This window comes from Moschus berezovskii, chromosome 8, assembly GCF_049115385.1.
Source record: "Moschus berezovskii isolate FMDL1 chromosome 8, NW_MosBer_1.0, whole genome shotgun sequence".
Taxonomy (NCBI): domain Eukaryota; kingdom Metazoa; phylum Chordata; class Mammalia; order Artiodactyla; family Moschidae; genus Moschus; species Moschus berezovskii.
Window position 1 is genome coordinate 81,001,093 of NC_142467.1, and position 144,179 is coordinate 81,145,271.

At 37.6% G+C, this 144,179-nt stretch overlaps 3 protein-coding genes across 5 annotated transcripts; 1 reads left to right on the forward strand and 2 right to left on the reverse strand.

Annotated features, from left to right (window-relative positions):
• Positions 1–42,985: 42,985 nt before the first annotated feature.
• Positions 42,986–109,165, forward strand: SRFBP1 (serum response factor binding protein 1). Of its 3 annotated transcripts, none has more exons than XR_016038059.1 (9): positions 43,008–43,087; positions 58,539–58,627; positions 59,636–59,708; positions 82,748–82,819; positions 96,760–96,841; positions 97,809–98,520; positions 100,021–100,058; positions 104,620–108,675; positions 108,713–109,165. XR_016038059.1 is itself a non-coding variant. In XM_055429774.2 (8 exons), the coding sequence occupies exons 1-8, from the start codon at positions 42,986–42,988 to the stop codon at positions 104,802–104,804; spliced, it is 1,353 nt and encodes a 450-aa protein (XP_055285749.2). In that variant the 3' UTR covers positions 104,805–109,165. The 3 variants fall into 3 exon arrangements, 1 of the variants encoding a protein (XP_055285749.2); XR_008686433.2 differs by having other exon boundaries at positions 104,620–108,650; positions 108,688–109,165; XM_055429774.2 differs by having other exon boundaries at positions 42,986–43,087; positions 104,620–109,165.
• LOC148777106 (uncharacterized) lies at positions 109,022–110,908 on the reverse strand. The gene has a single exon (XM_088839307.1). It carries the CDS (start codon positions 110,906–110,908, stop codon positions 109,022–109,024), a length of 1,887 nt encoding a protein of 628 aa, XP_088695433.1.
• A 16,830-nt stretch (positions 110,909–127,738) lies between these two features.
• Positions 127,739–143,799, reverse strand: LOX (lysyl oxidase). Its single transcript, XM_055430521.2, has 7 exons — positions 142,776–143,799; positions 142,315–142,423; positions 141,116–141,253; positions 139,205–139,361; positions 135,793–135,888; positions 135,315–135,430; positions 127,739–131,302 (listed from the first exon to the last, which is right to left on the reverse strand). The coding sequence occupies exons 1-7, from the start codon at positions 143,413–143,415 to the stop codon at positions 131,296–131,298; spliced, it is 1,263 nt and encodes a 420-aa protein (XP_055286496.1). The 5' UTR covers positions 143,416–143,799; the 3' UTR covers positions 127,739–131,295.
• Between the last annotated feature and the right edge of the window lie 380 nt (positions 143,800–144,179).

Consider the following 144,179-nt stretch of genomic DNA (forward strand, 5'->3'; position numbering starts at 1 on the left):
GCTGGGACAATTCCCTGGAGAAGGAAATGACAACCTGCTCCAGTATTCTTGCCTGGGAAATTCCACGGCCAGAGGAGCCTGGCAGGCTACAGTCCATAGGGTTGCAGTGTACGACACAACTGAATGACTGAGCATGCACAGTAATAATCTTAACCAGGGATCGCTATTTAATTACATACAAGTTTTGTTTTCTTGAATCATGTCATAGGTTTCAGTTTACTTCATTTTGATTGTTTTTATATTATTATTTAAAATAACAACTTTTTGTGGAGTGCTTACTCTGTCCCAAGGAGTATGCCAAGAACTTTATGCAAATTACCTCATTTAATCCCTACACAAAACAAATCAGATAGGTGCGTTTTTTTTCAAAGATGAGAAAACTTTGGCTTAGAAAGGATTTCTTGATTTGGCTAGAAGCAGAAACTTGAGCCCTACCAGATCTGTCTGATTTCTGAATTCAGACTCTCAGTCACAAACTCACACTGCTTGCAAAGAGAACATGATCATACCATTCAAAGTCTCATTTTAATGACCATTGTTATCCATAAGTGTTCATTTTGTTTTATCATAAACTATAAATAGCAAAGAGTCGGACACAACTGAGCGACTGAACTGAACTGAACTGATAAATAAGAAAATGAAATTCTTGAAATACAGAAAGAAGACCACCATTTTATTAAGTAAAACTGCTACTGAATCTTAATCTTTTCAGAATATTACGATTAGTAATTTATACCAGATTAATAAACATCCTGTACCAAAGGTCAGAGCCAGTTTTTCTATTCAATTCAACTTATTCCATAGAAATAAATGCTTTATTAAAATACACATGCATAATAATTACTAAACATTAGTTTCTAAATTACAGACACTAGTACATTATCTGGGGTTTCCCTGGTGGCTACCAGTGGTAAAGAATCTGCTGCAGGAGTCTTGAAATTTTTATGCTTAGTGAAAGAAGTTAGATACAAAAGACCACATATTGTATGGTTCTATTTATATGAAATATCCAGAATAAGCAAGTTTATAGAGACAGAAAGGAGGTTAGTAATTACCAGGGACTGGAGGGAGAGGGAAGAAAAATTGGGGAGTTTCTGCTAATGTACATGGGGCTACTTTTTGGAGTGATGAGAATGACCCAAAATTAGACAGTGGTATCCATGGGATTTTCCAGGCAAGAATATTGGAGTGGGCTGCCACATCCCTTTCTGGGATCGAACATGAGTCTCCTGCATTGGCAGACGGATTCTTTACCACTGAGCCACCAGGGAACCCCCAGTTATTCTTACGTTATGCGGCAGCCCTGGGCCTCTTCTAACTTGCAGGGTTATGTAAGAGTCTAAAGAGGAAAATGAGTGGTGCCTCCAGGACGCTTGCCACTCCGGCAGGCCAGCCCTGTGCTGGGGCATCACACTGCTTTTGAACTGTGGTGTTGGAGAAGACTCTTGAGAGTCCCTTATACTGCAAGGAGATCCAACCAGTCCATTCTAAAGGAGATCAATCCTGGATGTTCATTGGAGGGACTGATGCTGAAGCTGAAACTGCAATACTTTGGCCACCTCATGCGACGAGTTGACTCACTGGAAAAGACTGATGCTGGGAAAGGTTGGGGGCGGGAGGAGAAGGGGACGACAGAGAATGAGATGGCTGGATGGCATCACCGACTCTGTGGACATGTTTGAGTGTACTCTGGGGGTTGGTGATGGACAGGGAGGTCTGGCGTGCTGTGATTCATGGGGTCGCGGAGAGTCGGACACGACTGAGCGACTGAACTGAACTGAACTGAACTGATGGGTTGCACAGTTCTGTAGAATGTACTAAAAACCACTGAGTTGTACGAATGAATCATCCGTGTCTTAAATATATATGTATACACACGCATAATTCTCTATTGTATGTCAATTATACTCCAATAAAGCTGTTAAAAAGTTAAACAAATTTAAAGGACCCCCCCCCCAAAAAAAAGAAAGAATCCGTTGGAGGAGACAAGGTTTCAATCCTTGGGTAGAAAGATTCCCCCGGAGAAGAAAATCACAACGCACTCCAGTATTCTGGCTTGGAAAACCCCACAGAGGAGCCTGGCAGGCTACAGTCCCTGGGGTTGTAAAGAGTCCGACAGGACTTAGTGATTCAACAACAACAATATATTATTTAAAACAGAAGAAAAAATCAAATCACAGCAAAATTACATCTCAAACATTTCATGATTCAGCATAAATTATCTAATGTGATACTGTCCAGTGCATCCTACATCTCTTAAAAGGTACACAGTATTTCCAATGGGCTTCCCTTGATTCTCTAATATACAATTTTATAAATCTGCTTTTATGCCAAAAGCATTTTCAGTTATCTTCCTGAGAACTTTTGAATTTTATCTAATCACATACTTGAGTTCAGTTCAGGTCAGTTCAGTCGCTCAGACAGGATGACTCCTTGCGACCCCATGAATCACAACAGCCAGGCCTCCCTGTCCATCACCAACTCCCAGAGTTCACTCAAACTCATGTCCATCGAGTCAGTGATGCCATCCAGCCATCTCATTCTCTGTCATCCCCGTCTCCTCGGGCCCCCAATCCCACCCAGCATCAGAGTCTTTTCCAGTGAGTAAACTCAACGCATGAGGTGGCCAAAGTATTGCAGTTTCAGCTTTAGCATCAGTCCTTCCAATGAACACCCAGGACTGATCTCCTCTAGAATGGACTGGTTGGATCTCCTTGCAGTCCAACGGACTCTCAAGAGTCTTCTCCAACACCACAGTTCAAAAGCATCAATTCTTCGGCGATCAGCTTTCTTCACAGTTCAACTCTCACATCCATACATGACCACTGGAAAAACCATAGCCTTGACTAGATGGACCTTGGTTGGCAAAGTAATGTCTCTGCTTTTTAATATGCTATCTAGGTTGGTCATTACTTTCCTTCCAAGGAGTAAGCGTCTTTTAATTTCATGGCTGTAATCAGCATCTGCAGTGATTTAGGAACCCAAAAAATTAAAGTCTGACACTGCTTCCACTGTTTCCCCATGAAATGATGGGACCAGATGCCATGATCTTTGTTTTCTGAATGTTGAGCTTCAAGCCAACCTTTTCACTCTCCTCTTTCACTTTCATCAAGAGGCTTTTGAGTTCCTCTTCACTTTCTGCCATAAGGGTGGTGTCATCTGCATATCTGAGATTATTGATATTTCTCACGGCAATCTTGATTCCAGCTTGTGTTTCTGCCAGCCCAGCGTTCCTCATGATGTACTCTGCATAGAAGTTAAATAAGCAGGGTGACAATATACATCCTTGACGTACTCCTTTTCCTATTTGGAACCAGCCTGTTGTTCAATGTCCAGTTCTAACTGTTGCTTCCTGACCTGCATACAGGTTTCTCAAGAGGCAGGTCAGGTGGTCTGGGATTCCCATCTCTTTCAGAATTCTCCACAGTTTATTGTGGTCCACACAGTCAAAGGCTTTGGCATAGTCAATGAAACAGAAATAGATGTTTTTCTGGAACTCTCTTGCTTTCTCCATGATCCAGCAGATGTTGGTAATTTGATCTCTGGTGCCTCTGCTTCTTCTAAAACCTGCTTGAACATCTGGAAGTTCGCAGATCACATATTGCTGAAGCCTGGCTTGGAGAATTTTGAGCATGACTTTACTAGCGTGTGAGATGAGTGCAATTGTGCGGTAGTTTGAGCATTCTTTGGCATTGCCTTTCTTTGGGATTGGAATGAAGACTGACCTTTTCCAGTCCTGTGGCCACTGCTGAGTTTTCCAAGTTTGCTGGCATATTGAGTGCAGCACTTTCACAGCATCATCTTTCAGGATTTGAAATAGCTCAATTGGAATTCCATCACCTCCAGTAACTTTGTTCGTAGTGATGCTCTCTAAAGCCCACTTGACTTCACATTCCAAGATGTCTGGCTCCAGGTGAGTGATCACGCCATTGTGATTATCTTCGTCGTGAAGATCTTTTTTGTACAGTTCTTCTGTGTATTCTTGCCACTTCTTCTTAATATCTTCTGCTTCTGTTAGGTCCATACCATTTCTGTCCTTTATCGAGCCCATCTTTACATGAAATGTTCCCTTAGAATCTCTAATTTTCTTGAAGAGATCTCTTGTTTTTCCTATTCTGTTGTTTTCCTCTATTTCTTTGCATTGATCGCTGAGGAAGGCTTTCTTATCTCTCCTTGCTATTCTTTGGAACTCTGCATTCAGATGCTTATGTCTTTCCTTTTCTCCTTTGCTTTTGGCTTCTCTTCTTTTCACAGCTATTTGTAAGGCCACCTCAGACAGCCATTTTGCTTTTTTGCATTTCTTTTCCTTGGGGATGGTCTTGGTTCCTGTCTCCTGTACAATGTCACGAACCTCTATCCAGAGTTCATCAGGCACTCTATCTATCAGATCTAGTCCCTTAAATCTATTTCTTACTTCCACTGCATAATCATAAGGGATTTGATTTAGGTCATATCTGAATGGTCTGGTGGTTTTCCCTACTTTCTTCAATTTCAGTCTGAATTTGGCAATAAGGAGTTCATGATCTGAGCCACAGTCACCTCCTGGTCTTGCTTTTGCTAACTGCATACAGCTTCTCCATCTTTGGCTGCAAAGAATATAATCAATCTGATTTTGGTGTTGACCATCTGGTGATATCCATGTGTAGAGTCTTCTCTCGTGTTGTTGGAAGAGGATGTTTGCTATGACCAGTGCGTTCTCTTGGCAAAACTCTATTAGCCTTTGCCCTGCTTCATTTTGTGCTCCAAGGCCAAATTTGCCTGTTACCCCAGGTGTTTCTTGGCTTCCTACTTTTGCATTCCAGTCCCCTACAATGAAAAGGACATCATTTTTGGGTGTTAGTTCTAAAAGGTCTTGTAGGTCTTCATAGAATCATTCAACTTTGGCTTCTTCTTCATTACTTGTTGGGGCATAGACTTGGATTACTGTAATACTGAATGATTTGCTTTGGAAACGAACAGAGATCATTCTGTCGTTTTTGAGATTGCATCCAAGTACTGCATTTCGGACTCTTTTGTTGACCACGATGGCTACTCCATTTCTTCTAAGGGATTCCTGCCCACAGTAGTAGATATAATGGTCATCTGAGTTAAATTCACCCATCCAGTCAATTTTAGTTCACTGATTCCTAGAATGTCTACATTCTCTCTTGCTGTCTCCTGTTTGACCACTTCCAATTTGCCTTGATTACACAATTACATACTTCAGTCCAGTTCAGTTGCTCAGTCGTGTCCGAATCTTTGCAACCCCATGAATCACAGCACGCCAGGCCTCCCTGTCCATCACCAACCCACGGAGTTCACTCAAATTCATGTCCATCGAGTCGGTGATTCCATCCAGCCATCTCATCCTCTGTCGTCCCCTTCTCCTCCTGCCCCCAATCCCTCCCAGCATCAGAGTCTTTTCCAATGAGTCAACTCTTCGCATGAGGTGGCCAAAGTATTGCAGTTTCAGCTTCAGCATCAGTCCTTCCAATGAACACTCACAACTGATCTCCTTTAGAATGGACGGGTTGGATTTCCTTGCAGTCCAAGGGCTCTCAAGAGTCTTCTCCAGCACCACAGTTCAAAAGCATCAATTCTTCAGTGCTCAGCTTTCTTCACAGTTCAACTCTCACATCCATACATGACCACGGGAAAAACCATAGCCTTGACTAGATGGACCTTTGTTGGCAAAGTAATGTCTCTGCTTTTTAATATGTTGTCTAGGTTGATCATAACTTCCCTTCCAAGGAGTAAGCATCTTTTAATTTCATGGCTACAATCAGCATCTGCAGTGATTTTGGAGCCCACAAAAATAAAGTCTGACACTGTTTCCACTGTTTCCCCATCTATTTCCCATGAAGTGATGGGACCAGGTGCCATGAACTTAGTTTTCTGAATGTTGAGCTTCAAGTCAACTTTTTCACTCTCGTTCATTTTCATCAAGAGGCCTTTTATTTCCTCTTCACTTTCTGCCATAAGGGTGGTGTCATCAGCATATCTGAGGTTATTGATATTTCTCCCAGCAGTCTTAATTCTAGCTTGTGCTTCTTCCAGCCCAGCGTTCCTCATGATGTACTCTGCATATAAGTTAAATAAGCAGGGTGACAATATACAGCCTTGATGTACTCCTTTTCCTATTTGGAACCAGTCTGTTGTTCCATGTCCTGTTCTGACTGTTGCTTCTTGACCTGCATACAGGTTTCTCAAAAGGCAGGTCAGGTGGTCTGGTATTCCCATCTCTTTCAGAATTTTCCACAGTTTGTTTTGATCCACACAGTCAAAGCTTTTGCATAGTCAGTAAAGCAGAAATAGATATTTTTCTGGAACCCTCTTCCTTTTTTTGAGAAGTTTCATCTTTTTTCCTGACTCTTACTTCTGCTAACAAATATTTAATATGCCACTGCTGTTAGCAGGCAAGATTTCATGGTCATAATTTCCACAAAGATAATATACATTTTTGTGGGGCCATTCTTCATTTTTCAGATCATAGTACCTTAAATTATATTTTAATGCAACACACATTTTTTAAAAAAATTAAAAACTTACCATTCACAGAAACCTATGCTTCCAACTGGTTTATAGTTTTACCAGATTTTAGTAGCCCCATGCTTGCCAGGCACAGACAGCAGACTTGTATAGCACTATACTCAGAGTCTAGAGATATGTCTAAACAACCTCACTCTCTCATAACATAATAATGCAAAATAAAGTTATTATCAAAATGTGCTACACTTATACTAACTACTAGATGTGGTTTAGTTAGTACACAGAAAACACTTTTAATTTTAGTGGTAATGTGTTCATTAAATCCCCTTTATGGATCATTGCCTTGTACCTGTTTCTTAGATACAGATATCAAAGTGTATTACTAATACATCAAAACTGTGATACTATTTTAAGGAAAAGGCTGAAACATTACTTAGGTTTTATTTTCTATTTAAAAGTTATTTCAAAAAATATTAAGTAAATAATAGGAGGGTGGTAAATGGACAAATCAAAACTTATAACTCTATAAGAATTACCTAAGTTTGAAAAACAGAAATTTTAAAATAATTGAAAGTTGACTATGCTCAAAAGAAGCATCAAGATTAGGCCAACCTAAATTACTATAACCAATTCATAGTTGTTATTGAAGCTTTTTTTTAAAAAAGAATAATTTGGTTCCATATTAGAGGATAATATCTTCAGGCATATCTCAAAGTTCAAGTTTTATTCATTGTGACATTATAAGCATTATCTTTTGCAAATCAAACAAAAAAATAAAACCTGTAACTTTTTAAATCAGGTATAATATTTACAGATTTTTCTCCCACTCAGCTATGTATTTTACTCTGTAAAGCCAAAAATAGCAAGAACCTGAAAAAATTTATAAATGTGTCTTAAAAGCCTTTCTAGAAATTTGAGGCAGAAATATTAGGAACCATGTAAAAGAAAGTAAAACTGAGAGTAGATTCCATTCCTTTTTTTATGATTATATATTTTATTTATTATATTTATTTTTAAATTTATTTTCATTGGGGGCTAATTACTTTACATTATTGTGTTGGTTTTGCCCTACATTGACACGAATCTGCCCCGGGTGTACATGTGTTCCCCATCTTGAACTCTCTCCCACTTCCCTCCCCATCCATCCCTCTGGTTCATCCCAGTACACCAGCCCTGAGCATCCTGTATCATGCATCGAACTAGACAGAAATATAGATCAATGGAACAAAATAGAAAGCCCAGAGATAAATCCATGCACCTATGGACACCTCATCTTTGACAAGGGAGGCAAGAATATTCAATGGAGAAAAGACAATCTCTTTAACAAGTGATGATGGGAAAACTGGTCAACCACTTGTAAAAAAATGAAACTAGAACACTCCCTAACACCATACACAAAAATAGACTCAAAATGGATTAAAGATCTAAATGTAAGACCAGAAACTATAAAACTCCTAGAGGAGAACATAGGCAAAACACTCTCCGATATAAATCACAACAGGATTCCATTCCTGATGCTACACTGTAATAAGAATATGACAAAAGGCAGGTTCCATTTAATAGGTACAAAGGTGAACGTGGTAGAATTAATTTTTGTAAGTCAGATTAGGTGAAGTTTTTATTTTGCCCACCCTCAGCTCCTTCAAATTCTGTGAATTTGTGGGTTTTTTAAATTTAGTAGAGGAAAATTAATAACATTAATTTTTAAAAATAAAATTCCTAAAGCATGAATTATTTCTCATGAATTGTTTTTATTTTGTACATAAGCTTTCACCCTGAGACATTCTTTTCAGGGAAAAATGCAAAATTATAAATACTTTGAATATAAAGCAAATATAGGCTATATTAAATTATTCTAGATGCAAGTGCTTCAATGCCAAAAGCCAAGAGGATTGTAGCGCTGGGTTTTAGTTGTTCAGTCATGTCCGATTCTTTGCTACCCCACAGACTATAGCCAGCCAGGCTTTTCTGTCCATGGGATTCTCCAGGCAACAATACTTGAGTGGGTAACCATTCCCTTCTCCAGGGGATCTTCCTAATCCAGGGATTGAACCCTAGTCTCCTGCATTTCAGACGGATTCTTTCGGTGCCACCAAGGAAGCCCCAAGAGTATCGTAATTCAGAAGCAAATAAAACATATGTGATTCAACACCTAAAATTTGTATAGTTTAATGTATGTAGTGATACTTCAATAATTTAAACTCACTGAGAAAAATGATAGAAAGATACATAGTAAAACTGAAAGCAGAACTACAGAATTAGCTAACTACTGGTAATGGTGAGCACTGACTGGAATAAATTTTATGGAAGTAAGCCAAAAATGACCAATAATACTTTAAAACTCTCTGTCACAAAAATTGTGACAGACAGTAGCTGAGGGGCAAATTAGAGAGCTGAGCCTCAGGCACTCTAGTTGGCTTGTAAGATTAATCATATATATGTCCAGTGAGACTCAGATGTATACAGCTTCAAAACAGCAAAGGGACTGGCAAAGTCACTAAGGCTAATTGTTAGAGAAATACAACATGTATACACAACAGTCGTCAGCAAAACTCCATCTTGATCTCTTGCTCACTATTCCCAGAGGAGTGGTCAATGGGAAGAACTAAACGCAAAAGTTCTGTTGGCTCCAACTTATTTAATTGAAGTAGTTGATTATATTATTTTCTGGTGTACAACACAGTGATTCAATAGTTTTTACAGATAATACTCCATTTAATGTTATATTCTGGCATATAGTTTGTGCCTCTTACTCTCCTACCCCAGCCCCTCCCTCTTCTCTCACCTCACTGGTAACCACTAGTTTGTTTTCTTTATATATGTCTGTTTCTGTTTTGTAATATTCACTCATGTGCTTTGTACTATATATTCCATATAAAAGGAATAACACTCAGTATTTGTTTTCTCTAACATTTCACTAAGCATAATACCTCCTAGGTCCATCCATGATTTTGCAAATGGCACCATTTCTTTTTTTTTTTTAATGGTCAAGTAATATGTGGTGCTAGTAATAAAGAACTAACCTGTCAATGCAGGATATGCTCATTGGATCCCTGGGTCAGGAAGATCCCCTGGTGAAGGCATAGCAATCCGCTCCAGTATGCTTGCCTGGAGAATCCCATGGACAGAGTAGCCTGGTGGGCCACAGTCCATAGCATTGCAAAGAGTTGGACACGACTGAAGCAACTTCACACACACACTTTTCATTTTTCATATATTTATATAAATGTGTGGTGTGTATATACAAACCGCATCTTCCTTATCCATTCATCTTTTGGAGGACACTTAGGTTACTTCCATATCTCAGCTATTTTAAATAATGCTGTCATGAATATTGGGGGGCATGTATTTTTTCAAATTAGTGTTTTCGTGTTCTTTGGATATACACCCAAGAGTGGAATTTCTGGATCATACAGCAGTTCTATTTTTAGTTTTTTGAGGAAACTCCACAGTGTTTTCCACAGTGATTGCACAAGTTTACATTTTGAACCAACAGTGTTCAGGGTTACTTTTCTTCACATCCTTCACAACTTCTATTATTTGGAGAATTTTTGATGATTTTTTTTAACAGATATGAGGTAATAAGTCATCCTAGTTTTGATTTGCATTTCACTGATAATTAGCAAAGTTCAGCATCTTTTCACAACACCTGTTGACCATCTATAGGTCTTCTTTAGAGAAATATCTATTCAGGTCTTCTGACTTTTTTTTAATTGTGTTATTTTTTATATTGAGTTGTATGGAATGTTTATATGTTTTAAATATTAACCCTGTATTCGTCATTACCATTTGCAAAGTTTTACCCATAAGGTAGGTAGTCTTTTCATTTTTGACAATGGTTTCTTTTGCTGGGAAAAATTTTTAAGCTTAATTAGGTCCCATTAGCTTATTTTTGTGTTTGCTTCTTTCGCCTTAAGAGGAAGAACCAAATCATATATGTTGATACGATGTCAGGGAGTGTTCTACCTACATTCTCTTCTATGAATTTTAAGATTTCAGGTCTTACATTTAAGTCTTTTATCAATTTTGAGTTTATTTTTGTATAAGGTATGAAACAGTGTTCTAAACTCATCCTTTTATATGAAGTTGTACAGCTTTTCCAGGTCTATTTATTGAAAAGACTGTCCTTGCTCCATTGTGTATTCTTGTCTCCTTAGCCATAGATCAACTGACAATAAGTGTATGAGTTTATTTCTAGGCTCTCTATTCTATTCCATTGAGCTACGAATCTTCTCTCATGCCTGTACCATGCTGTTGTGATTGCTGTAGTTTTGTAGTAGAGTCTGAAGTTAAACAGCATGATATCTCCAGCTCTCTTCTCTCTCAAAGTTGTTTTGACTATTTGACATCCTTTGGTTTCCATACAAATTTCAGAATTCTTTGTCCTAATTCTATGAAAAATGTCATTGGTATTTTGATAGGGATTTTATTGAATCTGTAGATTGCCTTTTACAGTACAGTCATTGTAACATTATTAACTTTTTCAATCCATGAACTTGGTATATCATTCCAACCCTTTGTGTCATCTTCAATTTCTTTCATTAGTGTTTTATAGTTTTCTGACTACAAATCTTCTACCTTCTTAGGTTCAGTTCAGTCGCTCAACCGTGTCCGACTCTTTGCGACCCCATGAATCACAGCACGCCAGGCCTCCCTGTCCATCACCAACTCCCGGAGATCATTCAAACTCATGTCCACAGAGTCGGTGATGCCATCCAGCCATCTCATCCTCTGTCATCCCCTTCTCCTCCTGCCTCCAATCCCTCCCAGCATCAGAGTCTTTTCCAATGAGTCAACTCTTCGCTGAGGTGGCCAAAGTATTGGAGTTTCAGCCTTAGCATCAGTCCTTCCAATGAACACCCAGGATTGATCTCCTTTAGAATGGACTGGTTGGATCTCCTTGCAGTCCAAGGGACTCTCAAGAGTCTTCTCCAGCACCACAGTTCAAAAGCATCAATTCTTCGGCGATCAGCTTTCTTCACGGTCCAACTCTCACATCCATACAGGACCACTGGAAAAACCATAGCCTTGACTAGACGGACCTTGGTTGGCAAAGTAATGTCTCTGCTTTTTAATTTGCTATCTAGGTTGGTCATAACTTTCCTTCCAAGGAGTAAGCGTCCTTTAATTTCATGGCTGCAATCAGCATCCGCAGTGATTTTGGAGTCCAAAAAAATAAAGTCTGACACTGCTTCCACTGTTTCCCCATCTCCCATGAAGTGATGGGACCAGATGCCATGATCTTAGTTTTCTGAATGTTGAGTTTCAAGCCAACTTTTTCACTCTCCTCTTTCACTTTCATCAAGAGGCTTTTTAGTTCCTCTTCACTTTCTGCCATAAAGGTGGTGTCATCTGCATATCTGAGGTTGTTGATATATCTCCCGGCAATCTTGATTCCAGTGTGTGCTTCTTCCAGCCCAGCGTTCCTCATGATGTACTCTGCATAGAAGTTAAATAAGCAGGGTGACAATATACAGCCTTGATGTACTCATTTTTCTATTTGGAACCAGTCTGTTGTTCCATGTCCAGTTCTAACTGTTGCTTCCTGACCTGCATACAGGTTTCTCAAAAGGCAGGTCAGGTTGTCTGGTATTCCCATCTCTTTCAGAATTTTCCACAGTTTATTGTGATCCACACAGTCAAAAGCTTTGGCATAGTCAATAAAGCAGAAATAGATGTTTTTCTGGGACTTTCTTGCTTTTTCCATGATCCAGCGGATGTTGTCATTTATTACTATATATTTCATTTTTTGGATATAATTGTAAATGGATGTGTTCTTTTAATTTCTCATCTGGATAGTTCATTATAAGTGTATAGAAAAGCAACATATTTCTGTATATTAATATTTTATTCTGCAACTTTACCAAATTCCTTGATGAGCTTTGGTAGTTTTTTGCTGGCATCTTTAGAATTTTCTATGTATAATATCATGTCACCTGAAACTTACTTCTTTCTTCCCAATTTAGATTCCTTTTATTTCTTTTTCTTCTCTGGATGCTGTGGCTAGGACTTCCAAAAATATTTTGAATAGAAGTGGTGAGAATGGGTATCCTTGTCTTGTTCCTAATCTTGGAGGAAATAATTTCAGCTTTTCATCACTGAGTATGATGTTAGCTGTGTGATGATCATAAATGGAGTTGAATTTTGGCAAAATTGACCTTGATCCTGGTTGAACTTTTTTGATTACTGATTCAGTTTCATTGGGCTTCCCTGGTGGCACAAATGGTAGAGTTTGCTTGCAGTGTGGGAGACTCAGGTTCGATCCCTGGGTTGGGAAGATCCCCTGGAGAAGGAAATGGCAACCCACTCCAGCATCCTTGCCTGGAAAATTCCATGGACTGAGGAGCCTGGCAGGCTACAGTCCATGGGGTCGCAAAGAGTTGGACATGACTGAGCAACATAACTTTCTTTCTTTCAATTTCATTACTGGTTTTTGGTCTGCTTAGGTTTTCTATTTCTTCCTGATTCAATCTTGGAAGATTGTATTTTTCTACATATTTATCCTTTTCTTCTAGGTTGTCCAATTTGTTGGTGTATAACAGGCCATGGTAATCTCTTAATTTTTAAATTTCTGTGATATCAGTTATAACATCTCCTCTTTCATTTCTGATTTTATTTGAAAACTTTCCCTTTTTTTGTTAATGAGTCTGGCTAAAGATTTGTAATTTTTCTTTATCTTTTTGAAGAACTATCTCTTAAATTCAATGATTTCTTTTTTAATTCTCTATCTTACAAAATACCAGTCTATTATGTCCCTCCTTTTACTAACTTTGAGCTTGGTTTGATCTTTTTTAGTTTCTTAAGATGTAAAGTTAGATTGCTTATTTGAGATTTTCTTTGTTTTTTGAAGTAGGCTGGTATTGCTATGAACTGCTTTTGCTACATCCCATACATTTTGGAAAATTGTGTTTATATTTATATTTGTCTCAGGTAGTTTTTTATTTTCTTTTTGATTTCTTCATTGACTCATTGGTTATTTAGTAGCATGTTGTTCAGTCTCCACATATTTGTGATCTTTCCAGTCTTCTACTTGTAATAGATTTCTAGTTTCATATTGCTATAGTTGGAAAACATGCTCAATATGATCTCTATCTTCTTAAATTTACTGAGAATTGATTTGTGGCCTAACAAGTTAGCTATCGTGGACAATGTTCTACGTACACTTGAAAAAAGTTTGTATTTTCCTTTTTTTTTGGAGGAAACATTCTGTAGATATCTATTAAGTTCAGCTGATCCATTGTTTTATTTTAGACCACTGTTAACTTTTTATTTTTCTGTCTGGATGATCTATTGATGTAAGAGAGGTATTAAAGTCCCCTACAATTATTATATCACTGTCAATTTCTCCCTTTGTGTCTGATCGTAATTTCTTTATATATTTAGAAGCTCCTTTATTGAGTGCATATATGTCAATGAGTCTTCTTGTATTGATCCCTTTATCATTATTTAAAGCCCTTCTGTCTTTTTTATGGGGCTTCCCAGGTGGCTCAGATGGTAAAGAATCTGCCTGCAATTCAGGAGACGTGGGTTTGATCCCTGGGTTGGGAAGATCCCCTGGACAAGGGAATGGCAACCCACTCCAGTATTCTTGCCTGGAGAATCCCATGGACAGAGGAGCCTGATGGGCTATAGTCCATGGGACTGCAAAGGGTTGGACACAACTGAGCAACTAATAGACTTTTTAATAAAGTCTGATTTGTCTGACATGAGTATTGTTAGCCCCCTTTCTTGTTGTTTCCATTCACATTACTATCTTTCTCCATCCCCTGACTTTCAGTCTCTGTCCTTCTTTCTGAAGTGCATATAGATAAGTTCTGTGTTTTTCTTTTAATCCAGTTAGCCACTCTATGATTTCTGATTAGAGGATTTAGTCTATTGACATTCAAAGTCATTATTGATAGGTATATACTTATTGCCATTTTAGTATTTATTCTCCCGTTGTCTTTAAAGTTCCTCTCTGTTCTCTTCATCTTATTTTTGTTTCTTCCCTTGTGGTTTGATCAGTTTCTTTTGTGCTGTGTTTATGCTCTTTTTTGTCTGATTTTTGCCCAACTAGTGTAGGTTTGTGATTTGTGGTTAACATGCGGTTCATAAATGTTGAGTTAAAATTATATCTACTTATTTAAATAGGTTTTCCTTTAATTTCAAACTCATCCTAAACTTGTTCTTAGCCAAAAGGCTGAGAAGTGATCAAACTCATTCTAAAAGTTCTATGTTTTTATTCCTCTCCTCCACATTTTGGGGCTTTGATGTCATATTTTAAATCTTCATGCTTATTCCATAACTGCTTATTATACTAATTGCTGCTTTTATAATTTTTTCTTTTAATCTTCATCCTAGTTTATTTAAGTGGTTGATCCTCATATATTTACCTTTACTAGTAGGATTTTTCATTTCCTCTAGCTTCTTCTTTTTATTGCCTTCTTTTTTCAACTTCAAGACCCATTACTTCTTTTAGATTAAGTTTAGTATTGATGAGTTCTTTTAGACTTTACTTATCTAAGAAGTTCCTTATTTCTCCTTAAATTACAAATATAATCCTGGGGAGAGTAACCTATGTTACAGGTTTTTCCCTTTCCGTAGTTTGAATATATTTATGCCACTCTTTCTAACCCGCAAGGTTTCTGGAAAGAAATTAGCTACTTGCCTTACAGGGAATCCCTTGTATATGATTGTTTCTTCTTGCTGACTTTAGAATTACATTTACCTTTAACTTTTATCATTTTAATTATGATATATCTTGGTGTAGGTCCATTTGTGAAGAAAGCTGAGCGCCAAAGAATTGATGCTTTTGAACTGTGGTGTTGGAGAAGACTCTTGAGAGTCCCTTGGACTGCAAGGAGATCCAACCAGTCCATTCTAAAGGAGATCAATCCTGGGTGTTCATTGGAAGGACTGATGCTAAAGCTGAAACTCCAATACTTTGGCTACCTCATGCGACGAGTTGACTCACTGAAAAAGACTCTGATGCTGGGAGGGATTGGAGGCAGGAGGAGAAGGGGACGACAGAGGATGAGATGGCTGGATGGCATCACCGACTCGATGGACATGAGTTTGAGTGAACTCCGGGAGTTGGTGATGGACAGGGAGGCCTGGCGTGCTGTGATTCATGAGGTCGCAGAGTCAGACACGACTGAGCGACTGAACTGAACTGAACTGAACTGAGGTCCCTTTGTGTTCATCCTGTCTAGAACCCAGTTGTGTTCATCTTGTCTAGAACCCTCTCCTTTTGTACCGGATTATCTCTTTCCTTCTTCAGGTTTGGGAAGATTTTGTTCATAATTTTATCAAATATATTTTCAATCCTCTCCTCTTTCTCTTCTTCTGGGACATTTATAATGAGAATGTTGGTGTGCTTGATAATATCTTCAGTTCAGTTCAGTCGCTCAGTCGTGTCCGACTCTCTGCGACCCCATGAATCACAGCACGCCAGGCCTCCCTGTCTATCACCAACTCCCGGAGTACACTAAAACTCATGTCCACAGAGTCGGTGATGCCATCCAGCCATCTCATTCGCTATCTTCCCTTCTCCTCCCGCCCCCAACCTTTCCCAGCATCAGAGTCTTTTCCAGTGAGTCAACTTGTCGCATGAGGTGGCCAAAATATTGCAGTTTCAGCTTTAGCATCAGTCCCACCAATGAACATCCAGGATTGATCTCCTTTACAATGGACTGGTTGGATCTCCTTGCAGTATAAGGGACTCTCAAGAGTCTTCTCCAGCACCACAGTTCAAAAGCATCGATTCTTTGGCGATCAGCTTTCTTCACAGTCCAACTCTCACATCCATACATGACCACGGGAAAAACCATTGCCTTGACTAGACGGACCTTAGTTGGCAAAGTAATGTCTCTGCTTTTTAATATACTATCAAGGTTGGTCATAACTTTCCTTCCAAGGAGCAAGCATCTTTTAATTTCATGGCTGCAATCAGCATCTGCAGTGATTTTGGAGCCCAAAAAATTAAAGTCTGACACTGTTTCCACTGTTTTTCCATCTATTTCCCATGAAGTGATGGGACCAGATGCCATGATCTTTGTTTTCTGAATGTTAAGCTTCAAGCCAACCTTTTCACTCTCCTCTTTCACTTTCATCAAGAGGCTTTTGAGTTCCTCTTCACTTTCTGCCATAAGGGTTCTGTCATCTGTATATCTGAGGTTATTGATATTTCTCCCGGCAATCTTGATTCCAGCTTGTGCTTCTTCCAGCCCAGCGTTCCTCATGATGTACTCTGCATATAAGTTAAATAAGCAAGGTGACAATATACAACCTTGACGTACACCTTTTCCTATTTGGAACCAGTCGGTTGTTCCATGTACAGTTCTAACTGTTGCTTCCTGACCTGTATATAGGTTTCTCAAGAGGCAGGTCAGGTGGTCTGGTATTCCCATCTCTTTCAGAATGTTCCACAGTTTATTGTGATCAACACAGTCAAAGGCTTTGGCATAGTCAATGAAGCAGAAATAGATGTTTTTCTGAAACTCTCTTGCTTTCTCCATGATCCAGAGGATGTTGGCAATTTGATCTCTGGTGCTTCTGCCTTTTCTAAAACCTGCTTGAACATCTGGGAGTTCACGGTTTACATACTGCTGAAGCCTGGCTTGGAGAATTTTGAGCATGACTTTACTAGCATGTGAGATGAGTGCAATTGTGCAGTAGTTTGAGCATTCTTTGGCATTGCCTTTCTTTGGGATTGGAATGAAGACTGACCTCTTCCAGTCCTGTGGCCACTGCTGAGTTTTCCAAATCTGCTGGCATATTGAGTGCAGCACTTTCACAGCATCATCTTTCAAGACTTGAAATAGCTCAACTGGAATTCCATCACCTCCACTAGCTTTGTTAGTAGTGATGCTTTCTAAGGCTCACTTGACTTCACATTCCAAGATGTCTGGCTCTAGGTCAGTGATCACGTTATCGTGACTATCTTGGTTGTGAAGACCGTTTTTGTACAGTTCTTCTGTGTATCCCTGCCACCTCTTCTTAATATCTTCTGCTTCTGTTAGGTCCATACCATTTCTGTCCTTTATCGAGCCCATCTTTGCATGAAATGTTCCCTTGGAATCTCTAATTTTCTTGAAGAGGTCTCTTGTTTTTCCTATTCTGTTGTTTTCCTTTATTTCTTTGCATTGATCTCTGAGGAAGGCTTTCTTATCTCTCCTTGCTATTCTTTGGAACTCTGCATTCAGATGCTTATATCTTTCCTTTTCTCCTTTGCTTTTCGCCTCTCTTCTTTTCACAGCTATTTGTAAGTCCTCCTCAGACAGCCATTTCGCTCTTTTGCATTTCTTTTCCATGGGGATGGTCTTGGTCCCTGTCTCCTGTACAATCTTAGAGATCCCTTAAACTTTTTATTTTATTTTTTTTCTTTTTGCTGTTTTGTTCCTATATTCCAGATCACTTAGATGTTCTTCCTAATCTGCTATTAATTCCTCCTAGTGTGTGTGAGTGTGTGTGTGTGTATGTGTGTGCATGTTTTAGTTCCAATAATTGTATTCTTCTGATTTGACTGCTTTTTTTAATTTTCTAGTTTCTTGTCAAATTTTTTCACTATTTTCATCTATTTTTTCCTAATTCAGGTAGCATTCTTATTACTAAGGTTTTTGATTATCTGGTAAATTTTCTATTTCTATTTCATTAGTTGTGGGTTTTCTCTTATTCAGTTCAGTCGCTCAGTTGTGTCCGACTCTCCGCGACCCCATGAATCACAGCACGCCAGGCCTCCCTGTCCATCACCAACTCCCGGGGTTCACTCAAACTCATGTCCACAGAGTCAGTGATGCCATCCAGCCATCTCATTCTCTGTTGTCCCCTTCTCCTCCCGCTCCCAACCTTTCCCAGCATCAGAGTCTTTTCCAGTGAGTCAACTCATCACATGAGGTGGCCATAGTATTGGAGTTTCAGCTTTAGCATCAGTCCTTCCAATGAACACCCAGGATTGATCTCCTTTAGAATGGACTGGTTGGATCTCCTTGCAGTCCAACGGACTCTCAAGAGTCTTCTCCAGCACCACAGTTCAAAAGCATCAGTTCTTCGGCGATCAGCTTTCTTCACAGTCCAACTCTCACATCCATACATGACCACGGGAAAAACCATAGCCTTGACTAGACGGACCTTTGTTGGCAAAGTAATGTCTCTGCTTTTTAATATACTATCAAGATTGGTCATAACTTTCCTTCCAAGGAGCAAGCGTCTTTTAATTTCATGGCTGCAATCAGCATCTGCAGTGATTTTGGAGCCCAAAAAAATAAAGTCTGACACTGTTTCCACTGTTTTTCCATCTATTTCTCATGAAGTGATGGGACCAGATGTCATGATCTTTGTTTTCTGAATGTTGAGCTTCAAGCCAACCTTTTCACTCTCTACTAAAATAAATTCCTTTGTCTTATCATTTTGCTTAACCTTTCTGTCTACAAAATTATGTGAAATGGTTATCTCTGGTGGTTTTGAATGGGTTTCCTTATGTGAGAGAATCCCTATATAGTCTGCATATACCCAGTACTTCAATGGGAGAGCAGGAATTGGTGTGAACACAAGTTACATTTTTCCCTGGGTATGCTGCCAGCTATCACCTTGGTGAGAAATGGGGCTAGAAATGGAAGGACTGGCACTGGAGCCAGTTTTGAGCTGGGGCTAAACCCTCTCCTCAGTGGCTATCACCAGCTTATCAGGAGCAGGGGTAGGTCCCAAGTGGCATGAGAGAAGCCCAGAGGGTCATGGCCAATCAGATGTGTGTTTTCCCCTCTCCTAGCACTGTATCCTCACCCAGAAGGGAAACAGTGCTGAAGCAAGAGGATCTGGTGTGGTTACTTGGTGCGTGTCTGGGAACAGGCTGCAGAAATCTGGCCTGGGTCAAAGATCTGAACTGCTTCTGATGCGTTGCTTCTATAAATGCCAGTAATGGCTGGGCCCAGATGGCAAAGATCTGCCTGCAATGCAGGAGACCCAGATTCAATTCCTGGGTCAGGAAGAACCCCTGGAGAAGGGAATGGCTACTCATTCCAGTATTCTTGCCTGGAGAATTCCATGGACAGAGGAGCCTGGTAGACTACAGTCCATGGGGTTGAAAAGAGTCAGACATATGACTGAGCAGCTAACACTCTAACTTTCACCTCCCTTTTCACTTTTCCACTCTATTCAGATGCAGTTTGGGGTCTGTGTCGCACAGCCAAGCCCTTGCCACAGTATGGAGTTGTTTCGTGAAGCATCAGGCTGGATTGTTTGCTTGATTTAGGCTGCAGCATTCACCAGGGCAAACACAGATCCAACCACTGGTGCAATTTTCAATCCAACTTCTCTGCCCTGCTTTGGGAATAAGAAAAAATGTATGTGCTTCTTATGAACAAGTTCAGGCTTCCCACCGCCCTCTTGTTAGTCTCTCCAGCTTCCAAACAACAAAGGGAGCTTGTATTCCCTGTGTTGGGCCCCAGAGTTTGGGCACTCAATATGTGACTCGAACCACTCACTCTCCAAAGATCTCCACCCATGTAATCTCCCTTTTCCTCTGAGTCCTCTCCGAGAAGCAAAAGTTCCAACTTGATTGCTTCTCTTCCCTTCTTGCTCAAATCCACATGGATCTTTTTAACAACCTTTGTTGTATAGGAGTCTTTCTGTCAGTCTCCAGTTACTTTCTAGTGAGAATTGTTCCACATAAAGATTTATTTTCCATGTGTTCATGGAGAGAGGTGACTTTCACATCCTCCTACTCTGCCATCTTGATCTCTTCTAGAACATTCCATCTTCCAAGCTTCTAGAGGCTGTCTGAATTTCTTGGCACCTAGCACTCTTCTTTCTACTCTAATATTTGTGTTTTAATTATGATATATCTTGGTGTGAATATCCTTGGATTCATCTTGTTTCAGATTTTCTATTATTCCTGTACCTGGATATCTGTTTCTTTCTCCAGGTTAGGTAAGTTTTCAGCTATTATTTATTCAAATAATTTTTTGCCCCCTTTTTCTCTCTCTTCTTCTATAATACAAATGTTGATGTGCATCATGTTGTCCCAGAATTCTTGTAAACATCCTCATATTTTAAAATTCTTTTTTTCTTTTTGCTATTATGATTGGGTGATTTCCATTATTCTATTTTCTAGATCACATATCTGTTCTTTGGTATCACATAATCTACTACTGATTCCCTCTCATGTATTTTTCATTTCCATTATAGTCTTCATCTCTGATTAGTTCTTTCTCATATTTTCTCTTTGTTGACATTCTCACTGTATTCCTTCATTCTTCTCCTCAAATTGGTGATCTTCTTTATGACCATTGCTTTGAACTCTCAATCAGATAAATTATTTAGCTTCATATCATCAGGGTTTTTTCTTTTTCTTTGAATGTACTCCTATGTTTCTTTATTTTGTTTGACTTTCTGTGTTTGTTTCTATAAATTAAGCAAAACAGGTACCTCAGTTCAGTTCAGTCGTTCAGTCGTGTCCAACTCTTGTGACCCTGTGAACTGCTGCATGCCAGGCTCCCTGTCCATCACCAACTGCCAGAGTCTACCCAAACCCATGTCCATCAAGTCGGTGATGCCATCCAACCATCTCATCCTCTGTCGTCCCCTTCTCCTCTTGCCCTCAATCTTTCCCAGCATCAGGGTCTTCTCAAATGAGTCACCTCTTTACATCAGGTGGCCAAAGTATTGGATTTCAGCTTCAAATCAGTCCTTCCAATGAATACCCAGGACTGATCTCCTTTAGTATGGACTGGTTGGGTCTCCTTGCAGTCCAAGGGACTTTCAAGAGTCTTCTCCAACACCACAGCTCAAAAGCATCAATTCTTCGGTGCTCAGCTTTCTTTATAGTCCAACTCTCACATCCATACATGACCACTGGAAAAAACATAGCCTTGACTAGATGGACCTTTGTTGACAAAGTAATTTCTCTGCTTTTTAATATGCTGTCTAGGTTGGTCATAACTTTCCTTCCAAGGAGCAAGTGTCTTTTAATTTCATGGCTGCAATCACCATCAAAAGTGATTTTGGAGCCCCTAAAAATCAAGTCAGCCAGTTTTCCCACTGTTTTCCCCATTTATTTGCTATGAAGTGATAGGACCAGATGGCATGATCTTAGTTTTCTGAATATTGAGCTTTAAGCCAACTTTTTCACTCTCCTCTTTCACTTTCATCAAGAGGCTCTTTAGTTTGTCTTCGCTTACTGCCATAAGGGTGGTGTCATCTGCATATCTTAGGTTATTGATATTTCTCCCAGCAATCTTGATTCTAGCTTGTGCTTCCTCCAACCCAGTGTTTCTCATGATGTACTCTGCATACAAGTTAAATAACCAGGGTGACAATATACAGCCTTGACTTGTTCCTTTTCCTCTTTGGAACCAGTGTGTTGTTCCATGTTATTCTAACCAGTCCATCCTAAAGGAGATCAGTCCTGGGTGTTCACTGGAAGGACTGATTTGAAGCTGAAATCCAACACTTTGGTCACCTGATGCGAAGAGCTGAATCATTTGAAAAGACCCTGATGCTGAGAAAGATTGAGGGCAGGAGAAGAAGGGGATGACAGAGGATGAGATGGTTGGATGGCATCACCGACTCAATGGACATGGGTTTAGGTAAACTCTGGCAGTTGGTGATATACAGGGAGGCCTGGCGTGCTGCAGTTCATGGGGTTGTGAAGAGTTGGACATGACTGAGCGACTCAACTGAACTGAACTTGCCTATGAAATATTGATCAACCAGGATCAATTTGTAATGTAACATTTGTAACTGTTACTCTTGTTACTTTTACATTTGTAAATGTTACTCTTAAAGAGATACAATAACAAAATATCTGATGTCAATAATAAAATCTAAGGGTGCTTGTGAGTTTAGACTAAATTTTAAACTGTTGTTTTAAAAATGTTTAAAGTCAGAACCCATTTTCTGCTCTAGCAGATGGTTTTATAATCACACTTGTGTTTTGAAAGGTGTTATTCTATTATATAAGGTTTGCATTTATGACACATGCTTCTTGTTGAGTATTGTGGATGGTGTCATCCTGTCAGAGCATCTCACACATTTCTCTTTCTTTGCATCTGTTCAGTAAGTAAGCTTACTGATTCTCTTAGCAGGAGGAATAAATTATATAATTACATTGTTGAGAGTATGGTACATTACACAGTCTAAATTGTCTCATTAACAGGATGACATCAATATAACATACTATAGGCAACCATGGAAAATCAACAAGATGTATAAAAGCCAAGTTAGATTGCATTCCATTTATTAAATACCTGATCCATGTAACCTAACAAGATTTGATGTGAACATTTTATTCATTAATGGTATCTGTCTGTTATATACTATCTAGCTTTGCTTAACCAAGTCCAAAGGAAAAATGCAGTCTGGAAGTAATTCTACATCAAGAGGCTACAACTATAATTATTCTGGGCATGCTGCTGCTGCTGCTGCTAAGTCACCTCAGTCGTGTCCGACTCTGTGTGACCCCATAGACGGCAGCCCACCAGGCTCCCCCGCCCCTGGGATTCTCCAGGCAAGAACACTGGAGTGGGTTGCCATTTAAACTAATAATACAAATATTAGCCTCTACTTAGCTGTAATAGAAAATAAATGTGACTACAATAACAAGCATGGCTTTTTGAAGAAAGCAATTAAGGATTATGTCTTTTGACATGTACATTTCAATTTTGTCACTTCTTCAGGATGTAATGAAATGTAAGAAAAATGGTTCAAGAAAAAGCCTGATTTGTCTATGAACTCATCCTTAAGTGCCCTGATACACTGGCAATGTTCTCTGCCTGATTTGTCAAGATAATCTAATTCTGGATTTGAGTGATCTGGTAGGATTTATCCTATGATCTTAACTTGGTATTGATATTGGTATTACTGTGAAGTGAGACCTTCATTCATTATTCAACTAGCATTTATTTAACACCTACTAAATTCTCTTGCCAAGACTCTGACTGTGTGGATCACAATAAACTGTGGAAAATTCTGAAAGAGATGGGAATACCAGACCACCTGACCTGCCTCTTAAAATTCTGTATGCAGGTCAGGAAGCAACAGTTAGAACTAGACATGGAACAGACTGGTTCCAAATCAGGAAAGGAGTATGTCAAGGCTGTATATTGTCACTGTGCTTGTTTAACTCATATGCAGAGTACATCATGAGACACGCTGGGCTGGAAGAAGCACAAGCTGGAATCAAGATTGCCAGGAGAAGTATCAATAACTTCAGATATGCAGATGACACCATTCTTATGGCAGAAAGTGAAGAACTAAAGAGCTTCTTGATAAAAGTGGAAGAAGAAAGTGAAAATTTGGCTTAAAACTCAACATTCAGAAAACTAAGATCATGGCATTTGTTCGCATCATTTCATGGCAAATAGATGGGGAAACAATGGAAACAGTGACAGACTTTATTTTGGAAAGGCTCCAAAATCACTGCAAATAGTGACTGCAGCCATGAAATTAAAAGACGCTTGCTCCTGGGAAGAAAAGCTATGACCAACCTAGACAGCATATTAAAAAGCAGAGACATTACTTTGCCAACAAAAGTCCATCTAGTCAAAGCTATGATTTTTCCAGTAGTCATGTATAGATGTGAGAGTTGGACTATAAAGAAAGTTGAGTGCCAAAGAATTGAGGTTTTGAATTGAGCTTCTTATTGGAGAAGATTCTTAAGAGTCCTTTGGACTGCAAGGAGATCCAACCAGTCCATCCTAAAGGAAATCAGTCCTGAATATTCACTGGAAGGACTGATGCTGAAGCTGAAACTCCAATACTTTGGCCACTTGATGTGAAGAACTGATTCATTTGATAAGACCCTGATGCTGGGAAAGATTGAAGGTGGGAGGAGAAGGGGACGACAGAGGATGAGATGGTTGGATGGCATCACCAACTCAATAGACATGAGTTTGAGTAAGCTCCGGGAGTTGGTGATGGACAGGGAAGCCTGGCATGCTGCAGTCCATGGGGTCGCAAAGAGTCAAATATGACTGAGCGACTGAACTGAACTGATTGAAATTCTCTTGTGTCAGCCCTTAAGGATACAAATATAAGTGCATACCCTCAAGGAGACCTCGGTTCTGTTTTAAAGCAGAAGCAGAATGCAAATATTCATAATTATGTGTGTGTGAATTACTATTATCATAAATAAATATTATATTGCAGTTAGTGATATTTATTCTGAGGTATTAAAGGAGTTTTACTCATGCCTGCAATTTATTTTGAAATGCACTAAAATAAAATGAATTAATGATGTAGAAAGGGATGGGTGGATAGACAGCTATATTGTAAAGCAAATACAATAAAATGTTAATGATAGAATCTAAATGTGGATATACAGATATTTACTGTAAAAATTCCTTTAATTTTTCTGTATGTTTGAAAACTTTTTATAATACAGTTCTGGAAAGGAAAAGAAAGCAGTATGCTTAAACATGAAAGCATGGAGGAAGTGCAGTTATTGGTTACAGGTGGTTTAGAGTAAGAACATTAAGAGCTGCCTGTTTTCAGATGAAATATATGGTTAATAAAGGAAAGCCAAAGAATTGAGAAACCAGGACAAGGAAATGAAAGGTCCATCTACTTGAATCTCTATGGATACTGAAATGATAAAATGTTTTTGTATTTGTTGTACTGGGGTGTGACAGTGAACCAGTACTTAAGTATTCAAGAAATGGGAGAGATTGGTCTGTGTGTAGCTATCAGAAATAATAATGAGTGACACATTCTGAATGCAGGAGCTTCAGTGTTGAAGGCCTTTTGGAAAGAAGGAAAAGTAATATTCTGAATAAAAAGAGAGAATAAAAATGGCCATTTATTTCTATTTCAGGCTCAGAATCACAATGGCCATAGGAGAAGAAAAAATAACCACTACCTGAGAGACATAAATTAAAAAGAAAAATGTAATAAGGCTACAACCAATTCTTGGTTAGAGCATGAAGGTAAAGGAAGTGCTTAATTAAGAGGTTGAAGATGTAGGATGTTTTCATAAGGACAAATCACAAGTTCCATAGAGTGAGCTATAAGAATCTAGTAAATGAAATTGGGAATACGGGTAAAAAGTAGAATCAGATAAGGTTAAGCATAAGCCATATGGGATAGAGTCCAGGGCTTCCTTTGGGGACTAGAATATATAAAAATCAAAGGTGTGGTGGGAATGGTCTTGGTGGTCTCAAGACCAACTGAGCTGATAAAGTTCTGAATGAAGGAAAGAAGTTGTAGGTATCTTTCCAAAAACATGCAGAAAAAGTAGATATTTAGTAGGCAGACAGGTTAGGAAGGGATTTCTAAGCAGTGGGGACAGTCTGAGCAAGATTCAGACATTTGTAAGTTTGATGTTTCAGGGAGTTCAAACAGTTGAACATATGTAGTATATTACAAGTGCAAAGGTGGGAGTTCTAAAAGTTAAAGCTGCCAAGAAAGGCAAGGTAATATTTGCTATGTGGAAAGGGTTTCAAATATATCCTGTAAATAGTGGGAAATTATTGAAAAATTGTACAGAAGGAAGTGACATTGACGTGATAACATATCCTGGTTACAAAGATTACTCTGCATTCAGGATAGAACTTGGATTGGATGGCATCATTCTAGAAACAGAAAGACCAGTCAAGAAACTGTTTCAAGGACAGGTGACAGACGATTAATGCCTGAGCTAGAAATGTGGCAGTAGGAATGGAGAAGCATGGAAAGAAATGAGACATATTTAGGAAAAAGGACTAACAGTCTGTAGCAGCTGATGCAAAAAGTAAAATAAATCAAAAAATTCATGACAGTCTCAGGTTTCTGGGGTGATAATGGAGCCAATAACTATTCAGAACAGAATGTAATGAAAGTTGAGGACATAATGGAAGTTGAGAGGACTTGGAATAATAGAAATATTAGATTGCTTTTGTAACATGAGGTTGAATCCAAATGTGAACTTGTATAATGATAATTTGGATTTTAGAATCAGGGAATGAGTGTAGATTACTAAGTAGCTTTTATATATTGAACTAAAATTTGATCATTCCCTGCCTGTCTACTGCTAGCCCAAACATTACAGTCAAAGAATGCAAATTACCAGGAAGGAAGCATGGAAAACAAGAGAGGTTTACAAGATTAATACATTGTAAGATGTTCTCATTTGAAAAACAAAATGTAATATTCAAAATAGTTAAAATTGCAAATAGCTAGAAAAGAGTAGTTCTGATGTATTATCTCAATATTTCTGATTTAGTAATACTTTTAAGAACCATAACTATAATCATGAGCCTATTACCAATATGTACCTTGATATACTTATGGAGTCAACAAAACTGGAAGCATAGTCTTCGCTTTATTAGAATAGCTGCAGAACTGAACTAACAAAACTTAATGTTATTTCAATACCTTTGTTTGCATTAACCTAGGAATTTACATGGCTCCCTTATTTTACAAGCAGTGATGACCTAATTTTTTGGCTCTGGCATCAGAGGGGTACTCTCCTGAAAACCCCAATGCTAAGCCAATGAAGAATGGACTTAAACTCTAGTAAATATACTTAATATGCCTGACCATAGGAAACTGTTGCTTAAATAAAAAATTAAGAACCATTTCATAAATGCATTTTTATTTTTGGCATTATATTCTAATACATTTAGGATATAAAATTTCTCTGATCAGTGGATCCATGTAGAGATCGTTTTTCATTAAGAATATACAATCATACAACACTGAAATTGATTCCTACATTTTAAAGTACTAATATTATAAGATTTTCTTGTGTTAAATAATAAAAGCTAAAATTTAAAGTTCTTTCACTTCTTGAAAACTGAAAAATAAAGTCACATTTATTCCAAAGGGAAATGCATTTCTTTAATTTGCTATGGAAGCTGTCTTGCAAAAGTTCCTAATTACAAGGTCAAGTCAATAAAACTATAGCTTTGGGCTTCTTTTTTTTGGCACAAAAATATTACTATAGATGAATAAGGTATAATTCTGCCAAGTTCATGAGTCCATTTTTCCCATTTCTGTTTAGATACAGCATTCTATGCTGGATGGACATAAAATCATTTAATGCTAGAAAACTGTCAAAATTCTAATCAAAGTTGACATTTTTTTAAACTACTTCTGTCAGTATTTGGATTTGACATACTATTAGCAGTAGGCACATTTAGCATTCTCACATAAAATATATTTCTTTTCAAACCTTTCCATGACTTTTAATCATCTAGCTTTGTTCTGCCTGTTCAAACTTGATCTGTCTCCACTGGAAGAACATCATTTATACTATTGCTCTTTTTGCCTCTACTGAATTTGCAACTGGGGTGGGGGGAATTTATTTTATTAGTAGTATTTCTTGTGTGTTAATAAGACACAATCCTCTTTTGGTTACAAAAGTCAAAACAACACAAAGGCAACTTTAAGAATTCTAGTGGTTTCTTTCATTTGGAGAAGGAAATGGCAACCCACTCCAGTGTTCTTGCCTGGAGAATCCCAGGGACGGGGGAGCCTGGTGGGCTGCCTGTCTACGGGGTCACACAGAGTCGGACACGACTGAAGTGACTTAGCAGCAGCAGCAGCAGCAGCAGCAGCAGCAGTGCTGTTGAAGCTTAACGTTGAAAATAAAGAAGGATTTGTAACATGGCAGGCTGATGATGTTGTCAAGCAATTGTTATCCTTTCATCTAGGATTTCTGACAAGAGGTTATTATTCATGATTGCTTAATTTAAATACTATTAGAATTGTCTTTTTATCATCCAAATAGTAAAAATTGGAGCAACTGCATTTAAAACTGAGTTCTATTCTGATAAAGATATACACAGCAGTTCAATCAGCATACAATCAAACATAATCAACCAACTCCCCAAAATCTGAAATAAATTAGGCCACCCCAGAATAAATTAAGGGCTGAGTACTTCAGCATTTTAAGGATTTTTTTTCCTCCCACACCTTTGTAAGTCTTGTATAACTGACTCAGTGAAAGTAACCCCTGGATTCTCCAACTTTTTAAAAGAAATTATCTTTGATTCTTTGACTGTGCCTTTGATCTTGCCCTTCTCTTGATCCTAGGGCCTACGTGACTCTAATAGTCTTTTCTTTACCGCCTGTATTTTGCCCAGTCATCACTTATAAAACTTCATAACAGAGCTTAGTTTCCTCTCTTGTACCTTTTCTGTGATCTAAAACACAATATTTTCTCCCTCTCCAGGTCTTTCTACACTGGTTCACTCTGGGAAATCAACAGCTTGATCAAAGAGCCGTGTAACTACAGACTCCCCTGATTGGTTTGTGAATCCCCAGATAAAGATAATCCATATCCCTCTGCCTACCTATTTTCCCCCCTAGGATTCTTATTCCTGTCACTTTGTTTTTCTCCTAGGAAAAAAAGAAAACTATTAAGGAGCAGTAACATTTCAATTTGCCTGAAGTGAGTCTATGAAAAGAGAGGAAGAAAGTAATTGAGTAGCCCTTACATAACTTCTGATAGCAATAGCAAATAATGGGATCTACCTCAACTTATTTCCTGACCATCTGGTCACCAATCGGTCTTATGATTAAGACCCCATTGAGGGCTTCCCTGGTGGTCCAGGGGTTAAGAATCCTCCTTGCAATGCAGGGGACACCAGATCCAGGAAAATCCCACATGCCACCGGGCAACGAAGTCCATGCCCCACAGTGACCAAGCCCACACTCTGAAACTACTGAAGCCCACCCACCCTAGAGACTGTGCTCCACAACAAGAGAAACCACAACAATGAAAAGCCCACACACTACAACAAACAGTAGCCCCCACTCGCCAACTAGAGAAAGCCTGCGTGTAGCAAGGAAAACCCAGTTCAGTCAAAATCAAATAAATAAATAAATATTTTAAAGAAAATGACCCCAATGAGGTAAATCTTTTCCCCCAAAATTGGTACTTATTTTCTAAAACAAGCACTTAAAAAACCAAACAAAAAAACCCCAGAAAATTCTTTAGTCAATTTTTTGAGCATGCTGGGAAATCAATTCATTTTTAAAATTGAAAAAGTCTAGCAAGTATTTACCTTGTCTTTCCTATATGACTGTGCCCTAAGATGATCAAATAATTCAAAAGGAAGTTTCTTTTTATAGAAGTAAGAAAACTCCTAAATAAACTAACCATGAAATTAAAATACTGCCATTTGGAGCCATTAGGAAATTAACTGAACTAATCAATCATGATAATAGCTACATTATGTCACAGGAGTCAAATATCCTTGCCTTCTTATGGAGGTACACATTATTACAAATGAAGTATCTTTATTTAAAAAAAATAAAAATTCTATTTATCCTCCAGATCTAAGTACCAAATTATAAGAAATATAAGAGTTAGAGGACAGATTAAATGATATTATGATATTTAGATGTGATTTTACTACTATAAAAAACACAATAAAATAATTTTAAAATGCAAAATATTCACAACATAAAATCTGACTTGATCTTGTTGTTCAGAAGAGGTATAATTAATACTGATTCTGAGAGCATAAAAGAACATCTTAAATTAGGTATATATTCATTCATTTACTTTCTTTCAGTGATTACAGTCCTGTGCTCTTATTGTTCAATGTACGAAAATTATATATGAATTATATATATAATTTATTTCACACAGTTTTCTAGTTTTTTACATCTGAAAGTAATATCAGATCCTGTTAGTCTCTCAAGGCTGGAAGATGAACATTCCTCTCCCCACTTTTTTTAACTTAATCTTTAATATTTTGAAAAAATACTTTGATGAATTGAAACTTTCAATGCCCTTCAGTTGTAGAACACAAAATATAAACATTCTTTTAAAGACAGATAAATAGTAAACAACAGGAAAAATGATAATGTTCACTACAAAAATTTTGAGAATATCTTCATTGACATGATGGCTTCAGGGAGGAGGAGCAAGCTAAGGTTGGTTCTCTGTTATCTTTGTATTAGTATTGGTTTGTATAGTTGGACGGCATCACTGACTCAATGGACATGAGTTTGAGCAAACTCTGGGAGACAGTGGAGGACAGAGGAACCTGAAGTACCACAGTCTATAGGGTCACAAAGAGCTGGAGATGATTTAGTGACTGAACAACAGATATTTCTAAGCAACAAGACATATTTTATGTTATGGACTTTTAAAACATCAAAATTACTGTATTTCTTCCTGTATGTTAGCACTATAATCTTAGATTTTAACTCATGGCTCATCCCTAAAAAATGTGGCATCCATTTAGAATATAACCAATGTTCTGCTTCCATCTTATTTTCTTCCATTTCTTTTCCAATTTGCCATATTGACTTTATAAATTTATCCTACAACAAATTGTATATTTGTAAACTTCAAAACAGTTCCACTTTGTGTGCAATTTCAAACTGTTTTCATTTGTCTTACCTTGAACAGAGGCAAGGTTTCCTTTCATGTTACATTTCAAACCTCAGGGTCTGGGTCTCTTACTGTACATTTGTAGTACAAATCGTCCTGAGCCATCAGAGAGAGGGTTGCCTTTAAAGGATGTATTGGATAGAGATGTGAGACTGGCACAATCAGGTTTTAATTGAAACCTAATATTCCATTAGCTAAAGCTGGCTTTTGGTAATCAAGAAATAGTGTTTTGTAACTCTGGCAGAGGCTCTCCGTTTCTCCAGGACACTCTCTTTTACCCCATGGTTCTTTCAACTCTCTCTTTCCTCTGCCCATGCACCTTATTCAGCTTATCTAAGTAAGAAAACCAACATTAAATGTGTATATCCTAAGATTTCTAAACTCTGCTTTGGCCAGTGGCTGTTACTTTTTTTATAAAAATTCTTTTCATTTGTTTGTTATTTTAATACTTTCTCTAGCCTTTATGCTCTACTCTGAGTAGTTCTTGTCCTTCTGACTGGGAAGAGAAGAAGTTTTCAGGATTCAGATGAAAGTATTACAGGGGATTGAAAAAGGAGGTAGATATTCTTATATTAATACTATGTAATTTTGATGTTTTATAATATCGCACCACACTGCATTGAGTTCTTTTGGATAGATATTGATAGGTAATATATGGAAAGAAAAGTGACAAATGGGTAGCTAAATCAAATGAAATTTCTTAAAAATGTAGTTACCATTATTATTATATCAGAGAAAATTAAGTTCACCCTCATGTTACAAAAAAAATCCAAATTTAATTGGCTCAAACATACAAATTTTGTCTTATAATTCTTTTCACTCAAGGAATAGCCCTATCTTGCGCTATGTCAGTTCAATGAAGTAATCAAGGACCCAAACTCCTCCAGATTTTGACTTCATCATTATTTTATGTAGCCTTCATTTATGTGTTTTTAAATATTGCTAGAGTTCCTGCCATTATGTCAACATTCCAGTAAAGGAGACAGAGAAATAGGCACATTCACTTCAACATAAGCCGTAAAAACCACTTTTCATTTATGACCTTTTGGTCACAAATTGATAAGGTGGCTAGCAAATAGCTGTAAAGGAAGCTTAACAGAATCTATACTCAGGTGACTGAATATAATTTTAGTTTTCTAAGCTTAAAACATCAGTGATTCTTCAGAATGAGGAGAACAATATCAGATGAGGAAAAGAAGTAACAGAACAAACTCTCAGCCTCTATCAGTTATTATGGAATTATCAATATAGGATATTGTACACTGAAAGACGGAGACAAACTGGAAAGTTCAGCAATCAAAACTTTAAAGGATTAAAAGGTGAGACCAATGAGAAACAAGGTATAGAGAAAGGCAATATTGAGTAAAAAGAGGTTGATGGCTCAAGAACTAACTCAGTATATGCTGAACACAAGGATCTACCATGATGTTTCATGGGACCAGATTTGGTCTTTTAAACAGGAGAAGCAGAAATATAAAGTAGGGAAAACTACATTATCATTGATCAATGTATCTTTTAGATTAAGGAGAACATAATGATGGTAAGTAAAAAGCTGTGACTGCTTCTTGCAAGAAGTCTGAGATGGACTTCTAAGGCGTTTGAGTGGGGGAGAATTTGCTGTATCTTTTTTCTTACAGAATTAAGATAATCTATGTGGAGCATTACTAGAGCACTACCCTAGTTTTACAGGTGAGGATTCTGGGGTTCAGGAAAGTGAATGCAGAGTTCTCAGGCACAGAGCTACTAAGTTTTAGTATTAGTACTAGACATGTAGAATCATTCTGACTCCTACTTCATAGATCTTAAATCTATTTAAATATTCTCTTGGCAGGATGTAATGTCATCAAATTTTAGCTTCTCAACCTTGAAAAAGTCTCAGCACAACAATTTAGAATTCTTATTTTCAGATCTATGTTAACATTGATTCAAAAGGGTGGTCTAATGATTGTCATTTTATATTAGCTACACCGTGTACTTTTACAAGGATTCATTTAATTTATTGCTCAATCTTTTTATTCATCTTCAGCTATTAATCATAGTTGGATATTAAGAAAGTCTGACTTTGAATATTTCCAATTCAAAATATTTTTAACTTTACCAGGTACTCAGTTCAATCCTGCACCTGTTATATAACTAAGTAATCTTCTGCTTGATGGTGGAGAATGAAATATGGTACCTGCTGACTCTGAACTGAAGTTTAGTGTGGAGACAGATATTAAACAAGCACACTAATTGCCATATAATTTTAAAACTTATTTAGATGAATACCATGGCCCAGAGAAAACACTTCATAAACTATTTCAACAAACATTTATTGAATGAATTTTAGAGCACAGACCGTATATGGTGACAGGACTGTGTGTAAAGTGAGACTGTTAAGATATATCAAATTGTCAAGTACCTTAAATAAATAGCAGGGTAGGTATTTATACAATGCATAACAAAATGTGTAGATAAAGTGAGCCATTAAGGTTGTAAAATGGAGGAAGGACACGATTTTACTTATGTTTCGGGAAGAAATCTTTGACAATAGTGAAAGGATAACATGATTGGCTATAAAACAGAATCAGAAAGATCTGTTTATTGGCAACTGCAACTCTTCAGGTAAGAAATAATGAGGGCCTGAATCTAGATATTGAAATAAGAGGTACAGGAATGATTTTGAAAAATACTTTATAGGTAATTATGATTGAAATTGGTGATTAATAATCCTCTAAAATGTAAGGAGATTAGCAACCCACTCCAGTATTCTTGCCTGGAGAATTCCATGGACAGAGGAGCCTGGTGGGCTACACAGTCCATGGGGTCACAAAGAGTCAGACATGACTGAGTGACTAACACTTTCACTTTCACTTTCAAAGTGTCGGGAATATGAAAGATGAACATTAACCATATGTTCCTTGTTTGGATGACTAAGGTTATGCTAGTAAATGATACAAAACAAAAAACAAGTATTGTAAAGGATTTAAGGAAGGACAAAACAGCTCCTGATACTGGAAACCTGTTCTGAAACATACAGGTAGGCCTTAGTGTTACCACAGTCCTTATAATGCTAACAGTTAAACCATGGTGTTCTGCTCTTGGACATAAACAACCTCACCAAAGATGAACATAAAACACAAATAACTCTGTAACCATGACTAAATAAGACAAAAAGATGACTATTGGGAAATCCACAAAATACCAAATATTCCCCTCCCTCAGCTAAAATAAGTGACTGTTACTCCTTTACCAATTATAGCTTTATTCTCACTCTATCCAGCCCTCTGACACAAAAAAATTTGTTGAGATACTCAGTCATAGATTTGCTCTTTGTTTCTGGCAGCACCCAATCTAGAGCTAGCCTCTACTTCCTTAGATCCTCTTCAAAATCACTCAAACTATATTAAAATCTTACAAGTTCTAACATACTCTTTGTGAGACACCCTATTTCACTATGTTTTGCATTTTCCCTTGCTGTAACCAGTAATAAATTTAACTCATTTAACTCTAAGTGTATGTTGGTAGTCTTTGGCTTCATATCATTGCTAACATCAGACTATATAAACTTCTGGGTATGTCAAAGACAGCAGTTGAAAATTCAGTCTTGGATTTCATATAAAAGGAAAGACTGGATACATATATTGGAAAGTTATCAACTTTTATGCTAATATTTCTGAAACTCATATATACAGTTCTAGTAGATTTGGTAAATGCACAGTGATCTACACTCCAATGAGATTGGAAAACATTAGTTTAAACACGGTTGAGAGGTTCATTACTTCAGCATTATAGGGTATAGTTTACATTATGAATGTTACTTTACATCATAAATCGTATAGAAAATTCTAAATGTATTTGAATATAGATCATTTTTCTAGCTAGACCTAATGTTGTGAAATATTGTGTAGAACATTACTTGGGAAATGTTTCAAAAGAAAGGTGAAACATTGGGGGCAGATGATATTCTTCAAAGAGTAAACATACACCAAAAAAGGAAAAACAACAAGAATATAATCTGTTTCAAAACATAACAATTATTAAAATTTATGTAAATTTATTATGAACTAAACTATATTAGTAACAAAGGTAATAGATACTCAAAACTCAACCTTTTCCATTTTTTTAACTACGTCATACTATTATTTATGTTTTTAATCTTTTGTTTGACCTGTATGGTGGACAGTGAAGATTTTAAAAGAGAATTAAAATGTTTCAATTTATAAGGTAATACATATTTTGTATGGAAACACACCTACTCCTTCTAAAAATATACATAGTAAATACAACAGAATACTTACCTACCAGTGTTCAGTTCAGTTCAGTTCAGTCGCTCAGTCGTGTCCGACTCTCCACGACCCCAGGGTGGAGGGTGGAAATAGGAGTGGAAGCTGAAACTCCAATACTTTGGCCACCTCATGCGAAGAGCTAACTCATTTGAAAAGACCCTGATGCTGGGAAAGATTGAGGGCAGGAGGAGAAGGGGATGACAGAGGATGAGATGGTTGGATGGCATCACTGACTTGATGGACATGGGTTTGAGTAGACTCCGGGAGTTGGTGATGGACAGGGAGGCCTGGCGTGCAGTGGTTCATGGGGTCACAACGAGTCAGACACGACTGAGTGACTGAACTGAAAGGAAATACATAACTCAAATAAGAAAGAAATTTTGTCCTGACCAATGATGAAAATGTATACAAACTGAGGAATATGACTAACCCAAATCTGAGATTACCCCAGTTTCTGAGGGAAAATTGCATTAGAGTTAAGTAGTGCAGAAGGAGGAGAGTGAAATAGCTGGCTTGAAACTCAACATTAAAGAAACTAAAACCATGCCATCCTGTCCCATCACATTGTGGCAAATACTACATATTGGGAAAAAGTGGAAGCAGTGACAAATTTTTATTTCCTTGGGCTCCAAAATCACTGTGGACAGTGACTGCAGCCATGATATTAAAAGATGCTTGCTCCTTGGAAAGAAAGCTATGATAAACCTAGACAGTGTATTCAAAAGTAGAAACATACACATTACATATAAAATAGATAGCCAATGGGAATTTGCTGTATGATGCAAGGAGCTCAAACTTGGTGCTCTGTGACAACCTACAGGGGTGGGATAGGGTGGGAGGTGGGAGGGAGGTTCAAGAGGGAGGGCATATATGTATACCTATGGCTGATTCATGTTGATGTATGGCAAAAACCAACACAATCTTGTAAAGCAATTATCCTCCAATTAAAAAAAAATAAAATGCTTTAAAAAGAAACAAAAAAAGCAGAGAGTCATTTTGCCAACAAAGGTTAGTATACTTAAAATTGTGGTTTTTCTGGTAGTCATGTACAGATGTGAGAGTCGGACCATAAAGAGGGCTGAATGCTGAAGAATTGATGTTTTTTCATTGCGGTGCCGGAGAAGCCTCTTGGGAATCTCTTGGAGAGCAAGGAGATCAAACCAGTCAATCCTAAAGGATTGGAATATTCATTGGAAGGGCTGATGCTGAGGCTGAAGCTCCCATACTTCGTCCACCTGATGCAAACAGCCGAATTACTGGAAAAGACTCTGACACTGGGAAAGATTGAGGGCGGGAGGAAAAGGATGTGACAGAGGATGAGAAGGTTGTATGGCATCACTGACTCAATGGACATGAGTTTGAGCAAACTCCAGGAGATAGTGAAGGACGGGGAAGCCTGGTGTGCTGCAGGCCATGGGGTTGCAAAGAGTTGGACACAACTTAGTGACTGAACAACAACAAAATACATGATTTGACAAACTCCTGAAAAGCATTTTCTGCCCCTTACTGGTTATGGAAGCATTTTCCCAGCAAAAAGTTGTTGAGATGCTTGAAGAAGTGGTAGTCAGTTGGCGAGAGGACACTCCTGAGCATCTTGTGGATGAGGCAAAACTTTGTAGCCCAATTCATTAAGCTTTTGAAGAGTTGATTGTGCAATGTGCAGTTGGGTGTTGACATGAAGAATTGTGCCTTTTCTGTTTACCAATGTGTTGAAATTTTCAGTGCATATTATCCATCTGCTGAGCATACTTCTCAGATATAATGGTTTTGCCAGCATTCAGAAAGCTGTAGTGGATCAGACCAGCAGCAGACCACCAAACAGTTACCATGACCTTCTTTGGGGGCAAGTTTGGCTTTGGGAAGTGCTTTGGAACTTCTCATTCCAACCACTGAACTAAGCTGGTTGTCACTGGTTGTTGTATACAATCCACTTTTCATCTCATATCACAATCAAATCGAGAAATGGTTCATTGTTGTTGCATAGAATAAGAGAAGACGACACTTCAAAATGTTTTTTTTTTATTTGTGGTCAGGTCATGAGGCACCCACTTACCAAGCTTTTTCACCTTTCCAATTTACTTCAAGTGCCAAATGACCTTAAAGGTCGAAACTGAGTTCTTCAGCAACATCTCGTGTTCAGTTCAGTCGCTCAGTCGTGACCGACTCTTTGAGACCCCATGAATCACAGCATGCCAGGCCTCCTGTCCATCACCAACTCCCAGAGTTCACTCAAGCTCATGTCCACAGAGTCGGTGATGCCATCCAGCCATCTCATTCTCTGTCGTCCCCTTCTCCTCAGTACTTGGATGCAATCTTAAAAACGACAGAATGATTTCTGTTTGTTCCCAAGGCAAACCATTCAATATTATAGTAATCCAAGCCTATGCCCCAACATTTCGTGTAGTTTAAGAGAATCAGCTTCGATAATGGCTCTCAATTATTGTCACCTTCCGAGGGCCAGCCTCTATAATCCTCATCTTCAAAGCTCTTGTTTCCTTTGCAGAACTTCTGCACTGTACATCACTGCACTGTACATTCATTAGCATTTCCCGGGCAAAATGCTTTGTTGATGTACGAGTTGTCTCTGCTGCTTTATGATCCACTTTGAACTTAAGTAAGAAAATTGTTAAAATTTGCTTTTTGTCTAACATCATTTCCATAGTCTAAAACAAACAGCAAGTAATAAGTCATTAGTAAAAAAAACATAAAGTAAGAAATGCACATTAAAGTGATGTATAGCATAACCACATTTATTTAGACTGTATTTCAAAGTCAAATGGCAAATTTCAACAACACAAAAGCCAAAATTATTTTTGCATCAACCTATTTAAAAAATTTTAAAAGTTTTAATTTCTATGTCTGCCCAATAATGTTTTTGGAAACTTTAATGCTTTCTAAACTTAGCTGAAATTATAATAGATTTTGTTGCATAATCTTTGAGCCTACCTTGGGCTAATTGGTAATAATTAAAATAAATAAATCATATATATGCTGATTTATAGTTTATAAAATACATTAGCTCATTCATTAATTGCTGAAAAATCAATAAACAATTAGGTTAATGGGAAAGAATAGCAGTCATAAATTATTAATATAATTTATACATTCATATACAGTTGTTGTAAAACTGCCACCATCGATTTTATGTCAAGATACTTGGATTGCCCTCTTATTACCTCTTTGACCTCAGGCATATTTCTTATTCATAAGACATGCACCCTGCATATGTACCAAGCCTATCTTCCAAAATCACTGTCAAGATCAATATGGATAATGGAAAATAATAGCTGATTAAATTATTGAGAGGTACTCAACTCTAGATTGTGTTTTCATTTAAACATCACAACATGTTTATGAGGGTGATTATCATTCCCATTTTTATAAATAAAGAAATCTTGTCACAGAGAGCTGATATAATTTGCCCAAGGGCATATAGCTACTAAGAGACAGAATTAGAATTTGATATCAGTATGATTCCACAGCCAGTACTCTTAGACAAAGCGCTAAACTGCTAAATGTCAACTCCATCCCTTCAGATTTTTTAAAACTTGACTAAATAATATTAACTAGCTATTTAAAAATTTTCTAAGACCTAAAAGTCCTACAACAGAAACTAAATTTCCCAGAGATATAAAGTAACAAATCTAACCAAAATACCCCATAAACATTGACATGCAATTTAGGCAAAAAAAAATCTGTTAGACCGGAGGACTGACTTAGTAAATATATTAGTGTGATGACTTGCCAACTACTTGTCTCTTCAGTATGTTATGTATATAAAACATTGAATCAAATACATCCATTAGTGGCTCAATTTGAGGATTTATTATTGCTTGGTAACTCACTTCAAGTTAAAAATTGATACCAGAGGGGTTAATCTTAGGCATTAAAAATATAAAATCTGAGGCATCCATCTCTTTTAAGTCAAAAATGTTATCATCATAAGCCATTCATTCAGATGGCTTTCTTTAAGATGTCAAATTTCTATTGTAATGTGAAATTTGGAGAACAACACTGCCATCCAGGGGATAGAGGATTGAAAGTCCAGAGCCAGAGTAACTGAGAAACTTAATGCAGTGGTTCTTACCTGGGATTGAAATACTCCGTTGTGTTAGAATCTGTTGTGAGGTGAATTAATAATAATAGTTCAAGTACTAAAGACTGCAAATAACATGCTTTCAAAAAATGACAGGTTTGTCAATACTAAGTTCTCTTTATCCACTTATTCAAGTGAGAGAAAGGTGTAGCATTTCTTTTTATTTTTTTATACCCCATAGTTGTCTTTTCTAAAAATAAAAAAATTATTGAGGCATAATTGACATACAAAAAGCTGTAAATAATTAATATATACAACTTGATGACTTTGGAGAGATGTATATACTGTGAAACCATCAACACAATCTATGCTATTAGCATATCCATCACCTCCAATAGTTTCCTCCTGCCCTTTTTATTATTTTTCTGATGATAAAAACACTAAAATGTTTTCAAGATGCATCCTCTTGGCAAATTTTAAGCATACAATAATGTATTGTTAATTGTAAGAACTATGCTGTATAGTAAATCCATGCTGCTACTGCTAAGTCACTTCAGTCGTGTCCGACTCTGTGCGACCCCATAGACGGCAGCCCACCAGGCTCCCCGGTCCCTGGGATTCTCCAGGCAAGAACACTGGAGTGGGTTGCCATTTCCTTCCCCAATAGTAAATCCATAACACCTATTTATTTTGTATCACTAAAATTTTGCACCTTTTGACTAATACTTTCCCACTTTTCCCTCCCTCCAGCCTCTGGCAATCATGATTCTACTCTGCTTCTATGAGTCTGACAGTTTTAGATTTCTGATATAAGTAGCATTAGTAAGTAAGTGCTAGTCACTCAGTCGTGCCTGACTCTGAGACCCCACGGACTGCAACCCACCAGGCTCCTCTGTCCATAAGATTTTCCAGGCAAGGATACTGGAGTGGGCTGCCATTTCAGTGTTAACTTCCAGATGTCCAAGTTGCATTTAGAAAAGGCAGAGGAACCAGAGATTAGATTGCCAACATCCGTTGGATCATAGAAAAAGCAAGACAGTTCCAGAAAAATATCTACTTCTGCCTTATTGACTACACCAAAGCCTTTGACTGTGTGGATCACAACAAATGGAAAATTCTTCAAGAGAAGGGAATACCAGTTCATCTTTCCTGCCTCCTGAAAAATCTGTATGCAGGTCAAGAAGCAACAGTTAGAACTAGACATGGAACAACAGATTGGTTCCAAATCAGGAAAGGAAAGACTGTATATTGTCATCCTGCTTATTTAACTTATATGCAGAGTACATCATGAGAAACGCTGGGCTGGATAAAGCACAAGCTGGAAGATTGCCGGGAGAAATATCAATAACCTCAGATACATAAATGATATCACCTTTATGGCAGAAAGTGAAGAAGAACTATAAAGCCTCTTGATGAAAATGAAAGAAGAGAGTGAAAAGCTCGCTTAAAACTAAACACTCAAAAAACTAAGATCATGGCATCTGGTCCCATCACTTCATCGCAAATAGATGGGGAAACAATGGAAACAGTGAGAGAGTTTATTTGGGGGGGCTCCAAAATCACTGCAGATGGTGACTGCAGCCATGAAATTAAAAGACACTCCTTGGAAGAAAAGTTATGACCAACCTAGACAGCATATTAAAAAGCAGAGACATTACTTTGCTGACAAAGGTCCATTTGGTTAAAGCTATGGTTCTTCCAGTAGTCATGTATGGATGTGAGAGTTGAACTCTAAAGAAAGCTGAGTACCAAAGAATTGATGCTTTTGAACTGTGGTGTTGGAGAAGACTCTTGAGAGTCTCTTGGACTGCAAGGAGATCCAACCAGTCCATCCTAAAGGAAATCAGTCCTGAATATTCATTAGAAGGACTGATGTTGAAGGTAAAACTCCAATGCTTTGACCAACTGATGCAAAAGAACTGACTCCTTAGAAAAGACCCTGATGCTAGGAAAGATTGAAGGCAGGAGGAGAAGGGGACGACAGAGGATGAGATGGTTGGATGGCATCACTGACTCAATGGACATAAATTTGAGTAAACCCCAGGTATTGGTGATGGACAGGGAGGCCTGCCGTACTGCAGTCCATGGGGTCACAAAAGGTCGGACAGGACTGAGTGACTGAACTAAACTGAACTGATCACATAAAAGAATAAACAGTACATAAAAAATTTCAAAATAAAAGTAGAAAACTGTAAATAAAAATAATTTTAAAGCATTATGGAATCATACTAAAAACACCTCTTTCCTGAATTAGAAGACAGATTTTCCGTAAAGCTCTACATTTATCTTTAAAACATACTTTCCTATATATTTTATGACTGAAGTTCCTACTACCCAACTGGGGTGAAAAGTCCCTTCACTCCAGGAGATCAGTTTTGATAAGAACTAGTTGAATAAGAAGATAATTATAATTTCAGCATATGATTTATGAATACAAAAACTACCTTTATGCAACACTAGTCGAAGAGGAAGTTGGCATTAATCCAACTGTGCCCAAATCACACATTAAAGAATACCAATCCAAACACAAGACTAATTTGTAAACTGAATACAGACTCAGGAGTCAAGAGCATAGACTCTGCACAGCACCCTCTTCTTTGACAGATGCTCAGAAGTGGGCCTGGTTTAAATTTTCTTTCATTACAGTATTGAAATTCTTAATAAGTTTGAGAATTTGAGTTTTGTTAAGTGAAATCTAGTGGGACAATGGAACATATGTCAAGAGTTTAGTTTCAGATCAGTGTGGTCTTTCCTACCACATACTCCCATTCGGATTCTCTGGCTTCCTACTTCCCAGTCTCTGCCTAGCAACTGCTGGCAACTTGGTCCAGTACAGGCACCCCTGGATCTTCAAACATGGGTCCCAGGCATCTGTGAAGGTGTGCACTAGCCCCAAGGCATCCCTATTGCTTGAAGGAGCACCACATTAAACACCAAATAAAAAGCACATGACAGGTCAAAAGACACCACAGAAGAAAAGAAGAAACTTTCCCCCACTTTTTGAGTTGGGGCAGGGCGGGGCACGGGGGGTGGGGGTGAGGAGTGGTGTTCTGCATTTTCATTTTGCCCTGGGCCCCTCTAATTATGTCACCAGCCATGGGGTCCTGTAGCAGTGGTGGGCTCCAGCTGGGCAACTCTTGGTAAGATACTTGGCTCCTCAAAAGTTAGTTTCCAAATCTGTAAAAGAAGAGTAATAGTTCCTATCTCTTCAGATTTGATTATTTTAGAGATAATTCACATAAAGCGTTTGTCCCAGCACTGGACCCCTTATAAAGCTCAATACTACCAGGTGTTAACTATTAATAATGTTATTTAATTCCGACTCACTCCTTGGTTCTTTGCATGCATATTATACTTCAAAACAGCCATTTTCACAGGCAGCAGCAACTGTACATCTTGGTTTTGCTTATATGTTCTCTGTATAAATTTAAACCTTCTTTCGGTGTGCAGAAAAATATGGCCATGCTTGAGCTATACAGTGAGGATAGGAAAAAAAGGTGAATCTAACAAAAGTCCTTGTCAAAAGCGCAGAAACCTTCACAAAAGCTAGGTAAAAACTCCGGGTAAAACTGGTCGCTCAAGTGATCCTTTCATAAAGGCTTTCATTCCCATTGAGACAAGAAAAACAAGGTCCTTACAAAGCTGGACCCATTCTGCAAAGAAATATAAGAAAATCAGCATCTTGAAAAACTTTTGAAGAAGGCGATAACTTGCAGAATACCCTCTCAGCCATCGGCCCTGCCTGGTTTCCATAGGAACGCGCGAATCCGGTACGGCGCACTCTAGACAGGAAGTTGTTTTTCGTCACTTCCGCTCCTCCCCGCAAAGTCAGTATACCTTTTACTTACGCGTCTGCTTGAGCCGACGGCGGATGCGTTTTGGGCCACTGAGGCCGCCGTTGGGGGCGTGGCGATGCATCCGCTTTCCGGCAGTTACAGTTCACGTGCGGCAGCGGCGAAACGTCTGCTAAGAGCTACCATGGCCGAGCCGGGGACTTTGAACCTCAATAATGAGGTGAGCACGGAGGTCTGGAAACGTGACCTTTAGGGGCCTCAGGACGGCTTTTCTGCGTCTTTTGGAAGGGTCTGGAACGAGGTGGGAAATGCGCCTAACGGCTCAGTCGAATTTTCCGGAACTCTGAGGACTGACAGCCGTTAACTGCCCACCCCTACTCTTCCACCTCCTGGTTTCTAGGTGGCTGAAATGTCTTTGGCCGTCGGTTGTCTTAATTTTTTCCATGGACCTTTGGAAGATCATTTACTTTCTCTATTCAGTGACCGTCTGTAAAACGAAGCTCATGGTAGTACTTTCCTTGAGAGGTTGAGACCTGTGGCTTTTCCTACGAAATTGCTCATCTGGAATGAGACAGTGACGTTTATAAGGATGAATGCTTCCTCATTACCTCATTTCTTCTTTCAGCTTTTGTTCCACTTCTCTGCTTCCATTTGAAGGAAAATTTTAATTCTTGCTGCCCCCAAGTTTTCATCTCAGCTCTCTTAAATCCAGTCTTATCAGACATTTGCCCTCATCACCTCCATCATTACGAGTTAGTTTCACTAGCTTACCCTTTCTGTCATTATCCCCTTTCTAGTTTCTGGTTATATTCAAGAAATTCAAAAGTCATCGAAGACTTGCAGTAGGCTGGAAAGCGGGGGTCAGTTGAGAACTTCACAGCTCCAGCAAAGGAAGTTCTTTGTATTTATTCGGTGGTGTGTGTGCTCTGAGCAAGTCATTTTTCATATTACACAATTCTTTATACATACTTTTTGTTTTTAAGCAACCTGTATTCAGGTAGGAAAGGGTAAGCAGCATCCATCAATGATACAAAATAATGCTCACAGAAAAAAAAGAGATACTTAGTGCAGACAAGTTTCCAAAAAAGCAAAATGAAGTGAGTGGTATTTGGTGTTGATATTTAAGGATCTTTCCCAAGATTGCGTTTAGTGATTCAATGAAGGGGAAAGAAGGCATTCTAGCCAGAGGCACACATAGGCGAAGAAAGAATGTTTTTGGTGGTAGAAGAAAAAAGGTAACGAAAATATGGCAGTGGTTGAGAATTGTGTTTTTATATAAAGCATATTAAATTCTCTAAAAGTATAGGGGGCGGGGAAAGAATGGGAGTGGGAAACACCTTGAGTTATACGGGAGTAAAGAACACTTTACTGATGAGAACTTGTGAGATGAAGTAGGAAATAAAGCTAGTGTATTACTATCTTCAGTTCAGTTCAATCATTCAGTCATTCAGTTGTGTCAGACTCTGAAACCCCATGGACTGAAGCATGCCAGGCTTCCCTGTCCATCAAAACTCCCGGAGTTGACTCAAATTCATGCACACTGAGTCCATGACGCCATCCAACCATCTCATCCTCTGTCCTCACCTTCTCTTCCCGCTATCAGTCTTTCCCAGCTAGCATCAGGGTCTTTTCAGATGAGTGAGTTCTTCGCATTAGGTGGTCTGAGTATTGGAGTTTCAGCATAACATCAGTCCTTCCAATAAATATTCAGGACTGATTTCCTTTAGGATGGACTGATTGGACCTTGAAGTCTATGGGACTCTCAAGAGTGTTCTCCAACACCACAGTTCAAAAGCATCAATTCTTCGGCACTCAGCTGTCTTTATAGTCCCAACTCTCACATCCACACGTGACTACTCAAAAAACATAGCTTTTTGACTAGGTGGACCTTTGTTGGCAAAGTAATTTCTCTGCTTTTTAATATGCTGTCTAGGTTGGTCATAACTTTTCTTCCAAGGAGTAAGCGTCTTGTAATTTCATGGCTGCAGTCACCATCTGCAGTGATTTTGGAGCCCCCCAGAATCAGCCACTGTTGCCATTGTTTCCCCATCTATTTGTCATGAAGTGATGGGACCTGATGCCATGATCTTAGTTTTCTGAATGTTGAGTTTTTTCACTCTGAATGTGAGACTTTTTCACTCTGCTCTTTCACTTTCATCAAAAGGCTTTTTAGTTCTTCTTCGCTTTCTGCCATAAGGGTGGTGTCATCTGCAAATCTGAGGTTGTTGATATTTCTCCCAGCAATCTTGATTCCAGCTTGTGCTTCCTCCAGCCCAGCATTTCTCATGATGTACTCTGCATGTAAGTTAAATAAGCAGGGTGGCAGTATACAGCCTTGACATACCCCTTTCCCTATTTGGAACCAGTTTGTTGTTCCATGTCTGATTCTAACTGTTGCTTCCTGACCACCAGATTTCTCAGGAGGCAGATCAGATGGTCCAGTATTCCCTTTTCTTGAAGAATTTTCCACAGTTTATTGTGATCCACACAGTCAAAGGCTTTGGCATAGTCAATAAAGCAGAAGTAGATGTTTCTGGAACTCTTGCTTTTTCTATGATCCAGAGGATGTTGGCAGTTTGATCTCTGATTCTTCTCCCTAAATCCAGCTTGAACATCTGGAAGTTCACAGTTCATGTACTGTTGAAGCCTGGCTAGGAGAATTTTAAGCATTACTTTGCTAGCATGTGAGATGAGTGCAATTGTGCAGTAGTTTGAGCATTGCCTTTCTTTGGGATTGGAATGAAAACTGACCTTTTCCAGTCCTGTGATCACTGCTGAGTTTTCTAAACTTGCTGGCCTATTGAGTGCAGCACTTTCACAGCATCATCTTTTTAGGATTTGAAATAGCTCAACTGAAATTCTATCACCTCCACTAGCTTTGTTCATAGTGATGCTTTCTAAGGCCCACATTACTGTCTTACTGCCAGGTTAATAAGTCTGGATTTCACTTGACAGTAGATAACAGGGTATATTGAAGAGGAGAACTCTTGAAGGTATTTGGTTTATATTAATAACAATATGTTAAGCTCGTGCTAGTTACAGAAAGCATTTGGTGGTCTTTTTTCCCGTTAGATTACAGATGAGGTATAAAGCCCTTAATCGGAGTGATGTCCTTGGAAATTCACTGCAAATACTAGTGAGTTTCGCCTTCGATTTTGAAATTACTCTGAAGAGTGGTGGCAGTCATTTACTCCACTCTTCACTTAAGGTTCTTTCTTTTTCCTTTTAGCTAGTTTCCAGGCCTCTTCAGAATAGTTTTTTTACCTGTAGGATGTCGTCACCAGTTCATCTCAGTATGAGCTAGGTGTCCATTCTTTAGGCAACCAGGATGCTTTCTACACTGAAAGCATTTGTTTACCTGTTTCTTTCTTTTCGTGTGTGGGTCTATCACTTGTGCCATGTGTGGTCTATGAATGTTTCCTGGATGATTGAATGAACTAATCAAATTAGGAAGTTTATACATCCCATACTGAAGTAAACCTTATATGTTATAATATGAAAGTAGGGGGAAAAAGACAAAAGAAAGTGGTGACGGTGGAAGGAAAGTGTTATAATTTAAAATTAATAGAACGACTACAAAGGGAAAAACATATTGCTTACATAAAAATTAAAAAACCTAGGGGGAAGAGATGAGACAATCAGTTAGAAGGAAAATACAGCAGATATGACAGATAAATGGCTAATGTCATTACTATAAAACAGCTTAATGGAAACGAAGAAAAATAATCTCATAGGAAATTGGTTAAAAGAAATGAATTAACTTCTTTAAGGAAGAAATATATATATGAAAAAGAGTTCAGATTCACTGTTTTTTTTTCATGTCTTTCCATTACTTTTTGCCCCTTTTAAAAAAAAATTATTTATTTTGAATTGGAGGAGAATTGCTTTTCAGTGTTGTATTGGTTTCTGCCATACAACAATTCGAATCAGCCGCCTACTTCTTGAGCCCCCATCCCACACCCCACCCCTCTAGGTTTTCCTTCATCCCCACTATCCTAATCCAAGTTATATCTCCAAGCAGAACTACTGTCATTGCCTCCCAACTACTTGAGCCATCTTCTAATCTCATCTCTGTAGTACAGATGGAGTGCGATCTTAAAAATATGCATAGTCATGAGTCTTCTTGCTTAAAACTTATGTGGTGGTTTCCTGTTGCTTTTGGTCAAGACAGATCTAAAGAAGGCCAATCTCTCCACTGTTTTACCACACTCCTCACCTGCCTCAGGCACTGTACTTAAGCCACACTGGCTTTCCTCCCTGTCATGTGCATAGATTATTTGCACATGCTGTTCCTTTTATCCATAGCTCCTTTTCCTCTCAGTACATTCTGTACTTCTTCTTTCTTGCTGTATCAGGGAAATGGTTCTTGACTTCCATTTACTCCTTTTGTGAGCTTTTGTCTAGTCAAGGCTATGGTTTTTCCCGTGGTCATGTATGGATGTGAGAGTTGGACTGTGAAGAAAGCTGATCGCCAAGGAATTGATGCTTTTGAACTGTGGTGTTGGAGAAGACTCTTGAGAGTCCCCTGGACTGCAAGGAGATCCAACCAGTCCATTCTAAAGGAGATCAATCCTGGGTGTTCATTGGAAGGACTGATGCTAAAGCTGAAACTCCAATACTTTGGCCACCTCATGTGACGAGTTGACTCACTGGAAAAGACTGATGCTGGGAAAGGTTAGGGGAGGAAGGAGAAGGGGACAACAGAGAATGGGATGGCTGGATGGCATCACCGACTCTGTGGACATGAGTTTGAGTGAACTCCGGGAGTTGGTGATGGACAGGGAGGCCTGGCGTGCTGTGATTCATGGGGTCGCAGAGAGTTGGACACGACTGAGCGAGAGAACTGAACTGAACTGAACTGTAGCACTATTTACTTCTTTTTAGCATTTGTAAGAATTGCTTAATATGAGGGGCATGTGAACATGAGAGATTTCTTATGCCCTCAACCTGACTAAATTTTTGCTCACCATCCTATCCTCAGTGCCTGTGTGTTGATTGAGTAACTTGAGACATCGTTTTTTTGATCCTTGATAACTGAATAATTAGCTCTCCTATAACTGAGACTCAGGAAGATTTCAGGGATCATATAACTGCCTGAAATTATGTGCAATTTGTTGTGCTTATGCCTGTCTCTGGGGGGCAGAGGTTTTGTCATATTCGCAAAAATTTGTAAATTTCTGGTATTATTATTGAAATATTCATACTAATATCTGTGGTTAATTTGATTGGAATCCTTTTTCCATAATTTTTATTTATAGTCTTTTCTTTTAAAAACTTATGTGGCCAGCTAATTTGCAGTATATTTAATTTCCCAGAATGTCTTTTGTGAAAATAAAAGCCTGACTGCAGACACAACTTTATATTATACGAACTTTCAATGTGTTCAGCCCTAGTTCACTTTTTTTTTCCCAATCATTTTCCAAGGCTGACAGCTGACAGTTACAGAACACTTCCTGACTCTAGGTTCTTAAAATACATGTAGTCTTGTGAAATAATATAAGCTCCTACCTTTACTTTTTAAAAAAATAAAATAATCACTTTTTACTTAATCTTATGATTATTTGTTGCATATTTTGTCTTCTAAAGTACTCATATGGACTTTGAAGAGAGAATATTTAACTGATTTATTATAGTAGCTTTCCTAATCTTTAACATAGTTCCTTGTGTCTGGGTAATAATAAGTACTATATACTTGTTGGGCAGCTAAAGGTATGAATAGCTCAACTTGAATCACTTAATGTTCAAATGATGGGGAGAAACCTGCTAAATGTAAACTTTTTTCTCCCTTTCCAGTAGAACCAGAAAAGGGATGTATAGTTGAAAACAACTGTGCCAAGGCATTTAATGGATAAAGAATTTGCTAATCTAGAGCTGGATTTTCTCCAGTCATTTGTTTCTTTAGGCTGCAGTGATAAATAAAAATGAGAATTAGAAGGTGAAACATTCTGATCTGGTAAAGTACTTTAATTCCACAGGACGGCCAAGGAGGGCCATACAATGTCTATATGAAACTGACATTATTTTATTCTTGATAGCAGATTATCAAGGAGTCTATTAGAAAATTGCTTTCCATGTCCTTTAAGATAGTAGAAACTAAAATGCCAGAGAACAAGCTGATTTGCAAAGGCTTATTGTCAAAAACTGGTTTTGTATATGTTTTTGAAGTTGCAAAGCTCCAGTTTCTTAATTAAATATGTGATACTTTTAAAATAATTCTTTACTGAAATTTTTTTTTAGATATATATTTTTTTTATTGGAGGCTAATTATTTTACAATATTATATTGGTTGGTTTTGCCATTCATTGACATGAATCCGCCCCAGGTGTATATGAGTTCCCCTTTCTGAACCCCCCCCCACCTCCCTCCTCTCCTTATCCTCCCTCTGGGTCATCCCCGCACACCAGCACCGAGCATCCTGTATCATGCACTGACTCTGAACTGGTGATTCGTTTCACATATGATAATATACATGTTTCAATGCCATTCTCTCAAATCATCCCACCCTCACCCTCTCCCACAGAGTCCCAAAGACTGTTCTATACATCTGTGTCTCTTTTGCTGTCTCATCTACAGGGTTATCATTTCCATCTTTCTAAATTCCATATGTATGCGTTAGTATACTGTATTGGTGTTTTTCTTTCTGGCTTACTTCACTATGTATAATAGGCTCCAGTTTCATCCACCTCATTAGAACTGATTCAAATGCATTCTTTTTAATGGCTGAGTAATACTCCATTGTGTTTATGTACCAAAGCTTTCTTATCCATTCGTCTGCAGATGGACATCTAGGTTGCTTCCATGTCCTGGCTATTATAAACAGTGCTGCGATGAACATTGGAGTACACGTGTCTCTTTCAATTCTGGTTTCCTGGGTGTGTATGCCCAGGAGTGCGATTGCTGGATCATATGGCAGTTCTATTTCCAGTTTTTTGAGGAATCGCCACACTGTTCTCCATAGTGGCTGTACTAGTTTGCATTCCCACCAACAGTGTAAGAGGGTTCCCTTCTCTCCACACCCTCTCCAGCATTTATTGCATGTAGACTTTTGGATAGCAGCCATTCTGACTGGTGTGTAGTGGTATCTCATTGTGGTTTTGATTTGCATTTCTCTGATTATGAGGGATGTTGAGCATTTTTTCATGTGTTTGTTAGCCATCTGTATGTCTTCTTTGGAGAAATGTCTGTTTAGTTCTTTGGCCCATTTTTTGATTGGGTCGTTTATTTTTCTGGAATTGAGCTGCAGGAGCTGCTTGTTTATTTTGGAGATTAATTCTTTGTCTGTTGTTTCATTTGTTATTATTTTCTCCCATTCTGCAGGCTGTCTTTTCACCTTGCTTATAGTTTCCTTTGCTGTGCAGAAGCTTTTAATTTTAATTAGGTCCCATTTGTTTAATTTTGCTTTTATTTCCAATATTCTGGAAGGTGGGTCATGGAGGATCCTGCTGTGATTTATGTCGGAGAGTGTTTTGCCTATGTTCTCCTCTAGGAGTTTTATAGTTTCTGGTCTTACATTTAGCTCTCTAATCCATTTTGAGCTTATTTTGGTGTATGGTGTTAGGAAGTGTTCTAGTTTCATTCTTTTACAAGTGGCTGACCAGTTTTCCCAGCACCACTTGTTAAAGAGACTGTCTTTTCCCCATTTTATATTCTTGCCTCCTTTGTCAAAGATAAGGTGTCCATAGCTGCGTGGATTTATCTCTGGGCTTTCTGTTTTGTTCCATTGATCTATATTTCTCTCTTTATGCCAGTACCATGCTGTCTTTATGACTGTGTCTTTGTAGTAGAGCCTGAAGTCCAGCAGGTTGATTCCCCCAGTTCCATTCTTCTTCCTCAAGATTGCTTTGGCTATTCGAGGTTTTTTGTATTTCCATGCAAATTGTGAGATTATTTGTTGTAGCTCTGTGAAAAATATCATTGGTAGCTTGATAGGGATTGCATTGAATGTATAAATTACTTTGGGTAGTATGCTCATTTTCACAATATTTATTCTTCCAATCCACGAACACGGTATATTTCTCCATCTGTTAGTGTCTTCTTTGATTACTTTCACCAGTGTTTTATAGTTCTCTATGTACAGGTCTTTTGTTTCTTTAGGTAGATATATTCCTAAGTATTTTATTCTTTTTGTTGCAACAGTGAATGGAATAGTTTCCTTAATTTCTCTTTCTATTTTCTCATTATTAGTGTATAGGAATTCTAAACTAGGATCAGTCATAAGAGAATCATTTTCTGTTCAGTTCTCTAACAGTTCTAGGAAATTATGCTAGGTGGCAGCATATACTCAATCATGATTAAGTTGTAGACAATCACCAAGCACTCCAGAATTTTTAAATTGTTGCTCATCAGAAATAAAAGATATAATTCAGTAATAAGATATCATCCAATTGGTCAAATTAGAAGTCCTCTGTATAAAACTGTAGTTAATGTTATTAACTATGAAATAGCTCAAATGTATGGAAAAATAATACAAAAAATATCCTTGTAATCTACTTCCTATATTTAGCAAATATCAGTATGTTGCCATATCATAATGCTTGATTCCACCTACCTTCCTTTCCACATTAGAAGTAATCATTACTCGTGTTTTCTCATATGTATTTTATAATTTTTGTAACATATACCCATATTCATAAACAGTATATAGTATTACACTTTACATGTGTGATATCATACTGTATAAATGCAGTATCATACTATGTATCATTCTAAAAGTTACTTTTTCACCTAACAGTATTTTCAGAGTTTGTCCATAATACATATAGATCCCTGCATTGATCTAAAATGGTACATTGCTTATGCTTTGTTTATATCTGGTATTTTCTCTCTTATGCAACATTTTGTAAGAATTCCACATTGAGTAGTCTTGTGCATAGCCTTTTTCTATAGCTGGAGGTATGTCTTCTGGACAGTTTCCTGAAAGTGAGATTTTTGTTAGATATTGCCAGTTTGCCCCAGAAGGAGTATACCAATTTGCATTCCGACCAGCAATGCGTGAGTGTCTGCTCAAAGTCTCACAAGCAGAATGTGTTATATTGTTTTGTATTTGCCAGTCTGACAGGTGAAAAATGAAAGTGAAAGTCGCTGAGTAGTGTCTGACTCTTTGCTACCCCGTGGACTATACAATCTGTGGAATTCTCCAGGCCAGAATTCTGGAATCAGTAGCCTTTCCCTTCTCCAGGGGATCTTCCCAACCCAGCGATCAAACCCAGGTCTCCCGCATTGCTGGTGAATTCTTTACTAGCTGAGCCACAAGGGAAGCCCAGGAATACTGGAGTGGGTAGCCTATCCCTTCTCCAGGAGATCTTCCCGACCCAGGTGTTGAAACAGGGTCTCCTGCATTGCAGGTGGATTCTTTGCCAACTGAGCCATAAGGGAAGTCCTAAGAAATGAGTAAACAGAAGTTTTAATGTGTCTTACAAAACAGAGGAATACTCAGATTTTTCTTGGCACTGCAAGCTTCTCCAGAGCAGCTGGATCTTTGAATAATTGTTTTCTGATAACCATGTGTTTTTGTTATAAATTACTTCATATATTGTGTAAACAAAGCATAAGCAATGTGCTATTTTAGATCAATGTAAGACATCTATATGTATTATGGATAAACTCTGAAAATACTGTTAGGTGAAAAAGTAATGATACATAGTATGATACTGCATTTATATATGTGGGCTTCCCTGGTGGCTCAGACGGTTGAGTGTCTGCCTGCAATGAGGAAGACCTGGGTTCGATCCCTGGGTCAGGAAGATCCCCTGGAGAAGGAAATGGCAACCCACTCCAGTACTCTTGCCTGGAGAATCCCATGGACGGAGGAGCCTGGTAGGCTACAGCCCATGAGGTCGCAAGGAGTCAGACACGACTGAGTGACTTGACTAATTCATATATGTAGCAAAGTTACTGCATTACCAAGAGGTTGGCTATTGACTGACTAGCAGATAGCCAACTAGGAATCATTTCAACGTACCATTTACATTTACCACAGCACGGGTTTTAGTTGCATGATTCAGTGTTGGGCTGTGATAACATCTATCCCCGTAATTGAGTTATTCCAGTCCAAAGTGGAGTTCCCAAGGCTCTGAGCTGGGGAACATTTCTCTGGAATCTTCTTGATTCAGGTACTGCCAGCTTTTGCTCTTTGTGGTTCCCTGTCCTGTGTTTATATTGAGTCTTGCCCATATGTTCACATGGTCTTTTTCCAGGCAAGTATATTAGCTTTTCATCTAATTATCATAATTTTTCTTCTGTCTACATAAGAGTTGATCCAGGTTGCATTACTGTGTTCAGATTTCACCAGGTTAACTGAGGGCATCTCTATGCCTAGGTTCTAGGTGATACCTCACTTTCAGTGCATGTGTTCTGTGTGGATGTGGATGTTTGTGTGTCTTAACTCTTCTTCTTGTGCTCTTGCCGTTACTGAATGCATTCTTTTGCAGCTTAGAAGCACTCAATGTGGGCTTGCCAGTCTTGATAATGATGAACTGCAGAGTTTTGTCCTTCAGTGTTTGACTTCACACTCTTTTACTTCCTTTTCATTGTGTCTCTTTCCTGTCAGCACATTTCATTATGATTCCAGTTTTGTCCTTTCTCACTTTATTTCTCTTTCCTTCTGCTCCTCCCGAACAGTATTATACTCTTTTCACATTTGTAACAATCACAGTTAAGTTTGCTTTTGGTTAAAGAATTCACCAAAGTGTGTTGCCCTTAAGCAGTACATTGGCCTTCTGACAGTACTGAGTGTTTTAGGACTGTTTGTTGATGTCTGGGATATCTGTCAACCAGCTTCATAATTCCTGGGTGACAAATGAATTGGCAGCCTTTTAAATTCTAAGTAAAGGGCTACTGGTAGCTGTTTGTCAGTTGTGCAAAAATAAATTTAAATGCTTGGAGAAAGCTAAGTGTTTGAGACAAACAGTGTGAGGAAAATAAAAGTAATAATTCCATTTTATATGAAGTGAATATATGTATTTTTTTAGTATACTAAACTTACCAAATAACTGAAAAAGTTAATAGACTAAAGCATTTTTTGGCATGAAACTAAGCACATGAAGCATTCTCTTTGCTTTTCAGAATTCCCTTATGCAGTAATGACAAACATAGTGCTTCTTAAATTGGAGTTTTAAAATTGGAGTCTAGCTTTCCCATGATTGGAATGTAACTGAGGACCGGTTCTGCTTCCTGCAGTTTATTAGTTAAGTTTGGTTAACAGCAGTTAGCAAATGGATAATCTTCTCCTGCACCTGCAGGGTACAGCAATTGGAAACATTTGTTAATATATTTTAATGCATAATTTATCACTTGCTATTCATTTTATGAATGACTTGGTTTTCAGAAATGGATCATAATCCACTATTAGGCTGCTTATGAAATGTAGCATTTCATTTTCCACTTAAACTTGATCTCAGTGGCTTTTTGTTTATGCAGGTATGATTTTTTTTTTCTTCCCTAAATAGATCTAACTTTGAAACAAATTCTAAAGAGGTTAATGTAGGTAGTGGAAATCTGATTATGTTCTGTTAAAATATTACTCTTTGGAAACAGTGAATGATCATGGGAGTATTACTCCTTTTCTGTTCATTAGCAAATATTTATTGAACACATGTTGTATGTCATCTGCTACGCTGACTGTTAAGATACAGTGTTGAATAAAACCAGATATTTTACTTTCATAGAATTTTATAGCCTAGTGGGAGAAAGACACTTTAAGCATTTTCAGATTAGAAGAAATATTAAAATAAGGGTCATGATAATTCTGTAAGCACTTTTGACCCTCTGAGGGAGGCCAGGAGACACTTTACTAAGAAATGACAATTAGGCCAAATCAGATAAGATGTTAACAAGCTAACATGAGGAGAAAGAGTACTCCTAACAGAGAAGACAGCAGATGTAAAGATTGGTGGTAGTTGTAAGCATGGTGAGAATGGACTAAAAGATGGCGCTTGTGGCCATCCTAAGAACAGTTGAAACCACTGAACTGAAGAGAGTTAAGTAAAGGTGTTTCATCAGATCTAAGTGTTAAAAGATGTATTCTGATTGAGTTGTGGATAACTGATTGGAAAAGGACAAAAATGGATGTTGAGAAACTAGTTGGTAGTAACTCAGCCTAGAGCGCCAAGAAAGTCAAGATAGAAGGAAAAATGGTATAATTTGGGAGATAATTAGGAAATAAAATTATTAGGACTTAGTAATAGATTCATGATATACATGATATACAAAGTATTCATGCAATACTTTGGCCACCTCATGCGATGAGTTGACTCACTGGAAAAGACTCTGATGCTGGGAAAGGTTGGGGGCGGGAGGAGAAGGGGACGACCGAGAATGAGATGGCTGGATGGCATCACCAACTCTGTGGACATAAGTTTGAGTGAACTCCGGGAGTTGGTGATGGACAGGGAGGCCTGGCGTGCTGTGATTCATGGGGTGGTGGAGAGTCTGGTCTCGGACACGACTGAGCGACTGAACTGAACTGAACTGAATAGATTCATTGTGAGGGATTTAGAAAAGAAAGTTAGGTTTATAATTGAAAAGATTGTTCTATTCCCTTAAATATGAAATACCAAAAAAGAGTTGGGAGTGAATAGCATGGGTTCAGTGTGAGTTGGAGATGTTTTTAAGCATACTTGAAATGTTAAGTAGGCAGTTACACATTTAGGTCTGGAACTAAAGTGGAGATCTCAGCTGATTGTAGAAATTTTTGAGTCATCTTTCTTAGGTGGCAAATTAAAACTGTGTATACACATAAGTTCACTTAGGGCTAAAAAATATATCTTGAAAAGAAGAGCTGGCTTAATCAGTTCAAGACTGGTTAGAGATGGGTGTGTCTTCAAAGAAGACTAAGATGAAGTGGCTAGAGAAGAAGAAGGAAAACCAAAATAAGTATTCTGGTATACAAGCCAAACGGGAGTATTTTAAGAAGGAGAAAGTATTCATCAGTATCAAATGCTACTGAGATTTCAAGCAAAGTAAGTCTGAAAAATTCCTGTTGGCTTCAGGGACTTTTAGAAGTCATTGGTGTCTTTGTGACAGCATTTAGTAGACTGGTGGAAATGGAAATTAAACTGGAATTATGTGGCATGCATATATGGAGTGATCTGTTTTGAACATCTCTAAAAAACCTGACTGGGGCAGTTGAAAAGAGAGGATGCTTCCTGTAAACTTTGTAGTGAGGTTGTTTTGTTTCTGTTTTTGATGAAATTGACTCAAGCATGATCAAAAATCAGTGTGGACAAGGGGTGGGGAGGGATGTGGGGGATGAATTGGAAAATTGGAATTGACATAGACAAACTACCATGTGTTAAATAGATAGCTTGTGAAATCTTTTGTGTAGCTCAGGGAGCTCAGCTCAGTGCTCTTTGATGACCCAGATGAGTGGAATGGGGGAGGGAGCGCCAAAGGGAAAGGGAAATATGTATACACATGTAACTGACTCACTTTGTTGTACACCACTAACTAACACAGCATTGTAAAGCAGCTATACCCCAATTTTTAAAAAATGCGTGAGAAATATCCATTTAAGAGACAATGCTAGAGTAAATGCATAGTTTTCTGTGAGCATTCTAGGAAGGCAGAAAAAGATGGGATCCAAAATACAGTTAGAAGATTAACCTCAGAAAAGTTTAGTAATATTTCTTATATTGTAACTTTATTAAGTGCTTCCCAGGTGGCTCAGTGGTAAAGATTCTGCCAGCCAGTGCAGAAGCCACAGGAGACACCGGCTTAATCCCTGGGTCGGGAATTGGAGGAGGAAATGACAACCCACTCCAGTATTATTGTCTGGAAAATCCCATGAACAGAGGAGCCTGGCGGGTTTATTGCCTTTGGGTCACAAAGAGTTGGACATGATTGAGCATGCACATAACTTTATTAATAGAGGGGGATGGGTGATGCAAGTAAATTTACATTCATGATAGTAGAAAGATGATGGTTCCCATCTGATGCTTATTTTCTTTATGAAATTGAGAAAGAAAGGAAGAGAAAGGTTAGATGTTTTAGGAAAGCAGGCACAGATTTAGAATAATGATTGTAAAGTGAATTGACCAAAGTATGTATTTATGTATGATAAGAAGTGTAAGGACTCACTCGAGATTAGTTATGATGGATATCTAGTAGATAGAATATCTCAAATGTTTCATGGCTCTTGGGGTACTGTGATAAAGAACTCAGAATATTGTTTTTATCCAGGATTCACTAGCCAGAGGGATGAGTATAATATTTTGGCAAGTGTTGGTTATGTACCTAAACTAGATAAGAGAAGGAAAATTGAAAAGGACTAATCATTTGAGGAAAAGTATAGGGGTCAGTGAACTGGTGGTTCCAGTGAAATCGAACACCTTTGTGGTGGCTGGGGTTGAACATGCAAGCTGAAAGAAGTTTTCATCTCAATGTATAGAATTTGAATTGATGGTTTTAGAAATGGAATAATCATGAACAATGACAGAGACTACAGTGTGCCCATGAAAGTGGGTGGCTGTGATGGACTAGATTAAGCCATTAGAAAGGAAGAAGTCAAGGAAAGAGGCTGTTATATTGGGTGGATTATTCAAGCGGACATCTGCATCACCCAGAATAATGGCAAAACTTATGGTGGAAAGAAATTGTGGGTTGGTCGCCCATATTGTCAGTGAATAAGGGGATGAATGATATTACAGAAGGGTGAAAAAGTAACAGCTAAATACAAGAGCCTTGTAAAAACAGAATAATGCTGCTACTGTTATTTTGGCGAGAAGAATTTGAGAGTTGTACATGCCAGACACTCTTGCTTGCAAGGCACAGAAAACATTATGTAAATATTGCTAGGGCCCTGCCCTTCAGGAGATTATAGAAAAAGACCACCTGATGAGCAATTAGTGACAGTACAGTGGTAGGTACTGCCTACAGGTATAGTGGGAACTCCAGGGATAGAATGGTTATCTTACTGAAGAAGTCGTTGAAGATTTCATAGGAATGATTATATCCAAACTGAATTTCATGTACTTCTTACAGTGGAGAATGGGGTGAAGGACATTACAGGAGGAATTATATATGTATGTCTCTTAACAATAATGGAGAAAACATGAACTCAAAATGGTAGCATACCATTGTACTAAGTACTGTTATAACATGTGGTTGTTTATCATTAGAAAATTTCTCTCTCTTGGCCAACAGTTTTTTTGGGGGGTTTTTTTTGGGGGGGGGTTTGATTCGTAGAGCTCCGCATTGTTCTCTAATGGGGTAATTTAAAGTGTCTGTGTGTGCCTGCATGGTGCCTGCCCTTGTGTTTTTCAAGTTATGCTTAAAATGATTTGTTAAATATAAATGAAAGGGAAGTGCTAAAAATAAGTAAAATAAAATCACTTTCATGCATTTGCTTTTGTTAATACAAATGCTCATTCAGTAAATTAAATTCCTAAAGTTTATAGGTGAAGCTTTGTTTTAAACCACAAGGATTTAGAGATAAATATGATGGTCTCTGATCTCAGCGAGTTCATAGTAAGTCCTTATACACTTGTTTAGAATGTTGATTTATTTCTTATTCTTTCACTGTTATGGAAGAAGTTAGATTTCATCAAGCTATAAATACAGTTAAATGAAACTAGGCCAAAGTAGCAGGCATATTCTGTATTATTAGTATTCACTATAAGGTATATTTCCTCTTGAATTAAGACTCTCTCTAATTTTGGCTTTATTCCTTGAAGGTTGTGAAGATGAGAAAAGAAGTGAAGAGAATCCGAGTTTTGGTTATCCGAAAACTTGTCAGGAGTGTTGGCAGACTGAAGTCCAAAAAGTTAGTCATTTCACGTTATGGTCCTGTGACTAATAAAATGTCAAAAGTTGTTTTTGTTCAGTATTTACAAAATTTGAGGGTGGGGCCTAGAGGAGAAATTAAATTTCTTACTCATAACAGCACTTGGTTTTATATGTAGATAGATCCTGAGTGGGATAAAATGTGCTGTGTCAGCATGTGCTTACATAGTTCGGACCGTATTCACTTAAGATATATGATAAATTCTGTTTTCAAAACTCTTGGCTTTGTCAAACTGAAAAGTCTTTGAAGTTATTTATATATTTATGTTAGTAGAATTTATTCTTTTAAGATGTTTTTCGTATAGGTTAGCAAATCAAGTGATACTCTGAATCAGTTATGAAGATTTTATATCACTGTATTCCTTGAATTGCTGATTAATTTGAAATCTTTAGTACCTTTTGGAAGTATTTGTCAAAACACTTAATGTTCCATTTAATTTTTTTGAAAAAATAATGTTTTATATTTTTGGTTTCACTAGTATGAGAACAAAAATATGTTATTTATACTTCGTATGCTTTAGAGCATGAATACTTACAAAGTCTTCAAACATGTTCTGTTCCTGGTTAATTTCTTGTTTTTGTGTGTGTTTCATAAGGTAGCTCTCCTCTCATACAATTATATATTTAATTTCTTTAGGTATTTATTTAATTCCAGAAAACACATTTTCATTTAATTATATCAAGCTTATCGCTTACATGAAATGCAATGTGCTGTTAATTGACTGGAAAGTATTATTTGGCTCTCTTATTAAGGAATTAGAAGACAAGCTATCAGTGATAATAGTCATTAATATAATGCCAAAATCTTGGGTTTGTTGATGGAGTTGGGGTATGTGTTGGATGGGGGAACGGGCAGTGCAGGATGACAGAACGCTTGTTATTTAGAGATTATTAAGTTTTTCCAAAAGAAATGGAGAGACTTTTTATTATGATACTAGTCTAAAATAAGTGCTTTTTCTGGCTACATATTTTAATGTGTCTTTTGCAGGGGTACCGAAGATGCACTGTTAAAAAACCAAAGACGAGCACAACGATTGCTCGAAGAAATTCATGCCATGAAGGTAAGAACTTGTGTGGAGTTGTGTATATGTGTGTTTCCATGTCTCCTGTCAGCTGCATTTTGTGTGTGTGTGTTCGGTGTTATTTATTGAATGTAACTGGGAGTTGGCTAAGGCTTGTGTGTTGGATCTGTTTGGTGAAGAATGTAGCACTACATTTAGAAAATTGGATTAGTTTGCGTTATTTTATGCTTTTTACTGAAGTTGGTAAAGTACTAGATTAACTTGAGTCAAAACTGCCAGATTAAACTCATCTATATTTAATAATGCTTCATGCCTAAGGTTTTTATTTTTACTAAAAGTAAAAAGTAAAACAAAAGTTCCTGTTGTTTGGTAATGTGGATGGTGATATTGGTGGCTGACATCATGCTTTGCCTATTGCCAGCTCAATAAATTTTTGTATGGTGGCGTCACCATTTTATTCAGCTCTGTAGTAACTTGAAATAAAATTAGTATTGGACCAAAATGATCCGTATTTTCGTTTCTTTCAGCCAGACTCTTCGCTCGCATAATTTTTAGGTCTTCTCACTGTTCTTTGTGGAAACTTTCATTTACCAGATGACATACTATTAAATGTCTGGAAGACTGTTTTATTGAAGAACTTAAAAACAACATTTGGTACCAGCAATTACCTTAATTGCAGGGTCATTTTGCATGTGTGTTTGACTATTACATTTTGGTAGAACTTCTAAGTTTTTAGATAAATAAAAGAACAAGAGAAATCTCTAACAATATTTTAATTGAGTTAGATTATCAAAAAAGTTTTTTCCTTTTGAAAGGATGATAAAGTGTCCTATAAGACAAAGTTACCATAGTTAATCTGAATAGAAACAGATGTAGGACGTGATTCTTTGGTGTGAGGTATGGTTTTTGTGGCTTTTTTCCCTTAATTTGTATTTTTTTTCACAGGACCATATAATTCATGGAATCCGTTTGATATGTCATAAGTTTTAATACCTTTACTGTCCAGCCATTCATTCACAATACTCTATATTTGACTCTTAATTATTATTTGTATCACTTTGTTTTATACATCATTTAGACTTTTTTTCCATAAAATTCCTATGAGAAATAAAATCTTTAGAGATTTTTGAAGATAACACTAAGGTAAGAAATTATGATTTGTGCTGTTGTCTTTCACTTTCTCTTAACCAAGCTCCTTACTAAATTACATTCCTTACGTAAATTTTTCCCTGTAATTTCTTCTGAATAGTCATTTTTGTAGTCCTAAATTATTCAGAGGCTTTGAGCTACTATATAATTGCTGATTTTATTTTACTGTAGAAAGGATGGATTATATACAGTAAGCCTCTGTGCATCGTATCTGGAGTTTAGAAACAAAAGATATTCATTAATCTTTAAAATACATCCCTTCCATAACTCAATAATGAATTTAGTTAATTAGAAACAAAGTTGTCCTATTTTATCTATATGTGAAACTTGTTTTCTGTAATTCTTAAACCTCATCAGCAGTAGAAAATCAGACTCACTGATAAAGTTCATAGGTTTACAAGATTACTGTCATGATTATAGTTTTTGTTTGTTTCTGTTTTTCCTTATATTTATAAAAGACCACTATGGAATTGTTGCCTCATAGAAAGCTAAAATTCATTGCCTGATATAGTCCTTGAATTCATAAAATTAATAGTATATATATTTCTTGAATCAATGTCAGTGATCAGGATACTTTAATTTGGATACTCTACCTTCAGCTTTCATAGTGCTGATTAAAAACTGGATTAAATCTAAATATAAAAACCAGAAAAAGAGTAAGTCTATATGTTTGCTTTCTTTACATGTCAAATTTCATTCTTCAGTTATGGTTCTTTTATAAAATTGCTCTACTTTTCTTTCTAAAAGAAATACATAAAACATTTTTAAATTGAAAGAACATTTGTAATTTCTTAAGGGAATGTTTTATCATGTACATGGGAGTATCAAAGAAATAGTCACAAAACAGAAAGCTCACAGTCTCAATTAAATTTGAAGAAAAAAACCTTTCTTACTCATTTTTCCAGATGAATTTTTTCCTCGGCTCATATACCACTACATTTTTATGGTCTTGTCCTATACTTGTTTTCTATGATAATAGGGTATTTTGTTGCAAGAGGACTTCCTTAAGAAGAAAACCTGAGATATTTTTAGAAATAGGAGTTTGTTTTTTCTGGTCAAGCAAAAAAATTGCCTGGTCTTTATGATACTATAAAATGATAGATTCCAGTTTTATAGCCTGTAATGTATGAATGTGAAAGAAATCTTGCTGCCTTTTCTAATAGTATTCACACTCTTAACTTTGGTTCTGGTATATATACACTGGCTTCTAAAACAGTTCCTTTCTCTTTGGATATTAAGGTAACTTTTTGACTTTGACAGATCTCTAGGTTGTTTAGCTAGAGAAGGAGATGGTAAAATTAAGCATAGAATGAAATTAATAAAAATGTACAAGAAACCTTTTTTCTCAATAATAAGAGTTAAATTACTAGCTTTTATTATTTACTATGTGCCGGGCACTGTATTGTGTGTTTTATATTCACTGTCTCATGAGGTAGATATCATTATCTCCATCTTCAGTTCAGTTCAGTTCAGTCGCTCAGTCGTGTCCGACTCTCCGCGACCCCATGAATCACAGCACGCCAGGCCTCCCTGTCCATCACCAACTCCCGGAGTAGCAAACAGGCTTAGAGAAGTTCAGCAGCTTGTTCTCGGTCAAATAGTTGTTAGGTAATGATCTAGTTGTAACTAACTATAAAGTTGATAGTGTTAGCCATTTCACTATACTCCGTCATTAAAATGAGAACTTCTGAAACATATGTAGACTCTATCTCCTATGGATTGGATGAGTTAGTGTTAGTCAGCTCAGTCGTGTCTGACCCGTTGCAACCCCATAAACTGTAACCCACCAGGCTTCTGTGTCATGGGATTTCCCAGGAGAGAATACCGGAGTAGAGTTGCCATTTCCTCCTCTAGGGGATCTTCCTGACCCAGGGATCCAACCTGAGTCTCCTGCATTGGTAGGCAGATTCTTTACCATCTGAGCCACCAGGAAAGAGGTAATATAATAAACATGAAGCTTGCTCTATAAGGAAAAAAGGTCCAAAGATGTGTGACAAATTTTCAGATTCTTTATTTCCTCACAGCTGAATATACCCAGTTAACTTTTTTTTCTTCACTTCTCTGAGGCCATTAATTTTTCTTCTGCTAAGTATTCATATACAGTGATAATTTATATGTGAGATTTTGCTCTGTCTGTTACTCTTCTCTATGTTAAAACTCTTTCACCTTTTGTTCTATTCTTTTTCTATTTTTGCATGTTTCAATCTCTTATTAAAAGCATCCTTTGCACTTTGTCAGCTGTTAGAATTGCTTTGTCTTGTGCTCCATCATGGCCTGTTTCTAAGTTATATACAATTTATACCCAGATTTTCAACTATACATTAAACTCCGTCATCTACTTACTTTTCCCTGAGTTTCTTCCTGGTAAGAAAAGTGAAGAGATGGCAAGGCAGCTGTTTTAATTCTTCCCTCTCTGATTTGTAAAAATATGCCTTTTTGCAATTTTTTTCCTTTTGTTTGTATTTCCCTCTAACTTTTTGGAAAATATTTCAAAACTAAAGGAAAATTGTAATGTTACGGTGTAATAATAATATTACATTGTATCACATACATGTTTATCCCTTACTGGCACTGGTGAGTTCCAAACACTTGGTTTAAATGTTGTCTGACAGATTCCTCCCTTTTAAAGGCTTCTTTTTCTGTTTCAGCATTTGTTAACTCATCTGTAAGATGGTAACTTTGAGACTATGTGAATATCCTGTGGTCTTTTCACCCAGTGACTGATGTTCTGTGACTGAATCAGTTAATGGCTTTTATTGTTTCTGTTTCTGTGCTGGGATTTTTTTTTTTTTCTCTCATAAGATTTTAATCCATTGAAAGGAATTTTTTTTTTTTTTTTTAGCATCCTAGGATAGGGATAATAGCCATTTTTGCTTGTGGAGAGGAAAAGATGGTTGTTTTTGTTGGTTCTGCATGTGCTGAGTAATTTGAGGGGTGTTTTGTTTTGTTTTGTTTTGTTTTTGGCTGTTCTGTGCAGCATGCTGCAGTATCTTTATTTCCTTATCAGGGATCTAACCCATGCCCCCTGCAGTGGAAGCATGGAGTCCTAACCACTGGACTGCCAGGGAAGTAATATGCTGGGTGATTTTCAATTGTACTCTGAACTTTATGAAGATTAAACAGTAGAGATTCAGGTTTTGGTTATTCTCCAGTGAGTGGTGACTTTTTCAGTTAACTTTTGGAGTAGGCTTTAATTTCAAACTGTGGCTCAGCTGGTAAAGATTCTGCCTGCCATGCGAGAGACCCGGGTTTGATCCCTGGGTTGCAAAGATCCCCTGGAGAATTCCATGGACTGTATAATCCATGGGGTCGCAGAGTCAGACATGACTGAGCGACTTTCACTTTCACTTGAATTTCAAACAGTGTTTCTTGGATAGCACCTTTAGCTTCAGTTCAGATCTTTTGCCTTTTGGTGAGATGAACTGAATCTGTTTCTTTGATGAGTTGTTCAAGTTTCAGAACCCCTTGTATGGTTCTGTCTCTTCTGCGTTTCCCCTACGCTCTCAGCAGGTAATGTACCCAGACTTCACTGTTCCATGTGTTCCTTGGCCACTGCTCCTGAACCATGAAGAATGCAGTTGGTTTTAGGTTACATTCTGAAGAGATGGTGACTTATTTGTACAGCTTTCCATCTTTATTCCTAGTGCGCTTTGACACTCCTTTAGAGTCTGTCTTCTTTCATTTACTCAACTTTACCTTCAGAGAAGGTTTTTTTGTAGTGTGCCCAGTTTTCATTTTTGCTTTCTTTTGTTTTTTGAAGGAAGGGTTAATCATGTTATCTGCTAGTACCTTGGTCTGTCATTCCCAGAAATGGAAGTAGCCAAAGTTCAAAGTAATTATAAATTGCTAAAGAAGAGGACGAAACTGCAGTACTTTGGCCATCTCATGCGACGAGTTGACTCACTGGAAAAGACTCTGATGCTGGGAAAGGTTGGGGGCGGGAGGAGAAGGGGACGACAGAGAATGAGATGGCTGGATGGCATCACCGACTCTGTGGACATGAGTTTGAGTGAACTCCGGGAGTTGGTGATGGATAGGGAGGCCTGGCGTGCTGTGATTCATGGGGTCGCGGAGAGTCGGACACGACTGAGCGACTGAACTGAACTGAACTGAACTGAAAGAAGAGGACTGAGCACCCCACAACACTGTAAGTTTAGATCTTAGATAGAATAAATAGACTGAGAAAGTGTAGACAGTGAAGGAGAAAGAGAACCAAGAGAGTATGGTATACTAGGAAACCAAGTGAAGAAACTGTTTCAAAGAATGGAGTGATGAACTGTTTATATTGATACTGTTGTTCTTGTTTTCACAATTAGCAGTATTGTTTGTAAAGTGTAAACTCACCTATTAGATCGTAATCATTAATGAATTTTTCAAGTTGTCTCAATTCTAGAGTCTAGAGTACCTTGCAGAACTGTGCTGATAGAACCAGAAGGGGTTTTGTTTTTGTTCGTGTCACCCTAAGCATGCCTTCTCTTCTTCCCCTTCCCTGTCCTGTTTCTTTCTGTAAAATGATATTAAAATCTCAAAAGTTTGAAATTTTTCCACATTCATATTTTCTTCCTTTATGTCTGAAACCAAGAAGCTACAAACACTTGTCCAAGTATGAAAGAGGCATAATATTTCTGTTTCTTATTTGGTTTCCATACTCAAGCATAACCCCCATTATGGTCTTCTATAGTTACAGGATAAGCACTATGACCTGTAAGTCTCTTATAAATCTGTGCTTTTTATTTAGATTTTTTTTCTCTAATGCATTGTAGAAATCAAGTAATAATTTTTTAAACCTTTAGGTAACTTTGAAGATCCTCAATAAAAATTGTCAACTTAGGATAGTGTGTTTTTGTTTGTTGGTTTTAAAGTTAATTATCAGAAACCAACAAATGAATAGGCTCTTCATTTTATAGCCAGCTTAGCCAACACTCTTAAGACCATTTAACTTCTAATTCAGTTTTGGGTTTTTTTTAAGGAAGAACTTTTATTACTTCTGAATGCAGAGCAGGATGCCCTGATTTAATATCCTTCTGTACTCAGCTTGTGACATTTGAAATGATAAACAGGAAGTCATAGTGGTATTTTAAAAGGGCAAGGCACCAGTATATACCGCTCTCCTCACACTCATACAACAGCGTTTAGTAACAGATCATCACATTGGAATTCTAGTTTGCTTTCTTGGCATGTGGATCCAGCAGCTTGAAGCCAGTATTTTGAATAGTTCATATTCCTGAAATCCTTATCAGTGTTGAATTTTTTAATATGTAGGAGTCATGGTTTTCATTGTAAGCTGCTTTGATATTAAAGATGTTATGTCAAGTCTGTGGTGGCCTTAAAGTATTTTTGTGTTTTAAATAGGAGCGATTGTAGCTAACAAAAGTGTTATCCATTCACTGCTTTTTAACCTCCTTGCTTTTATTTGAAAACGAAAAGGTACAGGTCCTTGTTGGTAATGAAATTGATGAAGTACTATTACCACTTACTGAGGCATTCAGTTCAGTTCAGTTCAGTCGCTCAGTCGTGTCCAACTCTTTGTGACCCCGTGAATCGCAGCACGCCAGGCCTCCCTGTCCATCATCAACTCCCGGAGTTCACCCAAACTCACGTGCATTGAGTCGGTGATGCCATCCAGCCATCTCATCCTCTATCGTCCTCTTCTCCTCCTGCCCCCAGTCCCTCCCAGCATCAGGGTCTTTTCCAGTGAGTCAACTCTTCGCATGAGGTGGCCAAAGTATTGGAGTTTCAGCCTCAGCATCAGTCCTTCCAATGAGTCATTATATACACTTAATTTTAAAATGGAAAACTGACTTTGGAATTGCTTCAGTCCACTTAAGCCTAGTTCAAAGGCTACTGAGTGTGTAAACAGGATTTAGGGGTAGGAAGGAAGGAGTATCGAATGAGTTTTTTTGTTTTTTTTTTTTCCCCAAAATGTATTTTGTTGTTTTTTCTGTTTTGTTTTGATTTGATTTTTTAAGTTTTGTAATTTTGGAAATTTAAACTTACGACCTTTGGCAGGACGTTCCTACTAACTGTGAAAGTACCCAAAGCCCCTTTCAACTATTAATTTAGAAAAATTTGGACAACCAATACTGCTGTCCTAATTTCAGTATGGAATAATGCAATGATTGAGAAAAGGAGCAAATATTACAGCATATTTTGTTGAAAATAGCCAGTGGGAGACAAAGGGCCCCAGAGAAAAGTAGCAATAAGGATAGTAAATAACTTTTCTTTTAATGAGGTTTTCTTTCTATTCATCTGGGATATCACCTGAATTTTGGGTTAAATGAAGACAGATTATTTTTAAACATTTAAACTCCTTACTTTGAACATACATTTTATGTTGCTAGATTTCTATTGTAATGGAAGCTCTCTCTATTTTTTTTTTCTATATTAGAATACCTCATGTTAGTGGTTTGCTGTTCAGTTAGTATTTTATGACAAAAGAAACTTTGTTTTTCTTGCCTATGAAGAATTTTTTTCTCTACCTGCCACTAAATTATGTAACCTATGTAGTCTTCCATGAAATAAAAATAATCCTGAGTAGTGATTGATTCAATTAAAATTTTTTTTTAACAATTTGCATTGAAAATGTATAGTTCTCTTTTATTCTCCCCTTCTATAAAAACTAAACTCTTTACAAGGCATTTTAATTTTATATATGAGTGAGGTTGAGAGAGAAATTCTCACTTTTTAAAATTCTTGATTTTCATTGAAATTCGGTATATTAAAATATAGTAGAACTTAGGATTTTGGTTGTAGTGAATCAACAACTATAGTTTTCTGCTGTTCATCACAATCTAAGATAGCATTCTAGTTTATTAATGATCATATATCTTTAATTTGCAATCAGAAAAGAAGAAAGTATAAAGAAAAAAAACGATTAGGAATTTACAGTACAGCAGTTATAAATTCATATTATATACTCAGGTTGGTTAAATGTATTTTAAATTAGAACATTATATATGTAGATTAATAGATTTCTGCTGTCAGGGAACACATTGTTCTCTGGGGAGAAAGCATGTTAGTCTCTATAATATATGCCATACCCTGTTACAGTCAAAGAGTTGTAAGAACCTAGAGAAAAGATCAATTTATTTAATTACTTTTAGGACTTAGGGAAAATCTTACAGAATTGATGGCACTGAGTTGGAACCTGAAATAAGTATGATTCTGTTTTCAAGAAGGTAGTCTAGATAAATAGAGTACAAGAACAAAGCCTACAGATCTGCAAGTACCTCCAAGTTATGATATGGTCTTTGAAAATTATGGAAGAGCAAAGAGATTGCTTTTGGCTAGTAATTAATTGGGAAATGTTTCTTGGGAAAGTTTAATAAAATTAATGTTACTGATTTTTCAAATTGATGTGATTTCCTTTATAGTATTTAATTGAATCCCAATTAGGCAGCAAGGATAGTGTTTCATGTAACAACTTCACATCCAAAACTTACATATTATTTATAGTACTGTGAAACTCAATTTCAGATATAAGGATACTGCTCATAAATAGCTTAATAATTTTAGTTATTAATTACTTAGCACTTGCTCTGTGACACATTCTTTGCTATAATCTACATGTATTATTTTTAATCTTCTCATTAACTCATAAAGGTTCCTGTTCAACCCCATTTTAATGACCTGGAAACTGGGAATTTAAGCATTAATTGCTTTGCCCAGGGTTTTTCAGTCCATATCTATCTGTATCAGTAACCTGTGTTCTTAACACTCTACTAACCTAACCTCTCTTAACTTCAGAATTAAGTACACAATTTTATCAAGATTGATAAAGGTATGATAAATATACTTTTGCATTGTGTTTTTAATAGAAAAGTAAAAATACTGTTGAAATACTGTATCATCATTGCTCCTCTGAGTTGAAAAATAGTATTCATTTTTAATTTGGTATAATTAGAATAGTTGGGCCTTCCTAAAGATACAGAATGTCTTGTTATCCATAAAGGCTTTTGTGTGTAAATTTAATATTTAGAAATAATGCCTGGAAGCTAAATACCAAAATAATCAATTCCCTTGGGATTATGTACTGATAACAGTGATTCAGTTCATTTCAGTTCAGTCGCTCAGTCATGTCCGACTCTTTGCGACCCCATGAATCACAGCACAGCCAGGCCTCCCTGTCCATCACCAACTCCCGGAGTTCACTCAGACTCATGTCCATCAAGTTGGTGATGCCATCCAGCCATCTCACTCTCTGTCGTCCCCTTCTCCTCCCACCCCCAATTCCTCCCAGCATCGGAGTCCTTTCCAATGAGTCAACTTGTCGCATGATTATATTTCAAAAAAGTTTTATTCCTTACTCAGTTTGGCACTATATTTCCCTTGTGGCTCTGCTGGTAAAGAATCTGCCTGCAATGGGGGAGACCTGGGTTCGATCCCTGGGTTGCAAAGATCCCCTGGAGAAGGGAAAGGCTACCCATTCCAGTATTCTGGCCTGGAGAATTCCATGGACTGTAATAGTAGTCCATGAGGTCGCAAAGAGTCGAACATGACTGAGCAACTTTCACTTTCACTTTAAAAAATATACCTGAAGGTAACATCCTAGAATTACTTGATACAGGTTCCTTAAACTATTAACACTTAGAAGTATAATTAAGAAATGAGTATGTATTTTGTTATCATATATGCCCTTGAATTGCTTCAAATTTGAAGGTTCTAGAGAAAATACTTTGAAGGAATTATAACTTGTAATAACAAATAATGTGACTTTCTAGAGACTTTGAAAGATTGTTCCTTATTCTTTCAGTTAAAGATTGCTCTCTTTCTTAACACATGTCTATTACCTTTTTACAACACCCCTATATCTTAGTCATAATTCTAAAATTACAGGGAAAGACTGCCTCAGGCACCTAATACAATTTCCCTAACAATTTCCCGCCTTTTGATGCATTTTCTAGGTGCTGCACTGTGGGGAATATTTGCTGTGAGCTTATATAATTATTCATTAAATTCGAGGTTTTGTTTGTTTCTTAGTTTCCTTAACTCTTTGTTATTGGGTTAAGAAATCTAAAGTTGCACAGGTATATAGATTAAAAAAAAATTCAGGAGTAAAGTGCATTTAATATATTCACACCAAGCTATAATTTTGTTCTTTTTTTGACATACATGCTAAATAATAAAAAATAATACCTATTTATTATCTCACTTTCTCTAATTGTTCTTATTCTCAACATGTTATTCTAAATATGGTATTTAAGTATTTTGTTTACTCCCTATAAATTTGCCACAAAATAATTCCCATTTATTTTGGGAATTATTATCCAAACAAATGTTTGGATTCCACTCAAAAATGGTTAACTTTTATCCCCAAAGCCAGCCATTTTGTTAGAAAAGAATTTCTAGAATGAAAAATCTGTTTACTCTGACTTATTTTAGAATGCAGAAGTGTTCTGTGTAGTCTTTGGGTTGATATAATTACTCTTATCTCATTTTCTCTGCCCATCTCTTTGAACATGACAGAAGTGAGTCATTTTATGTGCCAAGAACAGTTTAAATCAGGGGAAAGAAGGATAAAAATGTCCTATTCTGTTTTCTAAAAAGTGTTTCTATTGTAAGAGATAAGGTGGTTTTAGAGTTTCATTTGACTAAATTATTTGATGATGTTTATGCTTAGTTACTATTTTTAAGTGAAATGCAAATGTTTGGACTGTCAAATTGTACAAAGTTGTTTTTAGCACACTGAAATTGTAGTTACTTTTGTTTCTAATTATTTTCATATATTGATGAAAATAATTTATAGTTGAAAGATGAATTCTGTTTTTAAAATACAAAACTTCAACTTTAAACATGAATGAAAGTCAAGTTGAAAGTAAAGTCAGGCAGTATAATAGTCCTTTATCTGCAGACATCCCAATACCCTCAGTAGATGCCTAAGATGGCAGATGGTATCCAATCCTGTGCACTTCCCTGCTGGCTAGTATGGTAAAGAATCTGCCTGCAATGCAGGAGACCCAGATTTGATCCCTGTGTTGGGAAAATCCCCTGGAGAAGGGAACAGCTATCCACTCCAGTAATCTTGCTTGGAAAATTTCATGGACAGAGGAGCCTGGCGGGCTGCAGTCCATGATGTTGCAAAGAGCTGGACATGACTGACTAACAGTTTCAAACCAATCCTATAAATATTGTGTTTTTTCCTAAATGTAAATACCTGCAGTAAAGTTTAGTTTACAGATTAGACACAGTAAGAGATTAATAGTAACTAATAATATAATGGAACAATTTTAACAGTAGACTGTAATAAAAGTTATGTGAATGGTGATCTCTCCTTTATCAACCTCTTAAATTCTGCCAAAAATGTGGCTGAGGCTTCTTGATCGGCAAATGCAGCTTTCCAGTAATTTTTACATTTTTCAGTCCAAACCTATTACTTAATCTGTGTAATCATCCCTTACTAGCAGTAAAGCTAGTTTCACCTGTTTCAGTAAGTCTCTGGCTGTTGTCTTCCTATAGGCTCAGTGCTTTCTGGTGCAGCCCACGGCCATCAGTTGAAATGTGTTTTGTGTTGCTGTTGTCCATCCACAAATTTAATGCCTTTTCCATTTTAACTAGGCACTTATCCATGATTTTTGCAGTTTGAGGCTCAGCAGCAAAACTAGCTTGAATTTCTTTTTTTTTTTTTTTCCGTCATAGTTTCATGGATGGAAAATTTGTGGATCTTACCAACCTCAATACAGGATTTATTATTATTGTTATTATCAAGAACTTTCACATTTTCACTTAAAGCACTTTACTGCTTCTCTTTAGCAAATCCAAATTGCCAGTGTCACTGCCCTGAGGCTCTGTGATACCTCAGCAGTCAGTGTGATAGAAAATGGCTTCTGAGTGACTAATGAACATGAAACCTGGACAAACGGATGATTGATGTACCAGGCAGGAGAGATCAGAATGGCACAAGATTTCATCACCCAACTCAGGGTGATGGCCCACAATTTAAAATTTATGAACTGTTTATTTCTGGAATTTTTTATTTTTGAACTGCCATTTACTGGGTAAATGAAACCGCAGAAACCAAAACCACAGATAAGGGGAGAGTACTGTACTATTTGTTGATCTTTAGTAATGCTTTGAACTGGTTGCCAGCAAAAAGCTGAAACTGGTAAAATTTTCTAGTAGTAAACATACTTTGTTTTGTTATATCATTCTCATAATCAGCAACCTAAGTTAGCTTTTCCTGTTGTCTACCAGACCAGATTTAATTCCTTGTGGGTAAAGGTTTTTATCAGTTGGTCTCTCTCTTCCTGTTCATTTTCGTCTGCATATTACAGTCGGCATTGTATCTCCTCCACATACTTTGTGCATTATCCTGTTTTTAAGTTTCTTTGGCTGTATTTGATAACAAGACAGAATTCACCACCTCTTACATGCTCTTTACAGAACCAGAGTGAATCACTTTCACAGCCTTTACTGTCCTCTATAACAGTGGTTTTATTGGGGGAGGCAGGGGATAAATACACAAAGATTAATGCCTGGGATGCATATCATAGTTGATGAGAGGTTTGGCCAATTTGAGATAGGTCCCCAATAATTTGAGTATCTTTTTATTTTCCCACCATTGAGAGCTACAACACTGAGGAGAAATTGCCCTGCTACTTCATTTTCATATGTATAATACTTAAGTGATAGTTTTTAACAGTGTGTTTTAGTACATCTTCCCTTGTGTTATGCCAGGTTATTTGCATGTTATTTTAAAAACTATACTCTTTCTGGTTATTTGTATTTTTAAACAGTGCCTGGTATTCTGCACAATAGTAACATGTTTCAGATATTAATGTTCACATCTTTTATAAACAGATATTTGAAGAGGTAATAACAAAGCACCATTAAATTTTTCTAATCAAAATGAAGATAGATCTCTATCAAAGTTGTTTGGTAATGTTTTTGTTTCTTTTTCTTATTTTCCATCTAAAGCTAATGTTTGAGATTTTATTGTTAAAGAATTTTGGATTTAAGAATTTGAATTTCAATAGTTTTTTGAACTAAAATCAACAGTAAGTTGATAACTTTTAAAATGCAGAAGGGTGTAATTCTAACAATGAAGAAGAATAAAGCCATTTGCATTATTTCCTGAAATTTTTAACAAGTTGGATTGACACTGTTTTTGTTCCATTAACTAATTTGTGTCCTTGAGTCTGTTTCTTTACCTTAAAATTTGAAATAATTCCCATCTGAATTATTTGCTGTAGGGATTAAATAAAATATGCCACATCAATGTTCCTAGTATAGTACTCTTTTAATAAACTTTTCAAGATTTTGAATCTCTGTAGTCTTTTACTCCATATAATTTGCATGGATGAAATATTATTCGAGATAGCCATTGTCTTCAATACCATTTTTTTAAAGGTAGGACAAAACTATTCAATGACAGAGAGTTCCTGAACCAGAGGTCTTTTGGAGACGTAGCATACCACATAGTCCATCATTATTGTCCATGTTGCATTATGACTTTAGACCAGTGCAAAAATCATTCTTATTCTTTTACTTTGTATGGTAGGATCCAAAAAATGAAAGTTTTACCTGGTATGTTTAGAACTGTACTTTGCCTGAAGAGTTTGCACATTTTTATAATGACTTCAGAACCATCCAGATGGCCAAAGCACTTTATTTCAGCTCAACAAAAATGTACTAGGTCTGTACTTTGTATGCCAAATACTGTGCTAATTTGCAGGTGTACAGAAATCAGTATGTCATTTGCCCTTGAGAAGCTTGTGGTCTAATGAGAGACGTGGACATGTGAACAGTTTCAGTGCAATGTATTGAATACAGTGCGCTAGAATGCAATGCATGGATTGGTAGCTATGTTGAAGGAGCCCCACTTAGTACTGCTCTGAGGACTCAAGAGAAACTTCCTATGATGTGAGACTGACTCTTAAAAAGCGACTGACCGTAACTTCACAGGTTGCTTGTTTTGAAAATTTGTAAAGGAAGTACTTGTAGGATCAAGAGTTATAAAGTTTTTAGATTTTTCTACTAGTTTGCGTACATGAAGTTATTATGTGTGATAGTGATTTAGATTCACATCTCAGTGTAGTCATGGATAAAGATTAATGGGTTTTTTGTTTTTAACTTAGAAAATTAAAAAATAACAAATGTGAATGAAAGACATAGTTATAAGTGTACTCTCTTGTAGTTCATTCAGCTCCTGAGTAGGAGCAGTGTTTACTAGCAGGTCTGATATATATTATACCCAGTACTGAGATAACAGATACGTAGTTTAACAATTTATAATGACTAACGGGTAAAAATAACTTCAGTATCTATTCTGTTAACAAGTATTTCTGAACATTTACCAAGTGGCATGCCCTTTTCTAGGCGCTTAAAATACACCTGATGCTCCTCAAGTAAGAGGAGTACTGAGGTCTGCTCATTAGATTTAGCAGTGTGGAGATTGGTGACAACAAAAATGAGATTGATGGGGATAATTGTGGTAAAAGCCTGCTTGAAGTGGATTTAAGAGAAAAAGAGCATTTGGAGATAGCAAAAATTGGCAAGTATTATGATTAGTGTGGCTATATGACTAGATTTCCCCGGTGTTCTGGTAATCATCACTTGTCCCAGCATTATTTTTAATAGAGCCTCATTTCACTCTCAAATGGGTACTGGTTTAAACAAATGTTGTTATGATTCTTTGCTGTAATTATTCTTTTGACACCCAAATTTGATCAGTAATATCCTTTCTATGCTACCTTTTATGAGTTTTTGAGAGAACCCAATTTTCTTTCCTGGCGTAACAAAACGTTGTATGGATTATACTTTTTTCTGCCTCAGATTCTAATCAGCCGTGTCTCTAAGAAGCCTTACTTCATTTCAGTGACACTCAGAAACAGAGTTGAAACATTAATAGATCTTGATTGGGGAGAAAGAGAGTGAGAAAGCTAGGTGACTGGTTAGAGAAAGGCATTTTGCAATAAAAATTTTTAAAGCACACAGCAAAGATACTGGGGTGGGAGAATAGGAAACTTATTCAGGGAATTCTGTGTAAAGCTGAATGAATGCATATAAGATTTATGGAAAAAGAGTATTATAGTGTTAGAAAGAGGCACCGAGACCAGATAATGAAAGGATTTCAACACCAGAATAAAAGTTTTTGGCTTCTTTCTGTATTCAAGACAGTGCATAATGGTTCTTGGAATTACTGGTTGTGGAGGCAGGAAACTCAGTTACGTTATTACAACCCACACAATCCATAATGAAGTTCTGATTCTGTGGGTAGAATAATGGTAATCCAAAAGAGGGAACTAAATTCAACAGACACCACAGCAGAGAAAGTGGAAAGGGGGATGGGAGCATAGCAGAGGCATGACGAGGAGACCCGCAGTATCAGATGACTCTGAGCTGTCTAACCTGAGTAGCGGAGGCTGGAGATGTCATTAAATGCCATAGATAACACAGGAATAGGTGAAGGACAAAGACAGAGATGTTTTATTTGGAAAAATCCCTTGTCGATATGATGACAGGGTATAACCTTATTGAATTTCCATCTGGTACTGTATTTAGGAGACAGTAGAACAGTATTTAGGAAATAAGGTTTTTGTTGTCACTGAAGGGTAACCATAATGACATTTCCATCTGTGGAAAAGCCTGAATTTGGATGTCAATAGCTTTCTCACGAGTTATTTCAGATTCTTTATGTCAGAGAAATGCATTTATTGCTTCATTTCCAAATAGACAAAAAATACCTCCAAGAATCCAGACTTTTCTTGGCACCTTGTAAGTTCCTGGTATTAGAGATTCACCCCTCATAGTCTAAAATATCATGTTCCAGTTTTAATCACATTTTGGAAAGTACAAACATGTTTGTATTTTATTACATTGAAAGCCCAACCTTAATGAGAGTCTCTTGGAATTAAAAGCATCAGCTTGATTAATGCCTTCAAGTTATTTTTTGTCTCAAGTGTCCCTTCCCACAGCCTGAGATAGAATAGTTTGGTTGCAAACACACTTTCCCACTCAGCCAGAGACAACATTACGCTAGTTTTATGTTTAGTTATGAGTCGGAATATTCATTTGTTCAAACAAGAGCCTTTGGAGAGAAAAAAAGACAAGGAGATAGCCAAATAATCAAAATTTGAGATTAGCTAATTCCCACTAAGTTTTCTCTTTTGAGTATAAGCAAAGCTGTAGCATCTGGCACTGTAGAATAAGGAACTGAAATATTCTGCTGGGTCTGGTTATTAGTGAATGGCTATCTTTAAAGTGGGAAACTTGAGCAGTGTTAGTTTTAAGTTATGAGTTTCTTAAACTTTATTGGCTTCTCATTTTCTCTTTTTAAAACTGAGTGGTTGAGGGTCCCCACGGTTGAATGAATCACTGGAAGGATTCACAGGACTCAGGAAAAAAAGAAAACATATACTCAATATTCAAGGAGACAGATTAAAATCAGCAAAAGGGAAAAGGCCCATGAGGGAAGTCTAGGAAAAATCAGGCATAAACCTGTAGATGCCCTCACCCAGTATAGTGTGTCCATGGTTGCATGGACACACTCCTAGCAGAGATGTATGACAACACTTGCAAAGTGTTGCCTACCAGGGAAGCTCACTTGAGCCTTGGTGTCAGGGGTTTTATTGGGAGCCAGTCACATAGACATGAATCACCTGCATGACTCCTCTCTACTACGCAGATTCCAACTCCCCAGAGTGAAGACATAGTCACCATAAATCACATTACTAGGGTAAACTACCTGATCAACTTGGTAAGCCTGTGGCCCAAGGGCTCAGAACGTAATTCCTAGGAACTGGCCAAAGGCCAGTCCTGAAGAAGTTAGGCCTTCTCAGGAATGTGCAGTTGGAGCAGCCCAGGCCTGCTAACTTAACCCTTTCCTGCACAGATGTAGAATTATGTGATAATTCTGATGTTTTATGAACAGATTAGTAACTCTTATATATTGTAAAGTAGTTAATGTTTTATTTCATCTTTAAGAAGGCTTAGATAATCATAACTATTTGAAACCTGAAATAAAAGAAACAAGTTATGCCGATGCTAGAAAACAAAGCTGAGCTGACTGTCGAAAAACAAAATGTGTGTTATACAAGTCAACACTAGCCCTGCTCACTAGTGAATAAGCTTACGAGTCAGAAGATGAACATTAAGGAAATTAAGGAAGTGAACATTAAGGAAATCTATGGAGGAAAAAATTACTTAAGCCCAGTTTCAGAAGCATAAGTTCATTTAGCAGTTGATTAGCAAATTATGATATTTTTAATTTCTCTTGAGCATTTATGATAAATTTAAATGCCTTTTTTTTTTAGTGAAAAATTTTTGCAGCATTTTTGTACAGTTGTGTAATTATTGCTCAAGTTTTACTTGTTTAGTTTAATGTTAGTCTCTCACTCATTTTAAACTTGTTCAGTGAAGTATTCAATATTTAACACCTGTTACATAGTTCTGGTATCTTCATTTTCCCATTGTTTTTTCTTGATCCATGGTTTTCTATTTGAGAATAGTTTTGCATTTTAATATTGTCATTCTTTTTCCCTTTTAATGTGCTTGGGTCATATTTAAAATTTCTTTGATTAAAAAGTGTTCAAAATTTTCTTTTCATAAGTTGAAATGTACCTAGGCATTTTTCCCCCCAGAGTCCATAATGTATGACTTTGGTATAAAATTTGCAAATTACTATCTGTCATAATGCATCTTGTTCTGCATTTAAAGTTGCAGAATTATTTGAAATGGTTAAATTCAATTTAAAATAGAGAAAGCTCTAAAATTTAAGAAAAATACTTTTATCTGAAAAAAGATCCTAGAATTAGTTTTGTATAAAAGAAAGCTAAGTGTTCCTGTCTTAGTCATTTTACTTATCATTCACCCCATCTACTATAAATGGCATAGTGTGAAATTATCATATAAGCACTGAACTGATGTCTTTTCTTTCACATTTTTATTGGTATTTTCTTAACCATGTTGAGGGCTTCCCAGGTGGCTCAGACATTGAAGAATCCGCCTGAATGCATGAGACTCGAGTTTAATCCCTATGTCAGAAAGATCTCCTGGAAAAGGGAATGGCACAGTCTTCTTGCCTGGAGAATTCTATGGACAGAGGAGCCTGGTGGACTACACTCCATTGGTTGCAAAGAGTTGGACACGACTGAGTGACCAACACTATGTTTAAGTCTAGTGCATGAGGGGATCATATGACCTTTCTCCACTGAGTATGTATAATGTCTTTGGAATAGGAACAGAGCTGTTGTGTAAAAGTGTCTTTTCCTGGATCTAGAAATGAATCTTAATTTTTGAGTTGGTATGAAGTCTTTTCTCAGAAAGAGCAGTCTTCTCTTTTATGGCACTTGCCTGGCTTATTAGCTAATGTGGTTTCCTGGCCATTCACGATGTATCTGTATGTTTCAGTGAGCTCTTAAGTGGTATTTAGCCTTTTCCTGCTATACATAAAAATTAAGGTAGTGTAGAATACTTTTGAGCAGTCGTCTTCTGCTTTGCAACCCTCTAGTAGGTCCTGGTAGTTTTTTCTAGTATTTTGTCTTTTCTTTGCTTTTCTAAAGAAAAAGCCCACATTGGCATCTAAAAATTCTTTGGAAATTCTGAATTTGACTTTTCTGTTGATAAGAGACTTTACTGACCTCTCACTGAGAAATAAGCATTTTAAATTTCTTCGCCCTGGTCCATTTCTGTTCAACAAATGTGTCGTTGTACTAGGATCAGATACTCAAAGGTGAATAAGAAACCATTTTCACCCTTGAAAAACTTATACTCTAGGCTCTTCATTCCATTTTCCCATCAAGAAAATGAAAGACAAGATTAGTATAAGCATAAATTATTCCCCAACCCTTTTATGTAGTTCCTCAGACCTTTTGACCAGATGGCTTACTGCCTAACCATGTTCAACCTAGCTTCTTCCCATGTACTTGAAGCGTCAGTGTTCCCAAGATGCTGGTTAGATTATACTTCAGTTTCTGAATAGCTAGCCTGAAAGCTGAAATTGCTGAAACTCTTTCATGTCCAAGCCTCTAAATACCACTTGTCTTTTAGAGTTTTCTACTTTTTACCTAAATGAGGGCTTTTTGGAGTTTTATGTACAAAGCTTGCAATCTTACATGCTTTTCAAACTCTTATGGGAAGCCATTCGTTTATAATGAAGAAAGTAGCTGAATTGTCAGGTAAGGTACTACAGCCACAACTTCCCATCCCATTTACTGCAGTAAAAAATTCCCATCATCCAAGGCATTCTTTGAAAACTGAATTACTTCAGATCTTGTATTAAAAAAAAAATTACACTATTCCCTGCAGCTTATATTACTGGTCTGTTAGACCCTAGTTAATTTTGCTATAGCAGCTGGCTTGCATAATCAATTTGAAGGGTAATTAATTCTTACAATATGAGTAAATTGAGTTTTGTGGATAGGTTATAACCTATCATTCAGTTTAGTTCAGTTCAGTCGCTCAGTCGTGTCTGACTCTTTGTGACCCCATGAATCACAGCACGCCAGGCCTCCCTGTCCAACTACTAAATCCAATCCAAGAGTAATGAAAATGGTTTCTTAAGACTTCTTCCTTTAAAAGTATATTAGATATACCGATAATGGATACAGATTTAGAATTTGGAGCAACAATTTGAAAGTCTTGGCAGTTTACCATGAACTTCACAAGTAGACTGCATAGCTGACTCTTAGAAGAATTGAGAAAGGCTGTCAGTTAGATTTCCTCTTATCTTCTAAAAGGAATACTAACATTTGAGGTGCTGCTCACCATTTGGAATAACGCATCAAAGAGTCTTTTCTGAAAGGCAGTTTCTGATCTTTTCTGAATAAAACTGTAGGGAGGAAAGAATAACTTCATAGTTTATATTTTATTACCTAATGAACTGCTTGATTTATTAAATTCCTCAGTGTCTAATTAGGATAGTTCTGAACCAAAATTCTAGTTACGGCATCGCATTTCTATTTATACAGTGTTACTTAAACACCATTTAAAAATTTTGTATGATGTCATAGATATGGTTATGGTTAAAAGTAAGTTAAAAATGAATTGACTCAAAACACTGAATTATGCTATTGTTGTTCATTTGCTAAGTCGTGTCCAACTCTTTGCAACCCATGAACTGGAGAACTCCAGGCTTCCCTGTTCTTCACTATCTCCCGGTGTTTGCTCAAATTCATGTGCGTTGAGTCAGTGTTGCCATGCAACCATCTCATCCTTTGTCGCTCCCTTCTCCTCTTGCCGTCAGTCTTTCCCAGCATCGTGGTCTTTTCCAGTGAGTCAGCACTTTGCATCAGGTGGCCAAAGTGTTGCAGCTTCAGCTGCAGCATCAGTCCTTTCAATGAATATTCAGGACTGATCTCCTTTAGGATGGACTGGTTTGATCTCCTTGCTGTCCAAAGGATTCTCAAGAGTCTTCATCAACACCACAGTTCAAAAGGGTCAATTCATTAGTTCTCAGCCTTCTTTATGGTCCAACTCTCACATCCAAACACGACTACTGGAAAAACCATAGCTTTGACTATATGGAGCTTTGTTGTCTATGCTTTTTAATACACTGTCTAGATTTGTCATAGCTGTTATTCCAAGGAGCAAGTGTCTTTTAATTTTGTGGCTGCAATCTGCATTGATTTTGGAGCCCAAGAATATGAAATCTGACATTGTTTCCACATTTTCCCCATCTATTTGCCATGAAGTGATGGGACTGGATGCCATGTTCTTCGTTTTTTGAATGTTGAATTTTAAACCAGCTTTTACACTCCCCTCTTTCTTCAAAAGGCTCTTTAGTTCTTCACTTTCTGCCATTAAAGTGGTATCATCTGTGTATCTGAGGTTGTTGATGTTTCTGCCTACAATCTTAACTCCATCCAGCCCAGCATTTTGTATGATGTACTGTGCATATAAGTTAAATAAGCACGGTGACAGTTTAAAGCCTTGACATACTCCTTTCCCAACTTGGAAGCAGTCCATTGTTCTATGTCCAGTTCTAACTGTTGCTAGTTGTCCTACATACAGATTTCTCAGGAGACAGGTAATATGGTCTGGTATTCTCATCTCATTAAGAATATTCTGCAGTTTTTTGTGATCCATAGTCAAAGGCTTTAGTGTAGTCAGTGAAGCAGAAATAGATGGTTTTTTTTTTTTAATTCCCTTGCTTTTTCTGTGATCCAGCATATTTTGGCAATTTGATCTCTAGTTCCTCTGCTTTTTCTAAATCCAGCTTGTACATCTGGAAGTCCTCGGCTCACGTACTGTTGAAGCCTAGTTTGAAGAATGTAGAGCATAATCTTGCTGTCATGTGAAATGAGTGCAATTGTATGGAAATTTGAACATTCTTTGGCATTACCTTTCTTTGGAATTGGAGTGAAAACTGACCTTTTCCAGTCCTGTGGCCATTGCTGAGTTTTCCAAATTAGCTGGCATAATGAGTGCAGCACTTTAACAGCGTCATCTTTTAAGATTGGAAATAGATCAGCTGGAACTCTGTCACCTCCACTATCCTTGTTCATAGTAATGCCTTCTAAGGCCTGCGTGACTTCACACTTCAGAATGTCTGACTCTAGGTGAGTGACCACATCATCATGGTTATCTGGGTCATTAAGAGGTTTTTTGTACAGTTCTTCTGTGTATTTTTGCACCTTTTCTTAATCTCTTCTGCTTCTGTTAGGTCCTTGTCATTTTTATCCTTTCATGCGCCTATCTTTATATGAAATATTCCCTTGGTATCTCCAGTTTTCTTAAAGAGATCTCTAGTCTTTCCCATTTTATTGTTTTCCTCTATTTCTTTGCATTGGTCACTTAAGAAGGCTTTCTTATCTCTCCTTGCTGTTCTCTGGAACTCTGCATTCAGTTGGGTATATCTTCTCTCCTTTGCCTTTCACTTCTCTTCTTATCTCAGCTATTTGTAAGTCCTCCTCAGACAACCACTTTGACTTCTTGAATTTCTTTTTTCTTGGGGATGATTTTGGTCATCACCTCCTGTTCAATGTTATGAACCTCCGTCCATAGTTCTTACACTCTGTCTACCAGATCTAGTCCCTTGAATCTATTCATTACCTCCACTGTATAATCGTAAGCAATTTGATTTAGGTCATACCTGAATGAGCTTGTGGTTTTCCCTGCTTTCTTAAATTTGAGCCTGAATTTTACAATAAGGAGCTGATGATCTGAGCCACAGTTAGCTCCAGGTCTTGTTTTTCCTGACTGTATAGAGCTTCTCCATCTTCGATGGCACAGAATAGAACCAGTCTGATTTTGGTACTGATGATTCCTTCAGTTCAGTTCAGTTCAGTCGCTCAGTCGTGTCCGACTCTTCGCGACCCCATGAATCACAGCACGCCAGGCCTCCCTGTCCATCACCAACTCCCGGAGTTCACTCAAACTCATGTCCACAGAGTCGGTGATGCCATCCAGCCATCTCATTCTCTGTCGTCCCCTTCTCCTCCCGCCCCAACCTTTCCCAGCATCAGAGTCTTTTCCAGTGAGTCAACTCGTCGCATGAGGTAGCCAAAGTATTGGAGTTTCAGCTTTAGCATCAGTCCTTCCAATGAACACCCAGGATCGATCTCCCTTAGAATGGACTGGTTGGATCTCCTTGCGGTACAAGGTGGAATGTGTATCAGCCTTAAACTTGAAAGAAGCTTGTAGAAGGATATATAAAATTATAATTATGTAAACATTGCCAGTAATTTTATTTACTTTTCTTTGTTTTTCTGTGTTTCTTAGTTTTCTAAAATAAAACTAGATTAATCCTTTCCAGAGTAGAAAAATATTTGTGGTTTAGATTTTTTTTTTAATCAGGATTAAAAGTATTTCTCAGTAAATATCAGCTTTTCTTTATAAATTGATAGAATTTCCAATGTCCTGAAATATCATTAAAATAAGTAATAATTTATTTAAATAACAAAGTCCTTGAAAGCAAAACACAGGAAGAAATTGAACTCATAATGACAGTTTAAAGTTAGGCTCATAACTAAAATTAATTTATTCTTTTACAGGAGTTGAAACCTGATGTAGTAACTAAATCTGCTCTTGGTGAAGATATCAACTTTGAAAAAATCTGCAAAAAGGTACTTTTGCAGTAAGTTGTATTTTTTTTGGGAATTGTTCCATGTTTATATTCTTGACCTCATTTTTTCTTTTCACTTTTTTTCCTTGAATAAACCAGTTACTATTAGTGTATGATGATTTTCCCTATTTGAGCTCTACTGTTCTTACCAAAAAATGTTTTTATGATAATTCATGAATTTTACTTTATTCTTATATCACACCTCCAGGGACCTTAAAAGATTTGTTGAAGTTAATGTGGCATTTGTGTGCTAGACTACAAGTAGTCTGTTAATCTTATTATTAGAACAAAGATTTTTTTTATTTTTTCCAAATACTAGTTTTTATAAATATTTAATCTCTGCATTTATCCTATGGAAATTATTTCTACCCCCTTTTTATAAGTAAGGAAACTGAAGCTCAGAAAGTAAGAAGTGAACTAATTAAGAGTACACCACTGTTATGTTCACAGTTACTTACATGGGCTTTTATCCAGATCTTCTGCCGCTTGCATTTGCTACACTTGCTTCTTTCTTGCTTTTCCCTCTTTTTCATTTCTGCCCACTTTGCTGAAGCCTACATGACAGTTCCACCAGGGAACAGATTTCAAATTAACTGATTTTTGTAACTATTGAATTTCTGTTTTCACTTTTATTCACGTTTGCTGTAATCTGTATTATTTCTTCCCTTGCATTTGTGTTTACTTTGCTCTTTTCTCTGGTTTCTTAATTTGGAAGCTTAAATTACTAATTTAGACATTTCTTTTTTTTTTCTAATATAAGTATTTAATGCAATAAAATTCCCTCTAAGCACTGCTTTAGCTACATCTTATAAATATAATATGTTGTATTTTATTTTCTTTGATTTTAAAATGCTTTAAATTTCCCTTGAAACTTCACCTTTAACCTATGGTTTAACTGGATGGATATTGTTTAATTTCTGAACAGTTAGAGGGTTTGGGTTACCTTTTTGTTTTCTTTATGATCCATGAGTATAGTTTTATGATTGCTTTTCTTTTAACTTTAGTATTTATGTTATTTGCTCAGAGTATGGCTTATCTTGGTGAATATTTCATGTGCACTTGAAAGCAGTATTATTATATTGAGATCAGTGTCCTGTAAATATCTTAGGCCAAACTGATTGATGGTGTTACACAGATGATTTACAGCTTTACTGACTTTCTGCCTGCTTGTTTTATCAGTTACTAGGAGAGATGTGTTGGAATCTACAACTTTAAATGGCAGTTTTCCTATTACAGCTTTAAGGGAAAAAAAATACTCTTAACTCTACATTTATGTACACCAGTACTCATTTCTCTGCAGTTAATTGATATTAGACATTAGAATTTTAAAACATTTTATTGTAAGAAGGCCAGAAAATGAAAGATTGTTGTATGTTTGAGGAGAGGGAACATTTGTTATTCTCGTTATGGTCCCTGTCAGGAAAGCAACACCAAAAAGTCAGGAGCATGATTTTATGCTTCCTTATTTTGATTCTACATGATTCTACAGTAAATATTCTTACATCATAATATTCATTCATGGAGAGGAAAAAAATTTAGTTCTGTAATACTTTTTTACTTGATGTATATATTTCTGACAAAATAATGACATGTTAAATAGAATAGTAGTAATTGTATAAAAATATGGTAGGATATATTTGTTTCTCTTCAGAGTTTAAAAATATACTAATTTAAGATTTTTACCAGAATAAATTTTTTTCATTTTCTGGTTGCTGTACCCTAAAACTATCTCAGTAATATTTAATTTATGATGGGAATGAAAACCAATTCATTTTTGTTGCCTAATATTATGTTTCCATTTAAATTTCAGCACTAAAGCTTGACAGTATTTTTTAATTTGAACTTGAAAATATCCAAAATAATGTATCTTTGTCTTTTTTTTTTTTAACTTTTCAGTCTGATTTTTTCACTTGGAAGGTTACTGTTAGTTAATGTATGTGTAGTGTTTGTAAAATCAGGTTTCTTTAGTGCATCTTATTTCATTTACAACCTTTTCTTTAACCTTCCAGTGTGTGAAATGTCATCCTAAAAATGGGGAACTGCTTCTGTATTCACTTATCATTTATATTTTCTAAATAGTAAATTCATTTGCATATTACTAGATTTATAGTCATGAGATGTATAATAAACACATAGAAAATTTGGATCAAACTGGAATGTTGTCAGGCAAAAAAAAAAAATTCATTATATTTCTACCCTTTCGGTACCTTCCTCCAAATGAAAGGAAGGAAAGGGAGGTGGAGAAGGACAAAGGAAGACAGTTCTGTTTTATAGTTCTTGATGGAACACTTGAAGATTTAGAGCCAAGGGAAATTGCCTTGTTTAAGAATGGTTTCAGAGTCCTCCTGAGCTATTTGATTTCAACTATTTAGTTACTGTTTTATTTCATTTATGTTATTCTTCCCATTGAATTAATGTTCTTCTGTATCAAAATATGTTAATAAACTAGCTGAGTGTCATGGAGAGAAGACTGATTGGTTTGCCACAGGAAGGGAAGTTAATTAAAGGTGACCAAGGAGGTAGTAATAAGGCTATTACATAGAGCTTATACATTTGAAGCCGTCTGACCATCAGAATAGAGCAGAACAAGCTGATTTGTGTAACTCCTTAGAGCTTGCTTAGTTCTTCCATATACATTAGTATCTCAGTTGATCTTACAACATTGATTTCAAGTGAAAACATTCATGTGTGCACATGCATGTGTGTACGTGTGTGTAGTAATATTAGTAGTATCTTCGTTTTCCAAATTCAGAAACGGTTAGAAAGATTAAATAGCCAGTTAATATTTGTATGAGTGTTTTAAAACTATAGAGTTTTGGCACTAGAACTGTGACATTTCCAATTATTACCAGAATTTCAAGGACTTCTCAAGTCCAAATGTCTATTATATGCAGAACAGTTGGCCAGCCACTATGGAAAAAAGGAAGGGAATAGAACATAGTTATTTTAAAGGATAAGAGGAAGCAAATTAATATTTGCTAACATCTACTAGTAGCTGACTTATTAGATACTTTATATACATTAGCTTTCTCATTAAGATGATAATAATCTCATTTAACAGATGAAGCAGTAGGCCCAGAAAGGTCAAAACACACCTGTGATCAATCAGTAGGAAATGTCAGATCCTAGGTTTAAACAACCAAAGTCTCTGCCTGCAAAATGAAATTTTAGGACAAAAGGATAGAAGACATCTCTATATGTAAGACAGCATTTTGGAATCATGGGATTTTAAGAGTTTAATGAATACAGAAAAATCTGTTCTCCTAAATGTGGACTCTAAGCCCTTTACTTGTTAACCACCATTCTTCTGATTCAACTAAAGGCACTGTTTGTTATTATATTTCTAAATGTTTTTAATAAACAAAAATATGAATGTGTTGACTTCTATCTTTAGGTAAAACCTAGAATTGAAGTTGAGTTAATGTTAAAAGTACTGCTACTAGCTTTCTACCTGTACGAGTGTTTTTAGTCAATTTGATTTTTATTTTTAACTGATGGAAGATTGCTTTATTGGTTTCTGCCATAAGCAGCACATTACAGTCTATTCATGCCTATTATGGCAGAAACCAACCCATCATTGTGTATATATATACCCTCCCTCTTGAGCCTCCCTCCACTCACTCCAACCCATCCCTCTAGGTCATCACAGAGCACCAGGCTGAGCTTCCTATATTTATAGCAATTTCCCATTAACTGTTTTACACATGATAGTATGATACACATCATAGTATCAATATATATACAAGACGACAGGTATAGACACAAGTCTGTTCTGTACTAGGTTTTTCAGTATCATTTTTTCTAGATTCCATATACAAGTGTTAATATATGATACTTGTTTTTCTCTTTCGGCTTACTTTACTCTGTATAAGAGACTCTAGGTTCATCCACCTCACTACAACTGACTCAAACTTGTTCCCTTTCATGGCTGAGGATGGAGAAGGAAATGGCAACCCACTCCAGTATTCTTGCCTGGAGAATCCCAGGGACAGTGGAGCCTAGTGGGCCGCCATCTATGGGGTCACACAGATTCGGACACGACTGAAGTGACTTAGCATCAGCAGCAGCATGACTGAGGAATGTTTCATTGTATTTATGTGCCACATCTTCTTTATCCATTCATCTGTCGATGGGTATCTAGCTTGCTTCCATGTCCTAGCTATTATAAATATTGTTGCAGTGAACATTGGGGTACATGTGTCTTTTAGAATTGTGTTTTTCTCAAGGTATATGCCCAGCAGTGGATTTTCTGGGTCATATGGTAGATTTATTTATAGTTTTTTAAGGAATGTCCATACTGTTTCCCATAATGCAGGAGGATTCCCTTTTCTCCACAACATCTCCAGCGTTGATTGTAGATTTTTTGGTGATGACCATTCTGACTGGTGTGAGGTGATGCCTCAATTTAGTTTTGATTTGCATTTCTCTAATAATAAATGATGTTGAGCATCTTTTCATGTGTTTATTAGCCATCTCTATATTTTCTTTGTGGAGAAATGTCTGTTTAGGTCTTCTGCCCATTTTTGATTGGGTTAATTTTTCTGATATTGAGCTGTATGAGCTCCTTATATATTTTGGAAACTAATCTTTTGTCAGTTGCTTCATTTGCAGTTATTTTCTCCCATTTTGAGAGTTGTCTTTTCATTTTGTTTATAGCTTTCTTTGCTGTGCAAAGCTTTGAAGTTTTATTAGGTCCCATTTTGTTTATTTTTGTTTTTATTTCCATTAATCAAGGAGGTGGGTCAGAGAGAATATTGCTGTGATTTATGTCAGAGAGTACTGCCTATGTTTTCCTCTAAGAGCTTTATAGTTTCTAGTCTTAACATTTAAGTCTTTAATCCATTTTGAGTTTATTTTTGTGTGTGTTGTTAGGAAGTGTTCTAATTTTATTCTTTTACATGTAGCTGACCAGTTTTCCCAGCACCACTTATTGCAGAGGTTTTCTTTTCTCCATTGTATATTTTTGCCTCCTTTGTCAAAAATAAATTGCCCATGTGTACATGAGTTTATCCCTGGGATTTCTGTCTTATTTCATTGGTGTACATTTCTGTTTTTGTACCAGTACCATACTGTCTTGGATGACTGTAGCTTTGTAGTGTAGTCTGAAGTCAGGGAAGTTGATACCTCCAGCTTGGTTTTTCTTTCTCATGATTGCTTTGGCTGTTTGTTATCTTTTGTGATTCCATACAAATTGTGAAATGTTTTGTTCTAGTTCTGTGAAAAATGCCATTGATAATTTGATAGGAATTGCATTGATTTGTAGATTACTTTGGGTAGTACAATCCAAGAACATGGTAGATTTCTCCATCTGTTTGTATAGTCATTGGTTTCTTTTATTAGTGTCTTATAATTTTCTGCATGCAGGTCTTTCGTCTCTTTAGGTAGGTTTATTTCTAGGTATTTTATTCTTTTTGTTGCAATGGTGAATGACATTGTTTTCTTAATTTCTCTTTCTGATTTTTCATTGTTAGTGTATAGAAATGCAAGGGATTTCCGTGTATTGATTTTATATGCTATGACTTTACTAAATTCATTGATTAGCCTCTAGTAGTTATTTTGTGGTATTTTCAGGGTTTTCTCTGTGTAGTATCCTGTCATCTGCAAACAGGGAGAGTTTTACTTGTTTTCCAATCTGGATTCCTTTTATTTCTTTTTTTTCTCTAATTGCTATGGCTAGCACTTCCAAATCTATACTGAATAATAGTGGTAAGTGTGCCTGATCTTAGAGGAAAAGCTTTCAGTTTTTCACTGTTGAGAATGTTTGCTGTGGGTTTGTTGTGTGTGGCCTTTATTATGTTGAGGTAAAAAGTTCCTCCTGCAAATTTTCTGGAGAGATTTTATTTATTTATTTATTATAAATGGGTGCTGGATTTTGTCAGAAGCTTTCTCTGCATCTATTGAGATGATCATAAGGTTTTTATTTTTCAGTTTGTTAATATGATGTATCATTTTGATTTATTTGCATATATTGAAGAATCCTTGCATCCCTGGGGTAAACCCTACTTGATAGTGGTGTTTGTTCCTTTCAGTGTGTTGTTGGATTCTGTCCACTAGAACTTTGTTGAGGACTTTTGTATCAGTGATATTGGCCTGTAATTTTCCTTTTCTGTGATATTGTTGTCTGGTTTTGATATCAGGTGATGGCCTCATAGACTTAGTTTGGGAGTTTTCCTCCCTCCGCAATTTTTTAGAACAGTTTGAGCAGAGATAGGTGTTAGTTCTTCTCTAAGGCAACAACATTTCAAAGGAATGAACATTGCATGTAAGAGAGCTTTTCCACTTTTAGACTCTTGTTTATATTTACATGTACATTCTCAAAATTCTTTTCAAAATTGAGCACCAAATGCTCTGTGTTCACAGAAATACCCATATGCCAAAATAAAAATTTTCCATTTAAAGATGAGGTGTTTTCCCTTTTTTATTTAATTTATTTGAAATGGAAGAAACTGGAGGTGTGTGAAAACCACAGTTTCCTGAGAATGCTCCAAGGCAAACACTGTGTCAACTTCAAATAAGGAAAGTTGTGGTTTCCTGCATATCTCCCAATATTGTGATGACTGTTTGTTGCAGGTGTGGAAGAGAGATTAACAAATCTCTATTTGTTAATAGAGATTGCTTAGGCTTTTAAGCTTCAAAACACTTTGATTTAAATTTAAGATGTTTGACTATATTTCAATTCTTCTATAAACCTCCACAACATTTTCAGTCTCTCCTCTGAAGTTTATCGCTTTCTGCTTTGGGTTAGTTATTTGTACATTTGTTTTAGTCTTTTAAATTAGTGAAAGATTGTGAGCCTCAAGAGATGATATTTGTATCCTTATGTGTAAAATTTCATCTTCACATAATAAAGCATACTTATATATTAGTCGTTCAGTTGAGTCACATCTGACTCTTTGAGACCCCATGGACTGCAGCACACCAGGCCTCCCTGTCCATCAGCAACACCCAGAGCTTGCTCAAATTCATGTCCATCAAGTCGGTGATGCCATCCAACCATCTCATCCTCTGCTGTCCCCTTCTCCTCCCACCTTCAGTCTTTCCCAGCATGACGGTCTTTTCAAATGAGTCAGTTCTTCACATCAGGTGGCCTAAGTATTGGAGTTTCAGCTTCAACATCAGTCCTTCTGATGAATATTCAGTACTGATTTCCTTTAGGATGGACTGATTGGATCTCCTTGCAGTCCACGGGACTCTCAAGTCTTTGCCAACACCATAGTTCAAAAGCATCATTTCTTCAGTGCTTAGCTTTCTTTATAGTCCAACTCTCACATCCATACATGATGACTATAAAAACCATAGCTTTGATTAGATGAAACTTTGTTGGCAAAGTAATGTCTCTGCTTTTTAATATGCTGTCTCCGTTGGTCATAGCTTTGCTTTCAAGGATCAAGTGTCTTTTAATTTCATGGCTGCAGTCAACATCTGCATTGATTATGGAGCCCAAGAAAATAAAGTCTATCACAATTTTCACTGTTTCCCCATCTGTTTGCTACGAAGTGATGGGACCGGGTGCCCTGACCTTACTTTTTTGAATATTGAGTTTTAAGCCAGCTTTTTCACTCTCTTCTTTCACTTTCATCAAGAGGCTCATTAGTTCCTCTTCACTTTCTGCCATAAGGGTGGTGTCATCTGCATATCAGAGGTTATTCATATTTCTCCAAGCAATCTTGATTCCAGTTTGTGCTTCATCCAGCCTGGCATTTTGCATGATGTACTCTGCATAAAAGTTAAATAAGCAGGGTGACAATATATAGCCTTGTCGTACTCCTTTCTCAATTTGGAACCAGTCTGTTGTTCCATGTCCAGTTCTAATTGTTGCTTCTTGACCTGCATACAGATTTCTCAGGAGGCAGGGGTAAAGTAGTCTGATATTCCCATCTCTTGAAGATTTTTCCACAGTTTATTGTGGTCTGTACAGTCAAAGGCTTTAGCATAGTCAATAAAGCAGAAGTAGATGTTTTGCTGGAATTCTCTTGTTTTTTTTGATGATCCAGTGGATGTTAGCAATTTGATTTCTGGTTCCTCTGCCTTTTCTAAATCTAGCTTGAACATCTGGAGTTCACGGTTCACATACAGTTGAAGCCTGGCTTGGAGAATTTTGAACATTACTTTGCTAGCATATATGTTTAGTTAGCTGTATATATTCATATATAAATATCTGTAAATATAAAAAGGGAGAAACTTAAGTGAGGAAGGAAAAGGGATGGGAAAGAAGGAAGGAAGTTATATAAAGGATTGGAAGCTCCTTATTTCAGGGACTGTTGTACTTATTCTTGTGAGTTCCTACACTTAACCTCAGTGCCTTAAGGACTATGTAGACATCTCTTATTGCAGCACAGACCCCAAACACTGCCAAAGGTATAAACTTAGCCCACTTGATTAATAAGCCTCTTTTTGTTTTTATGTTTATATTTAATTTCTTTACAAAAAGATTTGAGGGTGTCTTGGAATTGGGTCACAAAACAAAGGAAAGTTATTTGAAACAGTTTAGAAGAAAGCTTGTTGAGAATACTAGATTGAATTTAGAAACTAGACTTTGAGTTCTCACTTGTTCCTAACTGGCTAAGCGGTCTTGAAATCAAGTCAATACTGTTAATTTAATTGTTAGTAAAATCTGTGATCTCTACTTCTTTAACCTCTTGTTAAAATTTGAACTTAAAAAATTAAATGAATTATTTCTAATTGCTTTCTTAAGAATAAAGTTAAAGAAAGGTTTAAAGTGTTAAATTTGACAATTTTTTACTTAGAGAATTTTATAAATTTAAATGTTTGCTATAATATATAAAATTTGATATTTTTAACTAAGACTTTATCCAAATCAAATATTTTAAGAACTGCCGGCATATATTGAGGATACTGGTGTTCAATTTCAGACCACCTTAGTAAAGCAAATAACCACAATAAAACAATACACAAATTTTTTGTTTCCCAGTGTATGTAAAAATCATGTTTGCACTATACTGTAGACTATGAAGTGTATAATAGCATTATGTCTAAAAAAAGTACATACCTTTATTTAAAAATACTTCATTGCTGAAAAGTACTAGTCATCATCTGAGTCTTCAGCAAGTTGTATTCTTTTTGCTAGTGGAGGGTCTTACCTTAAATTTATGACTGCTGACTGATCAGGGTGGTGGTTGCTGAAGTTTGGTACTTTAATAATGTTCTCCCTTCATTTTTTTTTTTTTTTCTGAAAGAATTTGAAAAGGATTGGCATTAGAGAAACCCATTCATCTCCTTATGTTTTTTTAATCAGAATTGTATTCCTGACAATGGAGTAGTGTTTATCATAGTTACTGTTAAGGACATGGACACTGCCTCATAGTACTGGACACTGCTATAGTATGGACGCTGCCTCAACAAGCCAGCCTCCTCTGTCCATGAAGTTCTCCAGGCAAGAATACTGGAGTGGGTTGCCATTCCCTTCTCCAGGGAATCTTCCTGACCCAGAGATCGAACCTGAGTCTCCCACATTGCATTCTTTACCATCTGAGCCACCAGGGCTTGTCATCACACACTAGCTGTCAAACTAGGAAGCACAAAGAATGAAAATTCATTATATATCTTTATTTTAAAGTAACTGCTCATCAACAGTGTACTTTCAGGAGAATAATAATAATTTTATTTGCTGATAACATTAACTGTTTTCTTTAAAAACACAAATTGCATATAATCACAAATCCTAAAATCATGATATACATAATTCTACTTATTGTTATGTAATCATACCTGTTCGGAGAAGGCGATGGCACCCCACTCCAGTACTCTAGCCTGGAGAGTCCCATGGACGGAGGAGCCTGGTGGGCTGCAGTCCATGGGGTCCCCAAGAGTCGGACACGACTGAGCGACTTCACTTTCACTTTTCACTTTCATGCATTGGAGAAGGAAATGACAACCCACTCCAGTGTTCTTGCCTGGAGAATCCCAAGGACAGGGGAGCCTGGTGGGCTGCTGTCTATGGGGTCGCACAGAGTTGGACACGACTGAAGCAACTTAGCAGCAGCAGCAGCAGCAGCATACCTGTTAGTAATACTAAGTTTTATAACCTGTGTAGCTTGTCGACTCAAACCTTAATGTTTTTGTTTGAATTCACTGCTTACATTTGGGTGCATAAGCAATATATTATACAACTCCAATTGTGACAGCTAGTGTGAATGCCATCCGTAGGATTATGGAATACGATGACTCTTTTTTACTCAGTCTCACTTCTTATTAACCTGGTATTCTTCCCAAATAAGTCTACTGCAAAGGTTGCAGCATAAAAATACAGTTAAAGAGAATGATATGTAACAAATAAGAATAACCCTTCATTTATTAGAAGTCATATGTAATTGTACAATTTTAAATCATATTCTAGGTCTCTTTTTTTTTTAAATTTACTGAAATTGGATCACTAAGTTAGATTACTCTGAGATATCTTCCAGAGCACAGAAGTAGCGTTGCTAAGTAAATTCATGATAAAGTGATTCTTATCAAGGTCGTGTTACTCAGCATCTGCACTAGATATTCACGTACCACCACTGCTCTTTTAAACTTTTTTGGACTAAGTGGAGAGATGCAGCTAGCTCTGGAAAGAAAACGCCCAGGTCATTAAAACTCTTTGCAAGTTGTCAAAACAGAGATTTGGGAACAGTAATAAATATGGCTTTGAACAATTATACATGAATACATTTAATCAAAATCTCTTTTGGATTCCCAGAACTTCTTATCTAAAACATGTGAAATTAACTCACATGATAAAAATAGTTACTTTCTAGTTTTTCTGCTTTACAGATACAGTTGTTCATATATCATCAAGAATTTTCTTTGAAGTGAATTGAATTTTTAGTAGCTACCCAGGGAAAATGTACTGAAAGAAACAGTTAAAGAAAAAACAGATGCTGTTGGAATGTCTTCTTTTCCCTTGTAACCTGAAGAAAGATTCTTGTGGTGTGTATAACTTTGTCAGGACTAGTTGTTTTTGTTGTCATTGTCATCGTTTTCACATGTAAGTGTTTTTACATAGAATTAGTCCTGAGGATTAAGACATAGTGCCTCTGCATTGAAAACCAAATTGTTTCTACTAAGCCAGAATATTTTATTGTATCACAGTTCAGGAAGCACATTTACTGCATTTAGGACTATAACCCATTGCCTCAATTTGGCAGCAAAACTGTCACGCAGTGTTTTTGTTTTAAATTCAAGTTTTAGATATCATGAGCTTGCTTAAAAAAAAAAATGTTTTTTCTGTTTTCATCAGTTTTTGGTTGATCCCCACTGAAGATTCTTCTTGCATGTAATATAGAGCAACATTAACTCTTTCCGTAAAGGACCATATTGTAAATATTTTAGGGTTTTTAGGCCTTACAATCTTTGTCACAACTGCTGAACAATACAACTGTGACATAGTGCAGCTATAGATGAATGAATTTGGTTTTATGTTCCAGTAAAACTTTATTTTTAAAAGCAGATAGCAGGTGAGAAACTGGCACATGAGTTAGTTTGCCAGCCACTGATTTTGAAAACCAAATACTTCTACAAGATGTGTGTGTGTGTGTGTGTGTAATGACGGTTCTCTGTTGGTCATTCCCCACCTTCAGTTACAGTTGATTCTTATGGAATTTGCCCCCACATCAATATGTTTATATTAATACATTTTAAGCACTAGCTATTGACGTCCTGCTGTGGTTTACAAGGATTTAGATCTCTTTCCGCCTTCAGCCTCTGTGTCATATATGTACCCTCTTTATCCCTTCTGTCTTCCTAATATGCTTGGGTCAGATTTAGATGAGGTGAACATTTAGTGATTATGTTATTTTGGCTATGAGTCATTTAGTGAATGTTTATTACTTTTGTTTTTCTGTATAATATTTCTACTTATAGTTTGTAATTATTATGTTTATTTTGTTGATTGTCTGTGTACTCTATGTAAAACCAAATACCTCATTGGTTTTTGAAATCTCTCAAGATATTTAATAACACTAGGTATTCTAAATATAAATCTAAATCCCCTGTCACCATCTTGGGCATTTCTTTTGCCTGAATTTCCTATTTCTTGTATCCATGCCTGCTCACTTTTTTTGTTTCCTTCCTCATTTTAGTGGAGCCAGTAGCTTCTTCCAACTTGGCTTGTGGGAGGCTTCAGTGTTATTCCCTTTCTGTCTCCTGTGTCTCTGTATCCAAGTGTCTTCCTTATAAGGACACCAGTCATAATAGATTTAAGGCCCATCCTAAACCAGTATGCTGTCCTCTTAATGCCCTTGTTCCTATTTCCAACTAGGATCACGTTTTCAGTTTCTTGTTAGGTATAAAATTTGAGAATAATACCATTTGACCCAAGATAAAAGGTAATTAGGCAGCAAGTGGTCCTAGCACAGGATTTGCACCAGGTCTAAAGTTATTTTCTGAGTGATTTTTACCTAGATAAATTCTCCAAACAGAATAGATTTCAAGCTATTATCTTGCTTTTCCTTAGGTACTCATCTGTGTTTATTACTGGGAGAAAAAGAAGCCTTATTGGGCTATTAACAATGAGGGTAAATGTAAAGATGTTTAAAGCTGATAGCTCTACTTTCACACACTAGTGAAATTTTTACAGCTTCAGGGAGTGTTTATTGAATACCAACTATTATCAGTTATTGTTTTAGGTACTAGGTCTACAGAAATGCGGAAGACAAAGTCCCTGCCTCTTGTGATGTGAAATAAATGGTGATGAAAAGTGTTGTTTTAATTCACATAACATTTGAGCAGAGACCTGAATACAATATGATCAGCCAAGCAGAGAAGAACTTGCAAAGGGATAGCTTAAGCATCAGAAGGCAGTAAAGCTTTCAAAAGAACCCATAAGGAAGTAGCGTGATCTGGTTACACTTAAACTTCACTGTGACTGCTATATGGAAAATAGACTGTGGAAGAATAAAAGCCAATGGAGAATGACCAGTTATGGGATTATTACTTTGGTCCAGGTGAGAGGTGTTGGTCAAAGGAAGTAAGTAGAAATGGTGATTAGTGACTGGTTCTGGATAGATTTTGCAGATGAAATCACAGGATTTGCTGAAAGATTTATTGTAAGCTCTGAAGAAAGGAGAAACTTAATAGAAGAATCATGAGTTTTAGCCCTTAACCACCAGAAAAACTAAACATATCTAATAAGATGGAAAAAGGTCTAAAGTTTAAGGAGAAAAATCACAGCATTTTCTTTTAACATGTCAAGTAGGTAGTTGGGTATATGAGTCTGGAGATCAAGTTAGAGCTTGAGGTAGAAATTTGGAAGTTTCAACAGCAGATGATGTTTCTTTAAAGTAGTCTGAACTCTGAATTTTCTGAATGAATAAATACTATGTATATGTGTGTCTGTATGTTTGTGTATGTGTGACAAACACATATATCATTATATGTATATAATCCCATTCAGTCATCATCAAACATCTACAAAGTGTTGACGATAAGCCAGGCACTGGTGAAAGGTTCTGAGAATGAAATAGTGGTATTAGTCATTCAACATAAAAATATATAGTATTTGATAATTTTAGGTCTCTAGTAAATGGAACTTCAGGCATTATAGTAGTCATGAATTATATCACCCAGCTTAGTACTAATATGTTATTTGATTCTTTGCTGTTATTTTAGTCTTCTATACTAGATTTTTAAACTCTTTGACTGCAGGATCGATATTACATTTTTTAAGATATCACACGTGGTGCCTGCCACAATTCTGGAACAATATTAATTAATCAAAGACTATTTGTTAACTGATTACATAATTTTAACTGTCAAGAACAGTAGTATTTTTTTCAGCATGTTATCTTTAGAATGCATTATATAGATGAGTTACCTAGTTAGAATATTAACAAATTTCTGTTTCCTAATTCTTAACTTTTAAAAATTATAATGACTTACATTTTATTCACTTCTTACTAGTGTTAGTTTTTATTCCCATGTGTTTATTATTTCAATTTGCAGCCTGATTCGACTGCGGCTGAAAGAGCAGTTGCTAGACTAGCAGTACACCCTCTTATGAAGAAAAAAATAGATGTGCTGAAAGGTATGAATTAAATGACTTAAGCCATTTTCAGTAAATAATTTGAATAAATGGCCATTCATTTATTTACTTTTATGATTTTTTTTTTTACTTTTGAGGATCTTTTATATTATAAATGCCCTTTCAAATGCTTCCAAATGTAGGAAGCTACCTGAAAAGTTTTTATATCTAAAAAATTCTGCATTTTTTCTAAATTCGTAAATTTTGTAAATTCTTAAAATAGATAATACTCATGGTAATATTAAATACAGCTGACTTTCTAAATATTTTGCTGTGCTTAGTCACTCAGTTGTGTCCAACTCTCCAACCCAATGGACTGTAGCCTGCCAGGTTCCTCTGTCCATGGAGATTCTCAAGGCAAGAATCCTGAAGTGGGTTGCCATGCCCTCCTCCAGAGGATCTTCCTAACCCAGGGATTGAACCCATGTCTCACATTGCAGGCAGATTTTTTTACCATCTGAGCCACCAAGGAAGCCCTTTCTTAATATTGATGTAATTCATATTATTACTTACCTTGCCATTTAGTCACATAATTTTTATTTATGTTTGTGTATTATAAAATATAATGGAAGAACTAAAAGCTTCTGACACAGATTAGAAGATAATTATTTTTATGCCTGAAAGCACAATTTATAATACCATGCAATTAATACATTATTGCTATAGAAATTAAAGTTGCCATTTTATTCATTTATATTCAGTGAAGTTTTTACTGTTCTTAATATCATACATGAAGGAATGAATTTAATTTTAGAGTTTTAAAATGGATATCTCTGAGCATTTCATAAATGTTCTGGTTTTCTAAAAGTTAATAGAGTTCTTTGTGAATTTGCACCTATTATATATATGTAATTTAAATTCCAATCATTTAAGTATTTCCAAATAATTTAAGAAATACGGTACTAAAACAGTGATGTTTTTTATTATTTGTTTCAGTGCTGAAACAAGTCATGTGCTGTTTCTCTTGCAGCTGCTGTCAAATCCTTTAAAGATGCAAGACAAAATGTTGTTGAAGTTAAGTCATCAAATAATGCTTCAGAAGAAAATCATTCCAAGGACACTTTGTGTTCAAATGATGATGCCAGTAAGTTACAGCATGAAGGAACTATTATCCGTGAACAGAAAGAGAAGGAAGCCAAAATATTGGCAAAGAAATCGATAAATAATTCAAAAGAAAAAATAGCCAAGATGGATCATGAACCCAAAGCAATGGACTTCCCAAATTCTCTATCAAAGCCTTCCGAAAAAGGTTCTGCAACTCCCTCAGCATCCCAGAAGACACCTGCTGACCCCAAAATGAAAGCATTAAGTAAAACCAAAAAAATGAAAGAGTCCAGTAGCTCACCTGATGTTGACAGTGATGGAGAAGAATTATGTGAAGAAGAGAAGGAATATTTTGATGATAGCACAGAAGAAAGGTTTTACAAACAGTCTTCCATGTCTGAGGATAGTGATAGTGGTGATGACTTCTTCATTGGGAAAGTCAAACGGGCACGAAAGAAGGAAAGTAGTTGTCGTTTTTCAGATAAGGAACAAAACCCCCCCAAAAAATTGTTACTTGAAGAAGATACACTTGAGACCCATCAAAATTTACAAAATGTTAAAAACAAGCCACGTACAGAGGCAAGGAGGTTTGAATCAGTGTTTTTCCATTCTTTATCTGGATCTAAGAGCCTTGAAAGGTAAGAGTATTTTTTCATTCTGAAATAATTATTAATTCTTAATTTTTGAAGGTATGAAATATCTATACTTCCTGACATTGAAATGGCTATCTCTCATACATAATTCTAGTTTGTACGGAATTGTGTTTAGAGTTGGCCCTCTCTAACTTAATATTGGAGTATTATATACAAATACACGTATGATAATGCCAAATTCTTCCAGCGCCATCAGAAAATGAGATAATATAGATAAAAATTTATCTAATTTAATGTCCAGCTAATTTAAGTTTATTCCTTCACTTATCAAAGTTTTGAAACTTTTGAGTTAACTTTTGGTGAAAACTTTTGAAAATGTCTCATGTATCTCACTTTCTAAACAGAACTTTCTGAAAAGACTGTGGTGAATTTTTGTTTTGTTTTGTTTTTTCTCTTGTTGACCTAGAGCATTGTTGTAAAACAATTGTTTTATACATTTTCCTGTTTCAGTATATAAGGCTGCTTGCTTGCCCTAACACTGTGTATCTCCAGACTGCTTTCTATTTGGTGGTGCTTATACTTGATGGTCATCCTTATCCCTTCTGTAATCACTGCTTTTCCAGCTGTTTTGTTGTAAATCAATAGGCTTAATTTCATTTGTAATTCTAATATTAGGCGATATCTTTACATTTTAGAATAAAAGTCATGGTTAGCTATTTTCTTCAGTAAACTTTTTCTATAATAAATAGGTTAGGCATAATTTTTAATAAAACAGAAAAAAAGTGATGTTGAAATTTTCCCAGAAAGTAAGAGTATGGAAAAGACACATAAACCATCTTTGAAGCCTTGGCAATTATTAAATTAGTCTTTGTAGCTCCCAACTCTGCCTTCAAAAGATTTTTTTCCCTCACTTGAAAATTACACACCACTATCCCTTTCTTCTCCCCAAAACTGTAAACTTAATTTTTGTTACATGTGATTCATTGCTCCAGTAAGAAGATTTTTGATATTCTTTGTCTAGATAGTCCTCAAGCATCCAAGGTAACCAAGACAGGATATTTTATAGCCAGAAGTTACAATAAGGATGTTGAGAGAAAGATTCCTACATATTTCTGTAGTGATACTGTGCTCAGTCGCTCAGTTGTGTCTGACTCTGCAACCCCATGGACTGTAGCCCACCAGCATCCCCTGTCCATGGGATTCTTCAGGCAAGAATACTAAAAGGGACTGCTGATCCCTACTCCAGAGGATTTTCCCCACCCAAGGATCAAACCCATGTCTCTTGCGTCTCCTGCACTGGTCGGTAGATTCTTTACCACCTTTAATAGTGCCACCTAGGAAGCCCATAGTGATATTGGGATCTAACAAACTGTTGATGTAGCTAAAACATGGGGTTTTCATAATTTTTTTATTGTTTCTGGTGGGGGAAGTAAAGGAGCATGATAGTTTTTAAAGTGAGTTTTATCATCATTCTTATGTTATCTTCTTAAAGTCAGAGGATTTGTTTCAATATTAAATATCCTAATGGTGTTTTTCTTCTTTTAGAAATCACAGAGAACAGGTTCCAAGAAGCAAAACCCCGGGTATGTACTAATAACTACCTGACTTCCACATACAGTTGAGCAATGCCTTTCCGAAGAGGAAAGAAGAAAAACTCCGGTTGCTTACTTGTTATTTAGTCATGAAATCGTGTCTGAGTCTTTTGTGACCCCGTGGACTGTAGCCTGCCAGGCTCCTCTGTCCATGGGATTTCCCAGGCAAGAATACTGGAGTGGGTTGCCGTTTCCTTCTCCAGGGGATCTTCCTGAGCCCGGGACTGAACCTGTGTCTCCTGATTCTTAACCATTGAGCCACCAGGGAAACCTGGTTGCTTAGTAGTCTCAATAAATTCTGTGCCCACAGAATTGAAAATAGAGCATCTTATAATTATCAGTATAGTTTTTTGTTTTTTTTATTTTATGTGGTTTTTTTTTTTTACTCTCTCTGTTCTGCCAGTAGGAAAGATACAGACAAAACTTACCAGTAATATTGAGTCTGATTTCAGTTCAGTTCAGTCACTCAGTCAAGTCCGACTCTTTGCGGCCCCATGGACTGCAGCACCCCAGGCCTCCCTGTCCGTCAGCAACTCCCAGAATTTACTCAAACTCATGTCCATTGAGTTGGTGATGCCATCCAACCATCTCATCCTCTGTCATCCCTTTCTCCTCCTGCCTTCAATCTTTCCCAGCATCAGGGTCTTTTCTAATGAGTCAGTTCTTTGCATCAGGTGGCCAAAGTATTGGAGTTTCACCTTCAGCAACAGTCCTTGCAGTGAATATTCAAGACTGATTTCCTTTAGGACGGACTGGATCTCCTTACAGTCCAAGGGACTCTGAAGAGTCTTTGCCAACACCACAGTTCAAAAGCATCAATTTTTTGGCACTCAGCTTTCTTTATAGCCCAACTCTCACAACCATACATGACGACTGGAAGAAGCATCGCTTTGACTAGATGGACCTTTATTGGCAAAGTAATAATGTCTCTGCTTTTTAATATGCTGTCTAGGTTGGTCATAGCTTTTCTTCCAAGGAGCAAGCGTCTTTAATTTCATGGCTGCAGTCGCCATCTGCAGTGATTTTAGAGCCCAAAAAATAAACTCTCTCACTGTTGCCATTGTTTCCCCATCTATTTGCCATGAAGTGATGGGACCATATGCCATATCTTAGTTTTTTGAATGTTGAGTTTTAAGCCTACTTTTTCACTCTCCTCTTTCACTTTCTTCAAGAGGTTCTTTAGTTCTTCGTATTCTGCCATGAGGATGGTGTCATCTGAATATCTGAGGTTATTGATATTTCTCCCAGCAATCTTGATTCCAGCTTGTGCTTCATCCAGCCTAGCATTTCACATGATGTACTCTGCATATGAGTTGAATAAGCAGGGTGATAGTATACAGCCTTCATGTACACCTTTCCTGATTTGGAATCAGTCTGTTGTTCCATGTCTAGTTCTAACTGTTGCTTCCTGACCTGCATACAGATTTCTCAGGAGGCAGGCAAGGTGATCTGGTATTCCCATCTCTTGAAGAATTTTCCACAATTTGTTGTGATCCACACAGTCAGGCTTTAGTGTAGTCAATAAAGAAGTAGATGTTTTTCTGGAATTGATTGGTTTTTTGATGATCCCATGGATGTTGGCAGTTTGATCTCTGGTTCCTCTGCCTTTTCTAAAACCAGCTTGAACATCTGGAATTTCATGGTTCACGTATTGTTGAAGCCTGCCTTGGAGAATTTTGAGCATTATTTTGCTAGCGTGTGAGATGAGTGCAGTTGTGCAGTAATTTGAATATTCTTTGGCATTGACTTTCTTTGGGATCAAAATAAAAACTGAGCTTTTCCAATCCTGTGGCCACTGCTGAGTTTTCCAAATTTGCTGGCATATTGAGTGCAGCACTTTCACAGCATCGTCTTTTAGGATTTGAAATAGCTCAGTTGGAATTCCATCACCTCCACTGGCTTTGTTCATAGTGATGTTTCCTAAGGCCCACTTGAGTTCGCAGTCCAGGATGTCTGGCTCTTGATGAATGATCACACCATCCTGATTATCTGGGTCATGAAGATCTTTTTTGCTGTGTATTCTTGCCACCTCTTCTTTAATATCTTGTGCTCCTGTTAGGTCCATACTGTTTCTGTCATTTATTGTGCCCACCTTTGCATGAAATGTTCCCTTGGTATCTCTAATTTTCTTGAAGAGATCTCTAGCCTTTTCCATTCTGTTGTTTCCCTCTATTTCTTTGCATTGATCACTGAGGAAGGTTTTCTTATCTCTCCATGCTATTCTTTGGAACTCTGCATTCAAATGGGAATATCTTTCCTTTTCTCCTTTGCCTTCTGCTTCTCTTCTTTGCATTTAGGAGAGAGCCATACCTTTACTCTTATCTCTGCTCTAGGGCTACATCTCTGTAGGTCTTTACTGCTTAAAATCTTTCTCAGTCTTATCTCTCACAGTTTGGAGCCCAAAGGCTTTTCTAAACCTTAAATTCCCAAATATCTGTACCCTCTTTTCTCTTTTGTATCTGCCTGTGAACTGGCCAGGCCTTTCCTGAACTGTTCTCTTTTTCTTTTTAGTACTTTGCCAAAGAGCCATCAGTACACTAATCTTTTTATTCTTTCCAGACACTTACCTTGTGCTGCAGTTCCATAGGAATGTCGCCTGCTTCCCAACTTTTAACTAGCAACAGTTTTACCTTTTCCTGGAGAAGGCAATGGCAAGCCACTCCAGTACTCTTGCCTGGAAAATCCCATGGATGAAGGAGCCTGGTAGGCTGCAGTCCGTGGGGTCGCTAAGGGTTGGACATGACTGAGCGACTTCACTTTCACTTTCACACATTGGAGAAGGAAATGGCAACCCACTCCAGTGTTCTTGCCTGGAGAATCCCAGGGACGGGGGAGCCTGGTGGGCTGCTGTCTGTGGGGTCGCACAGAGTCGGACACGACTGAAGTGACTTAGCAGCAGCAACACATACATAGGACACTCACTTGCAGCCTTAGATATTGTTTTTACTACCTACTACTGCTGCTGCTGCTGCTGCTAAGTCGCTTCAGTCGTGTCCAACTCTGTGCGACCCCGTAGACGGCAGCCCACCAGGCTCCCCCGTCCCTGGGATTCTCCAGGCAAGAACACTGGAGTGGGTTGCCATTTCCTTCTCCAGTGCATGCAAGTGAAAAGTGAAAGTGAAGCTGCTCAGTCGTATCCAACTCTTAGTGACCCCATGGACTGCAGCCTACCAGGCTCCTCCGTCCATGGGATTTTCCAGGCAAGAGTACTGGAGCGGGGTGCCATTGCCTTCTCCCTACTGCAGAACTACAAAACCCATGCCACATTTTTATGTTATTTTAATGACTGTATTAAAATATTAGGTTTGGCACATACATAGCCTATATTCACAAATACAGAATAGCTGCAAATTAAAAAATCCCACATCTTCCTAATGAAAAGACCCAAGTAGAATGTGTTTTTGTTTTTACTCAGCTTATAAATTTATGATATTTAATGTATCCATTTATTTTCACATGCAAGTATACTTTATATAGTTATTAAAATACATATCAGTTTAGAGATACTATCTTATTCAAATTTTAGGTTACCTGAAATGGTTTCATTTAACATTTTAATTCTTCACTCTATCACTAGAGGCACTCTTGGAGTATTATAACAGATTTCTAGAGCACATGTGATTTGTACAAGATATGGGATGTTTTGAATCTGTGTGCAGTGATCTTTTGGAAATGTTATCCCAATTGTACACTTGTTTCAATAGCATTATGACATTTGCTTTTTAAGATCTTTAAAAGGCTTCTTGACAATGATGGCTAACTAGCAGTGGAGAAATTATCCACCCCTAAGACTGATTAATAAGTCGGTATTAAATTTTTTGCTTTGTCTTTCTGATCCTATAAATGTGCATTGATTCAGTCCTTCCAGGCCCAGTATGTCTCCCAGTACTTTGTTCAAAATAATGTAATAGAAATTTCTCATAATGAAAGAGGTAAGAGGTAGATTACCAATTGCCACCCTCATATTTGGTGGATAATTTTATGGTTCAGAAAGAACAGTGTGTTAAATTTGAGTAGATATAGCAGTTACTTTGCAGTCACAAATTTTTTGTTCAGTAACAGAAGGGAGTGGAATCAATTAATAGCCCTTTAAATAGCTCACCCATCAACACTGTTGAATTCAATATTTTAGTTAAAACATGTGAGTTTTCTGGCTGCATTGCTCCACACACAGATATCATATGCCAATGAATCATATTCCTTTAAAAATACAGAATACTCCCCTTTTAAAATTTTGCTTCCTTATGTGTTGTCTGGACTGTGTTTCCTTTCTTAATGTCAATGTAAAAAGATAGAACAGCATATACCAGGAGGCATGCAACGAACATCTATTGACGAGTTAGAAAGCATGTGTCCCAAAATTCACTGGCCATATGTGTATTTTAACTTCAAACTTCCCAGTAGGGCTTAGATTTTTTAACAGTGTGAGGTGTTCTACTTAAGTAAAACTAAATTTCTTCCTTAAATACTGGTTTGAAAAGATAAAATGTTTTTGTCTTTTATGCTATTTATGTATAGACTTAGTTTTCATTAATTTTGTTTTGTCATGCAGATTTTCAACACATTGAACCTCAGATCAAGAATCAGTTTAATAAGAAAGCACAAAGAGGATTTGAAAATACAAAACAGAAATCACAGCTGCCTCTTCATCCTTCATGGGAAGCAAGCCGGCGGCGAAAAGAACAGCAATCCAAAATTGCTGTGTTTCAGGGGAAAAAAATTACCTTTGATGATTGATCAGTACTGTATTTTTGTTAACTGTCTAAATTTGATTTTCTTCTTATTTTTTAAACTAGCTCATTTAAATATATATTTAAGTAAGTCTCTGAATGGGTTATAGAAAAGAGTTGGTTTTGTCTTTATTTTTTTAAGTGTGTTCATGTTATGTTTAAGCTTCTGTAGATCAAGCACATACTCAATTTTAAATATGTCTAGACTGCTGTCCCTCTATAAAAGAATTTTGAGATGATAGCTATCTCAGATTTTCTCATTTGGTTTTATCATGAAGTGTATTTCACTAGGTTAGTTCTGTGTTTCTTTACTTTGAAAATAACTGTTGAGTCATATTTGAAATAATGGAAAAATATGAGGAAAGTGTAGCTATTTAAAACAGACTATTTTTACTGGAAGTTACTCTTGTTAGCAAAACTAAGATGATAACTTTTATTATGGGTATACAGATAATAAGTTATATAAGTAAATATTAGTTTTTATTATAGTTTTAATTATTTGCAATTTTTTAGTTCTTGACTGTTTAAAATAGTTTCCCAGGAAAATTTTGGATTTCTGAATTATGTTTCAGTTATTTGGGCAGCATTCATGTTCAAATGTTGCAACCTACCAAAAATTGGTTTTACTGCCATATAAAATTTCTGTCAAATCACAAATATATAACATATTAGACATGTATTCTTTATAGAAACAGTTTTTGAGGAATCATAGGTTTGGAATTTACAAGAGCAAATTCTGAAGGAGATACGATTACAGAAGCATTTTCACTGATAGCTAAGCAGAGGTTATAACTCACTGAAGAAAGGATTGCTTTATATTTCATATTACTGTTATTTAAAAGGAAAACAGAATTTTTAAAATCCCTTCAAATGTTTCACTTCTTGCTACTGGGAGAAATTAAAGTTCTTGTTTAACTAAGTAATGCTAACTAAATTCTATATTTTCTATGCATTGATCCTATTAACAATGAAAAAAAGCTTTCTGGTGGTAGGAATTCAGGAACTCTGAAAAGTCATTTTTATCTTTTTCAAAAGCTTAAGAGTTTAAATAACTAAAGCAATAGAATTCAAGAGGTTATACGGAAAGAAAATTATTTTTGCTGTGTTAAATGCAAAATTTGTTTTTTCTTTTAAGTTTGTTTACAGTTATGTACAGAATTATGTCAAATTGAAATTAATTTGAATTGAAAGTTTAATTATGAAAAACTACTCCAAGAAAGTTAAAAAATAATATTTCTATCCCTCCCCAGATTTAGCTAAACCGTGAGGTTGAGAGCACTATTCATCGACCCAACACTTCTAACCCCAACTTCAAGGAGTTAGGGTTTGACTACAAAGTTAGAGGAAAGAGGCCACACAAGACTACTCACTTCTGACACCAACTGCAGGTTTGGAAATTGCAGGGGAGGGCTCCCCAAATACTGTCAGATTCAAAAATTTGCTTGCAGAACTCACTAAAACCTATTATATTCCAAGTCACAGTTCATTATACAGTTTAGCAACTGAACAACAACAGATAGTTCATTACAAGGAAAGAGTACAGATTATAACCACTCAAGGGAAGAGATGCATAGGGCAAAGTCTGTGAGGGTTCTAAAAACAAAGTTTCTATTGTCCTCAAGTTGCATTACCATCCTTGCATCAATATGCACAGGGTTGCCAGTCTGAAAATCTCAGTGGAGTGTTAGTGTCCAGGATTTTTATTGTATTCGTCATATATAGACATGCTCAGTTGATTGCCCATGTGATGGTTTCAGATGGATTGATAATATCATATGACCCGAAGACTCGTCCTAAATGACATGGTAGGTCTTTTTTAGTGCAGCCAACCCCTGCTCTAAACAAGGACACTCCTATCAGGTATGACATAGAGTGCCTCCGTGAAGCTGAAGGCAAAAGCAGTTTCTCTCTTTGGGCAAGGCCAGATTCTTTACTACACAACATCCGTCACCCGAATTCCCCCTTTGTTAACATTTTTCTGTATCTACTTTATCTTTGGCTCTCATACTCCCTTCTCTCCTCCTTTTATCCTTCCTTTTCCCCTTTCTCTCCTTCCTTTTTTATAATCTTTATCCCTTCATCTCTCTTTTCCTCATTTTATCCCTGTTCTACTCTCTTCCTCTCATCCTTTTATCGTTTCTTCTTTTTCTCTACCATGTTTATAGCCTCTCTCTAAAAAGAAAGTCATTCTCTGTTCTTTTGTATTACCGCACTTCAGTTATCAAATATTAAGATTTTGCCAGTTGTCCCAGTGTCTTTTTATGGCAACAGAAAAATCCAGCATCAAGTCTTACTTACATCCAGTTGTCACCTTACATTCAGTTATCTCTCTTTGGTTGGAAACAGTACCTCAGTCTGTCTTAGGATTTCATGACATTAACCTTTTTCAAAAGTGCAGATCAGTTATTTTGCAGTGTCCTTTTATTTGGGCTTGTCTAATATTCACATTTTCATATTCAAGTTATGCACTTTTGGCAGGAATGTTGCAGAAGGAATGTTGCATTTGTCCTGTTGCATCATATCTGAGGTTAGGTGATGATGTTGATATGGCTGGGCCTTTACTGGTGATGTTAACTCTGCTTACTTGTTTTAAGTGGTATTTATACGGTTTTTCCACTGCAGGATTACTATTTTATCTTTGTAATGAATAATTATTATCTTGTGGGGAGATACTTTGAGACTGTGTGACACTGTCTTGAAACTTTCATGCACTAGTTTTAACATTCATTCATAATTCTTACCTGAAATAATTATTGCTATAGTAGTTTAAATTATGATTTTTTTTTATTTCACTGTTTTTCTACACTTATTAGATGGCTTTTTAGAATAAGGGAGAATCTTACATTTTCTCCTGTTAATTGAGCTTTAAAATGTATTTCAGTATTATCTCATGGGTACTTCTCTTTTCTCCTTTTCTGTTATTTTTTATTAATTGACTATTTTTTATTCATTTAATCAATTACTGGATTATAAGATTTATTATAGTATACATCTCAAGTAGTATTTTTTTTTTCTTTGCCCTTTAGAAAACCAGAATGCTTTCCACATACTTCTCTGTTTACTAGAGTCTTTTTTATAGTAGATATTAATACATTATCTTCTGGCCTTGAGACCTATTAACATCTTATGACCTTTTCTTACAAGCTGCTGCTGCTGCTGCTAAGTCACTTCAGTCGCGTCCGACTCTGTGTGACCCCATAGACGGAAGCCCACCAGGCTCCCCCGTCCCTGGGATTCTCCAGGCAAGAACACTGGAGTGGGTTGCCATTTCCTTCTCCAGTGTGTGAAAGTGAAAAGTGAAAGTGAAGTCGCTCAGTCGTGTCTGACCCTTAGCGGCCCCACGGACTGCAGCCTACCAGGCTCCTCCATCCATGGGATTTTCTAGGCAAGAGTACTGGAGTGGCTTGCCATTGCCTTCTCCGTTCTTTCAAGCTAAGTGAATGCAAAACTGTTTTTTGTAAGCTATTCTTATTTTTCCATTTGCCTTGTGCTAAACAGAAAACAGAAAAGTTATAATTTCATAAGGTAAAAGTTCAACAGTTTACAGCATATTAGAAATTTAACACAATGGTCAGTTCTTTTTAGTTACTACATAGACTCCACGGCTCCGATGAGGCAGCCTCTGCCTCCCATTCCTGGTTAAAAGCCTCGCTTGTCTTATGGTTTCTACACTAGGGCTAAACTCTTATTATTCTAAATTCTAACTATAGTAACAATAATTTCTACATCAAGAGCAGAAACACAGTTAGCAAACGTGGATTCAGTAACAACTTCTAGAATATTTTTTATATTCTCTAATAGGGCTTCTTCACCCCCCGAAGGGCTCTATCTATTAGGGCTTTGGTGTGATCAGGTACTTTATGCTATTTATGATTAAGGTGTGTGATCAGGTTCTTTATGCTATTTATGATTAAGGTGTTGTGAGCAGTCATGTGCATTAGTGCCAAGGGCATAAACAAGTTGATTTTATTTGGAAAGAGGTCGGGGAAGGCCTTCTGCCTGTTTCACAGATATTTAGGAGCAGTCAGAAAGACAGCAGTCAGAAAGATAACCATCAGAAACACAGATGGCAACTTTAAGGCGAGCAGCGGGGCAGCTTTTTGAAATCCCTGAAGTCCGGATCTGCCTTGCTTGTCAGGAGTTGTCCTCATAACCTTGTCATGGGTGGAATCTCCTGTGCTAGATCCTGGCAGGGTATTATTTCCCAGGTTTGATATTCCAGGTCTAATATGTTTGCATGTCCACTGAGTCGGTGGCATGTTCATTGGCTTCTCCGGCTGCCTTTACAGAAGGCAGAGGAGGTCCCTCAGCCCCAGCCTGGGGCTGTTCCACCAGGAGGTCCTCATGGGAAGCAGGTTCATTGGCTTCTCCGGCTGCCTTTACAGAAGGCAGAGGAGGTCCCTCAGCCCCAGCCTGGGGCTGTTCCACCAGGTGGTCCTCATGGGAAGCAGGTTCATTGGCTTCTCCGGCTGCCTTTATAGAAGGCAGAGGAGGTCCCTCAGCCCCAACCTGGGGCTGTTCCACCAGGTGGTCCTCATGGGAAGCAGGTTCATTGGCTTCTCTGGCTGCTTTTACAGTAGGCAGAGGAGGTCCCTCAGCCCCAGCCTGGGGCTGTTCCATCAGGTGGTCCTCATGGGAAGCAGGTTCATTGGCTTCTCCGGCTGCCTTTATAGAAGGCAGAGGAGGTCCCTCAGCCCCAACCTGGGGCTGTTCCACCAGGTGGTCCTCATGGGAAGCAGGTTCATTGGCTTCTCTGGCTGCTTTTACAGTAGGCAGAGGAGGTTCCTCAGCCCCAGCCTGGGGCTGTTCCACGAGGAGGTCCTCATGGGAAGCAGGTTCATTGGCTTCTCCGGCTGCCTTTATAGAAGGCAGAGGAGGTCCCTCAGCCCCAGCCTGGGGCTGTTCCACCAGGAGGTCCTCATGGGAAGCAGGTTCATTGGCTTCTCCGGCTGCCTTTATAGAAGGCAGAGGAGGTCCCTCAGCCCCAGCCTGGGGCTGTTCCACCAGGAGGTCCTCATGGGAAGCAGGTTCATTGGCTTCTCCGGCTGCCTTTATAGAAGGCAGAGGAGGTCCCTCAGCCCCAGCCTGGGGCTGTTCCACCAGGTGGTCCTCATGGGAAGCAGGTTCATTGGCTTCTCCGGCTGCCTTTATAGAAGGCAGAGGAGGTCCCTCAGCCCCAACCTGGGGCTGTTCCACCAGGTGGTCCTCATGGGAAGCAGGTTCATTGGCTTCTCTGGCTGCTTTTACAGTAGGCAGAGGAGGTCCCTCAGCCCCAGCCTGGGGCTGTTCCACCAGGTGGTCCTCATGGGAAGCAGGTTCATTGGCTTCTCCGGCTGCCTTTATAGAAGGCAGAGGAGGTCCCTCAGCCCCAGCCTGGGGCTGTTCCACCAGGTGGTCCTCATGGGAAGCAGGTTCATTGGCTTCTCCGGCTGCCTTTACAGAAGGCAGAGGAGGTCCCTCAGCCCCAGCCTGGGGCTGTTCCACCAGGAGGTCCTCATGGGAAGCAGGTTCATTGGCTTCTCCGGCTGCCTTTATAGAAGGCAGAGGAGGTCCCTCAGCCCCAGCCTGGGGCTGTTCCACCAGGAGGTCCTCATGGGAAGCAGGTTCATTGGCTTCTCCGGCTGCCTTTATAGAAGGCAGAGGAGGTCCCTCAGCCCCAACCTGGGGCTGTTCCACCAGGTGGTCCTCATGGGAAGCAGGTTCATTGGCTTCTCTGGCTGCTTTTACAGTAGGCAGAGGAGGTTCCTCAGCCCCAGCCTGGGGCTGTTCCACGAGGAGGTCCTCATGGGAAGCATGTTCTCTGGCTGCTCCAGCTCCCTTGAGGGTAGGCAGAGGAGATTCCTCAGCCCCAGCCTGGGGCTGTTCCACCAGGAGGTCCTCATGCTGAGCATGTTCAATGACTGCTTCACACACTGTGGAATTGGGCAGAGCCTCTTCTTCCAGCGTTGAACTGGATAGCTCCTCCCGCTGGTCCTCAGGGAGCTCTTCAGTTGAGTTAGTGTGCACCCTATTATGTGGCCAACAACGGAGTCTCTTCATCCAGCTGGTTATTGGTGTTCTTGACTTCTGAGGGTTGTTTCTTCTCCGCTTCTGGAATAAACATCTTGCCATTCGGTCGTGCAGGCGCCAGACGCCGGCCTACATCTCAAGTAGTATTTATACCACTTTACATATGGTCCAAACACCTTACTCTAGTAAATGTCACATTTCTCCCCAAGCTTTTGTACTATTGTTTATATACATTTTGCTTCTACATTTAACCCTGTAGTGCATTGTTACTGATTTTACTATAATTTCTGTTTGTCTTTGTATCATGTTTGTTTTTCTCTACTTCCTGGAACATTAATAGCTGTTTTAATGGTCTTGTCTGCAGTGATTTCTCTTGGGGCAGTTTGTACAAACAAGGTATATTTGGCATTGCCTAGAGATATTTTGAGTGTCACATCTGGGGAAGATGTTGCATCTAGTGGATATAGGCCAGGGATGCTGCTAAATATTCTGTTATTTATGCAATAAATCATTATCACACCCAGAATTTCAGCAGTACCAAGGTTATGAAATCTTGGTCTGGGGCTCATTTGGTGCCACTGCTAAGGCATTACCATTCTAAGAACTCTGCCTAACTCTTTGTTAGGAAATTTTTCTGTTGTGTCTGGTGAAGGCAGACTATACCTGGACCTGTGTTAGGATGTTTCCACTAATTCTGTCTCCCCTGGCCCTATTAGATTCTTTGTATACTGTATGCAGATCAGTCTAATATGATTGATCTCAGGGAATCATTGTACAGACCTCCAGAGCACTTACCCCTCTTCTGTGCATCTCTTTCCCCCTTTTTTTGCCTCACAGATTCTAGTCACATAAACCTACCTACACTTTAAACTGTCACTTTCGTAAAGCTATTGGGCTATTTTGATGTCCCTTCCTCTTGCATTATAATTTGGAAACTCTTCAGTCAGTGAGCTGTGCACTTATAGCACTCAACTCATTTGTGTTTTCTCTCAGGTATTAATATCCTGTACTGCTCTTTGTCCATTGCCGGAAACCTTTGTTTCAAATCTTTTTTGTCCAGTTTTCTAGTTTAATATAGAAAAATAAATCTAATTCCTGTTATTTTGTAATGGTAGTAAATATAAGTTATTTACATCGATGCTTGGTTTATCCTTCCTTTGGTTAGTGGAAGCCCCTTCAAGCTGTTTCCTTTGTTTTTTTGGCATGTAAGTCCTTTCTGTAGTAGTGAGGAAGGTGGATTCTTAGTTTCCACAGTGTATTTATTTTCTCAGCCCCAGAGTACACAGAAGTTCAGTTCAAAATTGCTGGTTGATACCTCTGCAAAACACAAGTTTATTAGCCAAACTAATTTATGTTTGAAGTTCTTTTTCTTTAGCCTGAGGGCATATGGTTTCAAAACTAAGTTTGCAAGTTATCTGGGATGTTGTTAGCAAAAATGGCTGACTAAGGACATCCACGAATTACCTTTCTCCTTTAAAAGCAGTGGAGAAAGCTGTCCATAGTGTCAGAATTGATGTTTTCAGAACTGCAGAATTAACCGAAAGCTTACTAAGGGTTGTTATTTATTAAAAATGGCTGAAACTTGATACAGAGAGTATCTTTGTGACATTTTAATTTGCTCTATTCTTATCCCCTACTCCCCAAGTCCATGGTGTCTCAAAAATCAACAGCCCACAATCATGATGAAAACCTGCAGCCTGACAGATACTGGAAGAGCCAGAAAAAGGTTGGAACTTTTTCAAAGACACATTCCCTGAGATTATCTTTATTTGACCAGTAAGGTAGTTCACTGGAAGACCCCATGGCAATTCTGTCTTTAACTTGACTAAGAGCTTGCCCAGTGTGAAAGCCTTTTTCCTGAGATCACTTTTTGAAATCAGTTAGAGGCAATTGTTTAACATCACAGCTTCCCAAGGCAGTGAATAACAGTTGGGGAAGACAAGAAGATAATCAGACAGCTTAAAAGGAAATCTGGAAAATTCACTATCCTTTAGGAACTTTGATAAGTTTTGACATATTTCCTGGAATTAAGAGAGTCATATGAATGACAGGATTATGTGCACGTTCAGAAAAGTGCTGAGGAGGCCCTAAACCCTCACTTCTGGTTGACTTTGGGAGCTCTACAAAAGCGGGAAGTGATGGCTAGTGTGGAATTGTTGTCCTCGCCAAGTGTTGAAGGTGTACCCCAACACACATATGGGCTCTCAACAAAGTTAGTGAAGTATCAATTCCAGTCATTAAAGGAATCTTTGTCCAGTTATTAGCATACCACTAAGCAAATGAAGCAGAGACTTTAGTGACCATATACAACAAAGAATACAGATTTCACAAAAATAGTTAAGAAAAGTCACTAGACAAACAGCAACAAAAAATAGCAACAACAAACCCTAAGAAGAAGAGAATACCTGATTTCTAAAGTTGCAACATATATTATTATTTTAAATGTCTAGTTTTCAACAGAATGTTGTAACACACAGGCTATGGCTTCTATACAAGGAGAAAAGGAAACTGTCCCAAATAGGCCCAAACTTCGAATTTATTTGACAAAAACTTTAAATAGGCTATTTTAAATGTGTTCAAAGAACAAAAGGAAACAATATCTAAAAGTCTAAGAGAAAGTTTGAGAACTATTCGTACCAAATAGAGAATATCAGTAATGAGATAGAAATTATAAAGAAGAAAGAAAAAAGTTTAGGAATTAAAAAATACATTACTGAAACAAAGATGTCAACAGAAGGGTTTGACAGTACATTTGATCAGTTACGAAGGATTGAATGAAGCTGACAATTGATCAATTGAGATGATCCAGTTAGAGGAACAGAGGGAAAATAAATAATGAAAGTTACTGAAGCGACTTAGCAGCAGCAGCAATAAACTCTTGAAGCCCCATGGGGATACCATCAAGCATGGTAATATAGGTATAATGGGAGTCTAATATGACCCCATGTTTCCAGTCATAGTTGTGTACCCCCAGGAGAATTGAAAACATATTTAAAGGAAAAAAAATTGAATGTGAATGTTCATGGGAGCATTATTCATAATAGAGGAAAAGAGGAAAGAACCCAAATATCCATCAGCTGATGACTGGATAAATGGTAATTGAGCCATTAAAAAAGAATGAAGTATTGATACATATTGTGAATTTTGAAAACATCATGGTAAGAAAGAAATCATATACAAAATAGAGTTCTGTTTATGTGAAATGTCTAGAATAGGTAAATCCATTGAGATCAAAAGTAGATTAGTGGCTGCTAGGGCTGAGGGGGAGAGGAATAGGGAGTGCCTGTTAATGGATGTGACATTTCTTTAAGGACTGGATGTGTTCTGGAATTGGATATTGTAGTGTTGGTTGCACAACTTTGTGAATATACAAAAATCCACTGAATTGTGTGCTTTGTAAGGATGCATATTACTGTATGTGAATTGTATCATTTTTTTTTATAATAATAAAATTTTACCTGGGTTAGTGTTCTTTTTCCCCCACTCCTCTTCCTTCTATATAGTACTTCATTTGAAATGCATTTTAGTTCAAATATTTCTGATTGTATTTTATTTTAAGGATTATTTTCTAAATCCTTGGTAATTGAATTTATTTTTTTCTTTATGTATGTGAAACATTAATATTGTTCTGTATGTTAGAGCTGCATAAAGCAGTATACTCAGAGAAGTGGCAGATCTGCTCTTCAAATTGTTTATTTCCTTTTCACCCCAACTCCTCCCTTCCCATGTAGATAATCAGTCTCATTTGTCCTTAGTGTATTCTTCCTGTGTTTTTATTTGCAGATTAACAAATATGTATTTTTTTAATTTCCCCTTTCTTACATAAAAATTGACATTTTCTAGATACTTTTATAATCCTTGCTTTCTTCATTTAAAAATGTTGGGTTGGTCCAAAAGTTCATTTGTTTTTTTCCATAAGATGGGTCTAGTTAATGCTTAGTTGTCTTTAACATTATTTGAAACAATCTTGTTAGATTCTATTGTGAAAGCGTCATATCAGCATGTATTAAAAACTTATCAAAATCTGTGAATTTTTGTATAGTCATTTTAATATTGAAGATGGGGGAAAAAACAACATTTTTGGCATATTATGCTTTATTATTTCAAGAAAGGTAAAAACAATTAATATGCGAAAAAGATTCATGCAGTGTATGAAGAAGGTTCTGTGACTGATCAAACATGTCAAAAATGGTTTACAAAGTTTCATTCTGGAGATTTTTCGCTGCACAGTCCTCCATGGTCTTCAGGTAGACCAGTTGAAGTGATAGCGATCAAATTGAGACATTGAGAATAATTAATATTTTACCACACAGGAGATAGCCAGTATACTCAAAATATCCAACTCAAGTGTTGAAAATAATTTGCACCAACTTGGCCAAGTTAATCTCTTTAACGTTTGGGTTCCACATAAGTGAAAAAACTTTCTTGACTGTATTTCTGCATGCAATTCTCTACTTCAAAGTAAAGAAAATGTTCTGTTTTTAAAACAAATTGTGATAAGCGATGAAAAGTGAATACTGTATAATGTAGAACAGAAGAGATCCTGGGGCAAGCAAAATGAACCACCAACCACACCAAAGGCCAAACTTTATCCAAAGAAGGTGATGTTGTGTATATGGTGTAATTGGAAGGGAGTCCTCTTATGAACACCTTCTGGAAAACCAAATGATTATTTCCAACAAGTACTGCCCCCAGTTAGACCAACTGAAAGCACTCAATAGTGTCTGGAATTAGTCAACAGAAAATGCATAATCTATCAGGTTACCATAAGACTGCATATTTCTTTGATGATCAGATAAAAACTGTTAAAGCCTGGCTGGGAAGTTCTGATTCCTTTACCATTTTCACCAGACATTGCACTTTCACGTGTCCAGTTATTTCAGTCTTTACAAAATTCTCTTAATGCAAAAAACTTAAGTTTCCTAGAAGACTGAAAAGGCACCTGGAACAGTTCCTTGCTCAAAAAGAGAAAGTTTTGGGATGATGGAATGACAAAGTTGCCTGAAAAATGCCAGAAAGTAGTGGAACAAAATAGTGAATATGTTGTTCAATAAAGTTCTTGGTGAAAATGAAAAATGTGTCTTATTTTTAGTTAAAAACCAAAGGCCAACCCAGCATATTCTGGAAATCACTACAGATCTGTCTGTCCATACAGGTCTTCCTTCTTAAAACTAATGAATATAACAAAATAGAAATGGACACAGATACATAGAATAAGCTAGTGGTTACCAAAGGGGGAGAGGTCGGGGAGGGGCAAGATAGGCGAAGGGGATTAAGAGGTTCAAACTGCTGGGTACAAAAAGGTATCACGGATGTAGCACACAGCACCAGGGGCAAGGCCAATTGTGTGAGGGGGACCGTATCCACTGGTGCTTGCTCTGAAGACAGAATCACAACCTGAGGAGAGCTGGTGGCTTCCAGAAGTCTTCCGTTTACATCCAGGAGGAAAATTGGAATCTCAGGCCTACCACTTCAAAAAATAATTGCTAACAACCTGAATGAGCCATGGAAAGGATCCTACCCGAGAGCCTCTAAAGAGGAACACAGCCCTGCTGGCACTCTGATTTTAGTCCACTGAGACCCATGTCAGACTTTAGAACTATTAGATAATGTTTATTTTTGTTTAAGCCATTCAGTTCAGTTCAGTTCAGTTCAGTCGCTCAGTCGTGTCCGACTCTCCGCGACCCCATGAATCAAACAGCATCATTGAGTAGATCTATTTATTCACTCACTTATGTATGAAAGAAATGGGAATCCCAGACCACCTGACCTGCCTCTTGAGAAACCTGTATGCAGGTCAGGAAGCAACAGTTAGAACTGGACATGGAACAACAGACTGGTTCCAAATAGGAAAAGGTGTACGTCAAGGTTGTATATTGTCACCTTGCTTATTTAACTTATATGCAGAGTATATCATGAGGAACGCTGGGCTGGAAGAAGCACAAGCTGGAATCAAGATCGCCGGGAGAAATGTCAATAACCTCAGATATGCAGATGACAGTACCCTTATGGCAGAAAGTGAAGAGGAACTCAAAAGCCTCTTGATGAAAGTGAAAGAGGAGAGTGAAAAGGTTGGTTTGAAGCTCAACATTCAGAAAACAAAGGTCATGGCATCTGGCCCCATCACTTCATGGGAAATAGATGGAAAAACAGTGGAAACAGTGTCAGACTTTATTTTTTTGGGCTCCAAAATCACTGCAGATGCTGATTGCAGCCATGAAATTAAAAGACGCTTGTTCCTTGGAAGGAAAGTTATGACCAACCTAGATAGTATATTAAAAAGCAGAGACATTACTTTGCCAACCAAGGTTCGTCTAGTCAAGGCAATGGTTTTTCCCGTGGTCATATATGGATGTGAAAGTTGGACTGTGAAGAAGGCTGATTGCCGAAGAATCGATGCTTTTGAACTGTGGTGTTGGAGAAGACTCTTGAGAGTCCCTTATACTGCAAGGAGATCCAACCAGTCCATCCTAAAGGAGATCAATCCTGGATGTTCATTGGAGGGACTGATGCTAAAGCTGAAACTGCAATACTTTGGCCACCTCATGCGACGAGTTGACTCACTGGAAAAGACTCTGATGCTGGGAAAGGTTGGGGGCGGGAGGAGAAGGGGACGACGGAGAATGAGATGGCTGGATGGCATCACCGACTCTGTGGACATGAGTTTGAGTGTACTCCGGGAGTTGGTGATGGACAGGGAGGCCTGGCGTGCTGTGATTCATGGGGTCGCGGAGAGTCGGACACTACTGAGCGACTGAACTGAACTGAACTGAACTGATGTATGAGCCTTGGAGAAGGAAATAGCAACCCACTCCAGTATTCTTGCCTGGAGAATCCCATGGACAGAGGAGTCTGGCAGGCTCCAGTCCATGGGGTCGCAGAGTCAGACACGACTTAGCAACTAAACCACCACCACCACCATGTATGAGCCTTTGGTTATTTTTCATATTTTACAGCTACAATGTTTCAAATAAAATGTGAACCAACAGTGTATTTTCATATTGTTGGAAGTGTGTCTTTGAAGTAAGTTCCTAGAAGTAATACTGTTAGAAGGTAAATGTGTATGTAGTTTTATTCAAAATAGCCCCATCCATTGTCAGTTGTCTTGATTTTTGTCATTCATGTTTCCATCATGCTTGTCTGTCACTTATTTGATGTATTACCTATTATTTAATTTTTATATATACATTTGGGATCATAGAAAATCTTACTCTACTACCTCCATGACCCACCTCCCATAATATTGGAAATAAAAGCAAAAATAAACAAATGGGACCTAATTAAAATCAAAAGCTTCTGCACAGCAAAGGAAACTATAAGCAAGGTGAAAAGACAGCCTTCAGAATGGGAGAAAATAATAGCAAATGAAGCAACTGATAAAGGATTAATCTCCAAAATATACAAGCAGCTCCTGCAGCTCAATTCCAGAAAAATAAATGACCCAATCAAAAAATGGGCCAAAGAACTAAACAGACATTTCTCCAAAGAAGACATACAGATGGCTAACAAACACATGAAAAAATGCTCAACATCCCTCATAATCAGAGAGATGCAATTCAAAACCACAATGAGATACCATTTCACACCAGTCAGAATGGCTGTTATCCAAAAGTCTACTTTCTTTCTACTTTGATATCAGTTTTGCTGTCCATGTTTTCTGTTTCCATTCGTCTGAGACACCTTTGACTATCCTTTGATTTTTAGTCTTTCTGAATCATTCTGTTTCAGATGTGTCTCTTGAAAAGAGCACTTTGTTGGGCCTTTATGAGCCAGCTTGAAAATCTTTCCGTATAATCAAATTAAACCCTTTTGCAGTTGTTAATAAGATGAATATGATTGCTTTCAACTCTTTCAGATTATCTTATGCTATTTTTGTTCAGTTGTGTCCAACTCTGCAACCCCATGAACTGCAGCACTCTAGACTTCCGTGTCCTTCACTGAAGTTTGCTCACTTTCAAGTCCGTTGAGTCATTGATGCTGTCCAAACTTCTCATCCTCTCAGGCAATAATTATTATATTCATTTTGTTCCTCTCCATAATGTATGCTATGTTGTCTTTTTAAAAAAGGGATTCCTAAATTTGATGTTTAGAAAAGCCAGTATTTCCATTTTGGTAGTTATCTTTGTGCTTCTACCTTTATTTAATGCCTTTATTCCTGTATTTTTTTTTTAATTCACAATCTGTATTATCCATTTTCAGTGACATCCCTTAAGTTTCACTTGTTGCCTAAACCACAGCTAGTGGGTTTATTCTACTTTCCTCCTTCCATCTTCATTCTCTTCCAGTCTTTAGTTTTGTTATTTTTACTTAATTAGGAGATACAACACATAACATAGAGCATTATTATATAACGTATTATTGTACCCTTATCCCCATCTTTGTTTTAGGCTTTGATTTGCAATTAAGTATGTTAAAGCTAAATTGCTGAAGTTTTCTCAGTCATCCTTTGTTGGATAAAGTTCATTTTCTAGCAGATTCCTCAAAAAGGACTCATGGAAAAAACTATTTGAGCTCTTGATGTTTCAATGTTTTTCTGGAGTTATCATACTATAAATTTTTTTTTCTGTGTTTCATAGTTAAACATGACTGGATCTTGGGTTTGTGGCTTTCTCAGTGATCCTGTCCCTTTTGCTTGTGACAGTTAAACAGTCATTGTATCTGTAGTGGAGTTTCTTGTTCCTTCCCAAGTTAGGAGATCTGGGTGAAGCCTTGACCCTTCCCAGGGATACAGAGTTGTTTCTTGTTTTCATGTTTTTCCTTTTACCCTTCCCCAAGCCACAGCAAGTCTTTGTACCTGTGTTCTGGTTAACAATGTTTGATGACCTTATTGTGGCTTAAGGCTTTTTTTCTCAGTAAAGAAGAAGGATCCTTGTAGGTATTTATGTCCTTGCTTCAGCAGTAAGCTGTCCTCTTTCAGGCCTGCACCATTAAGAACAGTTTTTGCTCTGTCCCTGATCTTTCTCGTGAGTGTCCAGCGGAGGCCCATGGAATTCCCATACCCTTTAGAGTTCTTGACATCTCTAAAATTATACTACATTTTCCTCTAGTACTTTTAGGGGTTTTTGTTTACCTTTCAACCTTAATATTTCTGGAATTTTCCCTGATGGGCAAACTGCTAAATAATTAAACTAGTTAGTTACAGTGAATTTGTGTTTCTCAGCCTCTCCTGAAGTTAGGTTGGGGACATGTGACAAGAAATTAATTAGTGGAATATGAGTGAAAATTATATAAACTACTTCTAGGTCTGCCCCATGAAATTATCATCTATCTTCCACCCTTCTTTTGACCCTCAGGTGTCAAGTCCTGGGGAGACAGTAGAGGACCCTGTTTTTAAGATGAAGAAATAACCATCAATGTGGGAACCTCAATAACTGTGGAAATCATACTTACCACCTTTCCCTCCACTTAAGCCAAATGGACTTAAGTTAGCCTCTATCAAACATTTTGTGTAAAACCAGTGAGAATTTTTTTTATAGTACAAGTATTACTCTGATACAGAAATTGTTGCTAGAAAAAGAATATTCCTATGACAAAAATCCAAAACATACTTTGCATTGATCCAATATACAGTCAAGATGGAAACTAATATCCAAGGCTATAAAACTGGAGATTTGTGCATGCAATGTCAAAACATTTTTTTAAATGGTCATTTTCAATCGCTTAAAGGGTGGATGACGTGTTTGTTGACCTCATAGTACTAAGGAGAGAGGCTGGAGAATGGAATGCTAGTATTAAGTGTTGATTGTTACTCTGGACTTACCAGGGTGGTAGGGAAAAAAAAAAAAATGGGATGTAGCAAAAATCTGTTAGTTTGAAAGCAGGGGAAAAAAAAATGATGAAAAAGCCATGACTTCAAGTCCCAAATAAGAGATAATGGACAAATGTCCACTGAGACTTCTGGATTCACACAGACCCAAGTAAAGATGTGGCATTTCCTCCTAAGCATGATAGCTTTAAGCCATGTTGGCAAATGGAAAAAATAAGGCAGGCTTGAGAATTATATTTAGGAAAGAACTTTGAAGGATACTATTAGCATATGTAAGTGAATTGATAACTCTCCCTCAAAAATAGTAGTTTCCTTTTTTGTAATGCCAAAGAAATTGGAAGTCTGGATATCAGTAGCCTCTGAATTTTCAGTCATGAGTGGGGGATCCCAAACTTGCTTAGAGAAGAGACGAGTTACAAAAACTAAAGGCTCCCAGGAAAGGCAAAATCCCCATCATTTATTTCAAATGTAATAATGGACCAAACAATCTCCAGAAAGGTAGATTCAGAGCTATGAAGAACACCGTATAAGTAGTTCCTTCTAGATAGAAAAGCTGCTCTCAGGAAAGTGGCCCACTTCCAGAAAAGAGGGATCTCAATATGCCTGCCAGGAGGATATCATAACCAGTGCCTTCTGTGTGTCTCCCGTATTCCCTTTACCAGATGGCAATTTATATCACAAACCTCCTGTCCATGCTTTACTGTGGTAAATTGGGTCTGGTGGCAATAGAGAGATTTCTGTAACTTTGTTGTTAGTGCAACTGTCACTGGAACTTCAAGTAGCCATATCCAGAACTGGTGGAGAGAACCACACATCATTCAGAGATCTTGGCCTTTGAGCTGATGGCGATAACTGGAATTTTGAGTTTTCTCTCTTGGGGAAGGAGGGAGTGTACTTTATGAGGTAGGGCACCTGGTTACCAGAAGGACATACTATGTAGAAACTGGCTGATAAGTGTTCACTTAATCTATTTCTTCTTTTAGTTAGCTACCTGTCTAAATTACACTTCCCAGCCTCCTTGAAGTTGGCAAATGTTGGCCAGAAGAATGTGGGTACATGATTTTCACCACAGAACTTTCCAGGCAATCTCCACATTTCTCTCTTTGTTTTCCAGCTGGATGTTAAACATCTTGGGCAACCTTACAAGATAGATTTAAAAGATGGTGAAGTTTCTATTAATATCAGCCAGGGTCCCTGCTTGGTTGCATGGAACAGATCCCCATAACCCTATCCAGCCACTGATTGAACTTCACATGAGCAAGAGATAAGTATTTGGTTATGTCACTGAGATTTAGAGTGTTAGCTGTTACTGCAGTTAAGAATTATTCTAAAACATATGTGTCGTTGGTATCTTACTATTCTAGTTTTTCCAAAATGCATATTGTTCTAATGCCTTTTTTGAATAGTTGGGTTGTCTGTCCTTCTCTACTGATTTGAAATGTCAATGTATATTAATATTCACTCCATTGTTCCTAGACTCACTCCCTTTGCTGTTTATCTGTTTCTCTGACCAAATACTGCATTTTAAATTATTATAGCCTTGTAACTTATTTAGACACTGGGTAGCTGTTTTTACTTTACAAGTTATTTTTTTCTCTGAATTTTCTTATCTAGTCATATCTTTTCTCTAGCAAGAGATTTTAAAATCAGCTTGTAAGTTTTATTTCAAAAAATTGTCTTGGGATATTAATTTTGATTCCTTTTAGAAATTTTTTGTAACCTGGAAGGTATTTGTATTTCAAATGTGTTCTCATTGTTGTTCTGTAGTTATATAAAATAATGGGTCTCTTTCCATGGATGGGCCTAAAATGTGGAACTGCAGAAGAAATGATACGAACAGGAGCAAGCTCAGTAGTCTTAAATTTGACATCATTGTGCAGAAATTAAGTAGCCTTAAGTCGGAAACTGGAATGTTGTTTGTACTTTGAACATGTGTTTTCCCTCAAGGGAAAACTGGTTGTGAAAGAAAGTCATTCTCTATGCTGTTTTCAGGATATAATTAAAAGGATGTTTTTCAATAAAGACAGCCAAAACTTAGAGGATCAGTGAATGGCGGAGTGTTATTTGTGTTTATTTTTAAACTAAACATGATATGAATATTCTTTGTTTAGCTTAGCTCTCTCTATTATGGACAGAAGTTCACAGTCTTCACATACACCAAGAATAACCAATTTAGCTTAAGTCTGAAATAAGTGTGAACTAGTTCTGATTTTTTTTTAATCGTAGGGACACCTGTGATAAAGGAGAAATTTATAAGCCCTATCAACTTTTTAAGGTCTGTAAGTCCTGTGTATATAATCTGAAAGTTCTTCACCTTCCTCTTTCTAATTATCATCTTTATCAGTTTGAATTCCTACTCTGCTTTTCTCTTTCTTTTCTTTAATCTGTACTTTTCTAAACAAAGCACTTAAAAATCTAAGACTAGAAATTTCATTTCTCAGCATAAAAATGGGTATCTTACACTAATAATCAATATTTCATTTAATGGAGAAATATTGGAAGTTAGAAACATAACAAGGGTGACTCTCATTATACTACTACTACATTTTCACTTGACATTGTTTTAGTTTTATTTTTTTTTTTTTGCATTTTCTTTTTTTTTTTTATTTTATTGGAGGCAAATTACCTTACATTAATATATTGGTTGGTTTTGCCATACATTGACACAAATTCGTCCCTAGTGTACATGTGTTCCCTTTCTTGAACCCCCCTCCCACCTCCCTCTTCCCCATATCCTCCCTCCAGGTCATCCCCGTGCACCAGCCCCAAGCATCCTGTATCATGCATCGAACCTGGACTGGAGCCTATTATACAGAGTGAAGTAAGCCAGAAAGAAAAACATCAATACAGTATACTAACGCATACATATGGAATTTAGAAAGATGGTAACCTTAATCCTGTATACGAGACTGCAAAAGAGACATAGGTGTATAAAACAGTCTTTGGTACTCTGTGGGAGAGGGTGAAGGTGGGATGATTTGGAAGAATGGCATTGTAGCATGTATATTATCATATGTGACATTGTTTTAAAAGTTGAATCCAGTGCTGTTAGAAATGGAAAGGAAGAAATAAAATTAACATTGGTTCTACCTCTGCCTCATTTATAGTGGTATTTCCCATTCATTTTATTCCAATTTTATTGTGGTTTAGTAAGAATGTCGTTTGTTTTTTATCCTCATCTCCGTGTAAGTTATCCAAATTCCCTCACCCCTTTCTCCAGGAGGACCCACAAGTGTCCAGGACTGTTGAATGAGAGGTTGCATGTGTGCTTAGTCACTCAGTTGTATCCAGCTCTTTGCAACCCCATGGACTGTAGCCCTCCACCCATGGGATTCTCCAGACAAGAATACTGGAGTAGGTTGCCATTCCCCTCTCCAGCGGATTTTCCCAACACAAGGTTTGAACCTGGGTCTCCTGCGTTGGCAGGCAGATTCTTTACCATCTGAGCCACTGGGAAAACCTGAATGACAAGTTACCTGTAGGTAAAATGTCAGAAAACCTTTCATTCTGCTTCCCAAAACTCTGAAAATTCTTGTCCTTCCTCTTTTTAACCATCTTCCTTATCAGTTTGAATTCCTACTCTATGTTTCTCTTTCTTTTTCCAGTTCCTGTTTTATTTGAGGCCAGAGAAAACAACTCTACAAATATGGCTGTAAGAACTCATCAGGCACTTTAGGAGTAAGGTTTTTTTCAATGTTTGTTCCTAAGTGAATATGAACTGGGAGTAGAGAAATGACCAGTTGAGGCTAAGTGAGAAAGAAAAGGTGAGAAAAACCCTGAAAATAACAAAATAAATACTAAGCATGGATTGCATACATAGTATATAGGGTTCTTTGGCAGTTGCTCAGTAAATAATAACTATTAGTTCTTGAGAAACTAATCTGATTGCCAATTAATCATTTATAAACATTGTCAATCTTTTAGTCACTTTGCTAACAATATTTTAGGGAGAAGGTGTCCTTAATTCATTGAACATGGGACCTGGAGCTGTGTCCTGCTTGGTGTAGGATATCATGGTTAGCAATGCAGTGTGGGCAAAGTATTCTCCCAAAAGGAAATCAAGGCACTAATATCTCTTAAATAACAGAAAGACATGGTGTTAGGCAAGAAAGAGTAGCTGTCTTCTACAAGTCTAGTAAGAGAGCATGAATTTATGTTAAAAGAAACAAAATTCCTTAAGAGGGAAGTAAACTCATGTGTACCCCAGGAAGTACTTGACTCCTGGAGAGACAGGAGGAGTAAGGGGAATAGTCAGTTGTCTAGTTTGGCTAGAGAAGAGAATGCAGAAAAGTGGTAGATATGAAACTGATGAAGTGGAGACTAAGGCTAAAGGAAGGCCTTGAATGTCATTTAAGGTTCTTGAAGTTTAGTTTACAGGAAATTGAGAAACTCAATTGGAAGTTGAAAAATCTGAGGATGGAGAAAGCTATGTACTTGTGTAGAGATTTGAAGCATGTAACATAACCACCTTGCCAAGTATCCTTAGCTTTTTTGTATTTCCAATAACTAACCTCTTTGAAAATGTTCTAGGTCAAAGTTTTCTCATGATATTTCAAATCAACAGATCATTTGTGTAAGGTTAAAATTACCTTTAACAATAATGGGAGAAAAACAGACACGCACATGGGAAAAACAGCTCCAAAAACAACATTTTGGCTTTTCTTGTGAAAGAGCACAGCACCTTGAATGTCTTTTATAAGGTTCCAGAACTATCTCAAATTACTAAAAGGAGGGGAAATAAAGATCAGTTATCAAGTTTCATGTTAAATGTTATTTAATTTAGTAAAGTGCATTAATGAAATAAACAGTTTAGTTCAAATTAAAAAGCGCATATACCATTATGGAATACTCAACAGTTCTTTTTTTTAGAAAATCACCTAATATGGAAATTTGATAATGGATCTGGCAATGACCATCACTGACTGCTAAAATGAGTAGATAAGAATCTATTGGGGATTTCTATAGTGGCTGTATCAGACTGACAACACTAAGCCCACTAATCATTTTTAACATCACAAAAAGATAGATGGTAGAGACATCCTGGGCTTCCTCATATGATGCAGTTATGAAGGATGCACCACCATCTATCATGTCTTGTTGCTCCCCCAAATCAAACCTAACCTATATCTGGTCAAGCCTCCAGATTTGAGTTTTCATTGGAAATACAAGGAACAGAAGAATGTGCTAATATTAAACGACACCACCAGGATCCAGTCTTCAAAATCTAGAATGTGGAAAATTCTATGAGATAGTAAGTGTTCTATTAAAAAAAAAAAAAATTCACACTCTTTAATTGCAAGACAAAGAAAAAATGATGAAAGGGAAATATATAAATTTTAAAGACTTAACACATAATAACTAAGTCAGTGTGCCCTTGTTTGATCCTGAATCAAACAAATCAACTTTTAAAAAAATTTTTAAGACAATTGGTGAAATTTGAATGCTAACTAGGTATTTGATGCCATTAAGGAAATGTTACCTTAATTTTACTGCAGTGAAACGAATATTATTTATTGATGACAACCAACTTTAAATAACTTCATAATGGAAGTATTGATTTTGAATGAAAATCTAGAATATTCTGATAAGGCAAACTCTTAACCCTAAGATGTTTTTCTAAGCACATTCAAATGAGACCACTGTTTGAGGTTAAAACATTCTTACTGGCTTCTTGTTGATCATCCAAAGAGAATAAAATCCCAGAGGACCACCTGTTGCTAAATTGTGGAATCCTGTACATGAAAGAGAAAAGGAGGATGACATTATTTTTCTCAGAAGTATTCCTTTTAGAAAATTGGGGAGCAAGGGGTGGAAAATAAGGCTTTGTATGCTTAGCTCCTGATAAGCCTTCTCAAACTCTGAAAGAGTAACAGGATAACTCCCTGTGGACGAAAAGTCATCTCTGGTCAGCCTGGGCCTTGGAGAAAATCTTGACATTATAGGTCACTTTCCAGAGAACTAGTTGCCTAAATTAGTGAAGAAGTTGCACCATGTATGTGTTTTCCATCCCGTTCCTTTTCCTTCGTCCCCTCAGATCTCTCATCTGCAAAGCAAATTTAACCCAGTTGCTGATGCTCTTGGACTTAGGTGCAGAAATGTCAGGGATGAGTTGCGCCACTCTTGTCTCACCCCACCATCAACCACATGTAAATTTTTCTGTATCATGGATTTAAAAGTATGGTGAAAACACTAAGATAATACTGCAGGAGGGAGGGGTACAGCTGACTGCTGTTACTCTCACCCAACCCTCTCGTTACAGCTGCAGTTCTTCCTTCTTCCAGAACACTAGTATTTTGCTGTGTTTTTCTCTGAGGTTTTATTCCCCGCTTTTTCTGCCATTGAGTTGTACCCACTCTAGAGGGACTGTGACTACTTAGAATGTATCTTTGATTAATGAACTAATAATAATGAACAGTGCCTGAAACAGCGAACACTGATGAGACCAAAGTAATCATCTTTTACACTAATACCTTTCCTTGAGCAGGTGAGGAAAGCAGGAAATCGGTGGTTTCAAGTGTCGTTAATGTCCTATTACTGTCAAGTCTGAAAACTGCCAGCCACAAGCCTACGTCTATTTTACCTGCAAGAGTTCCTTAAAAGGTAAATTGTCTGTGGATTAATTATTGTTCTCCCAAAACACTTGCCCACAGTTTGGGGCCTGTTTGTCTTCTTAGGCTACTAGCTTCAGGTTAATCTGGTACACATTTAAATAAGGATTACTGTGACAGCAATGTTTCTCTTCATATAAATAATTTGTATCGAGCCAAATTATTATCTTATTCTAAATAAAAAAAATTATTATAAAAAAATATTATCTTCATATAAATAATTTGTATCTTCATATAAATAAGTTTGTATCGTAAAAATTCTGGGTGCACATATGCTCTTGAGTATTTCTGAGAAATGCGAATCAAAACAGAGGGCAGTTATTCTTTATGTGTCTGTTCCGCATCCTTGGAAGTGGTTAGTAATGATGATGAAAGTTAGAATCTGTTCAGGTATGATAGTTTCTTTTTAAAACATCAGCTAGATTTTTATCCATCATAGACAAGTTTCAAGTCATGTGAGCTTGATAAACAATTTGTTAATATAAAAGGCAATTAAGCAAAATCACCAACCATACACATGGCTTTAAGATCTTAATCTAAGTGAAATTCATATCATTTATTTATATGTCACAACAAATGACCACTCTAGACACTTGAAATCATTTATTCAAGGCATTTTTACATAATCTTGCAATCATAGTATAGGCATATAATAAAAGAATGTGAGAGTGTAAAGAAGATTATAAAGCCAGTGTCTGGGCATTTAAAATAAGAGCTCTTCAAAAAAAGTTAAAAATGTTTTACAACTAGTATTCCTGAAAAATTTGGAAGAAACTAAAACTTCATTAAAAACATTACAATACCAAATCACATGTTACGTAGTTCATAGCAAGCAGTTATATATTAAATGTTTATATCCTGTGAGCTAAGACAACACATTTTACATTCAAGTTGAAATAATTCAGCACCATTTTGATTAGAAGGATAAATGACATGCTTTAAGCGTTCAAAAGTGGCCCAAGACTTTTGGTAGCTGGGAATGAAATGTGGCTATTGATTGTGATATGAATTCTAAACATAAAAATATAGAAAAGGGTAGTTTTACTTATTAGTTATACTGTTAGTATCAAAACAAGTTATTTTTAAAACAAAATGTTTTCTGATCAGAAGTTCAGAATTTTAACATAATTTGGTAAAGAGAAATTCGTAGTACCATGATTTTAGTGAACTGCATTTCCTCTACAGTCTGAATATTGAGAAGATTATTAGTGTGATGATCTCCTATGAGGTTAAGGAGAAAAAAATTAAACATTTGTTCTTCATTATTAAAAACAATGTCTAGTGAATAATTAGCAATTGTGAATGTCATTATGTAAAAATATAAAGATTTCCTCGAAATAGGGAAGTTATGTGAGACTGAATCCTAGCCTTAGAAGACATCTTTAATACAAACTGTGGTCGGAATAATTATGAGGCCACTAATATGGCATGTGGAAGACTCACCAAGTTATCTTCCTATTTTTTCACAGTCTGTGTTTAAAAACCAGTCTGTTTTCAGTACTCAAAATTATTTGTTTCACTTCTACTTCCTATTTAAAAGATTTTTTTATTTAGAGTTTGGTAAGGCTGGATTATGTTTTTTATTAATGGATACATTTTACTGACTAATCATTATCTGTGAGTTTTGGTGGTTATTCAGAGAAGAGATTCAAGGTTCAAAAATACTGAGTGTTAAATCAATATTTGGAAGTTATTTGGGAGTGTTTAGGAGTGATTAGGGGTGGGGAGGAATATTTATATAAGGAATAAGTGAGAATCTTTAACCTTTTAATTGAATTTTTTTTCCCAAAATGAATGAAATAGTATGTGTTATATTTAAAAGGCAGAGATTTCATGGATTGGAAACATAGTTTTAATTATTAGTAACACATACATGCATATATGTATTCACTTTATTTTTTAATAAAATATGGTCATGAAAAACAATAGTGCTTAAAATAGAAATTTTTTAGACATGTACTTATGATGTTAAAAATGAGATAAGTTGAACCTAATGAGTAATAATGACATTTTGAATACTTAATGAGGTTAGGGACAGCCTTTTTCATATCCTAATGCCTAGCATGTTAGTCCCTAGCATATTTTAGGCCCTCAAATGATGATAGATTTACAGACAGATGGAAGGCCAATGGAATGATAGTAAATACATCTCATATGTATTCAAAGGCCATGATATTAGCTAGCTTTTAGTATATGGGTAAGAATTTGATGAAATGATAGGTCTTAAATCTGTAGATGCCAGTCTGGCTCAGTATTAATACTGACAGTAGTTTTTGTTTTTAAAAAAAGCAAGTATATTAAAATATCTCTATTCGAAAAGATTACAATTTTAAAGGATCATTCTACAATCTTAAAACTAAAAGCGATCGAAGGCAAAGAGGTACATCAAAGAAGCTATTCCATAGCTCAGATACTAGCTCAATGGAAATTCTGGGTCTCTATCAAGCTGTCTGTATTGTCTCATGGTAAGTGTGTGCCTGGCAGATGAGGCTCCTGAAGCCCGCTCTATCTCCCCTGACGACTGCCCACCTCTAGCCCTTCTTACAGTGCAAAGCACTCGGTGAGTGAAGAATGGTTGGTAGTTGGTGCTAACTTTACAACTGTATGACACAATATAGGGATGCCACTCATTTTAAAATTCTACCTAATGTGTCTTGGCACTGGAAATACCTTGCTTGAGATTTTAATACTAGTTAAGAGAGGAAAACTTCTGCTTCAGCACCACTAACTTAAACAGTGTAATTTGATCTCTTTCTACATCCTTTGAATCTAGGAAAAAAAGAAATTCTCCAAATTCTGATGTGGCACATGGTTTCACAGTTTAAAATAAAATCACAGCTGTCTCATTATGCAACACAATCCTTGGTTTTGCAGAAAGCTGTTCTTTTTTTGTCCCCCTTATTCACCAACGTCTCAAGTATGTAATGCTATGTGCTTTGCTAGTTTGTATTATATTTCAGATACACACACAAAAAAACACGTATGACTGATTCCTAGGTGGCCTAGGATAATGTTCATGTATTCATATACATTATGTCATCTATTCTGGATAATTTAAAAAATGTTAGTCTTACTCTTTTTAAAGCTGATCATTTAAAAAAGTGTAGAAAAGTTGAAAAATCCTAAGTTTCTCACTAATATTTCTAAGTATTTTAGAGACAATTGTGGTCTGGGGGACTTTTTTTGTATGATTTTTATGTCATCAAGGGAATTTTTTTGGCTAATAGTTAAAGATACTAAATGCATACTATCTTTGAATGTATCACATCTATCATCAGAAAGACTTCCCATTGATACAGTTGTCCTATGTATAGCAGATCCCCAGAATAGTAATTTTAAGAATGTCACTGAAAAGGTCTCTGCCCATAGTAAAATTAAAAAATAGAGGGGCGCATCAACAAATGTCAGACACAAGTTGGGCAGCTCAGTTACTTAATTCATTACAAAACAAAAGCTGATTTAATTCAGAATGAACTTGTACACTTGACAGAAAGAAAGGAGTTTATCTACTAATTTTTAAAATGTAAACAAATTTTATAAGGGATGTAACTATCTGAATACATATATTGCCATTTCTCTGCTATATAGTAACATTTCTTGACACCAATGGTAACCTGTTTGATCCTCCCTCAGCACCAAATGTGTCCATATCTGTTTAAACAGTAGGAGCTTCATTTCTAAAGTGATCTATGCTAGGACATATATAAGCCAGTTATTATTAAGGTTCACTAAAGTTTTAGAACTTTAGAAAATTCTCAGTTTAAAATAATTTTGACTCATTCATCGAATTTTTTTTTCCTTTTGCACTATAATTTCAGAAGAAGCATAAGAAATCTGGATTTCTCTGAAAGAGCCAAGTGTGCAATTACAGAATTGAAACACTGTGTTAATTCACAAAGTAATGTGAATAATAATAATAAAAATTTCCCAAATAATGCCGATTGAAATGTTCACAATCCAGTTATGTGCTTTGTTATAAAACAGTCCAAACAAAAATTCTTTTGTTGCTTTCTGTTCTCTCTTTCAAAATACATAAATCCTACTGAAGTTAATCTATTTATTCCACTTCAAAACACCAGGCACTGATATATCCTTTGGGAGTTTTGGCTTGCTTTCTAATACCTAGATTAAGAAAACAAAATAAAACAAGTTATTAACCTGATAATACTCTGAATGCATATAGTAGACAAGTTTAAAGTCACCTGTAAATATATATATATGACAATTTCCCTCCACCTATGCAACAGTCACCTTCTGAAATTATCCATTAATACATTATTTAATACATGATTTGAAGATAGTGACTATGTCAATAGGAGAAAGTTTATGCCTGATACCTATAAACTTGATGTTTAGAGTTCAAAGAAACACCCTCTGAAACATGTAAGAGTAAAGCAGGGCTTACAGGACCACCAGCCCTGGCCAAGTGAGTTCACTCTATGCAGCTTGTGTGGCAGGCCCACCAATAAGCAGGTTCATGACCTCCATACTGTCCTGCATTGGTTGTTTCCCAGCAAGGTTATGGATGTAGAATGTTATACTAATAGGCCAAGACTGGGTCAAAGCCAATAAGTCAAATACTGTGTTTATATTGTGATCACAGATCCCTATGTACATGAAATAAGAATCACTTACTCCAGATTATAAACCATCAGTTTCCAAATAATTTCTGTGAATTTATTCCCAAGTAGTTTCTGTGAAAAAAAGAACTTAATGATGGTATCTCAGAACTGAACTGGGCCACAGAGTCACCTGGGTCATTCGTTGGGTTTACAGTAAGGAAAATGAGAGAGAGGGGATACACCCAAGGCACACACTTTCTTACTGGGTGTTTTTACGCACCGATACCTAGTGGCTCAGGTGGTAAAGAGTCTTCCTGCAATGCAGGAGACCAGGTTCGATTTCTAGGTCAGGAAGATCCCCTGGAGAAGGAAACGGCAACCCACTGCAGTATTTCTGCCTGGGAAATCCCATGGATAGAGGAGCCTGGTGGGCTATAGTCCATAGGGTCGCAGAGTCAGACACGACTGAGGCGACGGACACACACACACACACAGAACACTCTCAGATATTTGATTAGCGTGAAGAACAACCAGTGAACTAAGAGATGATATGTCTTTAAGAGTTTTGTTTTTTTTAATTACAATAACATTACCAAGGGAATCACACACACACTGCTGCTTACAGAGTCACTGAGCTACCACGTGGCTTTAGGCAAGATACACACCTTGCTCAGGAAACCTCAGAGACTCCCCACGGTCACCAGGATGAAGTTGAGACTTTTCAGCTTGCTCTTCAGTGCTCACTTTGATCTCAACTTTGATCTCCCAACTTTTCCATTCTTTTTGCCCATGAAATGTATGCCTTAGCCAGGCTAACCTGCTTTGCCAAACATGCCCTGCAATTTCTTCTTGCCATGTAGTTGCGGGTGACGTTGACTCCTCCTAGCATGGCCCTCCTTAGCTCTCTCCAGTGCAGTCCTTCTCAGCCCTCAAGGCCCAATTCAAGTGCTGTCCTAAAGCCACAGCCAGAGAAAATTTCTCCTTCCTCTGAACTCTGATCCCTATCAAGGGAGGTGAAACTGAGAGTCAAAATATAAGAAGCGAGCATCATTCTCCTGAAGGTGGGGGTTTAAGTCAAGGTTTTTGTACTTCTCCCATTATTTTCCACTCATAGATATGTATGAGATTGTTATTTAATTACAAATCACTACCTATGGGTCCTTTCACTTTCGCATATTTTCATCTGATCCGTATCAGTCATTAAAGTTTTCATCAACCACTCTTATAATTTACAGTCAGTGACAACTGGCTAAAATAAAAAAAGAGAAAGAAACTCTCTGCTGGAACAGAGTAACAATTTTTATTTGCTCTAAATGTCTGTCAATATCCAACCCAATGGACTCTACTGATGATAAACAAGCAAGTCATTTTCTGTACAATAGAATCACCTCTCAGACTTTTTCCTCATATGAGGTCAGCAGTTGTACCTGAGAGTCACTTAGCTTATCATCGCAGAGGTCCTCCTGTTTCTCATGCATTTTATTTTAGCAACCCCCTCCATGGAATTTAAGTATTGTATCAAAAATTAAAGTGCCAGTGAATAAATAATGAGTGAATAAATTATGGAATTATAAAAATTAAGAGAAATTAATAATTTTAAGTTATATTCCTTTCCTGGGGATTTTCAGTTATACTGTGATCAGTTCCACACAGTGTGGGCCATACATCCAGCCAGATTTTCTGTATTTCAGGCATGTTCAAAAGAATTTATTTGATAATCTTCTTTCAGTCCTACACCTTTGTTTGTCATAGACTACATATGTCTCTAATGCTATGATGACACTTAAAAAACACAGGCTTTGCTCCTTCATGGAAATAAGGAAAAGGCTCCTCTCCAAGGTGAATGTAGCCCAGTCCACAGTACACAGCATGGGCTGCTTTAAGCTCCACCTTTCCCCTGGCTATTAGCCCCCTAGTTGTTGGCAAAATATGCACAACCAGATAGGTTCATGTGGAGTTCGGAAAGCCCACAAACTACAGGTTCATGTGCAGTAATCATTGCCCTGGTTTGTGTAACAGGGAAAAATTTTGACTAAGTTTCCAGCGTGATTCTGTTAGACACCTTTCTACTAACTTGTGCCTCTCTCACATCACAGCAAACCTGGCTTGTGTTCAGTATCACTCTAATGGTATTCTTATTGTTGGGAAGCTATCCCTCCCAGGTGGCATATGTAGTTAGAATCTATAACCCAGCATGACTAGGGCAGGCAGTGCCACGGGTCATGGTGGGACAGAGACACAAGAAGGCAAAACTGCCCAACTTTCTTTCATGACTCTCATCAAAGCACCATGTCTGTAATAACTGCTTGGATTCCTTCTAAACTTTCATCCAAAGAAGGGCTTTAGGACTAGAAAAATTATGAAGGCATCTCCACACAGACCTTCTTTTGCAAGGTATTTCCCTATTACTTGGGTTTGTAGAACTCAAACATGTGGAATCTTGATTTCTACAGAACAGGTGGTCTAAAGTACATCAGTTGTGTACTTTAAGGCAGTGACTTTCAAAATGTATTTTGAAGAACGCTAGGAATTTTTTCGGGGCTCCTTCATGAACTATGAGGAAGAGGCCAGAAACCCAACTCTTTGGGCCCCCACAAGGTCACCCACACTGCATACTGCATATTTTACAGATGTAGCTGCCACACAAGCTTTGTGGGTAAAGCAGAGACATTACTTTGCCAACAAAGGTCCGTCTAGTTAAGGCTATGGTTTTTCCCGTGGTCATGTATGGATGTGAGAGTTGGACTGTGAAGAAAGCTGATCGCCGAAGAATTGATGCTTTTGAACTGTGGTGCTGGAGAAGACTCTTGAGAGTCCCTTGGACTGCAAGGAGATCCAACCAGTCCATTCTAAAGGAGATCAGTCCTAGGTGTTCATTGGAGGGACTGATGCTAAAGCTGAAACTGCAATACTTTGGCCACCTCATGCAACGAGTTGACTCACTGGAAAAGAGTCTGATGCTGGGAAAGGTTGGGGGCGGGAGGAGAAGGGGACGACGGAGAATGAGATGGCTGGATGGCATCACCGACTCTGTGGACATGAGTTTGAGTGAACTCCGGGAGTTGGTGATGGACAGGGAGGCCTGGCGTGCTGTGATTCATGGGGTTGCAGAGAGTCAGACACAACTGAGCAACTGAACTGACTGAACTGAAATGTGTTCTGTGTCTTGTCTTAAAAGCTAAGTTTCAGGGTGATTAAAAACCTGAGCACATCTCCTCCTCCATTCTCTTGTTGCTTTTGTTTAGTCCCTAGGTTGTATCCATCTCTTTTATAAGCCCATGGACTATATAGCTCACCAGGCTCCTCTGTCCATGGGATCTCCCAGTCTGGAATGGGTTGCCATTTCCTTCTCCAGGGGATCTTCCAGGGATCAAATCTGCAACTCTGTTTTCTAGCATTATCAAAAAAGGATCAGCACCAATTTGATAGTGCAGACTATCATTTTCTACCTTTGAGCTATTTTACAAGGAAGCTGCAGTAGTAGTGAAAACAGATGTACCTGTAGAATGCCTATCAGTGAACTAAAATTCATCGTCAAGAGATTATTACTTAGGTAGGCAAATGGGACTCACGGTGAAATTGTGCAGCCCGAGGCATACGCGTGATGTCCTGTGTAGCGAATTTCACAGCGGACGACATTGTTGGAATAGTCCGACTCAGGCACCAGATAGCTTGGATTCACACTGACCTAGGCAAAACAAACATCATCTGTGTTTCAGATTTCATCAGCAGTGTTTACTGGTTAACTTTTTTCCTCTTTCCAGGATGGAGGCTAAAATAGAGGCAGCATAATTCAACTAAACCAGGCAAGGAAGAGGGTGTAAGGTTGGCATGTGGTTCAACTCTGGAGTTTTTGAAGGACGCTGTATCTTTTTCCATAAAGTTCTTTCAAATAAGAATTTTTAAAATATACCTAGGTTGGTTTAGAAGTAGTTCTAGAAGATGTATGATTGCTTGCAGGACCATGAATATTTAACATTTGACTCTAGAGAACAAGCCCACTGAGTTGCAGTTGAAATACATTATGGGTATATATTCAAAGTTCTCTACCTTGAGAATATAGTTTCCAGGTTTGACATCAGTGATATCAATCCATTGGCAGTCTATGTCTGCATTATAGGTATCATAGCAGCCAGGACTCAAGCCCTGAAACAAATAAAATTCAAAAATTAAAAGGATGCTATATGGTTAGAATGTGCTAAAGAATATGCTTATTATTTGCAAATTAAATTTTAATTTAGTACTTACAAGAGTTTGACATAAAACTATACTTATATTGCATCTCCTTTGAGAAGTATATATTACTCAGCCTTATAGCACCTCCAGCTAAAAAAAATACAGGACTAATATAAGTAGTAGTACATCTCGCTTAATAGTGTAATAAATCACTAGTGATAAATACAATCTTAAGTGACAAAATAGGCCTCCACCAAAATCCTTGAATATTACCAGTTCAGGAATAAAGGCCACATAATAATCAATGTAGCTCAAATGTCTTGTTATCAGTGGAACTCTCTCCAGTTTCTGTTCTTGGAAATTACCTTCCTATACTCTGAAAGCCCATGATACTCAGTTTGTGTACATTTTATGCTATTTATCCTTCTATTCTCTATATTAAAATCATCCTATATAAGAATGAATCTAGAGATTGTAAGCTACCTAAGGATGGAGTCTTATTGCATTTTTGAATAGTTAACATTTATGAAGTATGTATTATGTGCCAGGAGCAATTTTAAGCATGTTATATATATATAATTCTCACAACTCCAAAAGGGAGAAGGTAGTATTAACGCATTTTATGAATGAAGAAACGAAGGCTGTATAAGGTCAAAGAGCTCATCCAAGAATAAATAGCTGGTAAGTGGCTGAGCTGGTTTTGAGTTTAGGCGTTTGGGGTCCAGGGTCCCTGTTTGTAACCACCACACTGTAATCTTTCTCACATCATCACTGAATATTTTGTTGTTGTGTTAAAGGGATGAATGCCACGTCAACTCTGCTTGCTCAGATATTCACTTCAGTAGTAAACGAGTGCCTTCTAGCGGTTGAGAGGAGAAAAACACCACTAAGGTATGGTTCTTGCCCTCCAGCAAGCTAGTCTGGAGAAATCTGCTCAAATTGGAATCCATAGGTATACTCTTGATTCCACTGGTTCTTTATCAGAAGTTTTCACTGTTGTGTTTTCATTCTAATACTAATCAAATTTAAAAGAATAGGCTGCAGTCATTTAAACTCAGTATTGTTTGGAGAGGGCAGAATCATCTGGAGCATGATGTACCGGTGCCGGTTTGCCTGTGCCTCGACTCGGGAAGAATGGGGGAGCACTGTGTTCTCATACAGTACACGATAGTACAGACAGGCCAAACTCAGAAAGGACCTGTGCCACTGCAGTGAGAATTCCCATGCTGGTCCATACCAACCTGTAATCATTCATTAACCTTATGCTGAGTAGTCAATATATTGTGAAGAATTTTCAGTTTCTGATTTCCAGCACATAATTCTTATTCTGGCACAGAGTATATACTCAGTGTTAGCTATTATCGTTGCTATTTCTACTACTAGTACCACCTTCATGGCACTGTAAGGGATTCACTGAATTAGATACCTATTTAAGACTGGTTTAAATAATGCTTATCTTACCTTCAAGTGAACAAGAGCACTTTAAATAATGCTGACATTGGCAGTCTACCTTACTCAGATGGCAGAATTTAAGTATCAGTTTTGATTATTTGAACTGGCAAACAAAAAAAGGGGTTTTTCAGGGCAGTAAGCAAACAGGTATTTCCTGTATTCAAACTTTAAAAATAAAAAATGTAGAACCACAGCCAAGACTATATAAATTTACTATTTGATTTCAGCCAAACGTAACTATTACATAAATGAATGAGGTTAATATAATTTCTAGCTTCATATATATTTAATACGCAAATTCTTTGCAACCCCATGGATTACACAGTCCATGGAATTCTCCAGGCCAGAACACTGGAGTGGGTAGCCTTTCCCTTCTGCAGGGGATCTTCCCAACTCAGGGATCAAACCCAGGTCTCCCACATTGCAGGTGGATTCTTTACAAGTTGAGGGAAGGGAAGCCCAAGAATTTATATGAGAGTATAAATATAAAGAAGTTATATCTAGTTTTATATTTGGATACATTTAAAAGGGTCATAATATAACTAAGTCAACACTGGGGCTTTGTGAGAATTTTATTTCCCTTTAAAGGAAGCCCATGTTCAAGAGACAACCAGTGAAGTGAAACACACAAATACATTAGTCATGTGTAGTGTAAGATCTAGTGAATAGTGGTTAAATAGGATATAAAATGGAGGATAATTAATAAGAAAGTTACCACATAAAATGAAGTAGGGTCACCCGCCAAGGAGTTGGGGGATTCACATGCTATAAATGCCTATAGTCTTAGATTCAAATATTTCAGCATTGAGCTGTTGAGAGTGCCTCTTCTAAGTGAAGAGAGCAAACTCGAGGTACCCTGCACTGGCAGGTGCTGTGGGACTTGGGGATCACTGTGTGAAAAGGGAATCTCTACACAAACATACGTGTAATGTGAGGTTACATCTTCTTTTTCTTAGAGTAAGCGCTGCCCCAGGGTGAGAGGAACTGAACCTTTTGCCTTCCAACTGCTATGATGTTTTAAGCCCAGAGAAATAAGCAATGATAATATTTAGGTCGCCAGAAAGCTTCCTGCCACAGCCCTGGAATTTGCTTCCCAAGATGCCAGCTGCTGATCTTTTGTGCCCTGAGTTACGTATATTCACTATTCCCTGCCAAGATTTCCACCGGAGTAAAATTATAATGTCCTTTTACAAATTAGGGTTTCTTATGGAAATAGTGGCATGGCTTTTAACTGACACACATTTTCCCATTATAAGACATACAAACTGCTTAGGACAGCACTATTTTTAAAAATCCATCCAAAGGACATCTGACATCAATTATACCTTAGGTTTAAATATATATGCATGGAGAAAGAAACTGTCCTTCTGCTCTTCTCTGCATGATTAAAAAAGACATTTTTCAAAGTGCTTTTTAAGAAACTTATTTCTGTCCTTTTGCTAACCCCAACCACCATTCTATTTTTAACTCAGATGGAGAGATAGTTTTGCAGGTGACAAAACATATCTCTTCTACAGTTACTTACCAGTTGAGTTAAAGAATATAGGATGAGTGCAAAAATGGGAAACCCTTCTATCTTTTCAGATAATAGACTATTGCTTTTCATTGTGGAACATAGTAAGTACACACCTTGACCTTCTGTGATGATGGAATACTTTTTAAAAGTAATTTGGATCATCAAGCCATCACTTTCCTTTTCCCAATAATTTACCATTTGAACTATATGACCCCCTGAGGAAAATAGTTTTTCACAAAGATGGGCAGGAGGACAGAAAATAGATGGCTGTTTTCTCTCTGAAGCGTGCGGGTTCCTGATTCCAGGTTGCCATCCTACCTGTGTGTGTGCAGTACATGCAAATCGCCTGTGGTAGCCGTAGTCACACGATGTGTCCTCGAGACAGAAACTCGCTTTGTGGCCCTCAGCCACTCTCCTCTGGGTGCTGGCATCAAGCAGGTCATAGTGGCTGAACTCATCCATGCTGTGGTAATGTCTAATGTCCCACAGGCCACAGAGACAGCAGTCAGTAACACGGAGACAGCAGTGAGGATTCAAGATGACCCCCCCGCTGCTTCCCACATTTGCTTTCGCATCAAAATTGGGATCAAGTTGACCTTCTTAAAGCTAGATTCATGCTAAAACTTTTTTTCCAGGACAAAAATCTATCAGAATGGTAAGGCTCTAACTTTGGTATGAGGAAAAAAAAGACTTATTTTGAGTATGCTGCTTTTTTATTTCACCCTGTTTTATCTTTGAAGATTAAATAGAGATAGTAAATTATCTTTGTTTAAGTGAAACTTGTCATATGTTCTCTAGTATATCTCCTTTGGCTGCTACTACTCTTTTCATTCCAAAGAGAAGAGCATTTTTCTCTTGGGAGGTTTCTGTGAAATTTTTTAAATTGTATTCTCACACATTTTAATCCATACTAAAATGCAGAGGAGAAATAAATAACTAGTATAAACTTTTATTTATAAATCTACTTTATCAGCAAAGTAGTTGCTCACATTTATTTTTTTTTATTTCATTTAAGTGAAGGTGCCGAACTGTTCATTTTCTCACATAAGAAAAGAACACAAAGTAATGGCTCAAACTATAGAAATTTTAAGTACATAAAACAGGATTTCCTGGCAATGAACACCTAAGCAAGTTACCAAGTCATACTGTAGAACTGGTGGTGGTGGTGGTGTAGTTGCTAAGACATGTCCAACTCTTTGCGACCCCATGGACTGCAACCCGCTAGGCTCCTCTGTCCTTGGGATTTCCCAAGCAAGAATACTGGAGTGGGTTGCCATTTCCTTCTCCAGGGGATCTTCACAACCCAGGAATTGAGTTCAAGTCTCCTGCATTGCAGGTAGATTCTTTACCACTGACCACCAGGAAAGCCCTACCTGTAATATGCTGCTGCTGCTGCTGCTAAGTCACTTCAGTTGTGTCCAACTCTGTGTGACCCCATAGACGGCAGCCCACCAGGCTCCCCCGTCCCTGGGATTCTCCAGGCAAGAACACTGGAGTGGGTTGCCATTTCCTTCTCCAATGCATGAAAGCGAAAAGTGAAAGTGAAGTCGCTCAGTCGCGTCCGACTCTTCGCGACCCCATGGACTGCAGCCTACCAGGCTCCTCCGTCCATGGGATTTTCCAGGCGAGAGTACTGGAGTGGGATGCCATTGCCTTCTCCACCTGTAGTATACTGGGATAAAATTCTAGTGAAGCTAACAGTTTTAATAAGTTGGGCTTAAAATAATTTCCAGTTTAAAAGATAACAATATATAGTAACTGATGTATTATCCTAAAGATAGATTTCCTTGATTATGTCAAATTATATAAATTCTAAGTGTGAATAACAGCAACTTTCTCCCTTTGTGTAAGAATTTGTCATATCAAGAATCACCTGTAATTTAGAAAATGAACTTATGGTTGCCAGGGGAGGAAGGGATAGGTAGGGAATTTGGGATGGTCATGTACACACTGCTATATTTAAAATGGATGACCAGCAAGGACCTATTGTATAGCACATGGAACTCTGCTCAATAGTATGTGGCAACCTTGATAGGAAGGGTTTTGGGGGGAGAATAGATACATGTATATGTATGGCTGAGTCCCTTCGCTGTTTACCTAAAAGTGTCACAACATTGTTAATCGGCTATACCCTACTACAAAATAAAAAGTTAACTCTTAAAAAACATAAAAAGAATCACCTGTAAAGTGAAAAAGCAACTCAAAAGTACCCGAGTCCCATCGACTTACTGGTGACAACTGTGCCATTCCCAGGAATATCTTGGTCGACTTGGTAGGAAATCAGATGTCCCTTGGTTTTTCACTCTCTGGGGAAATCTTAGCAGCACCCTGTGATCATAGTCTCTGACATCTGCCCTGTATGCTGAGCTGTGATTTTACAGACAGAAACATTATGATTTTCACAGAATATGAACTAAAGACAAAACTACAAGCAAAACCTTCCAAGAGGTCACTGCCCTCTTCTCCCATGGAGGTTATCAGTTCCAAAAGACTAGAGCATTTTGCATACATTTTTTTTCTCACCCAGTTAAAGAAGATGTAAATTGGGGCAATAACCCTGAAAGAGTATACCCAGATAAGTAATTTAGTAACTCTTTAAAACAATAGCATTACTGTAAAACTACCAGAGGGAATGCAATGGTGTGTGATGCAAGACTCTAGTAGAATGAAAATGATGAGCTTGGATTTCTTCTCTTAGCCTGACAGTTATAAAGGAAGTGGAAGAAATTGACACAATAAATAAACATTTCTCTGTGTCTTGTAAAATATTGTGTGAATATATATTCAAATACTATCGATGACCTTATTTTACATTTAAAAAATTTATATGTCTTATCAAAACATCTTTTACTCCCTCTGCTGGTTTCCCAGCAGCAAACTCAGGGAATTCCATTCCCCAGATTGCTAAGATTTTATTTTAGGACTAATGCAAAAGCAAAACTCTTGCTCCTGATCTTATTCTGGCTAAAGTAATGCCAAAACAACTAAGTTAATTGTGACTTCAGACAAAAGAAGAAAATAATGACATCCAACGGAGGGGTGCCACACTGGCAAAGTCGCCCCCAATGTTCTGAGGGGGTTTTAACAAGCTCTTCCATTACAGTTTTTTTCCACGGTATAGTAGTTTAATAGAACGTCATTGGAAACAGTTGGCTCCAAAGTTTAAGGATCTTGGAAGAAGAATAGGAGACCTCCACTCTCCAGACTAAGGGTTTGCTTAATCTCCCTGATTTATGCCACGGTTTGAAAGTCAGAACCCACAGAAATCTTCCAAATTTTAATTCTCCACCCAGGTCAGCATGCCCAAGAGATCACGTTCCACTTCCCAACCCTTGTCTGCACAGAACAAGAGTGGCCAGGACCAAGCACCTGAGGAGCCCCCTGGAACCAAGACGGGGGAGCTAGGCCGAGGAGATCCCAGCTGGTACCTGGCCAAGCAGTTTTCCTCCGCAGCGCATCTCAGGTTGTACATGGCCATCTTTTGCACGTATGTGGACGCCTGGATGTAGTAGGGATCGGGCACCAGGTCCGGAAGACCTAAACGTCAGCAGGCGATGGGCAAAGCAGTGAGACAATTTAGCGGCCCCCACCCTGGCTCCGGGTCCCTCCACGTGCCTTATTCCTCACCCTTCAGTCAACTGGACTGCGGTGTTGGGCTGCGGGTAGCAGAAGGATGGGGACGCCCGGGGCTGCAAAGTAAAGTGGAAACGAAGCAGGAGGGGCCGGGCGCGCGCGGTTTGCACCAAATTCCAGGGCTGCCTCGGCCGGCGCAGGGGGAGGGATGGGATCTGCACGGACCAGGGCCTGCCGCGCCCAGGCAGCCACGTCTGGGAGACGCGGAGCTGGGGAAACGGTGCGCGGGTGTTAGCGGAGACTTGAGTGTGCTTACCATACTGGAAGTAGCCGGTGCCATATCCGGGCCGGTACCTGCTCCCAGGCCTGGGCCTTTCGTACGTGTCGTAATAGTTGTAATAGGGGTTGTCGTCGGTGTACTTATAGGGGTTGTACGGGTCGTCGCCCACCATGCCGTCCACGTCCACGCGGTTGGGCGGTCTCAGGTTACTGAGCGTCGGGACCTCTCCCGGTGTCGTTAGGTTATCAGCGCGCGAGGTCCCAGCGTCGTGGGCCCCAGACGTCGAGTAGCCAGCTTGGAACCAGTGGCGGGCGGCGGGCCTGGGGCGGCCAGCTGCGGCTGCGGCTGCAGAGGGGCCGGCCGGCCGCACTCGCGCCGCCGAGGTGCGGTTGTTGCGGAGCAGCAGGATTGGCGTGCGCATCTGCGGGGCGGTGGCGTTGGCGGCCCCCGGGGCGGTGGCGCCGGGGTCCCGTCGCCGTTGCGGCTGGTACTGCGAGCCCAGGCTCAGCAGGCTGAACACCTGCCCGTTGTTCTCCCATTGGATCTTCTGGCGCCAGGCGCCGGGAGCCGCAGCCTGTTCGCGAGGGGGCTGCCGGTGGCTGGCGGCCGGCGGGGCGCAGCGCACCAGTGCGCATAGGTGCAGCGACCCGAGGAGTGCAGTCCAGGCGAAGCGCATCGCTCCCTTTCCTGGACTGTCCCCACTCCGGGAAGACGTAGCTCGGAGGGGGGAAAAAAAAAACAAAACGGGGCTCAAGTCACGTGAGGGAGGGAGAACTCTTCAACCGAGGAGGCGGGCTGGGCGCCCGGGTATCTCAGTCCCTATCAAGCAATGCCTAGGGTGGGCTGCAGACCCTCTCCAGTAAAGGCGGCTGGTGAGACGTGGCACTCTCCTCTCTTCTCTTTCTCAGTCCTTCTGGAAGGCGACGGGGAGCGGCGTGGCGGCCCCGGCGAACGGGCAGTGTCTGGAGTGAAGGAAGGAGGAGAGATTTTTAAACTTTCTGGCACATTTGCAAAGTTACACAAGCCGTTCTGGCCCAGCCGCCCCTCTGCTATTTGTTCACGTAATGTGATTGGAAACGTGCAAGGCGGACAGCTCCTCGCCTCTGCCCCTCCCTCCCCTCCCTCCCCTCCCCGTCTTGTCCTCCTCCCCCCAGACACGTTGCACAGGGAGCGTTAAGGGGAAAGAACAAAACGGAACACACATCCTGAGACACACTCAGCTTAATCTGGGGCGAACATGCAGGAATTTCAAAAGACTCAGACAGGCAAAGGCAGCCAGGCCGTGGGGCGACGCCAAAATATGCATGAAGAAAAATGCTATTAGGTCACCAGCCCTGGAGAGGCGGGAAGTCGGGAGGTGGAGAGGGTACTGGGGGCGAGAGTCGGGAAAGGGGGGATGGGGTGGGCGGAGGAAAGTTTGTGACTAATTTATCCATAAGG

Coding starts and splice junctions, on each gene's coding strand:
- LOX (XM_055430521.2), bottom strand. CDS start 143,415: ATGCGCTTCGCCTGGACTGCACTCCTCGGGTCGCTGCACCTATGCGCA. Junction 141,254..142,314: donor GAGGAAAACTGCTTGGCCAG/GTACCAGCTGGG, acceptor GTAAAATCACAG/CTCAGCATACAGGGCAGATG. Junction 139,362..141,115: donor GAATGGCACAGTTGTCACCA/GTAAGTCGATGG, acceptor GTGGGACATTAG/ACATTACCACAGCATGGATG.
- LOC148777106 (XM_088839307.1), bottom strand. CDS start 110,908: ATGGCAAGATGTTTATTCCAGAAGCGGAGAAGAAACAACCCTCAGAAG.
- SRFBP1 (XM_055429774.2), top strand. CDS start 42,986: ATGCATCCGCTTTCCGGCAGTTACAGTTCACGTGCGGCAGCGGCGAAA. Junction 43,088..58,538: donor CTTTGAACCTCAATAATGAG/GTGAGCACGGAG, acceptor TATTCCTTGAAG/GTTGTGAAGATGAGAAAAGA. Junction 98,521..100,020: donor GGATCTAAGAGCCTTGAAAG/GTAAGAGTATTT, acceptor TTCTTCTTTTAG/AAATCACAGAGAACAGGTTC.